This window comes from Hakea prostrata, chromosome 3 (genome assembly GCF_041222555.1).
Source record: "Hakea prostrata isolate BN-2017 chromosome 3, UWA_Hpros_2, whole genome shotgun sequence".
NCBI classification, from domain to species: Eukaryota; Viridiplantae; Streptophyta; class Magnoliopsida; order Proteales; family Proteaceae; genus Hakea; species Hakea prostrata.
Window position 1 is genome coordinate 21,507,639 of NC_142602.1, and position 115,590 is coordinate 21,623,228.

Genomic DNA, 115,590 nt, shown 5'->3' on the forward strand with positions numbered 1-115,590 from the left:
CATCTTTTCTCACACCCGGCTTATGGAAAACTTGAAAAAACTCGAAAATACTCAACATTAAGAGTTTATTCCTATCTTCTCCATAATAGATATTCTCTATCTTTCTCTGATTATTTTTTTTCTCACTCTTTCTCAATTTTTTTTGGTATTCTTTTTATTTGATTTTATATTGTCTTTCTTTCTTAGTTTATTTGTTTATTAATTTTGCTTGATTTCACATTGTGAATGAGACATGTGTAATTTTTAGGGTTACTAAGTAATTAACTACTATGATTGTTTAATAATTTATCTATAATTGTGGTGGTTACTTATATTTTAGTCCTATTAATAATTTACCTATATTATTAATACATGTCGGTCTCATGTCTGGACATGATAAAATAATCCAAAGGCGAGACCCATGTGGGGTCTCACATTGACCCCACACTATATATGTAGTGAAAATGTGTCAGTACTCCGGTATTCACTCAATCTACAAGTGATTCGGACTCTCATTATTCGGTTCCCCCATGTTGAATTCTGGCTCTGTCCCTGCCCACCACCTTAGAGGAAAAAGGAAAAAACACATTGACGTAAAAAAAACCCGGTAATTTGGAAATGGGCTTCCCCTACAATTTGGGGTTTATTAGGGAAGAAAACTAGAATTGCGATTAGTTGCTCCAATTGGAAGCCTAGAAATTGGAGATGAACCCAAATCTTTTCACCTCGATTCATTATCTTTGAGATGAACAACTTCTTCACCAGATTCACCATCTTGAATTTGAGAAGGTATGCATGGAACTTACGATTACCCTGACTTTAGAAGGTAAGTGTGATTGTCATTGTGGAAATGAGTTTGGGAGTTCTATTAGGCTTTCCATTAGAAACATGGAACAAAGTTGAAAGTTGAAAGATAATGTTTTGATTTTAGCATTGATAGCTTTTTGCCCCCACATGAAGGGTTGGTTGGGATAAGTAAGGGAATTGTTTAGTCTACTAAATGGTATTTTAATCAACAATGGTATGTTCGTGTTATATATATATATATTGGATTTGAGGTTGATCTGAGCCAGTTTAACGTACACCTCGACTAATCCTTAGGGAAATTTTATATAATTAATGTAGGCGAGGCTTCACCACTGGCCCCAAGGGGATTCGAACTCTGACCTCCTATGTGGAAGCGTTGGAGATTCAAAAGGTATAACGGTAAAGCCAGGTAAAATCTTAATCATATTGATTGACATTTATTTTAAAAAATGATAATATTAAAATAGTGATTGGTATAGCACAATGCATTAATTAACCATTCAACAACAATCATAATTATTATTTACCAAAAAAACAAAACAACAATCATAATTTATTTTGTGAGTGAAAAATAGTTTTATCGGAAAAGAAAAATAAGAAAAATCACATATTAAATTGTATAACATTTCTTATATCATTGGCGTCATTGTGAACATTATTGGGAAGTGCCTAATTAGGTGAATTTCTTGTGTAAATTGTACGAATCCAGCCAAAAAATCTATACATTTCTCACGTAACATACCACGACACTTTACACCTCTTCAATCCTTAAAAGTCCTGTTTCCGAATTTGGATGCACTTATACATGTATCATACACTTATACCTCGCCTTCGGACCGAGCACACGTAATAACTTAGCACATAAGATACTAGTGCATGTTTTCCTCCTTGCAATAGCAAATACTAGTTTACTTAACAAAAAAATTGAAAAAAACAGAAGAAGAAGCAAAGACTAGTTTGTACATAGTTTACCAATACTTTTATGATAAGTCTATGAACCATAATCATCACAAAATGAATCATCATTATAACAATCCAATGGGCCATCACAATATATTTTCTTCCTCAAATGTATAAATTTTTTTTTCTTCCCTTTTGATACTAGTGCTTTTTTAATATTGAAAATATATTGTCGTCCGCAAGGGTCGAACCGAAAACCTTTCCACTGAGAAGTATGAATATTTTATCCCGTGCATTATTTGGGATGGATTCATTGGCATCGCTGAACCTAAAACGCATCTCGCTCACCAACAATTACGACTTTATTAACCTTATCGGAGTTTTATTATACAGAACCAATGGAAGTTGACCATTCTACCCCGGAAAAAAGTAAACCATTTCTTGGAAGAAAAAAAGTATAATATAAAAGAAAAAGAAAAAAAGACTACTTTGTTTTAGTTTCTTCTTTCTGCGGCTGCGTAGCAAATGTTTGAATTATAAAGAACGCGCGACCTCACGCGTGTGGCAACTGGCAAGCTTAATTTGAATTTGAACGCCAAGAGAATTCGTAAAGTCATCTGTTTTTCAAACACCTCGCCCTCCTGTGTGACCGCTACATGACCAGTGTTTTGTTGCTTTCCAAGGCTACCCATCTCGAGCACTTGCAACTGTGGATACTCTTCGTCAATCTTCTTCTACCGGTGCTCGGATCCTTCTCCTTAAATTTCACAAACAGGTGAATCTGTCTCTCAGTCTCTGGATCGCTGTTTTTCTCACTTCTCATCTGTCTTACTGTTTCTCTCTGTCTCTCTCGCTTTCATTTCCGTGCTATGTGGTATTGTTTGGTTTTCTTACAATGAAGAACGATTTGGTTAGGGTTTTGACTTAATATATGCTTAAGTGGTCAGTTTAATATTAGATCTGTCTTCTGGAGTTCGACTGCTAGGTTTTCTGATGTTAAAATCAACACTTTAGGCGATAGTTTAGGGTTGGTGTTGTGATGGCTGAATGGGTTGTTAAAACTTAGTGGCTGCTCCTGTTGTTCTTGTTCATCTAACCCAAGTAAATGCATCCATCATCTGTGGATCTAGACTTGAACTTCAGTGGTAATGGAAGGTTAAGACAAAGACATGTATAGACATCTGCTCCCGACATTCTTAATATCGCCTTAATATCAACAGAACAGTCTAGTTCTAGATTCAATAGACTGGTTACTTGTCATGCTTTCCTTGTTAATTAATTCCATTCGTGAATTAATATGATATCGTCATGATGGGAGTAAGTTCATGTTTTGGTACTTTGTGTTAAGGAATGCTTATATGTCATTTGCTGCTTGATCTAAAAAAAAAAACACTAGTGTAATGTTATATACATTTATATTTCTAATTATCATTGGTTACTTCAGTCTGGATGTTAGTGGGTCCGTCATCACTCTGAAGTTAAAGATATCAATATCATTAATCTTATGAGGGACTCTTTTGTCTTTCTAGGTGCACTGCACTTCATGTCCAAGTTTCTTCCTCTTTACTGTTTATTCCATTGCAGCTTCTTTCTTCTTGTATGGAATAAAATTTATGTTTCAAATAATGTTTTGAAGTTTGATTATTAGTTACAAAACAATCACAGCATCCTATATCCATTTTCTTGATAGTCGTGCCTCAGATTTTGGCTCAACGAAGATAGACAATAATTAATGAAAAACCAAAAGGAGCATATTTCCAAAGGATTGTAGTTTTTTGGGTGAGTCCATTTTATATTGTTACATGACATTCTTATTCAAGTTTGCACCTTGAGTTGCATAGCTATGTAAACTCAGATTTTTCATAGATCTGGAATTTTCCCCCCTTCTATCATAAAATCAGCCATTTTGGGCTGTCCTACTTACTTCTATGCATCTGATTTACAGTCTGAAAGGAGAAAAGTAGTGATGGAATGGTTGTTTTTCCTGCAAAATCAGGCTAAATGAATTCCACTGAACTGATCAGTACTTTTTTTGGGACTTGTATTCCCCAAAACAGGGGGCAGAGAGTTTGCTGTAGAGTCCAAATACAGCTAAATGCGTTAATGCAAACCAATACCTAGTGACAAGCCATAGCCTCCATGACAACAGTATCTCATTAAAGAAAAGAAGGTCAGGAAAACCCTAATAATTACCTTAAAAGTTTGGGATTGGTGACTTCTTTGTTTCTTGCAATCTGTTGAACTCCATCTATGCTTGGATTCTATCATTTTGTGGGCATGTGCACTAACTTCAATCTTCTTGCATTATGACCTAACAAGCTTGACTTGAGACCTCTTTTTTAGTTGTGTTTTTTTCCCTCTCACTTTCCTACCAGACTGCTGTTGTGTGGACAATCTTATTTAGTTGTCAATTGGTGAGCTACCCGCACACCCATCCCACAAAAAAGAAAAAGGAAGGGATTTTTTTTTGGGGGGGGGTTGAGAGTAAGGAACATGGTTGGAGAATTGCAGGATATCTTTCTTTTTCAATTCAGCCGAAGAGATGATGTGCGAGGAGAGACAATGTACTTAGTCCAAAGGGTCTCAAAGCAAAGGGTCTCAAATGTTGACTCTCGAGTTGTAAGTTTGATGGTTGGATTATCATCTGAACTTTGTAATTTAAACTATGAAATGTGTTATGTATAAAATAGTTTGAATTTTGAGCTTTAAGCATTAATGTATGAGTATTCAATGTGTACAACAGGCCATTTTAAGGTTTTACTTCAGCATGTGGTTTCCCACTTGGGTTTCGAAGTGGTATTCACATTCACACTATTTATAAACTAAGACCACTTCTGTGTTCAGATAGGCTAAAAGTTGGCTGGAAAGCAAGTTTCAGCCTGAAATGAACCCTAATACCCCTCGATTTCTATCAACTTCGCAAGATCTTACCAAGATCTTATCCCAACTCTTATTCTTTGGTTGGGGAGATGGACCTTGAGATTGAGATCTTGAACCATGGAAAGGACATGAATTGACCTTCAATGGTTATTCCCTGCATAGTTGAATTGCTTTATTAATGAACATGGTGGAAGACGGGACATGATATTACTGGAACATAGCAGATTTTTAGGTACTCCTATGGGTGAGGGACCACCAACACGTAATCTCTGCATGATTTATATTTGGATACATGAATTATGTGCATTTGCATATGTTATGTTGTTGGAGAAGCATTTGTAAAGAAAAACATGAAACACTGTTTTGTGCTTCCTTGATGCCAAAAGTTTACTTGTTAGTCTTGAGGTCCCAACGCTGTCATTCTCATCTCTGTTTTGGAAAAAATGATTCATGAGTAGTTAACATTGTTGAATTTTGATGAAAAATTATGTGCACTTTAACTTTTCATATTTAACATTTTTCCATGCTTGTAAAGCTGAAAGCTGATAAACTGTTATCCTGTTTAGAGTACTGGAAATCCCCCCCCCGTTTTTACTTTTAAAATCACAACTCTTACTTCGTTTCAATTCCTGAATTGGATAAACTCGTACTTTCAATTTCTTTGACAGATAAAGCTATCTTGCACTTAATCTATCTAGAAGGATGACACACTGTTCTGTTTGATTTTTTTAACTTAAAGCTATCAATGTTGTTGCTTTAATTGATTAGTATGGAAGACTTGATGCATGACATTCTTTTTTTTGAATTAATAAACTCCAAACAATGAATCTTTTAACCCTTAAGAAGAACCACTTCACAGTTTCCAACTCTATACCACAACTGTTAGGTTCTAGAACTTTAGTATTGCATCTTCAAAACATCATGTATGTCAAGGTTCGTGGGAGGGTCAAATGGTTACTTGTAAATTCCAAAACTCTGCTTGTTGGGTCTTTGGCCCAAACAAATCCGTGCCCAGAAAGTACCCGAATTTCTATTTGCCTATTTTTCAAGCACAGACCAATCACTTTTGAATTGCAACGGATGCTATATACAAAGTTCATGTTTCATGTTCTGTTGATGGTTTTTGCAGCCCACAAGCAAGCATCATGGTGTACTTATTTGTGTAGACTATATCACTTAGCAAAAAAATATGTAGACTGTATCTCACCATCACTGATGCAGAATCATTAGACTGGTTTGCATGCTATGGCCCAACCTAAAAAGAAGCGGTCCTATGTGTTCTGATCCAACAAGGGTTGGACTTGATTGATTAAAATACCTTAATATTTTAGTTTAGTCTTTATTTGTTTCAATTTCGTACATAGGATTAAGTTAAGAGTTATAACTTGGATTAACTTTGTTTGTGAGTTTCATACTTCAACTAGGATGTGTTTCTTTTCCCCTCTAAATACATGCTTAAATATTCAATAGAAGTCGAGTATTCTCTTTGATTTAAGAATGTGTGCCTTGTGTGTTTCTCTTTCTTCTTCTTTTGTACACCACTTCTCTCTGTTATGCTCATCATGGTAAAAAATTAGTGGGAAACTTAGGTGGAAACTTGTGAAATTTTGAGGAAATCAAGGACTTCCATACAAGTTTCGACAGGTTTTAGAGAGTATTTTGGGGTGGGATCCTGTATTTAAGCTAATTAGAGTATAAAGAATACATTTGTTGTATTTTGCTAAAAAAATCAATGTAGATATGTCATTCAATGTTCATAACAACAATGTAGAGTTGTCCAAAAAGTACATTATAAACTTAACTACTTAAGCACATAACATTCAATATATAATTTCTAACTTCAAAATAGTTGACAATAAAAAGAAAATACAACTTAGTGTTAAGAGGAGTGCCAAGAGTGGATTCATCTTGTGAGCTGAGTAGTACTATGCCTCTAACATCCTCTCCTCCAACCAACGAACATATACATCCCATGACATTTTATGCCTATGGTTGTCAAGTTAATCGACAACTATAACTTTATGAGTTTGGTCATCAATATGCTTAAGACAACCAACCTGAGGGAATACACACTTTGGATAGGGAAGTCCTGATGGAGGGGGTATTTGGGGAAACATGAAATAAACAATAAAATAAAAAATTTGGGAAAGCTACAAAATTTTACAGGAAAAAGTCCCAAGTTTCCACAAAATTTTCTAGGTTTCCACGAAATTTCTCAAGTTTCCCACAAAATTTGGGAATTTTTTTCCCTCGTGAACCAGCTGGTCCAACTGGGTTGAACCAAGTTTCAACAGGTTTCGACGAAATTTCGACAGTTTTGTTCGAAACTGAGGACTTTTTTTTGGTCCTCATGAGTTTCATTTCACATTTTCCAAAATGGAAAATTTCGGTGGAAATTTCGCAAGTTTCGATGGAATTTTGTTCTATGATGCTCATCATAGCAGACTTATTTTGAGGTCTGCATTAATCATGCTGATGTGTTGAATCATCTAATGCATCTTTGGGCTGGTATACTGAAGATTATTTTTCATGTTTGAATTTTATTTGAGAAAGAAATCAAGCTTCTAGTCAGAAGTTGATTGAGAGGTTGTATATTTAACTCTTGTGTTGGTCCTCCCCTTCCCCCCGGCAAACACGCCCCAAAAGAAAAAAGGAGAATATACTATTTTGTACCGGTAACAACATTATCTCCATTGTATTTGATGGTATTAGAATAAGAATATAAGAACCTTTAGCCTTTCCACTCCTACTCTTCTTGAATCCCCCTGGAAATTATAGGTTTACATTGGTAACCAAAAACCTTAACGGCTGGACAGTCTTCTATTTCTTTTTGTCATGTGGGTCTCAAGTCGTTGTATTTGACTCTAAGATAGTCCGCCATATTTTGGTGGCAACCCTAAATGGACATTTTCTGGTGAGATCTATGATGGTGGTAGAGGGCTTGGCTGGCCATTACTAATCTTGTTGGGGATGGCCCCCATGGCACAAGACAATCCATCAAAGATCATATTCCAAGTGCTTTGCTGTATGGTATCACTCAATAGATTGGCTCATTTTGAAGAGCATTTATATGACGTTAAGTATAAGTAAATGTGTTTTCAACTCAGGGTTTTGGGGAGAGCTTGCTTTATGGATCAAGACTCAAGAGGTGATTGCTTTCCGATGGCTAGAGTACAATTCACTGGGTCCAATGTATCATGAAAAGATAAAATACATTGATGTTCGGTATCTTTTTGTTTGAAAGAGTTGCTCAAGGAGATATTCAAGTGTTGAAGATTGTTGGTGAAGACAATCCAACTGATATGTTGCCAAGCCTTGATTGGTGTTTGCCACATTAGTGTTTAGGCACTACCACCCGATGAATCTACCAGTTTAGAGGATTTTTATATGTCCTACCATCTTTGTAAATTACGACTTGATTTGGGGTTTCTCAACTTAGGGTTTTGGGGGAGGGCTTGAAATGCCATTTTGTGTACTTTTGAGAGTTTCCGACTATAACTCCCCCCCCCCCCCCAATTACATAGTGAAACATCTCGTCAACATATACATTGCACCATTTTGTGAACCATGTTAAATCTTTGTGTCACCTTGATCTGTTCTTGTTTTCTATTTCTTCTGATTTAATGTTCTTTCCAAGCATCTGATTATTTTTATGTCACTGTTCTCTTCATTTTAAAATGGACATGAACTTCTCTGTTCTGATTCACCGAAAATGTGGCCCAGATTTTAAACTTTGAATTGCAGGAAGAGAACCTTTTTCTCCAAAGTTATCAAGGATTAAAGAAGCCACATACAATTTCTCTTGGGTAAAAGTGAAGACAAATCTCCAATGACACAGGAGGCTGCAACAAAGATTTCTGATATTTTTCGCACAATAGAAACTAGCAGAAACTCTCTCTCTCTCACGGAAGATGCCACCCATCTGAGCTTGGGTCAAATTGATCATCCTCTTAGAAGTGTGGATCTGAATGCTGAACCCTGTATTCCTAAGGATTCACAACATGATGATGCACCAGAAAATGTTGATGGCTTTAATAATCCATCCATTTTCACAAAGCAAGCACTAGATCGTGACACAAATTTTACAAAGTCAAAAGGTACTGGGTTGGATCTCAATGTGGAGGATGTCTCTAGCTCAGTGTACGATGACCAAATTTTTCCCTACAAAAGTCAGAAATACTTGAAATCTAGGGATGTTTCAGAGTGTGGGAGCTCTACAGGCCCTTTGGATGAGAAAGATTCACTGAGAGTGTGGAAAGAGATGAAACGGAATGGTTTTTTCTCATCTTCACATGGAGGCATACCAATGCCAAAGCAACGTGGAAGGAAAAGTAAAAATGATTTGCTTAAGAAAAGAATGGAACTTGCAAAAAGAGAACAGGTTAACAGATTTACAAAGATTGCTGCTCCAAGTGGGCTGCTCAATGGATTGAATCCTGGAATCATAAATCATGTGAGAAACAGTAAACAGGTTCATTCTATTATTGAGGCCTTAGTGAAATCTGAAAAGAGTGAAAATGGTTGTAGTCAAAGCAGGACAGCAAACAATCTTAGAAGAGGAACAAAAGAAACAAATTATCGAAGGAAGGACATGGAAACTATACATGATACAGGAACCATTCAACTCAATATTTCACAACGAAATGAACGAGGTGGGCAGAACACAATTCCTCTGAGTTCACATCAGATGATAGCTGGTAACTTCTATCCTGGGGTAAGAAAGATTTTAGATAAGAGTTCTGGTGCGTCACAAATTACGTTTGATGATGAGCACGAACATGTTACTCTGAACACTAGTTCCATGTCTAACAAGGAGTTGGAAAACCAAGCTTCTGTCTCTTCTCTATCTGTAAAAGGTTAGTTTCAATAGAATCTTCTTACTGTTAAATATCTCTTCATTCACATACAGTCCTATAATAATGAGATGCAACTTGAGTTAGATTGTGGTGCATTAAATAGAAGTTACCTGGAATTGACTTGACTGTTTTTCTATATTTTAGCTGCCACAGTGGCTTCTCAATGGTTGGAACTTCTTCAGCAAGACATTAGAGGGCGCCTTACTGGTAACTACATGATTTGTCTAAGCTGGGTGGGTTATTAGTGTGTAAGGTTTTCGATCTTTATAACATTTGGCTTTCTTTGCATGTGCAGCTCTACGGCGTAGCAAGAAGAGAGTTCGATCTGTAATTCAGACAGAGTTGCCTTTTCTTTTGGCCAAAGAATTTAAATCTAACCAAGAGAACAATCCTTCTGTATCTTGTGCCAGTGAATGTCCGAAGCCCCATAACATTGCAAATCCAAAACTGCATCAAGCAAAGTGGACTGCATTATTTGATCAGATGGAAAAGGCTCTCACTGAAGAGGGAAGACATCTGGTGAGTCTAACAGGAAATATTTGACATTCTTAATTCTCGAGCTAGTTGGTTCACAAGTTTTCATGTGCACATCAAGCTTGCAGTAGTCTCCTATTCCAGTGGTGTAAACAGGCAGACCTTTTTCCTGAACAAAAGAGATGGAAAACATAAAGAACAACAATATCATTTTTACAATGCTAAAATCAACTGGAACTTTAACCAGCAACTGCTTTCTTGCTTTCTTTTAAATGTCATGAGAAACACTATGGGAACCATATCAATCAAATGGGTGTCCTACTTGGTTGATTTTGGTCATGGAAAAGAGATTCATAGTCAAAACTAGTTTGTCCCTTTCTTTGTAGGGGTAGGACTGTAGGAGTGCATGGTTTATTGTAATTACTGGAGGAACATTTAACACCAGAAGCTTCTACAAGATATGTGCCTTCTTTTAGGATATCAGGTTTAGGTTAGACCCAGATTTATTGTCAATGGGAGCAGTATAAATTTTATCTCCTTTTCCAAATTTGAAGTAAAACTTTTTTTGCTCCAGTCAAATTTTCAGGCAGCAATGAGCCTTGTCCCAACTAAATGGGGTCAGCTACATGGATCCTTACCTTCCAATCAGCTCTATTTGAGGTAGTATTAGACATAAGGCCTAAGCCATGCATATCCTTTCTCACCACTTCTCTTATAGTTATATTAGGTCTGCCTATAGTTCTTCTAGTTCCTTTAACTTTGATTAAATCTCTTCTCCATACAAGGGCACTTAAAGGCTTCCATTGAATTTTTCGGGAAACATTATCCTCTATCACCTTTTTTTTATTATTTATAATTGAGATAAGGTACCAAAAATAATAGCTTTGTCAAATGTCCTCCTAATCAAGTTTCATCATCTCATCATCCATCCGATCTTGACCCACGTTACTGACTAGATATTCCATTTCGTTCTACTTAGTTTAAAGCCTTTGATTCAAAAGTTGATCTGCATGATTCTAACTTGATATTAATCCCTATTTGTGTCTCATGTACCAAAGCATTATGAACAACAAGAAGAATACACTATGGAACCTCATCTTAAGTCTTATTTAAATAAATCATCAATTGAAAGTGCAAATTAAATAAGTCCTTGTTTTATTTTTAATTGTTTAATAACGGCATCGATTCAGGAAAGTTGGTTGAACCAAGTGACAGAGATGCAATTGCATTGTGCGAAGGGCCTGCAATACACTAATTGGTTCACAGGACATGGCTTGCCACAAGTAGGCAGCGAATATGAGTCTAGGTACGTCCTTTTCTCTTCAGAATCATCCTGTTGGTCCTCTAGTGTATTACTTTCTCACCTTTTTTTGTCATGTCATATTTTCTTGTCTTTTAAGATTGATTTGATGGTAGCAGTTTAGTTTTAATTAAACCATAGGCATTTTGAGATTCTTGGAATGTTGGAATGGGTTAATATAAGGGAACTGACCCTGCATATTTTGAGATTTATGGTATCTTGGAACATCTGCTTACTTGTCAGTGTTGATACATTCAGTAGATAGAGTTCCTAAAAAAATCCCATTATGGAGTCTCTTTCTATGCACATGCATGGATGGGGCACCAAATGTATTCCACTTTGAGATCTTGAATAGAACCCAAATGGATTATCTTGTTTACAGGATTTAGTGACTCAGTTGACAGTACATTCTAATCATCATATTGCATGGGAATTTGGATCAGGCTGCATAATCATGTAGGTGGGACTGTGGGAAGTGGGAATCTAAAAATATGTTTACCACATCTAGACTTTGTTAATTGTGATGAATGGATGGTAATATGCTTACCCAAAATTGTTGTTCCTGAGGCTTGTTCTTTTCTAATAGCTTCCCGAATAGAAATTTCCAGTTTCCCTCAGACAGTTGGACCATAAATCATATTGTCTTGTTTATTGTCTTTGTTGGAGGATTGGACAAGGTTCAAATATTGACATATGGGATGATGGGTGGATCCCCACACTGCCCCTATATAAAGTGAAGTCAAGGAGGCCCATCAATTGCAATTTCAAATGGGTAGGAGATCTTATTGACCCTTTGGAGAGAAAATGGAGAGTGGAGATCCTACAAGAGCTTTTTTCGCGTGAAGAGGTGGAGGAGATTCTGAAAATTAATTTGAGTATGTTTCCACAAGATGATACTCAATATTGGGCAGCAGCTCGAAATGGGTGTTTTAGTGTTAAATCAGCATATAAGGCTCTATGCTTAATCAAAGAAGAGAAAATGAAGATGGGCCCATCAACCTCCATCTGAGGTAGCTTTAGATTTATTGAAAACAGAGTTTGGGACCTAGTGTCGAAATGTATAGCCCCTCCAAAAATAAAGCAGCTTTTATGGAGAGTCCTATCAAGAGGTTTAGCTGTGGCTACTGAGTTGAAGAGAAGAAAAGTGCAGATCGATCCAATTTGCTCTAGATGTGGGAAACACAAGGAAAATATTGACCACATATTTCTAACATGCCCATTTGCAAGACTAGTGTGGTTCGGCTCTCCTCTCTAGTATGTGGTGCCACAGGGTGAAGAAGTGCGGATACATCTTTGGGTTTGTTCATGGGATAATATGAAGAAACAGGAAGGGGTGTGCTTGAGGGAGTTGGCAGGAAGGGTTGCTTTCATCATATGGTATATGTGGCTTTCTCGGAATGAACTGATATTTAGAAAGACTGAAGGAACTCTTGAGGAAGTGATCCATAGAGCTAACATTGCTTTTGAGGAATACAAAGCAGTGGCAAGCCCGATGGTGATAAGCAAGCTGATAAAAGAAAAGGAGGAAAAGGTCTGGATTGCTCTTGAAGTAGGATGTGTTAAACTGAGCACCGATGCATCATGGAAGAAGGAGAAGGCAGGACTGGGGTTGATGATCAGAAACTCAGGTGGGGAGTGCAAGTTGGCTGTTTTGAAGTCGGCTCAGGCTATCTTTGCTCTTGAAGTGGAAGCCTTGGCTCGAGGGATGGCCTTGCTTTATACCCTAGGTGAGTGTTATGATAATGTAGAAATCGAGTTTGATTGTCTACAACTTGTTCAAGCTATTGAATGTGGTCAGGGCCTACCCAAAATTTCATCAGTGTTAGAAGATATACTTCATTTAATGCCCATGTTTATTGGTTGTAAGATTGCTCATATTGATACAGAGATTAACAGCTGTGCTGACTCTCTAGCTAGGAGGGGCCTATCTTTGACGGGAGAGATAGTTTGGCCCATTTCCGATCCTTAGATCCAGGCAATTGTTGCCTTGGATTCCTCGGCTGTATCTCGCTTAGTTGCTTAATGAAGACTTTTCTACAAAAAAATATACTAAATTGTGTTGTATTTATGATGCAATAATGAATTAACTAGCTCATGATGTAAAATCTGACTCTCAATCATATGAGGGCCAGCTCTTATGAGATTTTTAAGAGAACCAACTTATATGGGGTGGATAGGTTTGGTACTTGGAGACAAAGGGTTAATTTAGGGCTTTGTGGTTAAAAATCATATGCACTTAAATGATGATTTAGATAGCAAGGGTATGCAGCCCATCCCATGAGAGATACGGGATAAAATTCTCAAGATAGAAAATTGGGATCTTTAGGTGTTAGAATGGTTGAAATTTGGAAAGAATATTAATAATAATATTGGGATATGATTGAATTAAATGATATGAAAGTTCTTCTTTTAGTGGGGGGGGGGTCAGAGTGGGGTCAAACTAGGATATAAGGTCACTAGGGTTTAATAGTTAGATTGGTGCAAATCTGATATTGACTTCTCATCTGTTGAAAAATCCAAAAATTCATGAAAAATAAAAACTGTTATAAGGGAACGGAGTGTAGACTAGCAGATGCATAGATGAGGAGCCCTGTGAACTTTGAAAAATTAATGGAATGACTTCTTGAAGGCTGTCTATTCAGCAATAGCTAGGAATTGGCTTGACTTTACCAAGAATCTCAATGGAATACTTGACTGTTGGACCCTCTTTGACCAAAGTCGACATTAACTAATAGTTGAAGCAGCCACACACAAGCAGAAGCACTCAAGGCTTGGGAATGGCTTCTTGGGGACGTCTATTCAGAGATAGCTAGGATTTGGCTCGACTCCACCAAGAACCTCAATGAAATACTCAACTTATCGACCTTCTCTGACCAAAATTGACATTAACTAGTAGTTGCAGCAGCAATACACAAGCAAAAGCACTAAAGGCATGAAGGGAAGATAATCTATTAACCAACTGTAGTCTATTCTAATCAATGGGAGGCTATTTATAGCCTTACATAAGAAGTCCTAATGAAATTAAGATTTAGAAACTGATTTATAGTAAGAAAATAGAAACTGACTGAGACTTTTAAAACTGAAATAAACATAAAAAGGCTATTATGCCCTTATAATTTTAAACTGAAGTAAACATAAAAAGGCTATTATGCCCTTATAATTTTAAACTGAAGTAAACATAAAAAGGCTATTATGCCCTTATAATTTAAGTTAGGCAGAATTTATATAATTAGACTAATTAAACTTATAAGCCAACTTATTTTCCTAATTGGTCCATATGCTGAACTTTTAGGTCCATAGAAGAGACCCATGACCACACAAACATATGAATCAAAGGTACAACCCTGTTCTATCAACCCTAAGTTGATTTAAAAGAAAAACAGGCCAACTCGATGTTGGACCCACATCAACTCAGGTGCCCTGATTGGTTGATAATTTTCTGTTTTGCGTGTCTGAGACAAATGAAGAGTCCCTCATAAACTAATCTATTACCCTTGCAGATTGAAGAACATCGAAAATTCAGACATGGAATTAGCTATCAGGGCTGCTGCTGCTTCCATATACTCCACCTGCAACTATGCAACATCAATGGAAAATGTATCCTGTTTCTGATTTTATGGTATGTTGCATCAATCTGTTAGGTTTATTCATAATTTATAGAAAATTTCTTGCTGTAATGTTCGCTTTTAACATCTGTTGTATGCCCAAATTGAGTGATGTTTGATTGTAACTGCAGAAACATCATCAAGTTTTCTTATCAATTTTACATTGTTGGTTGTCAAGCTCTGTTGTAATACTGGTGCTTTGTGTTAAAGATCACAAGGAATCTTCAGTGACAAGCTTCAAGTTATTTGGTTGTGTTTCAAATGGTGCTTTTGTTTATGTAGAAAATTTTTAGACGAACAAGCTAATTTTGATGCTGGAAAGGTTGACAAAGCAATTGGAATAACTCTTTTTAGGGTAAAAATTATGATAACCTTTCGTTTAGGAATTGTAGAATATGGATTGGCTGTAAGGTTTCAGATCTAAATTCAATCATTATACCCCTATTTATATGTCAGTTCATCCCCTTGATGGGAAAGAGGACTTATCCAGAAAAACCCAACTATCGGCACTTCTGTTTCAGTACTGACCCTTGCTGCAGCCCAACCCAAGATGAAGAAAAGTTAAACTCATCATTGATAGAGAAAAGCTGCAATACAACCAGCCTCCTCAAGAAACTCTCATCAACTTCAGTCCACATTATCATTATAAGAAAATGTATTGTTGATTGACATTTTGGTGAAAAACTATTAAAAAGTGCAAACTGTGAAGGTTGAATGTTCATAACATCTTTGATCTATCTTATTTTTAGTACTGTTTTTGGTTTATGATATCTGGGTCTTCCAAGTTGTTAGAAGACAAGTGCTTGAGAATTTTAAGTGGAGCCATAATAGTTTTGATCTTTAAACTTGAAAATTTCTCTTCCCTTCCCTTTCCTTTAAATTTGCTTACAACAAAACAAAGCCACATATATGGATAAATCTAGATCCAGAGTATGCAGAATATGTAGAAGTTCTGATAAAATTCAAATTGTCACACTCAAAAGCTACTTTTTCAAGGAGCTGGATTGGAGAGGGAAGTAAATTAAGATTTGTAGAATGAGGATGGATGTTTTGCACAAGCCTTGCAAGAAGGCCTTTCTACGGGCAGCGCCATTTCTAAACCATTAAGTCCAGTGTCTTGTTAGAATTGTTTCATTGAGGTCAACAACTTCCATCCAAACTAGTGGGGTGTTGATTCTGATTCATTCCATTGTGTACTTCAATACATATGTACCTTTGCTCTCAAGGATGTAACCATAACACATGGTTTAATGAATTGGAATTATTCGACCAGTGAATAGAATTTTTTGTTATTTAAACTTTTTTTTTTAACATTGTTTTCTCGATTTAATAGATAAAAAATGAAGAAAATAATTAAATCTAATTTTTGTACCACATTTCCAGAATCATAAAACTTTAAGAGTCGATGTTTGTAATTTACATTGGGGGGAGGGGGGTGGGGAGGGTGGAGAAAGGGAAATAAGAAAACTAGGAATTGCTTTATTAAGTAGAGAATGGTAAATAGCTACTAAAGTTTTTTTTTAACATAATACAAATGCTAGAAGAATCTATCACAACACCAGTCAATGCATCCATCCACCACTTTGTAGTACTTTCTCCGCCAATTTCTACTGAGAAGAAGGGGGGCAATAATAGCCCAGAATCCCAAAAGGTATGAAATAACAACATAGGAATAGAAAAATATGTTGTTGTCAATAAGACTTTGTTCTTCCTTGTGCTCACTCTGATGTGGTTGAGTTGATGAACAACTAACTTTAGTTGGAGGTCCACAAAGTCCTGGATTTCCAATATAGCTCAACTCAGTGAAAGTAGCAAAATTCTTTTCATACGGGATCTTTCCTGAAAGTTCATTGAATGCCACACTGAAAGTAGAAAGAAATGTGACTTGTATCATTTGAGGGGGGATTATACCCACCAACTTGTTGTGAGATAGGTCCAAACTCTCCAAGTTCTTCAACCCTTGAAAGGATTCTGGAAAATGTCCCATTAAAGAATTGTGAGAAAGATTTAATGAATGAAGTGCTCTCAGCTCTCCCATTTGAGATGGAATATCACCGGTAAATTGGTTCTGAGATAAATCGATCCCGGTCATATGGTAAAGAGGAACACCTTCATATGGGTACAAATTTCCCTTTGTGGCAAAATTTATATTGAACCCATCATTCTCACCATTGTACCATGAAAATCCAAGATCTGAAAATCTAGAATCTTCTAACCATGAGGTGATGTTGTTGAAGCAAGAAGGTATAGTTCCAAATAGATGATTATTTGACAAATCCAAATAATGTAATTGTTGCATTTGACACAATGACTCGGGAAGGAAACCAACAAAATGATTTTCTCTCAAAAGGAGTGAGACCAAATATGGAAAAGAAGTAGGCAACCAGTCTTGGATGTTGCCAGATATGGAGTTCCCACTTATGTCCAGAAGTATTAGTGAGGGAACACTGGATGGAGTGATTGGAAATGGTCTTGTAAAGATGTTGCCATCAAGACTTAGGACTTGTAGTTCTGTCATATTAGAAATCCTTGGCATTACATGTAAATTGTTATTCGATAGGACCAAATTAGACAAGGAAGAACTATTTTGAGTTAAGCCATGAGGTATGTCGCCTACAAAGTAATTATTCGATAAGTCTAATGTTGATATGGAATTTAACTTTCCTAGTGAGGGTGGGATGGGGCCTTCAAGTTTGTTCCCAGACATGTTAAAATATGCTAAATGTGGGAAAAACACATCAAAATTTCTAGGAAGTTGCCCTTGGATGCTGTTTTTGGAGATGTCAAGATAGTTAAGCTCTGGGGGTGTTTCATTTTTGAGGGGCAAAGGGAGTGAACCATGGAAATGGTTGCCCCTCAAGTTTAAAGATTCTAGAGATGGAGTAGCATTAGAAAACAGCCAAGAAGGTATTCTTCCTTGAAGAGAACTGTATGGCAAAGACAATATAGAGATGGAGTATTGGGTGGAAATGAAGCTGGGAATGTTGCCATGGCTGCGCTTATTGAGCTTAATTTTCCCCAAGCTTAAGGAAGCTAGTTGGAAAGATGGAACCCAGTAAGTTGGAAACTCGGTTTCAACTTCTAACTCTTTATTGTTTGAAAGGGAAATCTTTTCAAGTTTTGAAAGATTAGCAAACATGGAGAAGGACAACACTCCATCTAACTTGTTATTGGAAAGATCAAGCTCGACAAGAGAAGTTAGATTAGAAACAAACGGAGGGATAGTTCCTGAGATCTTATTTTCCTTAATATAAAGGACCCGCAAAGAATTCAATTGGCTCAAACAGGACCAATAGATGGTATCTATCAAGTTCATGTTGAGATCAAGGTGTTGTAATTTCCCCAGTTTACAAAGGCCTGTGCAATAGAAACAATATAAGAAATTAGAACCTACTAGAAATATTCATCAATAAAGATAAAAAAATAAATGGAGTTCCTAAAACTATTGTATTAGTACCTGCTACAAAGCCAGGTGAACCCTTTAAATTATTTGAGGAAAGGTGAAGCTCTTCGACCACAGAGCTATTGTGCAATAGGCAAGCTGGTAAGCTTTTATCACTAAAACCATTTGAACCTAGATCCAGCAGTTTGACATCTTTCAATGCACAGAGTAATCCTGCAACATATGCACATTTACAACATTCATATGTCATTGGTCATCGAACTATAATGACTTCCTTACCTCTCACCACTAATATAAAAAATTAAAAAAAAGAAACTTCCTACAAAAAAAGAACTATAATGACTTAAAAACTCATTAGAGAACACTATAAAATGTACCTTCTATTACAAGAGGATGCGAGCTTTCAGTAAAAGTGTTTCTTAAGAAAAGTGTTTCCAGATAAGAATGACTTTGTTGTAGGCAAGGTGGTATACGTTTCACATTGAGATTGCAATAACTTAGGTGCAACGTCTTGAGATTTGTTATTGCTCCACATAATGCTGAAAATAATAATTATAATATCATATTAATTGGTATATCTAAGAAAAATATGTTTTTCCATAACATTTTTTGCATATTCGGCATTTAGTTTCTTAATGTCTACCTTGCAAACTTCCATCACTAAGATTGTTGTATCTTAAATCCAAGTGTCGAAGATTTTTCGCTCCTTGTAATGCTAAAACAATACATGAAGATATATAAAAAGAGTTAGCTTTTGTTAATGTTTTTGCATTAACTAGAGATACATAGTCTAGCGAATGTAAAGATTTTATTTCTTCTTACCTATTAGGGCACTAGGAGATTGTTCAAGAGTAAAGTTCCATAAAGTGAGTCTTTCCAACAAGGAGAAAGTACTCCACATGCAAGTTGGAAATGCTTCATTGCTTAAAACATTGTGGCTTAGATCCAACACACGGAGATTCCTTAGTCCACATAGAGCTGCCACCGTATAAGACACAAGTCAAAAGCCAAACATTATACGATGCAAGTAATTTGAGATGGTAAATGAATAAAATTCACAAATTGGGATCAAATAAAGAAGAGACATGGCGATGAGTTTTATGCGTATCATTACATGATAATAGAGGAGGTGTAAGGTGTAGAGAATTGCCCAATAAAGAAATCTCTCTCAAAAACGGGAGGCCACGTGCAAGACACCTTGGAAGACCTCCATCATCCAAACTATTCATCCCTAGAGACAACTCTTTGAGATTTCGTAGTTCACATAATGCTGTAATCAATAGAAGGATAAATTGACACTAATGTATTTCTAATACCACATTAATATATTTATACTAAACCACATAGTTCCAAGTTCCAACAAAAGACCCATCAAAGGAAATTAAAGGATCCAACATACCCTCTGGCATAATCCAACCTCCAATGTTGTTGTCATCTAAATGTAGGATTTGTAACTCTTTGAATTGAGTAAATAAAGAAGCATTTGGGTACCATTTTTCCCCTCCTTGATAGTACCTTGCGTACGTGATATCAATACTAACCACACGATCTGTCAAATTAAATGAATTGCATGTTACAAATGGCCATTCGCAACAGTCGTCTCTCTCCCAGTTTGCATCAACAAGAGAACCAAATGATCGGTTTGTGAAAGAATCCCAAAGTTGTATGAGAGTAATCCTCTCTTCCTGGAGACAGCCTTTGCACACGTAAAGAGCGTAGCAGAAGCACAGGAGACTCACAAAAATTGTTTCCTTACCCATCTCAGTTTAAAAGATGGCACTTCTCACAATTAGTTAATTGGCTCGATGAGGTTTTGTAACTGATCAGATCTATAAACACCACAAAAACGCAGGAGATGGAAGGGTTATCTCCTTATCGTTTTGGCTCTTGGTTTGCCCAGAATGCCTAGTCAATTCCAGAGTAAACACAGAGAATATATAGTCGTCTACACCAAAACAAAGTAGAAGTCAAACAATCCAAGCACCGGAAACCGAGTGGAAATTCACTTCTGATGCTTATAGTTTCTTCCTTAGCTTCTTTAGAAACTGCTATGGTCACATCCATCAATGGGGACCAACTGCAATGGTACTGCTTGTATGATTAAACCTCCTAACTACTTGAATTATTAAAGAAACAAGAGTCGAGTCATCTTCTTAAAATCACTTGGTTATTTCCTGGCAATTAGCCCGTAACTAAGGGAGATGATATGCATGGTTACTCAAATGGTTAATTTTAATAAGCTACGCCGACCTACAGATTTTGATTCAATGGATTTGAAATCAGATAAGAATGGGTGGAATTAAGTAACCAAACACAGCTATTTAGTGAATTTGTGCCTTGTAGCATAACCCATCCTCCAATGCTTTTAGCCGATAAATATACGGATTGCAAGTCTTTGAGGTTAATCAAGAATCACTTGAAAGTTATAAATTTTGGCTAAAATTGAAATTATTTGGATTTTCTGATTTGAGGTTAAATTCATGGGTTCCCTCAAATTGACCATGAATGAAAAAACACTGACTCATGTAATCATGGTAATTTCTAAAGATGAATCAGTTCATAGGATCAATGTAACAAAATGGTTAAACGTTAGTGAGAGCAACGTCCTATAAATTTTGATTCAATGGATTTTGAAAGACGAATTGACGTAAGCATTTAGTATTTAGTGAATTCGTGTCTTACGTCAATTCGTGCCTTGTGGCATGACTCAATCTCTGATGCTGTTACCTGATAAATATGGGGATTGCAATTCTTTGAAATGAGTAAATACAAAAATATTTTGGTACCATTTTGCTAAATTGAAATTCTGTTTTACAAGAAAAATATATAAATAGAAATCATGCTTGTGTAGAAGTAGTATAGGTTACATACGACCATTCACAACTATTGGTGCAAGAAATGTAATCTTGGCTCCTTGGTTCGCTCCAGATCCAGCCCTTATTCTTGAGATCAAAGCAAGGTGAAAGTGGGCCGCCTCTGAGGACGGGAAGCCACCTCCAACGATCTAGTTAGCTTAGGCCAGCAAATAAGGGACTCCACAGGGGAGTCAAGACCCCAAGAGATGATGAAGATCATCCTCTTGAAGGGTCTGAAAGCTAAAGATAATGAAGGTTGTAGAGTGTGGAGCTTACCCTGCTTCGGACCTCTTTTCCATTATATACCTGATTCCTACCATTTACGGCGACTTCTTGACTGAAGAGCGAGACAGGGGTCTCTTCAGCCGTCTCTGAGTTTCGGCGAGTAAGACCCGCCATACGTCCTGCCGCTCCTTGGCTCGAGGAGATCCAAGGTTGTGCCAGGCATAGATCTCGTCTGGACGCCCCTGTTGAGCACGTGGGCCATCCGCCACGTTGGCCGCCTGACGAGGATAACATTGATCTGGGGCCACAAGTGGTTCAAGACCGGTCCTGACCCAATCCAACTGGGCCAAGTATATCTGGGATAATAACATTAGCCCCCTGGTCTTTATGGCGAGCCCACCTGGCCTAAAGACCAAGCTTTTGCGCCCATAAGGTATTTGAAAACCCCGAAAAGTCCCCTTTGGACAAAAAAGATAACTCCCCATTAAGTAGCTTTTACGTCCTCGCCAAGTTCCCAGGCGCTGCCGAACATCACACTTAATGTTTTCCCAACAACCACCCCCTACTGAGATGATCTCTACCTTTTTTATGGCAAGCGTGCCTTTCCAAGACCTCTTTTTACACCGACTGGTGTTAAAACTACCCACCCCTCATCTGGGACAAAGAGTAGCTATGATGGGGCACGAGGATCAAAAGGAGAAATCCCTAGAGGTGCAATCGGTTTCCAGGAGGACGTGCCCTATAAATTGGGCATTCACGGCTCTTCTTCTAAACTGTTCATACTACCTCATTTGCAACCCCTTTGCTCAACCTGGCGAACAAAATCGAACGCATTCACCTCTCGCTGGAGAAATCCTTAGACTCTTTCTTGGGCGAGATGGGAAAAAAGAGCGCGATGAAGTCCAGGCCCTTCTTAGGTGCTGCCAATACAGCCAGTCCTTCGTTAGAGAAGAAAACGGAGGAGGAAAGCGTGGAGCCAAAAGTTGGTGGCCCATCCTCTGCCGCTTGACCCTCCATCCCTCAAGAACCTCTGATCGATCGCTCTGGTATGGCATACACAGCCTATTCAAGACTTCTTTTATATGTAGGGGGCGCAACTCTGATCCCAGAATTTCGCCCTTGGATTATCCCACTCTCCTTCGTCCGTCTCATCTGACGTTGATGAAGGCTGCTTTTAGGATTCCTGAAGACTTTCAGGTTAGACTTCCTGGTCCCTGCGAAAGGGCGAACCTTCTGGGAGAGGACAAGGTTCCTCTGTACTTCGATTCCCTTCTAGGAGGCCTTAGGCTTCCTTTGTGCTCTTTTGTCAAGCAGACACTGGAATACTATAGACTACACCCCAGTACGCTTGCCCCGAACGGGTGGAGATGCCTCATAGGTTTTAGGGGGTGTTGCCATCGCTTTGGCGTTGACTGCAGCCTCAACCTATTCCGGAACCTCACTTCTGTTAGAGCAGTGACCGGAGGTGGTTGGTACAATTTTAGCAAGCGAGGCTCTGCCACTCGCAAGTTCATGGTACTGGATGAGGGAACCCTGCCCAAGACCCATAAGAGATGGAAAGAACGATACATTGTGTGCCAGGTCCCAGTTGGATACATTTCCTGTGCCTGGTCATCGCTTTCCCCCACAAGATATTGGAACATTAAATGAGAAGCCCCCACTGGGGGATACGGAGAGTCGCTCCGTAGACATCTTTCTGAGAGGAGAAGGGGGGCCTACTCACGGTCGTGAGATGGAGAATGAAGCCTCCCTCCTTCTGTAGGGGGTGCTGACTAGTGAGCCCCTTAAAAACCCTTTCTTTCTCATTTGGAACCACTACCCTTTCTGTTTTCTGAAAAGTTCTTTCGCAGTTCCTTCCATGCAGATTGACAAGGAAACCCTTCTTCAAAGGTACAATCTGGCTCGGGCGGTAGCTAGGTCTGAGCATGGGGAAGGTCTTCCTCCCAGAAAGACTCTTCAGTCTCTGAAAATCTGCTCCCTCAACCGGTGACCAGAATTCCGGTTGATTTGGAGCTGAAAACTTTGAAGGAAATTCTTCATGAAGTGAAGGAGGAAACCGGCCTTCCGGCCTCATGTGAGGAAGCTGACCAAGAAGTGGTCATTGCCGAAGGAAAAGTGTCTCCGTCCTTCCACTAACCAGGAACCAGCAAAAGGAGGGTTCGCCAGCGATTGTTGTCTCCTCCCCAGACAAGAGGCAAAGAGAAAAAGTTGAAGGCAAGCCCTTCTGGGAAGGATCCCGCTGCCGAACCAACAAGTACCACCCAAAACCCTTCCTCCGAAAAGATAAGTCCAAAGAAAGTCTCCCAGGGTCCTTCCACCAGGACCCGCAAAACTTTGCTGAGATGAAAATTTCCAATGTATTGGCCCTCTGCTTCTCCTAGAGTGGAGAAGGTAAATGTCTCTGAATCTTACAGTGATATCCATCTAGATGTCCCGGAGCCGGCGCTCCCCCAGCAAGCTCCATCCGCCAATCTGCCAGGCGCCACTAGTTTTCCCTCCTCAAGAAGAGATAAGGCTCCTGAAGATCCCTCCAAGCGGGGAGAGTCCTCCTGGGCTCCCAGTTGGAAAATCTCCGTAGAAGGGGGCCTCTCTGGTCAAGTACTGAAAACCAAGGAGTGGTTGAAACATGGTATGACTCCTGCTGATAAAGTCATTGCCGACCAACTTCCACTGCACCTCCTGTCTGCTTGTCTAGCTGAGTGAGTCCAGTGAGCAATTTCTTGTTTGTTTCGATTCTTTTGCACTTTTCTCATGTGCTTTGATCTCCCTTTCTCAGGAGTGTTTATGAGAGTGCTTTTTTGACTGAGGAACTTCTGCGTTGAAGCAAACACCTGTCATCCGAATTGTCTGGCCGAACAGGTCAACTTGTTGAATTACAAAGACAGATCGAAAGCAGCCCTAGAGTCTGAAAGCAAGACCATCGTAGGTGGGAGGGACGCTTTGGAAGAGCAGTTGAGCGCCGCAACTGAGCAAATCCATCAGCTGTTTGAGAGTATAAGGAAGCTAGTTGGAAAGACGGAACCCAGTAAGTTGGAAACTCGGTTTCAACTTCTAATTCTTCATTTTTTGAAAGGGAAATCATTTCAAGTTTTGAAAGATTAGCAAACATGGAGAAGGACAACACTCCATCTAACTTGTTACTGGAAAGATCAAGCTTGACAAGAGACGTTAGATTAGAAACAAACGGAGGAATGCCTGAGATTTGGTTTTGCTTAATATAAAGGACCTGCAATGAATTCAATTGGCTCAAACATGACCAATGGATGTTATCTATCAGGTTCATGCTGAGATCAAGGTGCTGTAATTTCCCTAGTTTACAAAGGCCTGTGCAATAGAAACAATGTAAGAAATTAGAACTTACTAGAAATATTGATCAGTAAAGATAGGAAAATAAATGGAGTTCCTAAAACTATTGTATTAGTACTTGCTACAAAGCCAGGTGAACCTTTTAAATTATTTGATGAAAGGTGAAGCTCTTCGACCACAGAGCTATTGTGCAATAGGCAAGCTGGTAAGCTTTTATCACTAAAACCATTTGAACCTAGATCCAGCAGTTTGATATTTTTCAATGCACAGAGTAATCCTGCAACATATGCACATTTACAACATTCATATGTCATTGGTCATCGAACTATAATGACTTCCTTACCTCTCACCACTAATATAAAAAATTTTAAAAAAGAAACTTCCTACAAAAAAAGAAGTATAATGACTTAAAAACTCATCAGAGAACACTATAAAATGTACCTTCTATTACGAGAGGATGCGAGCTTTCAATAAAAGTGTTTCTTAAGAAAAGTGTTTCCAGATAAGAATGACTTTGTTGTAGGCAAGGTGGTATACGTTCCACATTGAGATTGCAATAACTTAGGTGCAATGTCTTGAGATTTTGTTATTGCTCCACATAATGCTGAAAATAATAATTATAATATCATATTGATGACATTAATTGGCATATGTAAGAAAAATATGTTTCTCCATAACATTTTTTGCATATTCGGCATTTAGTTTCCTAATGTCTACCTTGCAAACTTCCATCACTAAGATTGTTGTATCTTAAATCCAAGTGTCGAAGATTTTTTCGCTCCTTGTAATGCTAAAACAATACATGAAGATATATAAAAAGAGTTAGCTCTTGTTAATGTTTTTGCATTAACTAGAGATACATAGTCTAGCGAATAGAAATATTTTATTTCCTCTAACCTATTAGGGCATTAGGAGATTGTTCAAGAGTAAAGTCTTGTAAAATGAGTCTTTCCAACAAGGAGAAAGTACTCCACATGCAAGTTGGAAATGCTTCATTGCTTAAAACATTATAGTTTAGATCTAACACACGGAGATTCCTTAGTCCACATAGAGCTGCCACCATATAAGACAACTCAAAAGCCAAACATTATTCGATGCAAGTAATTTGAGATAGTAAAATAATAAAATTCACAAATTTAGATCAAATAAAGAAGAGATATGGTGATGAGTTTTACTCATATATCATTACCTGATAATAGAGGAGGTGTGAGGTCTAGAGAATTGTCCGCTAAAGAAATCTCTCTCAAAAATGGGATGCCACGTGCAAGACAACTTGGAAGACCTTCATCATCCAAACTATTCATCCCTAGATGCAACTCTTTGAGATTTCGTAGTTCACATAATGTTGTAATCAATAGTAGTATAAATTGAAATGAACGAATTTAATTCTAATACCAAGAGAAAAGGAGAAGACATGAATATATTTATACTAAACCACATAGTTCCAACAAAAAACCCATCAAAGGAAACTAAAGGATCCAACATACCCTCTGGCATAATCCAACCTCCAATATTGTTGCCATCCTAGCTACTTGAATTATTGAAGGAACAAGACTTGAGCCTTTACAGAAGATACGAATTTATCACTTGGTTGTTTCCTGGTAAATTCGCCAATAAGGTAGACGATATGGATTCCTACCATGGAAGGAGAAAGAAGAAAATGAAGAAAATAAATAAGAACGAAGGAATCCACGTCTAGTTTGAGGAGATGAATGTCATGAACATATATAATAAAACTGAAATCATTTGAATTTTGTGGATTGAGGTTAAATTCATGGGTTCCTCCAATTGACCCCAAGTAAATATATTAATCAAGAACTAAAAAAAAATTATATAACAACTCAACTTGAGCAAAATATAAAATCAAGGTAACCAGATAATCATATCATCTTAGCCTGTTTGTTTAGTCAAGTCTGGAGATTTCAAATCTATGGAGTCATGGTTCATAAAATTAACTATTTGGTTAGCCTGAATTTGTGGAATAAAACCTATAGATTTATTCTGAAAAATCATTTATGAAATCATGGTTCAAATGTTTGACGCATTTATAGTAGTGGTGAAATCTGTGGATTTCACCTAATACCCATGAATCCAAGGATTCACACAACCAAACAAGTACAAATCTCCCATTTGTGAATCCAGTGGATTTCAAATCTCTTGATTCATGTAACCAAACAGATATGGATTCTAATTCAATGGGTTTGAAATTGGAATTGATGTAAGCATTGGTGGACTTAGGGCCTGTTTGGTTGTGAAAATCCTTGGATTCATGAAATTTAGAGATTCATCATTTTACACTAAAAACAAAAAACATGAATCTATAGATTTATGAGTATGAGATCTAGTACATGTTCCCCTGGTTGTGAAAATGCAAACATTTGGGCATTCACAAAAATGACAGACCAAATAGTTTTTTAGAATGCATCCAGATTTCACCAGGACCAAATATAATTTTATGAATTATGAATCCAAAGATTGAAATCCTTATGAGTAAAAGACCTAGAGATTTTGGACACTTACTATAAAAATGCTAAACATTTGGGCATTCACAAAAATCACATTGATCAAATAGTTTTTCTTGGGGTGGGAAAGAATGAGATCAAGGAGTTTCCTTGATCTCCCCCCCCCCCCCAGGCACCAAATAGTCAATTTACCATTATGAAATTTAGGAAACTAATAAAGATCTCACAATTTTCCCATCCCTTTTTCTACTCTTACCTGTAACCAAACATACCCTAAATAACCAAACATAGTATAAATGACTTCGTACCTTGTGGTATAACCTAACCTCCAATGTTGTTACCCAATAAATTTAGGGATTGAAACTCTTTGAAAGAAGTAAAATACAGAACAGAAGCATTTCTCCTTCTTGCTTGCATTCTGAACATTAAATAGTTGTGAAGACATTTTATGTAAGCCAAACTTGGGCCCAGCCCATGACATACTGAGAAGAAGCTTGGGCCTGAGCACCTGAAACTAAGGATAAGTTGGGCCAGCAACAAAAATCTATGAGGCCCTTAATCCAGGCCCAATAAATTGCCATCCTACATAGATTTGTATTATGAAAATAATGCCTTTCTCTGCGCTGCACATGGTTCCACACTAAAATGGAAAAGTGGTGGATCAATTGATGTGATATACTAATATAAAGGAATTATTATATCTAATCTTACTCTTGGGTTCATTTAAATATTGAATTGGAGAGAGAGTTGTTCAAGATCCATCGACATATAATCTAAGGAGGGGGGGCAGGAACAGGGCGAGGGGCCCTGAAGAGGACACAACTGCATGTAACATCTAAAAAAAAAAAAAAAAAAAAAACTAACTACATACAATCTAATGACTTGAGAATGAAGTCACTTCATCGAGGGTCTTATGATTAATTTCATGTATTTTTTTTAGAAGATGATCTATATATTAATGCATGAGTTATGTAAGACATCAAGATTACAGAGATCTACAAATTAAGAATTTAAAACAGGCCAAAGAGTTCAGTACAGTATAGAAACAGCTTTACAAGCAACAGAGTCAGCTGCTATGTTATACTCCCTTTTAACACTATGAAATGAAATATTCTATAACTGAAAGGAGAGATCCAAAATATTTCTCATACAATTTCATGTGATTGATTCATTGAATTCATTTACTTTGTTGTGCTAAATAAATGATTCACACTCCAGTTTTCTCCAAACATATCATCAATGATTTAATTCTTTTAGGGAGACTCCAACCATCCAATTTTCTCTGGGCATGTAGGAGCAATTTTCAAAATGTTGTTATTGAGACTCTGATTTTAGTGAAGTGGTTGAGCTTATCAACAAGAATTACACATCAATGGAGTTGGATCCATTCTGGTCTTTATGTTTCAAGATCTTCTAATTTCTTGGTAGATTTCGTGGTCAAAGTGACTTGGTCGGTTGAGTTGGGTAGCTCCCAACTGTTTAGTCTTGCACCAATTCTTAGTCTCTATTCTAAGTAGTTCTTTAACAATGAATTCTCATCCAATGGGAAGAATTTATATTTTACAATGCACTCCTTAATATATATATATATTTTTATATTTATATTTATAATACATCCAGCAAAGTTTTATTATTTATATCCAGCAGTGTCTTATTATTTATATTTTTTGATAATACATCCAGCAGTGTATTATTATTTATATCCATGATGTGGAATGTTGATTTTCCAAAATGAAAATTTGTGGACGGGTTGTAAAATTATAAGTTATCGGTGAGTTCGACTCTGGGGTCGCGCTTCTCTTACACATTTTATCGCACATTTAGGATGAAAATCCACATGTGAGCACTAACAAAAGTGGACCACCTTGACAGATACGAGCTACAAGGAAAACACAATCATGTGTAGAGGATTCCCGTTGTTGTAGGTGCCCTTCTAATGTATTGGAAGACAGTCTCTTGTTAGAGGCCTAAAGTCCTGTGTGGTTCAATTCTCTGTTCCCTCCACAAGTCTTCCCTTCCACATCTCCCATCTTCCATCCCCTGCCCAAAGGGCATGTGGGCCCCAATCACAATGACTAGCATTAATTTGGTAAATTTTTTTTTTTGAGGATTCCAGGTCACACCAATTAGTGGTTTGAGTGAGTTACTAAACAAACTTGAGTGAAGTTGGTCAATGGAAGGATAGTGGAGTAGTTGAGAATCTTACCTCTCACTAAGGAGATTGTGGGTTCAATTCTTACCGACGGCTGTGTAATATTCCGGTCCCTAATTCCTCAAGTTGGACCCACACCAAAAGTCCTACACATTATTTTCGTTGACTAATAGCAAAACTAGAAAAGGCCAGCAATGAAACATTGGAAATTTGGAATTTGCCACCCAAGCCAGCTGAGTACCCAAACAGCAAAAACCTCATAGAAAGTAGGCTTTTCTACCATTTTACCAACTTTACCAAACGAGCTAATAAGGCTCGGACTCGGTGGAGAGAAACTCAGAGACTCAGAAGTGGTGGTTTCTCTCCTCCTTCTCCTTCTTCGTTGACGCTCTCTCGCTTTCATTTTCTTCTCGGCGATTCTTCGAGGATTTCTCTTCCTCTGCAACTGCAAAACTGTACGTTTCGATTGGAATGGCAGCGCTGCTATCGCACATCTTCTCGTCGTCGGCGCTACTGACAGTGGGTCTCTACCACCTCATCTGCACCACCCGAAACCACCGGAAATCCCCCCGAGACTACATAGCAAAACCCTACCACCCCTTCCCTGTCTGTAATTCGCCGTCAACACCGTCGTCGTCGTCGTCGTCTTCTTCATCTTCCTCAACTCGCCTGAAGCACGTCCAACTCTACCTGTTGATCCTCTATCTCGTGCTAGCTCTGGGTTCCCAGCTCCTCGCCTCCTTCGATTCCGATCCTCTCGTTAAGGGTAACACCCCAGTTCATCGTTTCTCCTCTCTACAATCCGCCGCCGTTCTGTTCCTATTTCTTGTTCTCTGCCTTTCCCTCCTCCTCTCCTCCACCACATCTCTCCTTCCCATACCTTCCGATCTCTTCTTCGGCTTCGCCTCCGTTGTTTTCTTCCTTTACTCCTTCGTCTTATCCTTCTCTGCCTCCGTCCAGATCTCCGATCTCCAGGCCAAATGCAACTCCATTTCCTCCTGGATTTCTGCTGCTTCCGCTCTCCTCTGCCTCCTCCTTGCTTGTCAGCCCAGATTGTTCGTCGCTGATGTGGGTCTTGGCGCTTCCATCTGTCTTCAAGGGCTTTGGACGTTGCAGACTGGGTTATCCCTTTATGTCGAGGCTTTCATCCCTGAGGGCTGTCATCGCCTCTTGGATGTTGTAAGTGGGGTCGAAGGTTCTACAAAGTGTGACCTCGAGGAGTCCAGGCTTAGAGCCGTCGCCATTCTGGATCTTGCCTTTGTGATTCATGTCACATTTGTGATCGTCACTGTGATGGTTGTTTATGCGGTCATTGCTAGGAGTGCTGGTCCTAAAAGATTTGGCTCCTATGAGGCATTGCCTACTTTGTCCTCGGGTGCTGGAGATACAAATCACAATCACATCCAGATGAAAGCTTTGGAGGGAACACAAGCGTGATCCAATCATCTGAGGTGGGATTTTCTTCTTTCTTCTCTCTCTTAATCTTGCTTTTTTGGTTTTCTAAGTGAATCTTATTCTAACTTGTAATCTTCTTTCTTTTTGTAATAAGAAATCATTTAACTTTCCTTTGGTTAAACGTTATCCCCACTAGTTCCTTTTCCTCATGCTGCAATGCTTTTTTTCTAGGTCTAATTTTAGTTTGTGCTAAATGAGTCCCAAGTTCCTTTTTATAACATTCAATGGCAAGGTTCCCAGAGGTAGGTGTTTCTGGAATCTCGTATGAGGACTTAGCTTTTTATCTCTCCGTCCAACTTCCACTGATAGATTAGCCACTTCGTCCAAGTTGCATTCTGGGTCCCTTTCTTGGTTTTCTCTGTTACTAGTTATTTCTTGTCTTCTAATTGAAGGGCATGTTTTCTGTCCCACAATCTAGTCATTACCTGTCTAATAGTGGTCATACTGCAGTGTTACTGAGACGTTTCTGCCCAAAAAGGAAGTGTTTCTGAGACATGGTTTATGGTCGCTAATTCACGAGAGTATGTCCTGCTGCCATCTTATAACCTCTGGCATCTCTATTTTAATATCCTCTGTTTGATTTATGCATAGCAGCCCAAAGGGCTTCATCCTTTTCTGCTTAAGCCAATAGCATGGAGAAATTGAGGTTACTGCAGAATGTCTGTGACACACTTAAGCATGCCCTTGAATCCCTTATGGCCTTGTGGGAGAACCATCATTTCTGCTGGCCCAAGCACCAGAGAGTGTTAGAATCTCCATGTTTTCAACCTAGATTTTTGTTTTTAAGGATGCAATCAAATTCTAAAGCCTATTATTTCATCCAGTAAATATTGAATGTGAACCCCATCCTACGATTTCCTAGGCTATCCTTCATTGTCTTCCACTAAGCAATTTATCACAGAAGGGGAACTTCTATTATGTTTGTAGATCTAGATCAGCTGTCTCAGGCATTTCAGTGATCTGATGCGTGATTGTGTTAATATGGTGATGGTACATTTTAGGCATTGGGTTTTCTTTCTATTGCTTCTGTATGCAACGCATTTTCTTGAAAACATAATAAAAAATAATTGCTCGGAAAATTTGTAACCTCCTTAATCTTTTGAAAGATGATAAAAAATCTTCATGCATGCATTTAATTACTGGATAAACAGCCCCCCGACGAAACAAGATCCCCGACAAAAACAACAACCAACGCACAAACAAGCCCCCCGAAGCCGCGAGAGGGCACCAAAAAATCCCAAAAACCCACATCTCTTTACACAGACCCTAAAAGGAGAAAAAAAACAACGTACAAAAAAACATCAAAAAAAGAAAAAGATGAATAAAAGAAAAGCCAAGGGGGGAAGAAGAACAACCAAAGGAAACAAAACACCACGAACCGCAAACACCGGGAGCAACAACCCAACCAGAGGAGCAAACAACACGACGGAAAAGCAGAGGAGCCAGAGCAAGAAAAAACAAGCGAAACAGGAGAAACGAAGAGAACGGGGAAGGAGGTGGAAACGACCCAAAGAACCACAGCGAAAGCAACCAACCCCGACACAGACGAACAAGGGGAGAGGGAGAGAAGAAAGAAAGCCGAAAGGAACCCACCAGAACAAAGCCAAAAACCAGGGAGAACCACAACCCGACCCGGAAAACCGTTATTCCCTCAAGACCACGAAACCCCCCGGGAACAGATACGGAGGAAGGAGACGAGGATAACCAGATCAACGTCGGAACCAGAGGAGGTGGGAAACCAAAAATTGAATGAACAAAAAAAAAGTAGTGAAGGTGGGAAACCAACATTTTTAACAAAATAAAGAAGAGGGAAAATGACATTAATTTGGTTTTATAAATGGGGAGTATGTCTTTGTTTCTTAATTTAATGAAGGACAAGAGACACATTCAAACACGGCTAACACCGTTGGGGGAGATTATCCCTAATTACTATCATTTGAGTCATATTTGCATTACAAAATTCTTTACAAGGTAATCTACCCCCCTCAACTCCCCCACCACAAAACAAAAAAACAAAAAAAACAAAAAAGAAACTTTTTTTTTTCTTTTTCCCCAATCGTGGGTGAGTTGAAAATGTTTTAGGATGATACAATAAAATCCCAGAAGCACCATTCATCTGTTTCTCTCTTATCATGAAAAACAGTAAGCTCTTTTTGTTAGGAAGCCTTCGGCACTGGGTTTGCTTTTAATCTCTTTTGGTTGCATATTTATTTTTGAGTTTATTGAAATATGTTTCATGCATTCGTAGGTGCTACACAATATAAAGAAATTGTCTTCTGTATTTTCAGTTGGAGTTTATATTTCCTTTACATTTCTTCTTCTTCTCCCTCCATCCCACAAGACCCCGCTTCCCTGAAAAGGGGGGAAAACAGCTACTTAGGTATCAGTCTCTAAAAACATACGAAGTATGCCAATGACCTACGTAATTCTATGTCTAGTTGACTTTAATTTTTTTCAGTTTTGCTCCAATGAGAAGTCATTATATGAAACTTTAAGTTGTGGGACTCAATATGATTGCTTCATAATGAAGTACAGTTATATCATGTGCCAGATAAGGAAGTTCCTATCACTGTTTCGGAATCATGAGATACAATAGTATTACAAAAACCATCTCTTGAACCTAGTTATTTAATAGGTCGGTATCTATTATCTACAAAGAGGTGATTTAGAGGATGAAGTTTCCAAAAGAATTAAAATAGGGTGGATGAAGTGGAGAGGTGCGTCCGGGGTCTTATGTGATCAGCGTGTTCCATTAAAGCTTAAAGGAAAATTTTATAGGACCGTTGTTCAACCAACTATGATGTACGGTGCATAGTGTTGGGCTGTTAAAAAGATTCATATAGATAAACTCAGCGTAGTAGAAATGAGGATGCTAAGATGGATGAGTGGCAAAACTAGGATGGATAAGATAAGAAATGATCATATTAGAGTTGGTCTGGGAGTTGCTCCCATAAGTGATAAGCTTCGAGAAAGTCATTTGATGTAGCACAGTCACGTTCAATGGAGACCTATAAATGCCCCTGTACGGAGAAGTGATATAATCCATATTGAAGGAACTAGAAGAGCTAGGGGTAGAGCTAAGATAACCTTAGGAGAAGTAAAAAAGGATATGTATAGCTTAGGCCTTGTATCTAACATGGCCTCGAATAGAACTGATTGGAGGGCAAGAATCCATGTAGCCGATCCCATTTAGTTGGGACAAGGCTTATTGTTGTTGTTGTATCTATTATCTACAAAAAAACCGACAAAACAATATATCTTAACAATAAATAATGGAGAGGATGCATAATGTACAATTTTAATTTGCTCTTTCTGTTATGTTGGTAGCAGATCCTTGTTTTCCTTAATCAATTATTGCCATTTACCATGCTCCTACTTACATTTGTTTCTTTTAACAAAAGAGCTGGTCCTGTTTCTATTTGTGGGATCTAGTTTCTCCAGACTTCGTTTTATATGTTGGTTTTTTGATGTTGTAAGTCTGTATTTTGTTGGGCCTTGACAGATGTTAATTACCGATAAACACAAAACCTATTAAATCTTTAGAGAGGGCCATGATCCCTCCAGAACCTTTTATAGCTGACACAGATTTTCCGTGGAATCTGTTGATGGCTCCCGGTTGACAAGTTAAGGTGGTTGTTCATGTCTGAAAGCCATTCAGCTTTATTAGCTATTATATAGGTTGTAAAATATCAGTGCTTCCATAGATTGCTAGGTTGGAGTTTTCAACAGACATGGACATCCCAAGCCCATTGCCTGAGAAGACATAGGCTTAGAAATGTTGACTGTTCTCAGGTTGACCAACTGACATCTAGAATGCTGCTTCAGCTGTTTGAAAGAGTTAGTTGGCAATTGACCGTAGGTAAATGCTATGAGTCTACCTCTATTGTTCAATATTAATGAAAATAGCTTTATTACTGTGTCAGATGTCTTCTCCGTTGTAGGTGTATCATTATTTTATAAACTTCATTGTTATTATTATTATTATTTCGGAAAGAGATAGGCAAGCTGCTGCCTATGCGCCTTGGTATCTACACTCTATGCTATGAGATGGCTGTACATCCTGATAGTGTATACAGTTTTTTTGCTTATTATTTTTGTTATTACTACTTTAACATTATTATTATTGCTTCTTTGGTGAGGAACTAGTTGAGATGTTGTTCAAGTTGTTTGGAGCATCAAATGCCAGGCTGGACATTGTAAATGTGAATTAGATAGAAGAACTAAAGAATGATTATGAAGAGAAGGAAGAAAGAGTTTAATCACTTTGCTTGTAGCTCTTATGCTTCATATTTAATAATGGATCAGGAAGTATATGCTGAAAAAGAAATTCTTATAAAAGAAATGGAAATATTTAGTGGACTTTTAAAATTTCAAAATGTACCTTCCCTTCTAAGAAAGACACATGCATGTAATGCAGATTTTTTTGATAAACTTATGGTTGTCAGATATATAATCTGCAAGGGGTTAGCTATGGGGGAGCCTATGTCGTGGTCTGTTCTGAAACCTTGGGATGTTCCAGTCTGGTGGGAGTAACTTGATTCAGATGGATCTAAAAGAGGTCAGGGGGAGGCCTAAATTAACCATAGGAGAAGTGGTAAGGAAACACATGAATGCTTAGCTCTCCTTCCATGTATGACTTAAAATGAGGCTGATTGGAGAGCTTGGATCCATGTAGCTGACCAGTTTTAAGTTGGGATAAGGCTATGTTATTGTAAAGAATCATCAAGGGGGGGTGAAACCTCAAGCACACAGGGCTATAGTTGAAGGGTGTGATACAAATAGAATTATGACGAAAAACAGAGCCAGAACTTGAAAAGAGTACAAAAAACTAAACCTGGGTGAGATCTGGAAAAAGTGATGGCTTCAGAGTAATGCTGGAGAGAGCCTGAGTGATTTCATCCCTCAAGCTGTCTCCACCATGTCTCTAAGTTCTCTTCTGCTGATCAGAATCAGCCCAAACCCATTTGAGTTTGTATCTGATCCTGTCTAAACAGAAAATACCAATTATACAGGTCTCCTACATTCCGCAAGGTGGGACAGATGTAACTTGCAGATAAGAGAACACCTTGTTTGGAGCTAAGGACCAGGTTATTTCAATTTAAATCTGAAGTGTGGTTCTGAGAGAGATTAGTAACAAGAGATTAACTCCAAATCTTAGTAGAAAAGAACTAGAATTGAGACAGTTATGAACATCTAAATAGAGCCAAAAATATATTAAAGAAAAAAACAAGGGTGCTATGGGGGGTTCTAAAAGAAATGTAATATCTGACATAAAACTTTTAGGGAAAATTTAAATATGACGAATAACATGAGGAGAGAAGGGTTGCAGGAGTCTACTTATTGTAACTTGAAATCCACCCAAGTTTATGTTTAGAACTCAAGAGTGCTGGATCCTCAGAATACAAAAACTGAAATATTATTGCTAGTGTGCTGTGGCTTGTACCCTTACATTGACATTTAGACATGTTTTGAACATCAATTCTGTATTGGCTAGAAACTTGAAAAATACACTAGGAAATAGCTTAGAAATCTAAAATACATGTGAAAGAAAGGGCTTTAGCCAGGGCTAAAGGCTCCTATGAATGTAGGGTCTGGGTGGTCTACTATACACAGCCTTGTGCGTGCTTCACAGAGAGGATGTTTCCCAGCTTGGACTGACATCTATACCACAGTGGAGCAACCTTATTGTTGGACCTACTCAATACATGTGGGAAACTAATTACCAACCAACCTTCCAGTTGGACTGTCTTACGAGGTTTAAGAATGCCTCTTACGAATCTATTTGAACTTATTATAACATCTGCGGGGAAAAATAGAAGCCATGACCTACTGGATTTGGACTCCAACTAGACCAGGAGACTACCAAACTTCTTCTGGTTTATCTCTTGCCTCTGGCTGATGCTGCATCAGTGTACTAAGGATTTCCTAGCCAAAGGATTTTCAGACATTCTTCCAGTTTCTATTAAGTTGGTACTTAAATTGCATTGAGCATATTGGCAAATCAGCCGTTGAGCAATGATAGCCAAAGAAAGTGAACTCTTCCTCTAAAGGAGGCTGAAAGTTCCACTGAAGCTAAAAGTTTGACCTGGGTGGTGGAGCAATGGACAAAGTTGTTTCTTATATTTTGGTTCATCTTGAGCAAGCAGAAAGCAAAGGACAGCCTTTTCTATGGAGATTCATGGTTTATCTAAAGCTTTGGTATCCTCTGTTCTCTTCTCTTTTTCATCTTGAGCAGATAATGGGTTGCAGGTGCCCACATAGCTGCATGAATTAGTTCTCCCGTTATCTTTTCTCTTACTATTACACTTGTAAAGTTGTTTTGATCACAGTTGTGGTATCAAGACAAGAGTGTCTTTCTTTCTTTCTTTCTTTTTTTCCTGTACTATAATTTTGAGCTTCTTGACCATTATTCATTCAAAGGATGAACCAGAAGTCAGTTTGAAGTCTCTCATGCTTCCAAATATATTCAATGAATGGCTCAATATATTGTTGGTTCTGCCTTGTCAAAAATTTAGGAAACCGCTAGACTAACATTCTTGGCAAGTTCGTTTTCAATCTTCCTAACTGAAACCTTTCTTATGGCAAACAGGTTTGTTTATGGTGTTGCAAGAAACTCACACAGATCCGAGCACCCTGCGTCAATGTGATCCAAGTGGAGAAGGTGCTTTTTTGGATCTCATCTGTCGATGGATTCTTCAAAATGATATGTAACAGAGGCTTTTTACCTTTATAAGCAGTATATGGTGCAGTTTGCGACTGTTGGGTCAGAACACAAAACGTGGAGTATGGGAACATTCTGAAGGCCTCAATTTTTCCGGTATATGCTGCTGTTTTGTACAGGTTTCTCCTCTGTTATTCATCTGGGTACATACTCTGATCTGGTTAGCCTCTTATTCTGAGACGCACAGCTCCCTCCTGTTGGAAATTCAAACCTTTTTGGAGGGCATTTGGAATTTGTTGCACTTTACTGGATTTCTTCAACACCTTTATAGGAACTGGTAACCTATCATGTAAGATGTAACTCTACCATTCGTCTCTAGGGAACTTGTAAGAAAAGGGGAAAGAAATACCGTGTTAAGTGTACCAGGCGATGTTCCCTAATGTAATTAAAATTGTGATTCTTATAGACAATTTTCCTGCATTCCTGGTGCCAGAAGCTGTTTCAGCACGCTTCCCTGGATTTTCTGCTCCCATTAACTTATCTATGTACTTGTTTATAAAAACTGCTTTAATAACTTGGACATCATGGATTGAGGCAACGGGTTGCTCTTCTCATCTACTGTGCTTGAACAGTGTGAGCACTAGACAAGATTGTATGGATGGGTCTAATTGGTTGCTGATGAACCCCTTGGTGTAATCTGGTAGGTTGGATTTAATCACTCAATAGAACACAAATTTGCCTTACCATCCAGAAGTAAGGACTTTTGAATCACTTTCCTTTGCTTCTCGCACTTCGACTCACTTTCCTCTGCTTATCACACTTCGACTTGTTACCGGCTTATGACCTACAGGTAACTAAGGTTACTGGTAGTTCTATCTTTCTCTCTCTTCCGCTCTTGAAGTGATCTTTCTTGCAATAACAACTTTGGTATTGGTATCCTTCATTCCCAGGTGCCCATGGAATTGCAGATCTAGATAAAATATTGGTTTGTCTAGCTGCATTGGTTTTTACAGGAGTTTAATTTTTCAAGTTCGCACTGTCCTAATTTCAAAGGGTGTGCTCCTTTTGCATGGAAGTACAAAAGCAATTTCAACTATTTGATCGATAATATCATACAAATTGGTGTAGCTTCAGTACCGTCCAACACTATATCTACATAGATCAGGTGATTTCATGACAATTTCTAACACACTCCCATTTTGTTGCCGACTGACCCGCTAGCTTCTGCAATTCAATCTGCAAAAGGCTCTCATGAGTAGATCTTAACATATGGGAGTACTTGGATTTTCATCATTGTACAGAACACTTTTTGCATTTACAAAATAAAGGAACTTGAATACAAGTATTTCTTGAGTTGTGTGAACCTTCTTGCAACATTTTTCTCTATTTAATGCTGCTGCTTCTAAGATCATAGGATGACAGTAATGACTATGTGGTCTCTCTTGTAGGCTCCCCAGTGTGAAATGTACAGATGACGAATTTAGAGCCCCACTGATCAGAATATAAGAACAGCTACCGTGATAAACACCACTATTGAACATACCAAGGCCTGAAACAGCCATATGAATCAAGTTCAAATATCAGCCAAAGATACTAGCTGAAAAGGTAACAAAAGATCAATATTTCTGATCTTGTATTTTTGAAATGCAAGAAGTAAAAACGAAAGCTATATCATGAACTTCCCCAAAAATAAGCAGTATGATACGTAGTGCATACACGTGTTGTGTGTGTGTGTGTGTGTGAGAGAGAGTAAGAGAGAGAGAGAGTACCGCAATTGCAGAAGCAGCAAGGCCTGCTCGTTCCCTGGGATCCTTGCGATAATAGTTCCCAAAGTAGAGAATTGTAGCATAGTACCACATCAAGGGGAATGCAAATCCAAGTAAGAACCTGCAAAGAGGAGTGGGTGGTAACCATGCTATGTATATGCATGCTACAGATATCCCCAATCGGAAGATTGAGAGAGATGTACTTACGAAAACCATCCAATCCCACAGCCAAAGCAAGGGAGAGGTTTGTCATACATCCCCAATTGGCCCACTTCCGCATCTCTAAGCAGCGTATACTTCCCATTTGCGTCATCCACAACTTCCTCTGTTGGCCCTGCACGCACCCAGAAATCACTCAATGTTTTGACCAGAACAATGGTGTTGACAATGTCGTGGTGCATTGGACAATAAAGTCAGTGGATCATGTAATTTTGAATTTTATAAATCAGTCCTGTTAGATCAACCCCAATATAGGGCCAATGAAGACTTCAGATTTCGGACCAAGGATGGAGCTCCCTTGCCATGCGCAACAAGAAGTACTTAATTTGTTGGAACAACTATTCTTACCAAGAAGGGATAACAAATTAAATGGGAAACCCAACAAGAACATAAAGGAGATTTGACTACAGTTTGTGTTTGCAGAGCAACTGGAAAGCTAAAGCCGTGGTGAATTGCAGTAGTTGGCAATATGGTAGTACTTCCAGTAAATTGCATGTTTTCTTGCAATCCAAATCACAACATGAGCCACGGAGGACAGACTTAAAAAGCAAATGAGATGCAAAGAAAAGTTAAGAATAGAAATCCAAGAGGTAACCATACATTAGTAAGCAGTGGAATGTTGTGAGTCTCAATTAATTATGCAGGGGACAAGCCAACACTAAATGAAATGGAGGTCAATCGGATATCCCGCCAGTATATGCAAACTCAAACAAGTAACACACATTAAAGCTATGGGAGACAACTGAGCATTCCAAATTAGCCCAAATATCTCTCTCCATATATTTTTGAACTGCTTCAGAACATGACAGGAAGAGTTCACCAGCCAATCATATGTCCAATAAATTGTACAATACTACTACCTTTTACTGAAACATGTCAAGCAGATGGCCTCAAAAGTTCATGGTGCTTATCCAAAACAGATCCCACCAACCCAAGGCCATTTCTTAATCCCTTCATCTCCCGAATGGTAGAATCTGTCACACCAAGAAGGGCCCACTCGTCACTAATATAACTAACATTTTAATTTGTCATGTGTTTTGCATGCCAGTTGACGTTATGATCGGAAATTTCAGAAATTCTGACTCAATTGTGAGTGCTTGTTGGAATTCACTGCAAATAGAATAGTTCAGAATTGTCAGCGATTTCTGCGTCCAACAATAAAACACAATTTTGTTTGGATATCCTGACACTAGCAATAGGCATACAGAGGATGGGCCAGGCCTGAACCAAGGTCAGCCCATGCATAGCTCAAGCCCTTATAATGAAGCAGGATCACTACACTAGGTCAAGGCTTCAGCTCATTTTCACCAGAATCAAAAGATCAAGGCCAAGCCATCTAAATATCAGGCCTTGATTTTAGAAGCAGGATGGCCCAGATCAGCTCAAGTCCAAGCCATTTAAATATCAGACCTTGATTCTGGGAGCACGCTGACCCAGACCAGCTCAAGCTAGGTATACAGGGGCAATCTTGGACCATGGACACCCAGTAAAAGATATTGCCAGAACATAGACATATAGATGTGCCATGTGAGTATGACTTCCCTTGATGCATAATATTTAACATCGAATACTGTATAAGGAAACAGAAACAAAGGATGTGGCACATACAGCTTCTAGATGCCACACAGTGTAAGACCATCCATAAATGGAACATCAATTTGAAACTAAGAAGAGCTTAGACGTAATTCAGGATTTAAAGTTGGAATGAAGACCTGGCTGTGGGAACAGAGAAAAGGGGGGGGGTCTTCAAATGTGCTCTGGGATCAGGAGACATTTGAAAAAAGAGAGAACTGTTGGCATCATGGAACAATGACAAGTTACAGAAAGTGAAGATAACCAATTACAAGGCTGGTAAAAGTTGTAAGTGTACAAGGACAGGTTTGGGAGAAGGATAAGATGGGAATAAGGAGGTGCAAAACTTCAAGTGTGCTTGGACAAATTACAGATTATCCTAGTAAAGTAAAGAAATGAGATGTGATGAAACTAAATTAGGAGGGGAAAGTACCAACCACCAACAGAAATAGAAGCATGTTCAGCTCCCAACATTTTCAAAAGCCAAATAAGGATCACTATTGGTATCCGCAATTGTAGAAAACTACTCTGAGATATTATAGGATCACGGATGCAGAAAGCTAATTTACTGGAGATAAACAAACCCAGCCATCAGATGCCCACCAAATAAATATCAACTGGAGGTAGTTGTACATTGAATCAGTCCTCCAGATAGCACCTACAATTGGTTGGAGAAGCTGATCTGATGTGATGAAGTTTCATAAGAAACCTTAAGAGGAAAACAATCCACAGGAAGGGTACTAATAGATCTTTGTGATCACATTCAGAAGGACTTAGAACAGGCCTATTACTGTTGAGTAAAGGTCTTCAGATGAGGAGCGAAGTCCCAATATCAGTCACAGTCGTCCCCTGGTTGCTGAATCTAAGTAATCTAAGTAGCTGCAGGATCAACGGAAAAAAAAAATCACAGGTCTGGAAAACCTTCTAAGATCAGGAAGTATAAAAGGAGCCATTTTGAAACTTTAATGGACATCTCAGGAGATGGGTACACAAGCTCCTAATGGTCTTGGTTAATCTCAGAAATGCTCAGAGAATTAGATCAGAGTTGCGAACGGGGATTGAAGGAGGAATAAAAGAGGAGGACATGGCTATCTCAGACTTGGGTATCACATTCTAGGTCTCTCACAACACAGCCATTCATGGACTGTCATTATACAAACCAAATAACAATTAACTTAATTGAAATCAAGGGGGAGAACCAGCCAGTCCATTATATTTTTTAGCTTATAACTTCCTAATTTCAGAGCAACGGGAAACTATACTTGTTCACCGTGTAATTACAATTTACAAGGACTTAGCTGAGTAACACAGCACTAACACAGAAGGCAATACTAACTGAAAATAAAACAGTAATCAAACTAACAATTAAAAGTAACTAGTCGTCCAAGTAAAGCAATCCCCAGCTTTGAGTGTTGGCCGGATTGAGATGGCCCAGCCTGTGGCTACTTGGCCCTATTGTCACGACCCTTGTATCCAATTTTGTTTCGTCTGGCCTACAGTTGAGTCAGGCCTTGATGGCAAGCCATGGCATGGGGGTTTTGCCTAACGACATTTCTGTAATTAAATTGTAACAAGTATGATTTTCCAGGGATTATGTCTGCTTTGGAAAATCCGTAAAGAGAATTAAAAATACCTTATAGGGAGCAACAGTTTGCAAGGGATGTAGCATTTTGTTGCGTACCCCTACACTGGTTGCCTGAGGCCAATCTACTACACATTTCACGCAGTAAATGAAAGTAATTTGACTCCCTAGCATTTTGTGTCTTTGTATGACTCGCTCCTTTCACTTTTGTGGCTTACTCCTAGCCACCACGTAGGGGGCCTTGAAGCAATGTTCAGTGGATCACAGTTGCAGCATGAGGTCAAGGTACTTAACAGCCTCTCAGCAAAGTTGCTGGGTGAGGCTGCATAAAATTCCACCCACCCCCACCCCACCCCCCCGCCACCGGGGGCTCTGCTTGTGTTCACCCAATTGACTAGGTCCATGAGACTATGGTACACAGGCTCGTTCATATTTTAAGTGATGACATTTTCCTTGCTGTTGTACTTCAGAATGTGGAGTTGACTTGCATCATGCACGGATGAGCAAGGGGTCCTAATAATTTTCAAACGAGAGGAGGATGATCAATCACTTTTGGAGAAAGTTCTGCAAAGGAAGCTGATTGCCCGTTGACCACAATAACAATCCCAAAACTTGGAAACAGTTCATGCAATTGGGCAAAGAGAGGGGAAGAGGAGAGAAACGATGAAAGGAGAAGAGAGCTGATCCATGACAGAATACACTTATACACATCTACCTCTATTCACAATGTTAGCTAAACAATAATATTAAGTGCAATCAAAGTAGAAAACTTGCTTGGATTTCAGAACATACTTGCAATTTGTAAAGGAGAGACATAAACCAAATATGTAACACAAGGACCAAACCCCCTCCCCCCCAAGCATGAAAAATTAACGCATCACTCTACGGGAATAATACCCTCACAGTACGCTGAAACAACTTAATAATCCCCCTCAACTTAGCATCAATCCCAAGAAGGGAATCTCCCCTTCCAGTTCTGCCCTTGTCCCTTGACAAACAGTCCAGCTTGGAACCACAAAAATAACTATTAAAAACATTATAGATCTTGAACACAAATTGCAGTTATACATGTCAGTGAGCACATAAAGAACAACAGCAATATCAACTCAAGCTCATCTCATGTTGAATAAATACAGCATAACCATCAGCAGCAACAACAACAGCAAACTCAGCCTTATCCAAACTTAATGGGATGAGTAAAAATAATAAACAATAAAATAAAATAAAAAGTGGAGGTGGAAGTGGAAGTGGAAGCAACAGGAGAAAAGCACACTGCAGAAAGCCTGGAGAACCTCAGCTAAATGTTGGTCCAGTACCCGGATATTTACCTTCTAGTGGGCTCTATCCAAGGTCGTACTTGGAACCAGACCTATACTTGTCCTTCTTTACAAATTCTCCTACAGTCATTTTAGGCCTGTCCTTAGTTCTTTTGGCTCCTTCAATTGGGATCCTACCACTCCTATTTGATGAGGCATCCTTAAGCCTCTGTTGAACATGAACATGACCATAACCCATCTAAACCAATTTCTCAGATATATGATCATTCTGTACATTTTCCTTTCTAGTTTTTCCACATATCCATCTTAACACTGTCATCTATGTCACACCAGCTTCACAATGTGACACTCAAAATTCTGCCTCAAACATCATAGTGATCGTCCTATAGAACTTGCCCCAAGCTTTAAGGAATGCGCCAAATTCAATCACATAATAATCTGGACTCACCTCCCTGCTTCACACACTTCACTTCAATTCTCTATGAAACATCAATTTTCTTTTTTCTTTTTTTTGTTGGTCACCTTCTTTATTTAAGATTGACCTCAGATAGCTAAAATAGGCAGTTTACAGTATTTCTCTTTCTTCAGTTAACACCATGTAGGTGTCCATCATATTACAGCTAAACCTACACATCAAACGCTTGTCTTCGTCTTAGTAATCATGAAACAACCTGTTTTTCAGGTTGATCACCATAACCCTAAGTATCAATCACAACTTTGTCTCATACACCAAAAGGCTAGTGTACACAAAAAACATGTTCCATAGGTCATTCTCCTGGATGTTTTTGGTTAGGTCATCCATGATAAGCACAAATAGATTAGGGCTTAAGGCTAATCATTGATGTAATCCAATCATTACGGGAAATTTATTGTCTGAGCCTACCACTGATCTCAAACTAGCCACCACACCCTCAAATGTCTTAATGACAACCACATTTGTACTCAACACCCCTCCTCTCACCACAAAATGCCTGATTTAATCTCCAGGGACTCAGTCATAGGGCTTTTCCATGTCCATAATGACCATACGGAGATCCTTTTTGTTGTCTCTATATTTTTCCATGAACCTCCTCAAGAAGTAGATAGCAACAATTAAAAATAGTAAGCAAGCAAAAGCAACTGCAATCCAAAATATCCTAGCAGCAACAATGACAAAGCACTTCCCCAGGAGATGGATATTCAGTAGTCATCTGCTAACGGAGGGAGGGAGGGACGAAACCGCAGCATCCAACAGCTACATCATTATCTCTTCTCATAATAAAGCACAGGTGAAAGTGAAGTATGGGTTACTTACTGACTGCAAACCAAGATCTATTCACTCCCAAGTCCCACATAGAGGTCTCAGATAAAATTGCAGAGGTTGTATAATCGAACCACCCACCATAAAGTTGCAGCGAAAAAAACAGCATAACAAGGTTCAGCTGAATTCAACAGTTTTAATTAATTCATGAAAACTTCAACTAAATTGGCAGAACCATAACCATTGTCCCCCTACCTGGGCAAAAGCACACAAGGAGAAATCGAGGATGCAACTAACCTGAAATCCATAGGCAATATTCCTTTTCCTTTTCCCAATATCCTTTCACTTGTCACACAAGAAAACCCACATGAACCCCCTTGGCACCATGAATGTGACAAACAACAACAATTTTTAATAAACTCTGATTTTACATCAGGATAAGTGCTTGAGTATCCCTCTATCATCTAGAGGCCATGGTATCAGATGTGTGCTGCCAACAGTTTAATGATATAATTATGCAATATTGCAAGTTTGAAAGCTATGGCCCACACTTAATGAATTCTAACCTCCCTGCAGCGTTCTATCCAATGGATCGGTTATCAGTCTTGAGAACTAAGTCTAGCCAAAACATTTCTAGACAAAACCTGCATCGTTGTCCCATTTGGTATTTCATCAATAGCTCCCCTATCAACTTGGATTTGCAAGATCTTGGTCTAGTTCAGAATGCAACTAAAAACACTTGATAACCTCATAAATGCAAATTTACAAGTTTTCTGCACATTTTCAAAAAGAGATGCGACATAAATAGATGCAAAGTCAACATTAACTTCTAAAAACCAAAAAGAAAAGAAAAGTAGAAATCAAGACTAAGTATAAGAAACGCAATTCAAGCTAGTAGGACCCAGTTCAATGCCAAGCAAATTTATAAGCTCAAAATACCTTAGCTACCCAAAAACAAGAGAAATCAATAACATACAAAAAAATTCCATGACCAATACTTCAAAAGTAAAAAAACAGAACATGAAGAGAAAGAAAACTCCAGGCACACACATGTCCAACAATCTTAGATTTCATATACCAATCAAACAATATCATGAATCAAAGCAACCAGCTGTAAATGTTGATACTCTATCCCCTTTTTTCAAATTAAACCACTTATACTTTGTATGAGAGATGATCAACTTTTATGAAAGAAGAAAAGTTAGTACTCTGTTCCATTTATTTTGGAGCCAATTAAAATTCAGTATGCTGAGGTCCTCTGTTCTTCTTCCAGCTTTCAGTTCACCTGCTTCAAGAAGAGAAAGATGTAATTAACCTTATAACAACAGAAAAAGAAAAATTATCCATTTCTTGTTTCCATTACATTCTTCCCAGTATCAGACATATCACCTACCAACTCAGAATTGTCACTTAAACACTTCATAGATGCAGTATAGGGCCCAAACATACACATCTAGTGAAACTTTCCTAAGAATACTTCGTACAAAATGGGGATAACCCAAAAGGTTCAAATGAACAATCAAAGCACCAAGAAGGAAGGACCGAAAGGAAGAAGCCCACAAATAAGGTAATTACAAACTCAGGTAAGGACAGGATAGCATGGGACAGTTTAGACGTAACTATGCCCAACAGCCCTTACATATCAAGTTTGACTGTACTGGGTTGGGAAGTGAGTTTAGACATGAAGAGTTGATAATGCATGGTGTATTAAAGGATAATTGTGTTTTCAACTCTAAATGGAAAGGTCCTCATATCCATAATGTTCATTCTCTGCTAGGACTGCTCAACCTTCTTAAATAAACAATGTAAATATCGTAATTCACTAATAAGGTAAAGCAATAACCATAACCTTCAATTGTACATGAAACTACCTCTTTTTCCCTCCCTCAATCTTCCTACTTTAAAGCCCTAGATGATTCAGTGATAGAAGTTGTATACTATACTGAAGCCAACTCTGCGGCAGAAGTTTGATCATCCACAGTAGCATACCATATATAGTGTATCTGGGTCGTGAATGGTTTTATCAGATCCACCCTCCCTCACCAAATCTTATAATGAAAAGACTTTCGTACATGGGTTGGAGGATTGAATTAACACTCTGGATATGGTTATGGCAATGCCAAACAAAATTCACCCTGATTTATTCCTCGTCATTCCAACACTCAGGTGGCTCCCTTATCAGGAATGCAGCCATCTGAAGAGGAATTAGTTGACCATGCACTGTTTAGGGGAGTAAATTCATTTTATTGAAATTTGCAACAGCTAAATCTGAACAAACCTTCCAATTATCAGCGGGAAAGGAAGTGGGGAAGAAAAATACCATCAACTTTTATAAGGGAGTCTGGAGAAAAAGGAGGGGGGGGGGCGGGGCGCAGGGGGATACATGTATATAAAGAAACACCAACAAAAGGAAGTTACGAATTTCCCATTCTTTCCGAAAACTGTTTCACCGAAATCTAAATCCAGAATACTCCCAGCCAGAATCATCATAACCATAAATCCACCTTCACGGTTTTCAGACAACCCATACAGAATATGGAAGAATAAATCCAATACATATTTCAGTTGAACTAACTACATCAAAAGCTAAATACTCTCCAAATAAACAAGCACTCAAGCAGCATGGTAAAGACAATCTCAACAGATGACAACCAACTATAATTGAAGATCAGAACAAAACCCTTTACTCTGAACCAACCCCTCATCACTTCACAAATTAAACCACCCAGATAAATATTATAAGCACAAGCCAAATGAATCCCACAAAAACCCAGAAAAACAAATTTTCTCTATCAACCCTACAGACTAGAATACTACCGCTGGTATGCTCTAAAAATAGCAAGACGAACAGTAAATCAATGGAGGTAACAACCGACAGAAGAAGAAAACGCCACGATAAGCACAACAATAACTCACCAGTGGGAACTGAGAAGCTGAGATGACAAGAACCTATTCCAATCACTGCAAACCAGTTTTTCCCTTGCTTCTCCTTCTTCACTACTTCTCCCCTCAAAAATTTTTCTTCTCTCAAAATCCTGGGGAGTTGATAGAGTAGTTGGTCAGGATATGTTTTTCTGCATTACGAAGTCATTTTCACAACTCACCACGCTCTCCCTCTCGCACAACAATAAAAGAACGCGACGGGTTTTTTCAATAATTTAATTATGAAAGGCCGAAAGGGTTTTTCTTTTACGTTTTCTTAAGCTTCCATTAACGACCAGAATTCAATACCAAAAAAAATAAAACGATCAGAATTTACCGACCGTCGTTTGATATACCTTTTATACCCTTAATGTTTTCTTCACGATTCCCAATAAGCCCCAACCGGTTCGGTCTGGTTTTAGAAAATCCGGTCCGGAGGTGCGAAGCTCTTGTAAAAAGTCTAGAAGGTGGTGTCTTTGACAAATGAGAATATACAAAACTAGATCAAATCTTAGAGGGTTTTAATCTTTGACCCTAATTAATAAATTAATAATATCATTTATCGATTTTCTTTTGTTTTGTTTTTATATGGTTGGAACTAATGGTTTTTAACTTTTGATGTGTTTTCCACTCTTTTTAAATAGAAATATGCTGTATAAATTGTGTCATTTCTATTTGTTTGGGTAAAAATAAAAATCATTCTAAAGGCTGCCTTCGTTTTATATTTGGTACATTACACATGTTGTCTCATGGTGGTGCATTGCCATGCACAGCAAAGAGATGTACACAACAAAGGATATTTTTCCAATGAAGTTAGACTACGTGGACTTCCGTCGTCTTTGGTGTATTGGGTAAGTTTTGGCGATTGATTACAATGGCTGAAAAGAAAGATGAACACTATCGGCTATTATCATTTATTTTGCATTAGGAATGCAGTGACGGAGGATAAATTAGTTTTCTTCTACTACAACTATATATTATTGTATCAGTTTTCACAGTTAAAAGGTTATCATGGTCAGTCTTGAATATATTTTATTGTTAATTTGTTAAGATTTGATCTTACAATGGCATATCATTTTGGTCCAGGTTCGAAACAAAGTTGTAGTATACTCCTCTAGGGGATCCCATGAGTTCCTCGTATTAGCCTCATAATTCGTGGAGTTCAGTTCTACTCATCATTTGAAGAATTGTTATTGATTATGAAATATGTATTTGATGTTTCCCATTCAAAGGGGAGAAAAAAACCACGTGAAGAGCCAACGTTCTTGTCTCTTACATTTCTTCAAGATATTATTTATGGTATTAGGCTAATATCGATCTTTATAAAGAAACTTTTATGTGATAAAAAATATTTGAAGTAAAAATCAGCACAATAATTGAAGGAAAAATACATCAAAATGGCATATCTACCCAACATAATGTCAAATTATCTATTTGGTTCCAATCCACTAGAAATATTTGGTTCCAATCCAGACTAAGGGTTCTTGGCCCAAGGGAGGAAACTGAGGTTTTCAACCCAAGGCCTCTATGGTCTTTTTGCCTCTACATGACATTATACTAGTAACACATTCACTAAAAGAAATAAATCATTATCTTCATTAAAGATGAAGCTTTGAAGTCTTGAGAAGCAAATATTTAGTTGGGAATGGTAGATAGCTATATTAATCAACCATCATTATCATGCAAAATGCTTTTGTCACCTCCTTTTTTTTTTTTTTTTGGTAACCTCTCTCAAGTATCAATGGAATGATGCCCATTGTCATTCATGATAGTCGATATCGATAGCTAGTATATTCCAAGGGTATTAAATTATATTTACTATCTCTCATTTAATAGGATATACATCCTCTACCTCTTAATTTTATGTAGAGTTTTTGACGTGAGGGTCCATTTAGTGGATCATAAACTAATGGTGACTAACGACATTATTCTAATTAGGACCCACACATAATATATTGCGCTAACGGGATCCAACATTAATTTGTAGTTCATTAAGGGATCCACACATAATAAACTCTCTTTTTTTTTGTACAAAGGAGCTTTATTCAGCCGGGGATGAGAATATTAATATGCCTCAACGAGAATCGAATCCACGACTTCTTCACTAAGAGATTATAAATAACCAAATCAAGTCATCAAGTGGGGGAAACCGGTCCAAATTATAAACCAAATCGGTTCTTCTTGACTTTGGACGAATCGGAGAACCAAAACATGCAATCCCATTTATCTGACTTGGCTCCATCTGAGCTATTCATTGAAACATTATTGGTTATCCATTTGAAAGCCCTTTTTGATAATACCCATATAGGGGAGGGGTGGCAGATCGGTCATTTCAGTCATTTCGTGGAAGTTAAAATGGCCCCACGGAGGTCGGTGACTGTGTCGGAGGGATCTGATCCAGTGCTTGTCCGTTTTCTCCAAATTCGATGTTTCTGACCCTTTGATCTGATATCCTCATCTGGCTTCGGACCTGCTTTGATTTTTCCACGGCGACGATACGTGGCAATGCAACTTTAAGGAGAACGTTCCGACAAAGAAAACCGTCCAACCGACAAGTTTAACATTAATTTAATTTATTTTCTTTTTTGAGTAAAATTAGAACACATTAATGCGGTGTGACCAAACGATTTTATTGGCCATTTATATTTTTTTAGTTTTATTATTTTTTTTTTACAACCCCAAATCAGTTATAAATACGATTGATTTTACTATTTAACTTCAATGTTCTGTATTAAATGTGAAAGACTCTGATGCCCACGGTCGACAATTCGTTTTGCTTTCAACCACCTATGAGACAAGACTATTGAGATTTTGATCTTGACTGTTGGCAGCAAATATGCACATTTTAATATGCAGCATTCAGGTCATGCCCCTTATTTTAAGTTTTAAAGACGATTCTAATTTACCTGTTTGTACCACTCATCTTATATGTTTTCACCACTCATATTACTATAGAGCCATGTAAAATCTATTAGAAGTCATAGTTTTAAATTATTGAGCAAATTGCACTGATTCTCCAAAATAAAGGTCTTAAAGCATTGACACCTCACTTTATGTTTAAAAAGCACAGAAAACCCAAAATTGAATTTTCATTAGGTATATTTGTTCAATTTGTCATTGAAAACCTTTTAAACACTATTTATTATAGGAATATTTTTTAAAATAAACAATGATTTAACTATTTCCAGTGATAAATTGGACAAATATCATATATTTAACTTTTTGGGGTCTCTGCACAATATGTACAATAAGCATGATGAAAAAACATTTAACAAGCACATAGTACTTTATCGATAAAGAGGTGATCCAAACTCGTTTAAGAAATCCTTAGACTTACTATCTTTATATAAAATGTTATCGTCATTATGTGTTAAAAATGCTCATCAAAATCTTTACAACCAATTCTATTTGGTAATTGGTTCCAACTTCCAACCTAACATTAAAACATGAAAAATGAAGCCAATTGAATTTAAAATAGAAATTATAAAAAAAAAAGAAGGAAGAAGAAAGCAAAGGGGAGAGGTGGGGGGACCTAAGATAATCACCAGATCCCTACAATACTAAAAGGGGCAAGCCAGCTGATGTGTGACGACATGACAAGAATAATTTCCTTTTCCAAAAATATAATGTTACCTAACCCATTTTATAATTTCAAACAAATAAAACTTAATTTGTAAGGATTGCATAAAGAGTGTGACACGCTTTAGCTTAAATATAAGAAGGACCTTTACTATTGCAAGCAATCCAACACTTATAGAATGCTTAAAATAGACCAATTTTCATTCCTCTAAGCAAAGTATTTCCTTTTTCTTCTTATATTTGTATTTTGTAATGCAAATAAGTTAGTTAGATAATACATTATAAGGAATTACAAAGATTGGTTGGAATGATTGTCATACAATCATAGTTCTAAATTTTGATAAGTAACAAAAAAAGACAATTTTGAGATGCTTCAATCCAATTTGAAGTGTATGAAGTTTTCCATTTTATGGCACATGAAATTTTCCATTTCCTTAACAAAAAAAAAAAAAAAGAAAAAAGAGATATTCAATTTAACGTGCATCAATCATATTCTACAAGTTCTAATCTAAATGTATGTATAAGTGTTATTATTCTTTATTGACATTTGAGAAAATCTGCATAGAAGCTAAGATAGACATCACATTAAGTTTGGTTTTACAACCCCTAAATTCATACTAAATTTCACTTAAAACACATTGATAAAAAAATTATTTTCTAATCCTTTGTCCTCTTTCTTTAAAAGTTTTGATTGTAATTTTGTCTTTTCAGGATAAAAAAATTTATTTGTTGACATGCAACCTATACTCAAAATCCGAATACATATATCTTAATCCATGGGAAAATTAGGTGCCAATTTTTTTTTGCATGAAAAATACCATGTTCTTCAACTTAGAGCATCAGTTTGAATGAATTGTGTTTTTTGGTGTAAATTTTGGGGCACCACAAGTTGTATAGTAAAAAGCATAGATACTCTGCAAGTTTGCCGAACTGAAAATCTCCCCCTATTCTCGTAGAAGAAACAAAAAATATCATTATCCCCTTAAAGGTGAAATTTCTATTACGTCCATGTGTATATATTCTCTTTGGATGCTGCAACATATGGCAATGTTAGTAAAAATTTGGACTTCATGAACGAGACCTATTTGAATCAAATCGTTTATAGAGTACCTAAAGTCTTAAAACCTCGACACAGAATTTAAAGGTGAGGTGCGAGGCCAAGAACACTTAAGATTATAAACTTTTGAAAGTTAAATGTTGAAGAACATATAAGAGTTACCTTCAACAAGTCTAAAAGGTCTTGATTTGCATGTTTGTTTCTACTTTCTACACATATCTGAAGATTGCAATAGAAATGAAGAGAGCACCAACAGCAACAAAGTAATTTTCCTCTTCTCTTTGATATCCGAAATCAAAGATAAAAGACTCTTGGAAAAAGAAATCAAAAGCACCATCTACATCCATTATATATCACATTTGTTTTTAACATAAACAAGATCAACATAACCATGACCTAAAAGTAGATACCCAATATTGGATTCTAGCTTAAAAGAGAGATTCAACACAAGAATTACCCGATTGCTTCATGCCCAAAAATTGTTGGAAAAATATCTAATGGTTTCTGAATGAAATTAAGTTGTTCGTGACTATTTACAAAACTTCCAAACCAATTTATTAATCTTTCCACTACCCAACTACAGCATCGATATATATCAAAAAACATATGAAAGTTATTTTAACTTCTCTAACCTACCCTTTCCCCCAACACCCAAAAAAGGGAAGGAAAAAGAGAATTGATCAGTTGCTCCTTACAAAAACAACGAGTGTTATATGAACCAAGAAAAAAGGAAAGCCCTATTTTGATATATTGAGTGGTAAATATTGAGATGGATTCATTTCCTCCAACGTTTTTACATTTTTACATTTATTACATTTATGATCTTCGTTCTCACTTATTTTAGGGATAAATGGATAATTCAGAAAAATTTCTTAGTCACCGAATCGTTGACTGAAGACCAAAACACGTGGTACGAATTCAAAGAATCTCCAGAGATGGCCGGTGGTTTTGGCAGGAACAAAGATTCTTATAGTATGAAACTTCCGTCCTACTACCTCTCTGTAATTGCCACGTAGGATAAAAGCTATACACCTGTCTTTTACTTTTACGTCGATGGTCGGTCGTTATATTCAAAGGATGAGACTCTTATGCTTATCCTTCCACTGTCTGTTCAAAAGATTTTCTTTGTTCTCCAGCAGTGATCAAGCACAGTAGCATTTCACAAATTCCAGGTTCCACCAGGAAACATATCCATTCCAGACCCGTCTCGGTCTTTCTCCCATTCATATGAATCTTCAAGCTTAATCGGTGCAGCTTCTGGGGTTATTATCTAAGCTAAGTTTCCCGAGCGACGATTTCTTCTCTCTTTTTAGCATTTCTGTGGAGATTCTTATCTGGGTTTCAAAGATGGAAGATGGAATTGTTTCTTCTGTAAATAACAATCATAGCAGTGCCAGTTATGTTCTTGAGATTTACCCTCTTAACGGTTACTACTTTGGATCCAAAGAAGCTATTCCAAACAAAGATTTAACCTCAGCTGATCGTACGCAGAGGTTGAAAAGCAAGTAAGCCTCTTTTCTTTTTTGGCTCTGCGTTTGAATTTATATATATGTTTTTAAAAAATTCCCTTGATCGGTTATTAGGTTATGTTTCCTTTTTTGTTTAGTTATGCTGCGAACGGTTTGAGGACTTGTGTCGAAGCTGTTATCCTGGTTAGGTCTCTGTTTCTTTTGGTTGGACATACTTTACATTTCGTTCCTTTTATGTTTTAGTTATATGATGCTGAAAAATGATTAACTTGGGCTAGAATTCATGGAATTTGTTAATTTCTCAAACATATCTGTGGATTAGGGATTGCAATTCCCAAATACGAATGCTAGTTACTCTAATTCCTGAACAAAAACAACTGAAAATCTAGGGGGAAAACCACGAAAAGGAGAGCCAGATTTTTATAAAATAGCCTTCAGCAGGTCTAAAGTAAAAAAAAAAAAACTTGATTCAAGATGTAAGCAAGAGTCAAGTCATCCATCGTAGTACCTGTTACCACACAATCGCTAGTTAAAGAGACAACATATGGAGGATAAAGAGTTGTTCTAATGTTTGTCTGGAAAACAGATGAATCACTGAGATATGATGCAGAAACTATCACAGGAGCAATTTCTACTTGCTTAAAAGGCCTCAGTAATAATTGACTTTGATGTTGAACTTCTCTCCATTTCTTGAGGTTGAGGGTAATGACTCAATTTCTAGAGGTGCTTGATACTGAGTTCCAGACTCTGGTAACCATGGTCTGTAATCTGTATAGTGCTTATGAAAAGTGTGGTAAACCGTCAGTCTTATAACCTGTTGCTTACGAACTTCTTACTGAATCTGGTTCATCATACTGGAGTTGGTGAAACAAATAACTAAATCACTTATGTCAATACTGACCATATGGTGGCCTTAAAGAAGGCAATAAACATAGGCCTAGAGGATCTAAATGTGAGAAAGACTAAGATATATTGAAGTTCATAACATCAGCAGAGTTTTCCTCTTCCAGTTTGAGAGCTTTCTGCTTTGCGATATTTTTGTTCGGGGAGAATCACCATATCCTTGTGGGAATTGCATTTCTTGTCAAATTTCTGGGTTGTAGCTTCAAGAACTTCGAGAAGATGCTTCATGTGGAAAATTATTGTGTTGCACAATATTAATTTGGAAAGAATGTAATGGTTTTTATTCTTTTTAATTTTGTTTAAACAGGTTGAACTATTTAAACATCCTCATTTGTTGGTATTGCAAGTAAGGAACTCGTCCTATAAGCTTCCTGGTGGCCGCTTAAGACCTGGTGAATCAGGTATTTCTTATTTGACTGCACATTAAACACTAGGTCATTATTCAGAAAATATGAACTGCCTCTCAGAACTTGAGTGCTTCTCTAGACATATGACTGTTTTCACTCTTACAAGTTTTAGACTTTCTCCCATTTGCAGCTCTAAAGGCTAGCATGAGTGGGGTTGTGAATTACCTAAATCATACTACAGTTGCATTTAGGGTTTATGAACAATTCCACACATGTATGGTGGAATTCTTTGGGTTTTTAATATCTCAGATCATTTTGCAGAAACCGATGGGTTGAAACGCAAGTTGTCAGGCAAGCTTTCTCCCATTGAAGATGGTGATGACTGGAAGGTGATGTGAATGGTCCCTCCTCTTTCATATATGGTAGACAATTCTCATTTGCGAGTAGTTCGGTAACCCAAGTAATATTGTGATTGTTTTCTTGATCTTCAGATAGGAGAATGCCTTGGAATGTGGTGGAGACCTGATTTTGAAAGTCTACTTTTTCCATTTTTACCACCAAATACAAGAATGCCCAAGGTTTGTGGTTTGTTGTGCGTGGTTCTCACAAACAAGTTTCAAGTTTTGGTGACACAGAATTCTAATTGTTATAGCGATATTGTTTTGTAGGAGTGCATAAAACTCTTTCTTGTAAAGTTACCAGCAAACAGAAAGTTCATTGTACCAAGAAACATGAAATTGCTTGCAGTTCCACTTTGCCAAATTCATGGAAATCAGGAGGTAAAAGACTGATGAAAATTATAAAGTTCAAGCTTTCTTCTGATACAGATGTAGAAACAAGACTATTGATGCATTTACACCTGCATTTTGTAGACATATGGTCCTATAATTTCAGGAGTCCCGCAGCTGCTATCGAAATTCTCCTTCAACATTATTGATGAATGAATCAGAACTGAACTCTTCATCAAATTATGCAGATATAGAGCAGAAGGATATGGCAAGAAATCTTAATAGTCATAATACCCTTAGATGCCTTTCTTTGATCTGAGCATAGCCTTGTATAGGTGGTTGTTTCCACTACTGTAAGAATTTTAGACACTGAAGCTAACAATGTAAAATTATTTTCTTTGATTTTCTCCTGTCGCATGATGTATTTTATATACCTCAATAGTGTTCAAAAGGAAAACCAAGGGAAGAAAAAATTTCCGACTCTGCTGATCAAATTCTGTTCGTTCTCTGTGACCAGCATTTTGTGACCCTTTTCTGTAATGGAAAATAGAATTTTTGGTGAGGACCTTCTGAAGTTAGCCAGCCGGACAGCCTACGGTAATCTGCATGCTGAAAGTGTGGGTGTGCTTTTAGTACAATGGTGGCAATCTCTTATGTGAGGCATTAAAGCCAAAGAAGTCATGGGAATTGAATTTCCGTCCTTCCATATCTTCTCCCTGCCTCTCACCCTCCACCGCCCAATCTAGACGAGGCGGGATTATCTCCCCCATCGGGGGAGCACAGAGTGTTCCCAACGGCTTTGTAACCACATAATGCAATGGGGCTCACAAGTGAAAAATAATAAAATATTAAAAAAAAAAACAATTAATTTCACTCGTGGGTCCCATTGCTTTGTGTGGTTGCAAAGCCATCGGGAAAATGATCCCAACTCTATCTAGACCTTCTACTCGTTAATGGTAAATCTCCGTGCTCTCTTCACTTTTTCACCTCTAAACTATGAATGGGGACTAGGGGCCCATTGGGAGCAGGGCACTCCCTTGGGGGCAACTGGTATCGTCCACCCCCACCCACCCACCAATTTTTGGAAGTCACTTCCAAAATCTTCTCTTGGCCCTCTTATTTTTCTGATATTTTTCTTGATAAATTCTTCTGGCTTATTTCATTTGTAAAATATTAGCACTTGCTTCCTCCTTCCATTAGAGAAAATATTTTAACAATTGGAAGAAAGGGCATTGTATTTTTATAATTTTCCACTTGTTCCTTTAAAATAAGCTGATATTAGTTTTGAATTAATATATATTTTTTAATAATTTTAAACATTAGTGTTATATTTTTTGAAATCATATTCTCTGCCCATTTGAATGTTTAGTGCCGACTCCGCCCTTTACTTGAAGTTTATGTTATTCTTACATTTCTTTACCACATATTAGAGGTGAGATTCACTTTTAAGTTCGAATAGAAGAAATTAAAAATAAAATTTTAGTGGGCTCCACTAGACTCCAAAGTGTTTTCTTTTCTGTATAAATGGGTGGAAAAGTTTGAGAAGAGCATAGACTTTTACTCTGACCAAAATAGAGAATCAAAACACCCCATTCCCCATGATTGGCCACCAGATGATACATACATACATTAATGATCTTGTTCTTTGCACCGATCGAACCTTAAAACAACATTCTAGGGTCAACTATTCAAGAACCAGTTGTTTACATGGCAGAAAGATCACCAAACAACTTTATTGTGTCCAATTTCTCTTCCAAAAATCTAATATTAACGATCAGGTCAATCAATTTCAATTCTATCAATTCAAGTCAAGGTCAAACATAGCCGCCAATCCGATCTCACATATCAAACAGCTGCTTTTGTGGCAACTTGTCTAATTACCATAAATAAATTAAAAATAAAAAACGTATCCTATTATTCCTACCCTACCCCATGCATGACCTGAAAAAAAAAAAAAAAAAAACAATTTCTTTCCTTTCACATTAGAACGACTATTCTAGAAGGCACATCGTTCACACGTTTTCTTGACGTATGAATACATTTGGGATTAAATTTGAATTTTCTAAGAGTTAGTAAAAACATAATAAAAATAGATTAAGTGTTTCTAAACTGCCATTGTATTCTCTGCTACCTCGTATTAGATTTTTTTTTTTTTTTAATTTATTTGAGGAAAGAGGGGAAAAAGATTATGTGACATAAAAAAAATACCTTGGCAATTGAATAAATTAATTTTCATATTCTTGGTAGACTCAACTCACGGATTTCTTGCATGGAAAATGTATAGTAATGAACATGAAATGTCAAACAAAATAAAAATATCAATTGGTTTTTCATGGTTGAAGTCAAGTGAAACAAATCAATTTCTACATTTTTAATTAATTAAAAATAGAGTTATGTAAAGAAGAAAGAACAATAAATGGTTGCATGGTCCTTGCATTAGCCAACTAGTATGGGGTCGGATTTACTACTGTAGGCTTCTAAGTCTCATGTTGGAATCGGATATCGAAAGTCATGAGAAATTTCTCTAATGATGGATTGTAGAATCTCATTATTATGGTAAGAAAAAATGGATAGAGTAGTGGCACTGGCACCATTATGCCCTTGTTAGGCAATGTTTGGATCTTCGAGTCTGACTTATGCAATCATTAATCTTATGAATCACCAACACAATTAATTGCATCATCAGTGTAGCACCATTGAAGGCCTAATATAATCCACATAAGTTCGTAGTGATCTCATACTTTGGTTGAAAAACACACTAGTGTCCAATGTGAGAAACAAAATTCAAACATAGAGATTACTAAACCACTTAGGATTGAACTTGAAACCACTAAACCACTACCTCAGTGTTTTCTGTAAAAGTAAATTGTATATCACGTTTTCCGTAAAAGTAAAAAAAAGATTGATTTAGTAATGATCTTTAAAAAAAGATTGACTTACTAATGACCTTTAAAAAAGATTGGCATAGTTTCCTTCATTGGATTCTTGGGTTCTTCTTGCTCACCACTTTAGCAATAACATTCTAATTTTTACTTTAAACATAAGAATGCATGTCAAATCATACAAAGATGGGTGATCGTGCCCTAGGGGACCATAGGCTTTCAAATTATGCATGGAAGCCAATAAAAAACAATGAAAACCAAAATTTTCACTATAAGGATGACAACCCAAGGAGGCAAGGACACATCACACTGATGACCTCACGAAATTTGTGTGGCGTGGAGATTCCCCCACACCGGCTGCGGGGAATCTCTTCCATTAATAATAAATACAGAAAGTTATTAGATAAAAGAAATGAACTGGAGCTGGAGAGACTAGTCTGCAAAGTACAGCGCAGAGAGAGAGAGAGAAAGAGAAGCAGGCATGAAGAGAGGGGGTTTAAGCTCAAAGCTCAAGCTTACTATTCCTTCTGATGAAACTCCCGTTACTCGATTCCTGTAAGCCTATGAGTTTCTTTACTTTACTGACTTCTTTGCTGATCTCTTTCTGGTTCTTTCCTCTAATTGGAATTCGAATTCTTCGCAGAACTCAAAGCGGCACTTTCAAAGATGGGGATCTACTGGTTAACAAAGATGGAATTCGAATTCTATCTCAAGACGAAGATGTACCGGTAAGGTCCACTCTGTTCTACTTTCTGATCAATTGGAGGTAAAAAAAGAAGTACTGAATTTTGAACTCGTTACATCTTCAGCTGCTTAAAATTGGAAGATCAGGGTTCTTTCCCCCTTCTTTAGTTTTCTGAATGCCAGTTCAATTATCTCCTTATTTTGGTTTAGTAATCGTTTTAGTTTCAGAGAGTTGTTGTGGTGATCCACTCAATTTTATACTAACTGCATTTACATGGATTGGAACTCATCCAACTATGTTCTTTGGCTGATCGCATTTTGATGCGGTTAGATTCTTGTAGCGTTACTCTGTCCAGCATTGACAGATTTATATCTAAGTTTTCTTGTCTCCTATGTTCCGTCTGTATAACTATCCCGAACTGCTGAGGACCCTTGTAGAAGTTGATTAAATTTATCATGATACGGTGACACAAAAACGAGATGCCTTCAACTATACCCAGAAATGAGTATTAGTGAAACGGGCAAATGAGCACAGCGGGGCATCAGTATGGGTGGTAATTTTTCCCTGATAATAACAATAATTAGAAAAAGAAGCTTTGAACGGTCGAGCCCAAAGGCACATTTCAATTAATTTGCCGGCAATAGAGAATTGAGGTGGTGCATACTTCCATATTAATTGACCACTTCTGTAATGTTACCGAGCTACATCTCTTTATTTCTGAGGGAAGTGGAAAATCTCACCACAGTTCCTCTCCAACAACAACCAGAGGGGTTTCATTCTTCCAGGAAATCCACATATCACAGTCCTGGGTCTTCAGTTACGCCAGTTATCATTTTTTTTTCGCTGATACACACCACCTTGTGAAAGTAGTATTAATTGGTCCAACTAGCAAACCTGAACTTGTAATGTGGTCTGTACTGATCTGTTCTTGATTTTGATTACCTGTGTATTAGAGTATTCGTTTTGAAAACTTTGAGAAGAACTGTTCTACGTCGAGAAGGTCCTTTTATGGAGAGAACATCAACCATACATGGATGTATGCAAAATACGGCATTACTATATGTATCCTTCCTTTGGACATTGAGTTTCTTTTCCTGTTCTTTTATAGGATTTCATGCTGGTGTTTTCTATGTACAATTTGATATATGACTCCTAGGTTCTTGATTTGGATCTTCATATTGGACCTACTCCGAGAATAATCCATGGTTAGTCATTGGATCTGATCTGATTCATGCATTATGGTTGTTAAAGTTATATGGTCTTTAGTGATGTTTCCTTATAGGCTTCATCTTCTTCCCCATTGATCTCCATTTTGAAGGAAGTTTGAAGGTTTGTGTGAAACTTCCCAACATGCTTTCAAAAGCCTGTTCTTTATAGGATTCCATACCAGTGTTTTCTTTGTATGATTTGATATGTGACTTCTAGGTATCTTGATGTGGATCTTCATATTGGATCCACTGCTAGAATCCATGGTTAGTCATTGGATCTGATCTGATTCATGTATCTTAGTTATTCAAAGTTAGATGGTTTTCAGTTATGTTTCCTTATAGGCTTCATCTTCTTCCCCATTGATCTCCATTTTGAAGGAAGTTTGGAGGTTTGTGTGAAACTCCGAACATGCTTTCAAAAGTAGATCCTTTATTTGTTATGTTTAAAAGCTATCTCAAGAGACTGAAGGGATTAAGATTCTGAATGTGAAATTTTAACTTCTAAAAGGTCATGATATCTTACTGATCCCTATTGGAAATTCTACTGTGTTGTCGACATCTTTTTTGGCATTCAAAAGATAACAAAATAGGTGCAAGTTAAGTAAACTGTATCTTCTTAGTTAGAGAAAGATACATTATTGCATGCCGCATACAAGTGGTAGTGACTATTGTTTCCATGTAATTCTTACATTTAAAAAAGAAGCAAGATATCTAATGCATCTGCAACACCTTTCATGATTTACTGCAAATGAATTATCTACAATTTAAAGAAAACACATCAATTCTCAGCACATCCTTTCAGGTTCATTGATTTGATAATGCATTTTTTAGAATGATTTTCACCTAAATACTACAAAACTTGGTGTTATTGTGATATTAATGTCTTCATATGCTTTATTTTCTGTGCTGTGCAGCCAACCCTTATTCATCCAACGGACAACCAATTGAGCTTAGCTGACATTGATGTAGTTAAAGTGATTGGAAGGGGTAATGGAGGGTTTGTGCAGCTTGTGCGACACAAGTGGACTGGCCAATTTTTTGCTCTGAAGGTGCAGAATGAGTTTAACATGCCTTATTTGCACATTAATCACCTGGTCGCAATATACCTACAGTGTTTGTATATTTTAACTTTGAAATCATTCACTCAAAGAGTTTTGATCTAACAAAACTAAGTTGTTTTTCTTTGTTTGCTTTGACATGGTTATCTAGTTCTGATTACATGTAGTTTCTAGTTTCTGTTGTGATCCAGTTTTGGTTTGAAGCAGGCCATCACAATGTGCTTTGATACTTTCCAGGGGCTTCTGTCTGAGAATTGGAGTATTTCTTTCTTTCTTCTTCTTCTTCGTTTTTTTTTTTTTTTTGGGTGGGGGGGGGGGGTTAGGTGGGTGGGTGAAGGAAAGATAAATATAAAATGAAAATAATGGGCGAGAGGGATGAAAAAAAAGTTGCAACAAAGAAAATGATATTGTTTTATTCTGTATGATAAACAGTTATGATTAGCATGAATTTTCAATGAGTCTGTCATTTAACTCGGTCTGGTTGTTGCTGAAATTGGATATTCTACATGTTTTGTTATTAAATGTGGTCCAAGTCGATCTAACATGACATTAGTTGACAAATACAGGACATGATCCGCAGCTGGTAAGATTCAATTGTTTAACTAGCCCAACTCCTTTTTAATAGGCTTAGGTCTTTGATCTGCAAAGATCTTCTTTTAAGTAGTTTGGTTCAGGTTTGTATGGACAAGAAATAGTCCAAGATATTGGACATCCATATACATTGTATGGAACATTAACAATCGGGTCTTAATGTACACCGTGGAAAGCTGTGTGGAATGTTGTTACCTATGACAAAGTCAGTATTTTCTCCTGGGGGTGTTATAGTGATACGCAGCTGGTATCAGGGATACCACCTAATGGTGGGCAAGCTTCTAGTATAGGAATTATGGGTCCTACTATAGAAAAGGTACTAGTGTACTATACTCTTTTTTAAGTGATAAACTATCATTGTTTTTGATGTAATAAAATTCAAGAGGAATGTACTTTGTCAACAGAAGGTTTTTTGACAATGAATTGAGGTTTCATTATCATCTTTTATTAGATTTAATCAAGACTGGTGATATTTGAGCAAAGAGGATCCAGTCATCTTTGCAGAAGTGTGGAGAGGTGATTAGATTTCGATATACATCAAAAGAAAGTGAAAGGAAGCAAGACAAAGAAGACAGCTAAAGAATTGTGATGAGACTAGAGTTACAGAAGGAAGTGAGGTTGGTAATAGTGAAATGGACTTAGCTTTGTGGCCAGAGCTGTAGACCCAGAGAAAACTACTGTGTCAGAATATTGTCCTATAGGAACTGACAGAAGGCAATATATCTTTAAGTTTGGGCTAAGAGACCTAGGGGGCCCTATAACATACCACCTCTCTTATTATGATTTAACCGGCTACTGGATGGTTATTCAATGTGTATATGAGAGTTGTAGAGCCTGACCTTGCTTTATAAAACCCCATCTCCTCCAGCTCACCCCTTCTTCTTTTTAACCTGTGGGTTGAGGAGCAAGATTCCTTCCTTCCATGCTTGCTCTGCCCCTGGATATGTCTTATGCATGTGGAACTAGAGGTTTCATTAATTTATCTTTTATTATGACAGAGTTTCCCATTAAAATATTTGGTGGTTACTATTTTCTCTGGAACCACATATTCTTTCTTTCATGCTGTCTTTTTTCCCCCTTCTCCCTTGAAGTTGTGTTTACTTTTTCTTCCAAAACACAAGACTCGTGAGCCATTCGCCCTTGGTTTTATTCTGTGGTTCTTTGGTGGGAAGTTCTAATGGACGGGTAAAATTCAGGTTATACAAATGAATATCCAAGAGACTATTCGCAAGCTGATTGCTCAGGAATTGAAGATCAATCAATCAGCCCAGTGTCCATATGTTGTTGTGTGTTACCAGTCATTTTATGACAATGGTGTGATATCAATTGTTTTGGAATACATGGATGGTGGTTCTCTCGCAGATTTTCTTAAAAAAGTCAAAACAATTCCAGAGCCTTATCTATCTGCCATCAGCAAGCAGGTTGGCATTCTATCGCCGTTCTTTTGCCCAAAATTTTCCTAATTGATTCCTTCCATTGAGAAATTTCTTCATATATGCAGGTCGTCACGGGTTTGTTTTATCTTCATCATGACAAGCATATAATTCATAGAGACCTGAAACCTTCTAATTTGCTAATAAATCATATGGGAGCAGTCAAGATAACTGATTTTGGTGTGAGTACCATAAAGGAAAGCACCTCTGGGCAGGCAAATACCTTTGTTGGCACTTACAACTATATGTCAGTGAGTATATTTTCTAATACTTTCTTGAGTCATTTTAATTTTAGCCTTATCAAAGGAAACCAATAATTTTTCATGGTGTCTGTGCAAATTAGCACTTTGCTCCAATATTACTATGTGATCAAATTATTTATGTTGAAGCTGTCTGTGTATGTTTCATAGCCTGAGAGAATCAGTGGAGGTGCATACAGCTACAAAAGTGATATTTGGAGCTTGGGATTAGTTTTACTGGAGTGTGCAACAGGAAAATTTCCATATTCCTCTCCAGAAGAAGAGGGATGGGATAACTTTTATGAGCTTATGGAAGCAATTGTCGAGCAACCACCGCCTTCTGCACCTTCTGACCAGTATTCTCCAGAGTTCTGCTCTTTTATCTCATCATGGTACTTGAAATCAAGCTTGAATCTGTTCAACTTCCTTCATGCACCTAAGTTGATTTTTTTCTTTCAACTCCAATGTTCTAATAATATTATTCTACTTGAATTAGTATTTAGTACCTTAGGTCCTGCAAAAAGGGTTTTAGGATAATGGAACATTGCAATTCCAAGTTAGTCTGAAAATATGAAAATATTGAACAGTAGAGGGATGCATGCAGTTAAGGCAAAGTTGGTCATATCATGTTTTTTGGCAGTTTCCCCCCATAAGGAAACCCCTCTCTACCCCCCCCAAAAAAAAAAAAAAAAAAAAAGAAAAGAAAGAAAGAAAGAATAGTAGAAGCAGGATTTGCATGTTTTGAAGATTAATCATTTTGACTGAATTGATATTCTGTTATTGTATTTCAGTTTACGTAAAGACCCAAAAGATAGACCGTCAGCACGTGAACTATTGGTATGAATACAGCCTCCTTAATTTCAAACCCTTATTGCTGACTCAACCCCCTGATTATGTTTATATTTGTCTAAAACTAGGAACATCCCTTCATCAGCATGTATGAAGACTTAGATACTGATCTTGCTGCTTACTTCACCAATGATGGGTCTCCGCTTGCAACGTTTTGATAATTTTCTTCCTGGTAGGTTCACATGTACAAATTTGTTTGTGTTGTAGATAATTGTTGAACTCCACAGTCTTCCTTTTTTCATTCTGGTTTCTCATAGGACATTTCCAGATCTACTGGCAATTACGTTTAAGACATTGCTTTTATTTTTGCCCTACTTTTGTTTTCTGCTATTTTCTAAAAGTTCACTCCTGCTGTTCTGTCTTTGCTTGTATCATTTTTCAGCCAGCTAGCCTGCATGCCAAAACTTAACAGGCTTTTATTCTAGGCAGTCTGATTGGAAGTACAAGGAAAATAAAAATCAAAAGCAAATGCAAGCTTTGCTAATCATTATCACCAAAACTAATAAGATAGTAATTTAATTAACTTCACATTTTAACCAAGTTGATTTGAATGGAATCTTTGATGCAGCTAAGGAATTTAGATGAAAGTTTAATTGCAGTATTTAATAAGGTTTTAAGTAACCTTTATGATCGTGATTGAGAAAGTCTTCTCATTTGCGGTAGTTTCACTTCCCTTCGTCTCTCTTTACTTCTAACCTGATGGAAACCCAGCCATTTACTGCTAAGTTGTGGAAACCCTCGATGAATTGCATGTGCATCTGCAACTGCAACTGTCTTAAGTCATGATTTTTAGGATCATGAGAACTAGTTAATTTAGAAAATAATATTATAATTCACATGTATATCGACTGTATCAGCTAGCATATTGGAAACTACTGATATGTCTAAACTGATCATTTCTACAGATTGCAAGTGTGCTGCTGCAGTGGGTATGAGAGTGCTGAATAAAATGGGAAAAAGTTTCCCTAGTCTTTCAAAAGAAAGAATAAGTTCAGGTTTTTGATAACTGGTAAGATAGGTGAGAATCGGACACAAAACTCGAGGACCAAAACAGTAGCAAGCAGAGGGGAGTTGGTGACATCTTTCACATGAATCCAGAGCTATTATGGAAAATAGGCATTATTTGTATTTCAAATTTGAAAAGCTACCAAGTAAGTGCCTTGGAGCAAAAGAAATAGAGTCTACCCAAGAGCCAAGAATCATACCCCTGGGAATATGGAGGTGGTTAATTTTAGGAAATGTGGATCCTTGATCTGATCTGAAGGAGCTTAATTTACAAATGTCGGATGCCAAAATATTTGTTTTGAGTGAATGCTACTAATGTTACCATATCATCAGCAACAACTGAATCTTGCAGTTTCAGTGTCACTTTGCTGATCAATGGGTTGGGTCCAGTAGCATCTCTCCATTCCAATAGGATTAAGAAGCATGAGCAACACTCGTCATCGTGATGGAGGTTTCCATTCCGAATCCCATCAGATGGCCTCTAATTTATCCATGTCCAGTGGTCGATTTGCCAAACTCAACATTTCCATGTGAAAATTGTTAAACGCAACTCCTGGGGTTAGCTCAGCTTGTTAAACGACGAAGTGTTTCTCATGAGGTATTCAACGTATCTATGGCAAAGGCTAGTAGTGTATAACCAGTTGAATTTACCCCTGAATAGAACCATAAACCCAAGTAGATTAGAGAGTTCCCAAGGCACAACCGCACAAGAATGTTATACATATTAAAAGTTTAGTTGAACCATGCATAGGCAGAGTTGAGGGTCTGTTTTCTTTTTTTTTCTTTTTTTTTCTAAGTGAAATAAAAGCATCTATGAGAAATTCAGAAAGCAGTTACAACTTAGCATCATTCCAGGCTATTAAACTACCTACAGGATTAAAAGTTGCTTGAGTAGCTAGATTAGTAAAGTAGTTCAGCAAGGTTAGGTAGAGGATTTAAAATTACAAAAAAAAGTTGGTCCTTTATGTTCATAGACAAAGTTTCTCAAAGAGACACCAAAATGTATAAACCACTTTCTTGGATGGTAGCGTCATTCTTGAACAGGTCCGCCATCCCTAAACCACTCAATCTCCTTAGTTCCATGGCTTGAAAATTAGAGACAGTTTTGGTTGCTCAAGGAGTTCTAATTTGATTGTTATTTGATATGTGTTCTGCTAGATTATTTTTCAGACAAAGGTTTAAAGTATCTCACGATACCATACGATACTAGCCGATACGTATCCATATTTGACCCAATTGATATGATACATCTCGGTACGTCTCTTCATTGAATTAGACTAAAATACATTAGCCAAACAGCACGATACGTCTCTTAAAATCACCTGACCAATACGATACTTTAAACCTTGTTTCAGACACATGGCATAATCGCCACCGTCAGCTGCAGGCAGCAGCAGTTGCTGCAAATGAAAATCCCACTTTCTTCCTTTAGGTTTGGGGCAAAGTTGAGATATTCCTTAAAGATTACACTAAACTTCTGCTATAGGCATGTTTAAGCTCCTTTAATTTGTCAACTCCTACACCTAAGGCCAAGTTGAGGGACTCTGTTGAGGACTGGCCAAGTTGGCTGGAGATCATTAGCCATGCCTGAGTATTAAATGCTTGTCAAGAGAGAAATTTTTTATCTTTTATTAGTCATGTGGCTGTTTAAACTATTGTGGCTCAACAAGAAAAGCATACGGGTGTGAATGATCCACTCGAAAATCAAATGGGCATTTTTATTTGTTGAAGTTTTGGATTCTATTGGTTGAGTATCTAATAGGAGATTGACCCAATTTGCACCAATTTGGGAAAGGGAACTTCCCACGAACTAATAATTAACACTCAAATTTGGCAAAACATTGGTGAGGTTCATGTTAAGAGAAAGTGATATCGAATCATATCTTTATACCTAAAAAAGAAAAGGATATCTAATCATCTAAAGCAGATTCGACAGATAGCATACCAATTTTGGGACAAACCCACATCAGTAGTGGATCAGCACCGAGGAAGAGATTTCTTTTTCCCCTTTTTAATCTAAAGTGTTATACCTTGACCACGATCTCAGTATAGTTTTTATATATAATTTAAATATACCATAAGAAACAACTCTTTAATGGTCAAGACAAACCTGCGATACTGCATGATCTGAATTGATATCAGATCAACTAACCCATATTCTCAAGTTACTAGAAACAATTCCAACAAAATCCAGCCACTAGTTCCAACTGAATTTTGCGTGTTTATTCTTCTTAAGTATGAGATTCGTAACTGTGCTGGAAAAGCTCAAGGCACCACGAATCGTTTCTTGATATGGGAATCCAGAGTTAATCCCTTCCGGCTAAGGCACTCACATCAAAAGATTTATTCCAGCATTGACGACTTTTTATGGCTTTGTTTACGAATTTGATATTTAGTGTAGTTACAGAATCATGACCAAGGAAAACTTTATTTTCTTTTCAGAATTACATTTCCATTCCCTTTTACCTGTTACCAAATTGGCAACCTTGAAGCAATAGGTTACTTACCAAAAAAGAGAGGAAACTATGTTTTTCACAGTAAAATTATCACTGACCTGGAGGATAAATAGGTTAGACAAGTTTGGATACTTGTGCTCCCCACACACACTTTTACCATATATTTTGAAAAGGGTATATTTAATCCAAGTAGTGCTCAGAGGTGAAACCCTCCCCCCTAAATATTTGACAGAAGAATGTGACAAGAGCACAATCCTCTAGCCACAGGATTAAAGGATCCAAACTCAGGTTAGTCTCGCCAAAGCCTGGGCATGGCAAGGACACACAGCTAGCAAATATTATCAGTTTTCAGCATCAAGTATCTGCTGCATACATGGTGTATCAAGCACCCTTGCCAGCTGCACTGGTGGTGCCTTTTGAGCAAGCACAGCAAATGGGCACTCAACACTCAGATACAGAATCAGATGAACATTGAGAATTAAGGCATCAAGAAAACCCTAATTGCATTCAATTTTGATTTGTATATGCTAGACACACAAAACTGAAACCTCTAAACAGCATCCAGATTAAGATTCTACTAGTTGATCAATGAAGTCTCAATTTTTTATGAAGTCTACAACAAACCCGTACTTAGTCCACAAAACTAAAAAACTAACCTGAACCCTTCTTCCCAACTGAACCTACACTAACCAAGTAACAATTCCCCAGGCTTCAGGTTCTTTTTAAAGAAGCCTCACGGGATCTTTTATTGGTTAGTTCTGAATTGATCCCAATTGGGATTTGCTATACAAGAAACGGATAATTGAACAATCTCACACTGATGACCTAGTTTAAAAGAGCAGCAGGAAAAACGAAAAACAATTTAAAGAATCCCCTTAATTTGGATCTTAGAGGATGATCATTAACCACCTTTCAATCTACAATTTGTTCAACAATCGTTAATCACCACGTGGTAGAAATAATATGCAGTAAAGACCTCACAGAACCTTGAATTCGGAGGCAAAAACAAACACAAAGAAGCAGAACTGAGCTTTGGAAAGAACTTTATCGCACCTTTTAACCCTAAAACTACTCAAATTTACATGGCCAGCCTTGGCATGGTGTGTGACAGAAGACTTCAAAACATGGTTTCAATAATGCATACATTTTGTTCCTCCCAGACCCCTCAGTGGCGGGAACCTTGTGCATTGGGTACACCCTTTTTGCTGATTCTATGGTACATAAGAATGCGATCCTGGTACACCCATTAAGCCCATTGAGAACCAGAAGGCTAAAGTATGCATTAAAGGCAGTAACCATACCTACTATATGTAATTTCATATCATACAGTTCCAGGGTGAAAAGCATGTTATGCATGAGCTTACCATCAGGTTTTGCACTTGAACTTCCTTTGTGCTTTCAAGTCCACAACGATGACAGTGATGTTGTCCTTGCTTCCCTTATGATGAGCAAGCTTTGACAGATATTCTGCTGCTGATTGTGCAGCAGGGTCAACTCCATTTCCCCTTTCTGCTGGAGGTGCCGCACCATTCTTTTTGTGCCACAATAAGATACGTCTTCGAGCCACTTCACAGACTTCCTCATTTGTCATGACATCCCATAAGCCATCACTGGCTAGAATAAGGCACTCATCTTCCTTAGCTCGAGGAACAAACTTAACCTCTGGTTGCGGAATGATCCATGGCTTCAAATATCTATCTCCTGTATTTCACAGGTAGCATGACATGAAGCCAAGCACACCATTGAATTGCATTAGACAAATAACAAGAGCTCTAATCAACTACCCAAGCAATGAACAAATGTAAAATTTTCAATGAAATGTCATATCTATGAAACATAAAGCTAACACACAACAGTTAATGAGGAAACACTTCAAATTTGACAAAATGAAGGATATACCCAGAGACTTATGATGCATTTTCTACTAATTCCAGTTCATGTGTGCAACAGGAGAAAAACAATTTGACAACTTATTAATTTATGATTAATCAAAAAAAATCAGAACACCACATTTATTTGCAAAAACTTGAGCACAGGACTTCACGCCTGCACATTACATGATAATCAATGATTAGAAACAAGTGACCATTAGGTTAAAAAAGCATCTCAAGCAGAAAAAGTTCCTCAATACATAATGAATGACTAGGAACAAGCAAGTATTAGATGAAACGATATGTTCAAGAAGAACAGTATGTCTAAGACCACATACATTTTACCCCCTTGACCCCCCCCCCACCAAAAAAAAAAAGAGAGAGAAAACCTCATAGGAATCTTACTTAGCATTACACAATTACACTCCACAAAATCTGTAACATCAAAATTGCAGAGATGTGTAGGTCAACAAAATGAGATGTTAATTATTTGCAGATGCATGGCTCAACCTCCCCATCCTCCTCCAAGAAGAAGAAAAAAAGAGAGGGGAAGGGTGTTAGGGAATATTTTAGATTGACATGGTAACAAAATAACAAGCTGCATGCGCTCAACCACACCCTCCATGCAACTGGAATTTATACTCTTAACTTCATGACATAGCAACAGCATTATCAGAGATGCCTGACATAAACTAAACCAAAAAAGAAGAAGAAGTAAATGCAGAAAGATTATAATTAACATACATACCAATAGACCTAGACATTGCTAGAACACCAAATACACGATATCCATTCCACTGTATGACTTTGCCATCAGCTGCTTCAATTCTTGCATATTCATCTTCCCTATTTGGCTGGAACAAAAAGCAATCAGTTTCATGTATAATTTAACTTCAATCAGAACTAATATGAAAGTAAACAAACCATTAAGTATAAACATAATACTTACTTTATGGTCCACTGACAATGGCACAGCCTCTTTCCCGCGACAAAGGACAGCTCTTGAATCACCACAGTTTGCAACTATAATGTGGGAAGAACAAATAACAGCAACTACAGCAGTAGAACCAACCGTTTCTGGGGCAACAGGATCAATAATAGCCTCTGAGGAATCAACCTGGCTTTGAGAACCTCTGTGAACTCTTCCCCCAACTTCATCATCTACTTTGACAAAGCAGTTCGTAAAAGCCCTTTCCCATTGCAATTGCCAATTATTCCTGATACTGGAATCTTCAAATCCTTCTTTGGCCATTATCTCCTCAATGAAAGCCAAATGAAGCCGATCACGGCAATAATTTGCAACCTGAGCAACAAAACCAAACCATGAAAGAAGTCCAGCAGGCAAATCTTCAAAAGATAGAGAGACAAGAACTCCAACAGGTAAAAGAGAATGTTCAAAAGATAGAGAAACAAGGGGTAAAAAAACAAAAAATGAATAAAAATTTAACCTGAGAGCCACCATGACCATCATAAACTCCAAAAAAATGAGCTGTTGTGTGAGTTATTGTTTGGTTCATACTATCCAGAACACGATCACCAACTAGCATTGAGATGGGAATCTTCAGAAATTGAGGTATAACAGCAACAGCATCTTCCATCTCTGGTCGCCTTCCACAGAGTGAACTGAAACCCCAAAGTGGTACATAATCCAATTCAAAAATGCTACGGCTGCATGTTCCATTTCTCTTGTCCTTAGGCATTTTAAGAACCAAGGACAGCGTGTTCGAGTCAGATCCATCTTCAACTTTGGCCTCTATGCCTGTTGGTACAGCAAGAATCTCACTGATAGTTTCCTGGTTAACATTTGGCCCCCCAATATCATTGGCCTTTGTGATAATTTGAACAGGGCTGATGTCCATAGAAACTGGAGTGCTCAACTCAAATGCAGTCTCAATTGATACGAGTCCTTCATCACCGACGCTACCGCTATCACTACCTAGAGATTGAGAACAAGAACAATCTATTATCTGCTCATCCCCTACAGAGCAAGAATCATCTTCGTCATTCTCCTGAATTCCAACATCATTTGAAACCCAATTGGCTTCACGTTCGGGTCCCATCTCTAACAAAGGAGTAACTTCAATTTCCTTTTCATTGTCTTTGGGAACTGACAAGGTTACAGCAGCATCCACAGTCCCCACACTAATGTGATCACAATCTTCATCCATTGCAGAAACAAACTCAGTTTGTACCTCAGATGCACGATCTGACAATAGGCAAGCTGTATTGGTTATCAGCTTCAGTCTCGTAATTTCCATGTGAGTTGCTATCGCCGAGGTTTCACAAACTGAGTTACCCAATGTAAATGGCATTCCAACCGCCGAAGACATCTCCTCCATCAATTCTCCAGTCTGTGTAGTAATAACTTTTCCCCCTCCAAAACCACAAGACTTGTCATTTTTCAACCATTTCAGCTCCTTTCCCGCTATGGAATGGCGTCTTAACGAATCTTACAAGTTTCAACAGACTGTCTTCCATGCCTAAGAAACCTAAAAACCCTTGAATTGTAAGAATTTGTCCAGGAAAAAGGGAAAAGAAATAGCTAACATCCACGGAGTAAATTAATAGGAACAAAGATGGGTTTAGCGGATGATCTATGGAGCAGTAAAACAGAATAGGTACTCAGATCTGGTCAAGAACAATGGATCCAAATTTGATTTATAGGAATCCCTGAATAGATTTGTCAGATCCCTCTAGACTCTACGAACCCCTTCACACCCACCACTGGAATCTTTTCTAACTACCCTCATCTACCACAGAACAAACTAGAGAAGCCAACCCTTAACACCCTAAAATAAAAATGATCGAACAAAATTCAAACGAAACAAAATCAGCTCCTTATCTCATAGAACAATGAAGAAAAAATGCGAAAAAAAGATCATGAGAAAGAACCCAGGTAAGGGAAGCTCTCAAGAATCACAGGGCAACCCCTAGAAAAGACAAAGCCCTTCACACATATCGCTTGGGTTCCCTGGATCTGAGGCAACCCATTTCAGCCTCTCCTCTCTTTCTTCTCTTTCTCTCTCTCTCTCTCTTTCAATAAACCGACTACTTCCAATTAATCAGAAAAGGTAGAACTCACCACCATGTACTCTTCTTCCCTGGCCTCTCTTACTCTCTCTCTCTCTCTCTCTCTCTCTCTCTCTCTCTCTTGAAAACCACATCCCAACACAAATTAGAAGAACAAAAATAAATAAAAAAAGAAACCCATACAAGCTGCTTACCTCTGGAAAGAGCTGCAAAAATGAACTTTAAAACCTCTTTTGTTGATCCGTTTTAGCAGGGAAGAAGGCTTTGAAGATCAATCAGTGAAGAGAACAGAGAAACAGAGACAGCAAAAGGGAGACAACACAGAGATAGACAGGTGTCGAGTGGAGATAGAGAACTTATTAAAAAATGCACTTCCACCCATCTTTTCCCATGCTCTTCCCCTCCTCAGATCCCTCTCCAAACACGCTTCATCCAACATATGGTGCCACAAAATATGAGAAAAAGATCATGTCACCAGTGAAGTCAAAAAAATATATCATGCTCAACCTCAACAAAGATTTTATTTTCCTTCCTCCTTTCTTTCTGATCCAATCAAAACCCAAAACAAAAACTATAATAAATGGATAAACAATAAAAAACATAAAAATTTCAAGCCAAAGTTTTCATTTAATGAATAAGTATTTGATATCATTACTCTACATATTTATAAGATAAAAAATAAATAATCATCTTAATCACCCAAAAAATTTGTATTAAACTCATAATATTTTGTTGGGGTTGTTCTTTGTTGTAAAAAATCTAACAAAAGTTAGTTCATAGATTTTATTTTTTTCTTTACATGATAACCTTCCTAGAATCCAATGCTTTTTAGAGTATTATTTTATTATATTATGAATTCTCGCATTCAGTGTTGATGCATATATTATATACGAACTTGATGGGTGTTTTGACAAGTTCATTGTTGAAATTTTAAAGATAGAAGTTAAATGCCTAAAAGATTTAAGTAGTTGTAAAATATAATGAATAGGTTTAAAGGGCACTTGATGTGGGTATATCTCAACCCCTAATATTTCAACCAATCAAGTTTCAAGGAAAATTTATTTTCATAAATATAAATATAAAAAATATGTTATAAAGGAATTTCATTTTTTTTCAATATGAGAAACATTATCAACCATAGAATACAAAATCAATATCATTTTGATCAAAGTTAAGGAATCTATTTGCTATATTATTCAATTTGAGTGATAGATGAAAACCCAGATATGCTTTCTCCTAAACCTATGTTGATTGGTAAGTGTTAAGCTGTGTTGAAATCATAATGTTATTTTGTTTTTCTATTTTTGTTATCAATAATCTAGTCATAAAGAATCGAGGATTCATAGGTAAAAAGAATAAAAAGAAAGGAAAGTATAAAAGGTATAGAGCGACGGAGATTTGAACCTATGACTTCTATGGTCTTTCAATCTCTACAAAGAAGACAATCATGTACTAGAAACACGTCCATAAATGTATTACTTGATCTCCAGATGTATACAACTCAAATTATTTAATTTTAATAAGTGATTAAGAAAAGCATTTCTATATTAAAATTGGAAAAACAATATGCATTTGGAATCATCTATCATATTCACCATGAGTCAACTGACTCACAAAGTCATAAATATTTTTACTTAGAAGGTATTTGAAACAATGTAGTTCACCAATTCGGTCGTGACTCTTATTAATATACTCTCTCTTTCTCTCTGGCCTCAACAATTTCTTCTTCTTCAATTTAATAAACACATTGACTAACAAAAAGTTATAAGGAAAGGTGGTCCCTTTGGTCTAAGACTTGGATGAGGATGACACCTCACTCACCTAAATGGATGCCACATGCTCATATCTCAATGGCAAAATAATATTTTTTTTATAAAAATGACAAAATAATATAATACCTCTCTCTTTCTCTCTCTTTTTATTGAAATTTTATCTTCCATGTAGAGAGAGAATCTCTTGGTCATGATATTTGATTGAAACATAAGGTTCAAGAAAGTCTCGTGTTCGGTTATCCATTTCTTGCACATCTCTTTTCTTATCCCTCTCTTTCTCTCTTGGACTTATGGGCTCTCAATCACTATGAAAAGTATTTTTTGTATTATTAGTAAAAAAGTTTATGATAAGATTAATGTTATGTTCAGGTGTCGGTGAAAAGATTTTTACTTTAGTTTTTCTTTAAAACAAACGATTTTTATACATTGAAGATGAATGCTTCTTTATCTCAGTTGTTTCGAACTTTTGACAACTTTACTTTAGTACAAGTATTATTTATTATTATGATATTTTTTTATAAATAATAAGTAAATATGTAAATATGAGGTGAATGTGTGAAAATCCAATAAAAAGACCAGAGAATTATACAAGTAAGGTGAATATGTGAATGTAAAAAAAAAAAAATTTGATAGAAGATATATACCTCTGTTTCTAGTTTTATGTGTCCAACAGTTATGGGTGTGTTTCTATCAAAAAAAAAAAGTTATGGGTGTGTTAGTTCAGAAATGTATTAATTTGATCCTGTACCTATTGACCGCTAGCTCAACATATTAGTAATTAAGGTGACACACCCATAAATGAAGAAATCGAATCTAAATATACATAAATACAGGCATAAAGTCTCAACCATAGCTTAATTAACAATCTTTTTTTTTTTTTTCTTTTGGTAAGAGCAGTTGACATTTGATCATTCTTCTCATTTGTTTTCATTTACTTTCCTCCTCTACCCTCTTACTAGGGGAGGGGAGGAGCTACACCCCTGTTTTTTTTTTTTTTTTTTTTTTGAAAATTTTTTTCTGACTCTTTTTTTATATGTAAAATATCAATATTTACCTTCCTCATAATCTTTTGAAATTTCCCTTCTAATTTTTTTTTTTTTTGATGTGTGAAGTATCAATAAGTAGCCTCCAAATTAGAATAAATTGTTTAACAATATAGACAACAGTACAAAGGTCATCAAGGTGGGGCTTTATATTGGGGGGTAGGGGAGTCCAAATCTCCTCCCCCCCGCCCTTCGTCTACCGCAAGGTGGGGCTATATTGGGGGGGGGTAGGGGAGTCCAAATCTTCTTCACCCTGCCTATTCGTCTAACCGTTCAAGGTGGGGCTTTATATTGGGGGGGGGGGGGGGGGTAGGGGGAGTCCAAATCTTCTTCACCCTACCTATTCGTCTAACCATTCAAGGTGAGGAGGCTTTATCTTAGATTCTTAGGGGGTAGGGGAGTCCAAATCCTCTTCAACCTGCCTATCTCTTTTATCATTCACCTACATTTATAGGGTCTACTCGTATCAAGCAAGAGCAATGTAAGTCTCACACTCACGTGGGTATACCTGGAGGAATAAATTAGGTGAAAAGGATCTCCACCCAAAGGTGGGATCATTACAATTTGAACAACCCTTAAATAGCAACAAGAGTGAAGACTTTTATATATTTCAACATCTTGTCTTTTCTGTGGCAATATGGAGGCATATATTTATCCACTGCCGATATGCAAACACAGTATGACATAATCTACATTTCTCGGCCTTGGTTTGAGCTTCATCCATTAAAGATGTGGTGGAACATTCTTTGTCCTCTAGCTCAGCGAAATGAAGAGGCAGACAAGATCATCAATTATCTTCTTGCCTTATGGCTTCTTTAGAAGAATTATATAAGTAATATTGCCACACCTAACTCCACTCAACTAGCACAACTATGTTTCTAGATTTGGAAGGGCTTATAGGAGAATAGGCAAGCGGGATATGGCGGCATTGCTAAGAACCATTTGGGATAAATGTTATTTGGATTTGGACAAGGATTGATATCTCAAGACATTCTTACTTTGGAAGCACTGGCAATGAGAATGGCTATGTTATGGGCGCATGATTTTCAACTGACAAGAATAATGATGGAGAGTGATAATCAAACATTGATCACTATCATTCAAAAGTACTCTCAAGAGGTGCCTTGGAAACTTTATCCCATTATCAAAGACATCAGCATCTTGGCAGCATCATTTGAATCTATTTCCTTCAATCATGTTGGCTAAGGAGGGAGCACTAACTCAAGATACTTTTTTATATGTACACACACCCTCCCTCTATTAGGCTATTTATGTTATTTGACTGTTCTGTGCTTTATAGTGTGAGTGTACCTGTAATCGTGGTAGTTAGCAGGTTTGGCGTGCTTTCTGATCAAGTGCTCCTTCGTTGTCCCATCACCGGTGACCCATAACAAGGATGGCAAGGGGGGGGGGGGGGGGGGCGCCCCCCCGCGGCCCCCCCCCCCCCCCCCCCCCCACCCTTTTTTTTTTTAAAAAAAAAAACTTTTATATATAACATTAAGAAAAATCTAATGCTAACCTCCCTACTAAGAGGGGGTTGCTAATTGCCAACGGATCACAATGGGGTTGGTAAAGACATTTTTTTTATATATAAGAAAATCGAAGGTATAGATATTACATATGGCCGGCAGGTTGAACTACAATCTCTCCAAAGAGAACTCAGATTTTTTTTGACCAATACTCCATTAGCACAATGGAGATTTCTTCTTTTCAGAAAAAAAATATGATGGCCCATCTGATAACACGTGTTCCAGTGTCCGACAACTTCTAGTGTGGTTGTTCTGTGGGTCTTTCTTTTCCAGATTGCTACCACGTAACCTCCACCACCTTACACCTTTGAAACGTCTTCTCCCTCTTCCTTTCCACACAAGATTGACCGAAAGAGACTTTTCTCTCTCTGCAACAATTTCCAAGAAACTCGGCTGGGAATTCGTTTTCAAACACATCTGTACACAGACAGATAATATAATACCAGTCCACATCAAATATCTTTATAAAATCATTTTCCATCCCATCACATGACACGTATTAACCCTAAAAATATTTAAAAAATAAATTGAGTTTCTTCGATCCTTGTGCAGAATCCAAAATTAGGTCCCCCCAAATCAATAATCAATGCCTTTACTCAACTCTTAATCATGTGATTTGAAAAACAAAAACCCTTCTGATCATTTTTCTGTTCAAGACCAAAATTTTAAAAAAATTACATAAAATAAAACGTGCGTGACACATGGACGACGATGATGGCATGCATGATCCATGGGCACGGTTCATTTCATGATTAGACTACCGTGTCATGCTATGATTGGAAGGAATAAAAGAGAGAGAGATTGGTCAACCTTTTCGTCATCTCTGAGATGGGTCTTTCTGATTCTCTCTGGATCCGCCACGTTAACTTGCGGTCTAATTTAAGCAACAATCGAGAAAACGTATCCGTCAACGTGCAAAAATTGTCCAATTTTGACTTTTCTTTCTAAATAATTTAATTTTTTTTCTTTGGTAGCCGAGTTGGGACCACACAGTTACCAAATATCACATCATTGACGTTCAAATCGGATTTGTTAATTGATTTCCAGCCGTCTAATCCCAAGATTGGTTCCAAGAAAATGGTGATTTGTCACCTCAACAATAGTCACGAAATTTATCTTAATACGTTTTTGAAGGCTTAAATAATTATGATACACTATATCTATTAATTGATGTGTTATCAAATAAAAGGAAGTGACAGCGAGAGTTGCATTGGATAAGCAAGTTTTGCAGTGCTGGTCAACTCAGATTCACCTGGTAGGGAGCCCTCAAAGAATGAATGGGATGAATAATTTACCCCCAAGAATTCGAAAATAAAAAATGTTAATGAAATGAATTAAAAGGGTTTAATAAGGAATGCTGATCAGGAACCATCATGTAAATAAAATCAGATCGGATCTGCTGATTGAGGCCAACCAATGGTGATCCTAGTTTGGCCAGATGCTGCAATTTGGGTTTTGGTTTCTGTAAAATATGTTGGGATTCGTGCAGAGAGAATCTTCATATTCATATCTTATCCATTAACAGTAGATTCCTCAAAATTTTATCAAGTCCATTTCCCTCTAGATAAAGGACACTTGTCTATCAGTTATATTCAAAGATAAAAGAAATTAAAAAAATATAAATTTTTTAATTTTAATTTAATATAAACCTTTTGAATCTATTGATGGACATGTGTCTTCGTCCAAAGAAAAATGGATGGTCCCTTCCGATCAAATTCCTAGGTTTCCCTTAAGGATAAAGTAACAATGATTTCACATTCAATCAATGAAAGAAGAGAGTTTTTTTGGGTCATGGAATACTTAAAAAAATCAGTGATAAGATGAAATGGTACCCAGTGTAAAAATATGAGACCATGCCCCAATCTTAGGATCATTGAAATCATATCTTTATCTTCCTATTCTTCTCCGTATTGTACCAATTTTATCGGATGTCCCCGACGAGATCTTCCTATTCTTTTGTTTAGGTAAAAATTGGGTCAGGAAGACCTACAATTTTTAGTCTTCACCAATACACCTTGGTGCAATCTAAATTTGCCTTTTATATAAAAAAGAGACATATCGGTATGTATCTTATCAGCTGTATCCAATAAAGGAGTGTATCAGCTATTATCGTATTGTATGATAATTTTACCCATGATCAGAACCAACAACGGTTAGCATAGGCCAAACTTACTGCTGTAGGAGATTTTTAACCCGTGCTTTTCAATCGCCGATGTTTCTGCCGGTGGAATTTCGGGTTCTAGGTTTGACTGATGAATTCACATGATCAATGATAAGACATTGGTTCGAACAGAAAAGAAGAAGCCCCTAAAAGAAACAGAGATGAAGACTACCAAAACACCTCCAACACGATGGGCCCCACATTTAGGGGCGAAAAGAAGAAGAATTAGGATGTTGAGATATTCAAAAAACCATTGGTGGATGAATTGTGAGGAGATCAGTCCTATTATGTCCTGCCAATGATGTAGTACTGTGTACCAATACTGGAAATCTGTAAATGCCAACTTGCAAGTTTTGAAGTACTACTGTTAAAATTATGACTTGAAATAGGGTCCCAGAGAAAGTTGAGGATTGTATACCTGAGATGTTTAAATGAAAGCTTGAAGTGTGTCATGAAAAAGCTACAAAGATCACTGATGTATTACGTATTCCAATGCACCATTAAAGGATGGCATGGTGGGGGGCCTGGAAGTGTTGAACGAAGACAAAAAAATCACCTGGTTTGATGAAGCAAAACGTGACATGAGTCCTTGATTAATAGCAGATATGGCAGCATACAAAGAAGGATAGCAGAACATAACTCCAACTACTGAATCCATAGAGATCAAGTTCTAGTGAGTTTAGTTGTTTCACCAAAAACAGAAGCCCACCTTTGTAACAGTTACTCTCACCAATATTTCTTAGGCAAGGCTGGGCAAACAGTACGTTCCACTGTCAAAGGAAAGCAGTCAACAGGTCCACCACCTTAAGTTCTTATCTACCAAATATGCTCCATAAATGATGAAAGCAGAATAGCTTCCCAAATGATCCACCATTTAGAACAATGTGGACAGGTGCGAGGTAATTCAGACTGTTGGATATAAAGGACATGGTCTGGAACAGCCACATGTCAAATCTTAGAGCTTTAATTAGTTGAATACCACTCCATGCGTAATTGTCATGACATCTAGACGACCAAGACGTCCAAAAGGCAGAAAAAATCAAGCAACATCAACCAAAGCAACAAGGCAAAACCTGGTCATTGAGGTGCCACCAGAGCACCTGGATGCCTAGGCGCTTAACCACCATGATCCCATGTATTGGCATGTGACGACTATATCGTGCACCCTCCTATAGTCCTAGAAATAGAATTTCAAAGTTTCCACTTGGCAATTCTTACTGGACTGGAACTGTTCATTTCAACGGGGGGTCTGTATGTCCACAACATTTGGGCCCCCATCTAATCTTGCTACATGGCAAGTCAAATAGATCTAAACAATGTTCCAAAGTAAACTGAGATAAGAATGTTGAGATGCTGATTCGCAAGCTCATTCACAAAGAAATAGAAACAAATGCATTGGGCTGTAAAATATTGAAAAAGTAATTTATGATGGTTAGCCGTGCACAACAAGCCAACAACTACCAATTACTGCAGCAAACAGCGATGTGCAACTTGGAGGAATACACTACCAATTACACCACAGAGAAAATACAATAAAGTGAACCCTTCAATCCACTCAGTGGTGATAGGAGATCAAACCCAATGATCTGGAGCCCTGCATTTCATTGGCAGGGGTACAAACTAACTGTGCTGGCAGTTGTCCTCAACTAACATTTATTGAAGGAGAAAGAACAGCATGAATTCTTAGGGAGTCAATGAAAAGCTATGGCAGAATGGTGGAGAAGGATTCGTTTCTCCGATCCCATGTAATTGGACGAAACATAAATTTTTATTTGTATACAATGTCATGCAACAAAATCTCATAGGCAACGCAACATAGGCAACATGATATGGTTTAGCGTTAACGGTATACCACCTTTGCCAAGCTCTACTCTATCTTAAAAACAATCACGTGTAACTTCTGATACCCAAGAACTCATTTCCTAGATAATGAAAACACTAATATGCAAAGAAAATAAAATACTCCATTCTGAAATATATAACAGATTAAGTAAACAAAATATTGATCTTGAGAAAGCAAGACAATCATCCATCTATCCAGTTAGGTGTTTGATTTACTTGCAAGCAACATTAAAAAACATAATATGATTAGGAGATAGTAATGGATTTCTGACCAGGGTTTTAAGTATAAATAAATCAAAGACCAGAAAACTTAACCTCACATGCTGAAAATGAGGACCATTGTCTCCCTGAGAAGATGACAGTATGGCAGTTACACTCCCAGCAGGGAACCTGCACCATCAGCACAAATCTATAAATCCATGAATTTGTGGCTAACCTTACCTAAATAGCCAACATCCCCAGCAACTACTCTGCAAAAGTATCTTCATACTGCAATGCTGAAGCTCTCTGGACATGTGTAAAACCATTAATATTACAGTTTCAGTAACCATCTATAGTTATGGCAGCAATAACAGGATATGCAGCAATCAATCATAAAAATGTGACCTAAAAGTACAAACACTGCACCTGTACAAAGAGAAAATCCGTTAAATAAGCCACAACCCTTGGATAAAATCTCGAAAAGAAGAAGAAGAAGAAAGAGAAAGAATGTAGAAGTTATTTAATGAAATGCCATGCATCTGGTGGAAGCCCAGGCAATGATTTTCTACAGAAAGTTTGCCCTTGCAACAAATACATTACACCATAAAAAAAAGAAGGATAAATGGTGTAAAAGAATACAACATAGAAAATGTCACTCTAATTTCTGTTGCATTCATGAACCATCAAAAGAAATGAAGCAGGAAATTCAGAATGAGTTTCGACTACCAAAGACTTGTCTATCACCTCCTCATTCTCCACCCCCACCCCCCCCCCCCCAAAAAAAAGAAAATCCACCGGGGAAGGAAAAAAAAAATTACCTTCTTATTTGGTAGATCCAAGAGAAAAAATTACATCAACTGAACCAAATTTATTAGGCATGTAAAATTTGTGTACAATTGGCTCTGCTCATTGGTTAAAAAATGCTACAATCAGTATGAGTACCAGCTATCTTATCGAAACATAGGGATTTATAGCTTGTACATTGAAACAAAAGGTCTGTACAGTCAAAACATGCCAACTAGCGAAGGGCAAAATTTCACAATGCCAAAATGGTCTGTTCCAAAACGAACTTCGGACAAAGTCCTTGAAAGAATCTATATAACCTACTTACAGACCTGGCTGCAAAATGAACCATCAACACGACTGATCTTTTCTTGAAAATGGTACCTATGTTCTGTTTAACTTGTATGTAATAATTTTGTATAATGCACAGAAATATACAGTGCAGACAGTTTAAACCATCATTTTCAACTCAGAATGTTCAACTCAGAAAGGTCATCCATTGGAATCTCAAGGCCCATAAAATCGTCGCCTTGCAATCCATCATCATCAATATTCAACCATGAACCAATATCTTGGCCTTGCCCGTCGAGTACATCTATCCCAGGCAGCTGCAGGCTTGAAAAATCAATGCTTTCAGTGTCATTGAATGCCTCCAAACCCAACATGTCATTTTCCTTGATATTTCTATCACTAGCCATCTCACGTGCCTTCAGAACTGGGTGTGGTACAGGTTTGGGTAGCTCTGAAGCCTTACCAAGAAGATCATTGACAGAAGCGGACGAATGAGTCATCTTCTGCTTAAGCCTAGTTTTTGGCTTCCTTTCACCTTTGACATTGGCTAATGCTGGGCGACCAATTTTACCACTTCCGTTTCTGGAGGACAGATCTCTGTTCTGCCCCCTTTCCTCCCTCTCTCTCTCACTCCTCTTTCCTTTTGTACCACTTGCAAGAGCACTCCCGATACCCGATTGGGTTTTCAGAGAAGAACCACCAGTTCCACCGACGACTTCATCCAACAATAACTCTCTCCTTTTCACTCTACTCATCCATGTTTCTTCTTTACTAGTAGTTGGTCCAGACAGGTGATTTCCTGACTGGAATTCATCAAAATGATTCTTCTCACAAGCATCTATGCTGTGTTGCAAGTGTGAAGTTGCACAAGGAGTCGGATGCAAGCCCATTGAAGCTGCATCAGATAAAATCACATATCAATCACCAAAACTGAGACAATATTAACCACAGAAAGGTTATTTAATTTGTTTCATTCATCACTAACTCATACAGCATACTGGTAAATGGAGCATATTCTACAAAAATATGAACTTGCATGCCACTTCACAGGACCTGAGTACAGATAGTATTTTTCCAAGGGGACAATATGTGAAGTACCTGAAACCCTAACTTCAGAAGAACGGCTAGGAGTGTCACCAGAAGGATTGGCAGGTTCTCCTTCAGTCATTGCATCTATGCGTTCAGCATCATTGAAGTGGGAAGACACGGAGCAAAACAAATCTTTGAACATGGGCTCATTAAAGCAGCTCTTGCCTGTATTTTCATAGTTCTGACATCGTTCTAGTGTTCGTTTAACAAAAGATAAGGCAGCATGCTTAGCCATTTTGCTACTTGAACTCTTCCCACCAGATGCATGAGGGCCCCAACAAGCCTGTCAAACATGAACATAATATTATATAATGTGTGAAAAGTACCGAAAAGAATTCTCAGAAGCTTGATCAAATGAAGAGAATTAAGAACTCAAGGTTTAATGAAGCATGAAAAAACAATCATGCGTAAGAAAGTGGAAAAAAACCCTCCCTAAAATTGTAGTGTCATAATTATCAGCATGCACAAATAGAAGAGTAAAAGAACAACTAAACTACAACAAACAGTAAAAAAGAGTACTCATCCCCCCCCCCACCCAAAAAAGAAAGAAAAAAGAAGCAATCAAAAGTGGTTCATTTGCTAAAATGCATGTAAAAAAAGCCAACAAGGAGAAGGTAAATGAGAGTCATGAGACAGCCTTAGTAAATCTTTAAATCCTTATGCAGTAATTAGATAGTAATAAATAGCCACCTAGCAATAAAATTGAATACAGATATTGCACCCTGTTGCAAATGAGAAAAGCAATCAGGAATTTTTGCTGAGGCAATGCAGATTCTAAGCATAATATCATATCTTGTCTTGGTAAAGGCCATCTTGGTCCTGAAAAAAATATTCAAAGATGCCGAGACTTCCGCAAAAATTTTCAAAAATTCTTGTCCCTTCCAGTGTGATGCTTAGGTGTTGCTTCAGTGGGTTTTAAGCCAAATGAAGTCTTGCCAATTCATGGAAACCCTATTTTAGGCTAATATAAACATATGTGAATGTTCATATTCCAGAAGACACATAAAGTGGTGTCTTAAATATGCACCGGTCATTTGAAGTATATAGTTGAATCCTGGATCCAATGTAGACTTACATATTCTGTAAGTATTACCCAATACAATTAGTAAAGTAAACAAATACAATTTAGAGACATAGAGTCAATGATTGATACCATCACATACATAATTTAGGAGACACTTCCCTAATACTTGTGTACTTTTCTTAATTTCAAAAATAGACTAATTAGTTATTGCCAAAAGAATATTGCAGCAATGTGAAATTGTAGATTCACTGCTGGTGTCTGATATTTTTAATTGATCCCTATCTAGTTTAATTGCTAACAATGCATCAATCATACATTTTGCCAAAAAAACATTTTCAAAGAAAGAGTTTTGTCCTGAAACAGTAAACCAAGTTCCAATATTTACTAGGAAGCTTCAAGAACGTTCCAACAGATACCGACATTGAAACAGCGAAAATTCAAGAACAAAGCACATAACAGCTTAAATAATTGATGTGGGACTCACCAGAGAGCTCTTGGTCAAAATTTCAACCAACAATCATGAGACAATTCAATTTTATAATTGAAGTTTTGTAGGCTGAAATGATACAAACAGTTGATATTTTGATAGAGAGATCGACAGAGTAACTGTAGCAAGTAATTCAACTTAAGAAGTCCTACAGTAAGCCAGCAAGGCAAGGTAGAAAGAAGGCCCAAATTCAGCCCCTTCCTGTGGCCCTAAGGGGTTGCCAAACCTAGTGAGGGGCGAAAGTTTCACTTTACCAACCCCTTCATAGTAGTAACTTTTAATTTTATAGTTAGTAATTGTTTAGAAGTTCTTAATTAGAATTCCTCTTCTAGTTGTTTGAGTTCAGTCCTGGACCTCCTGGTGTGAGTGGGAATTCCAATCCAAATGGAAATCTTGTTGAGTCCTAGTCTAAGTAGTCTACTTTATTTTGTTGAGTTGTATTATAATTTCCTTCATAGTAAAAGGCTACAAAAATATAACCCCACTCAGCTGTAACAAAACAGAAAATAAATATTTAATAAAACTGAGCATTGAACAAAGACATTGGAAATCATAGGTTCCTAGGGGAAGCCCACGGCCTTGGTGTTTTCAGTTTTGTGCAATTTCCAGATTCTCCCCTTCTCTATTGTTTGCGGGAGGCTTGGGATCTTCAGAATCTTCCGCAGTTTTCGAGTTTACTACTCCACAAATCAAGTACCCCTCCCCCCAGCCCCTTTCTACCCTTTTCACCCTCCCAAACCTTGCGCAACATCTGAACCCTTCCCCCCCCCCCCCCCAAAAACTCTTGCGGCAACTCCAACCCCCATCCCCAGCCTCAAAACCATAATTCCCCTACCCCTCCACCATATTTCCCTTCCCCATTGAATATAACTCCCCTCCCTTCTAACTCTCAACCTTAACCTCACTCCGATTCCATCATTAGAATTCAAAAACTGCACTTCATCTTCAACCTTCAAACCCTAGAAACACTAGAATACTCGAGCCCTACAAATCTTCAACCAATCACCCAAATCCAACCCCCTTTTGGATTCAACACGCTAACACCCCTAACTACACTTTGACACCATCCCTAGAAATCCTAGAACTTAAAAAACCTAAAAAACCTAAAATACCCTAAACCCTAGCCTGAGGAATAATTCTGCAATTTAAAAAAATTCTGTTAAAACACTAATAAAGCTTAGTCAAAACCTAATAGCCATCCCAATCATTCCCCACTAAGCCCTAAACCCCCTAACCATGGCTCCAAGGTTTGGAAGTCAAAACTCCCTTAGCCGCAGTGTTATTTGAGCCATACAGCTGCTGTCCATTAAGAAGTGTCTGAGATTTGACCTAGAACAGCAAGGTTAAAACCCAATATTACCGCTGGTTCTCTAGAAGAGGATCCTGAAGACTGGCCCGTGACTTGGGGTTACATCACCACTATTCCTGGCCAAAATGCAAACTGCAACTAATCTGCTAGAAACCTTGGATCAGTTAATGGGGGAACAGGATGGATGAAAAGCAAAAGATGGGGTGCTTGACAAGTCATTTCATTTGCAATTATTATCTGTCAGTCACTGGAAAATCATAGTGTTTTCCCATGCTCCTTATGATGTAGGCTTCAACGTGGGTAAAGTCCAAAGCCAACAAAAACAAATCATGCCATCTGGTCACAGTTCAGGATCTGCTTCACACAAGTACTAAAATATTTACTTTATGTAAGCTTGCATCCACCAGTCAACAAAATACTCCAAATGCATAAAAAGCAAGCACTGGACAGGTGGCAAAGCAGCTGTATCTGGCAGCACTATGTAGCTCTGGAGGCTCACTAGTTAATGTCAGATGGTACCCAGGTGGTACACGAATTTCAGTCCAATTAATTAGGCTGTCTTTGGCATAATTTGTATTTATGCTTATGACCTATTTATGAATAATCAGTAAGAAAATAGGTTGAGTAAAAATAATTGTTTGGTCACTACTGGAGATGATATATTACTCAACAAGAAATAGGTTTGGTATAGTTGGGTGAATAACATATTATGTATCACTTTTTTGGTTTCCAGTCAATGGTTAGGACTAGCTTTGATATCCCTAAAATATTATTAATGTGGAGATGGGAGCAAGGTGGAGGTTGAAGAAAGAGAAAAACAAGGTTTTGTTCTACTTTTTAGTAACTTTACCATTTTACCCCTACTTAAGTAGTAATTCTGCGCATGTTCATTAATGCACCCACATGAACAAAAATTAACAGTTGGTGATAATCATATACTAACCTTGATCTTTTTATTGAGAAATAGGGGTCATAAATCATACCAAATACATCTATTTACGTTCATAGGTCAAACAATCATAAATCGAAAATGTACCAAAGAGAGCCTTAGCTATTTTATTTGGTTTAATTTAGAGATCATTTGGCCTCTTAAAGTCGCATAACTTAATTAGCCTGTATTTAGGATTGAGTTCTATTTTTTCTCAAGTTGTTTTAAGTTTAGAAGGAATTTTTGGTCAGCTACAGGTTAGCTAATAGTAAGGTGTTCCATTCCAACAAGAGATTCAGTTTGTTAAAAATTGAGAGGTTTGTTTTGGTCAGCCACAGGTTAGTTAATAGTTAGGAGTTCAATTCAAAACAAGAAATTGGGTTTGTTAGGATGATTGTCCCCTATTTACACCATCCCCGCCAACCCCCAAAAAGAATCGTGGGAGAGTAAATCAGACGTGAATAATTAATTGAATTTGAATTAGCTTATGAGCTTTTATTTTGGGCATTGCCTTCTTCTCTTGGTGAGAGTGTTTTGCTAGGAGCTGAGACCCAAGACACTGGTTCTCTGGTGGTTCAAAGCCCAGAAGGATGCTGGTTCTAATTGGAACACCATATCCTGATTTTGACTCTCGAACAATCTTCAGTGAAGGTCTGCCCTACAAGCTGCTAGCTCGGGAAGTCAGCTCTTGTTAAGATCTGGTAATCCCCACCCTCTCTTCTTTCCGCTATTTTCATATTGGGAATGTTCCTTCACTAAAGTCCATCCCCAGGCCTATTTCACCACTGAATTCATCCAAAATCTAACTAAAGCCTCCATACACATCCTCTTCATTCGATCCTAGCTGCTACCCTCTAACCCATTAAAACCTATCATCCACATGTCCAATTTTATCAAGTTTTCAAGTTCAAACATGCTGACTGCCTTGGCAACCTGCATCTACCTTGTAGAAGATCATAGGAAATGTCTTTTCGCCAAATCTAACCAGTATATACTGGTTAAAACTCTGATAGAATCTTCCTCTAACCCTAAGAGGAACTTGAGTCAAATTTCAGATCCATCCATCCAGCAGATTTCCCGAAATTAACTTTTCACCATTCTGTCATATTTTTGACTAAGAATCCTCCATAACTCTACATTTAACAACCTGATTTAGTTACAACTTACAACTTCCAGCATATATTCTCCTCCACATGAACTTGATATAATCCTGCCATTAATACTAATCCTAATTCTCATCCTCAAATTGGACCCACACTCAGTTTTTGTCTCTTCCAATTGGCTTGTTCTGATTTGAGATCTTGGTTTTGGCCCTCAACCCTATTAATGCTACATCATAAGTAGTACTCTTGTTTGATTTTGATCACTCTTAATGCCTAGGCAACCAAGAAAAGCAAATCCAAACAAAGCTACCTGGATGCCAATGCTTTTTTCCTCAGATTTCAGGTATAACTGTATAAAGTCCTCAAATAAGAAATTCAAACACTTAAGACCCAGACCTTCAAGCCCCTTTCATCTTAGTTATTTTACCAGTAACTGAGACTAGTGTGTGCTCTACCATCAGGAAGATTTTCAGGTATCGTTCCTTGATGACATAAAAGTCCTTTGCTGGGTTTTCACTTGGGTCTCATAGGGCCACAGTGTGTAGAGATTGACCTAAATACCTAGCTCTACTGAAGTATCAAAAAGAGGGAGATTCAGTCTTGTAGGGTTTGGGTCTTCCACCGATGGTTTGTCAAGAGGTGAAAAAGGATCAATTTCCTCCCCCCTTTCTAGATAGTTCCCTGTTATTTTTTCTGTTTCCCAATCACTTTTTCCTCTATCCTTTATTTCAGTTTCCTTCCAACCCTATCCTGTTCCTTTAATTGTTGATCCCCCTCATGTACTACTCTCCTTCATTTCCAAACCAGCCACATTAAGTATACTCCTGAATTACGATTCTGCTATCTTCTCATAAACTCCAGTTTATTAAATGTTTTTCATAAAATATTTCATTTGAGCATTCTCTTGTTCATATGGGACCATGCTGATAACCAATTGAGTTTCTGAACCCAGGGATCATCATCAGATTCATCCCCACCTTAAGTCAGATCAAGTTATATGCCACTCTGGATTTCGTGATCCTCACCTCAGATTCAAATGGAGTCAAAACTTTATGCTCAATTCAGAAAGATAAGTGAGAACATGACATTCTACTCATAGGAAAATCAGCACAGAATTGAACTACCAAACCAGATCACCGATGGCCTACCTAATTTCTTCCTCATAACTATACATTATGGAAGCAAGTAGAAAGCAGGAAAAGGCCTGGCAATTTGATTGAGATCTTCAATGTTTATTGCCAGTAAATGATCGTCAATGCAAGACGCATAATTTAATTAATACCCTTCAAGAAAATAATATATACAAATTATGCATATATACAAGACTTACCATATATTTTTCATACGCCATTACAACGAGTCTGTCAAGGGCATTACGTTCAATCTCTCTACACATTCAAAAATTATCACATCAAAAGACCATCGCAAACACAAATATCAGGAAAAATAAGTAATGTAGCTAACAATCAAATGAGAAGTCATCAAAGAAATCCAATGACAGTCAGCACAGTTGTTACCTTTCTTGAGATTCTCTTGCCTCTGAGACAGAACTTTCCAGCCCAAGCAGTAATGTCTTCTTCTTGTTAGCCTACACCAGAAGTATCATGAGAAAGACATCATGAGTACTCTACAGTCAGACACAGAGACTCTTGTACATTGTACATGTTTCATAGAGTGAACAGCAATGAAATATTCCCTAAATGAAATATAAATTGGGAATGCATCACAACATCCATGATAACTACTATGAACATAAGCAGTGATAAATTCAAAACAATAATTATGGCTAATTCCGTGCCATTAACACAGGCACCTGCACACACACAGATACAAAAGCATCATTATATACAATAAACAATTTACTAAAATACAGGGGAACAGTCACAATAGCAGCTTACAACATGTGAAAATACACGAGAGCTTTGAACCATCAATACGCAATAGGAAAACCAAAAAAACAGAAACGAAGAATGGATTTGGGACCAACAGTCATTTAGAATCGTGCATCCGTCAGCCAATAAATATTTAGTGCATTTAAATTTTTTTAATGGAAATTAGTAAATTCGACTATAATATCATGGTTTTGGTAGAAGTGAACATGTAATTCTAGTAAAATCACAAATTACGTAATGAATACCAGATCTTGAAGCTTCTCCTTGCATCTGCTAATCTCTTCCCCAATTTCATCATCTTCTCGCTGTGCTAAGTCAGGCTGAAATAAGAGTAACGTGTAAATTAGGAGGTGAATGGTATTTTCAAACCACATATATCCCATAAAGAATCTTGTCAAAAAAAAAAAAAATTGGTGGGGGGGGGGGGGGGGGGAGGGGGGGGGGGGGAATGAAATAAAACACTCCCGGAGTCCCGGTGAAGCAGCCCCAATCAAGGTAGGCAACTTCAAGAAAAGCACTCAGTTCAAATCTCATTCAAACCAAACTACAGCTATTTAAAAACCTTATCAAATACTAAAAGAAACAGATAAAATAGAGCACTAAGTGAAGTAGCTCCATGCCTCCAGCCACGGGTTGCAGTTCCAACAAATCATCCAATTCTTATTTCCTCTCATGGGCTGCCAAACTAATAAAAAGATTATGCATGCAGAATGGCAACCTGACTATGTTGTACTACAAAAGCATGCAAAACCTTAATATAGCGAAGTTGAAGTTGAAGACTAAGAACATACATTGGCAGTAAGTGCTCTCACAAAGGGAAACATACCACTTGGTCCGGGAAAATGCCAATACTCTGAAGCTCTAGGAGAAGTCTTTCATTCATGTTCATCTTTGCATACTGAACTTCAGTACAAGCCTTGACAGGCATCACTGCATTGTTTGGCTGAAGACCATTTAGAGAGTGCCAGGAGACTATTCCCGAAGTTGGAGCTGAAGGTAAATCAACCTTTCCTGGGCTACCATGTTCCATCTGGTCAAGGTAACCCCTAGTGGCCCTTATCCTATAGCCATTTGAAGCAGCACGTGCAACTGTCTGAAAGTTTCCCAATTCTTGTTGACTTAAACCACTGGAATTCAATTCCTCATCCAGCTCAGCGTTAGTTCCATAAATATTGAACATGGCATCTTCATCTACTATAGGACAAGATCCATCATACTCTTCCTCTGGTATTAGAGCTGCAATAAGCCTTTCAGCAAGCGGAATTATATCATGATCCCTCTTTCCTTGCAGTTGCTCTGACAAATATTTTTCAGTCTTTATTTCACTCATCAATGCAATATCTTTCTCACATTCAATTGATCCAACAGCATTTGGGACAATACCAGAATCATCTGTATCGAAAGGGCTTACAATTGGTTCTGACAAATCAGTTCCAAAGTCATCCTGAAATAAGGAAGCCAAATGTCCATAAAATCTCCAAAAGAACAGTAGCCTGAAGTGGCACCAATTTCCTTAAATAATAATAACAATAAAATAAAATTTGATAAGGTTTACCTTCAAATTTTGTTTGGTACTCATATTATCCATGGCAGACTTATCAATGTCAGAAATCTGCTAACGTCATCAATGCACGAACAAAGTTCAATTAAAAAAGAAAAAAAGAAAGAAACCTACATAAGATACAAGAATATGCAACTTAAGAAATTAGAATATAGAAGGCAATTACCTGCTGCTTCAAATAAGTTACATCTTCAGCTGACACAAAGCCAAAGAGAGGCTCCATTTGTCTCCAGAATGAATTTAAACAAGCATGAGCTGCATTTGATAAATATACAAGTCAGCCTGCCTGAAGAAAACAACCATTCAAGAAACACAATAATAAATAATTAGCATGAAAATAGTACTGGGATTTATAGCAGCTTTTGCAGCAGCCAGTAGCTCTTCATGGCTATCATCGGTTTCTCCTGGAAAAATTAAAGCACAAAAATAATGAACAAGATGAAGAAACAACAATGGTGTCATTCACAATCTGTAGAAGATGTTCTATTAAGTCAATAATCCAGACATCAAATAAAATTCGAGAGAGAAAGATATGAAATACCTTGAAAATGCATGGTTCCACCATTTACAGCAAGCCTGGGACGTTTATATACTTTACGGTCAGACAGCTTCTTAGTCGGTGGACGGCCGGCTTTACTGAAACAAGAAATTAATCTACTAAGAGGTTTTAACAACAGGGCGACAATATTAGACAAAAAGATTTATATACTGGAGCACAATTATCAAGATGTCGTGGCAACTATGGTGTTAGACGGTCTTCTTAAGTGCCTTGATTTTTTGACAATATGGAAATCATGAAGTATTTTATTTAGCAATTGCATATTAAAGCTATACAGTTCTACTTACATAATAAATAAATATTGAACAACCATTAAAAAGTCCTCAGACTAATCATGATCAACTGAATGTAATCAAGGATCCGAAGATTAAACATTAAATTGCAATCAACAATCAAGGAGTTACATGATCAAATGGCCACAACTTTACAGAATAAGTGAAACACAAAATCAAGAAACCCCAGACTAAATAATCATATAATCACAAGATGACAAACATAAATGACTTATACTAACTGATGCACACCTGGGAATGGTCTGCTATCATGGACTTCTAGGAAAGGGGAATTAGAAGAATAGGAAGAGGAAGAAAGGGGGGGGGGGGGGGGTGGAAGCTAATCACATAATCCCTTGTCACTCAATTTGTTCTATTCAATATTCAACCTGAATTTGCGTCCTAATTCCTAAGACAAGCTATTTAAGGGAAATAAAACACAAATCCTAGTTCAAATCAAAATCAAAGTTCAAACCAAGATCTAACTCAACTCTTACACAGGAATAACAAGTAAAAGACTAAAAGTTAAAGCTGATCGAATTTATTCAGTTAAGTCCAACTCTTGTAGGGTAGGGCAAACCCCATTCTTTCTGGGGTTTGACCAGAAACCGTTCTATTGATACCGTATCACTAACAGTTGCTCAATTTGTTTTGAATATAAAATCTTATACGACAGCATTACAACCACCATCCACAGCATCCACAGCCACAACTACTGCCACTTACATTTTGCAAGAGCAGTAATGGAGATGGAATTTCTAAGTCGAGGGTATCTTTTGACAAAATCAGAGTCCTTCTTTTGATTTTGTTTGGGAGATTCTGTGTGACACAATTTATACATATGATATACACAAGCTTATTGAACTACTTTTGAAAATAGAATAAAAGCTCACATATTTTCATGTTGTTTTGTTTTCAATACATCAGAGTCTGAAAAACATATGCGCGACACCAATAAGGCAATAACAATACAGTATATACAATAAAATCAAAAAATAATAAACTACAATAAAGCGCTTGCACACCTTGATGCTAGGTGATGCTTTGCATAGCCTTTGATAACCATGACTGAGAGGTTTTAATATTAATACCACATTAATAAACATCAAAAGGTCATACAGAATACATGTTGGATAACATAATGAAGATTACCTTTCAGTCTTCTCAAGACCAAGCCTTGTACTTCTAAGCTGTTTTGCAGTGCGTACATTATCAACCTTCCCAACAGAAATTGGTAAGCTAGACCTTGTTGAAGTGAAACCCCTTGCAGTTCTTCCCTGCCTCCGAAGACCATCACCAAGATCTTCATCAGTGGACATTTTATTCTTTCTCGATGGCAAAACTACAGTTGGAACCTTATGAACATTCTGTCCTGTTTTCTCATCTGGCCCACCAGACTTCTTTACCTTGTCTTTGCATTTGACTTCAGCTGCTCCTGACTCTTCACTTTCTGATGCAGCTGAAGATAAAAGGTCATCTTTCACTTTAACTTGCTGAGAAGCATTACTGGACGAGCGTCTTGGGAATCCCTGCTCATTTTCTTTAACCATAGCATGGGATCCTGTAACTGGAGTTGTCCTCTCATCCAGAACTGGAACAGGAGGGACAAGATTTGTTCTTCTTGCAACACGAGATATCTTTTGGGGCCTTTGCCCAACCCACTGTGCTACAGGTGGTGATGAAGAACGAGTTGATGGGGGACGTTTCCTACTGCTAGCCCCAGCAACAGCTGGGATCTTGTTCATACATTGTGAAAGCTCCCATTCTTCAGTAACTCCAATTGCTCGATGGGGACTAGGTGATGACTTGGGTATGATACAAGGACCTGATCTTGGTGCCCTGACAGATGCACCCAATTTTGTGATTGAGCTGGGGCCAGAGCTAAGAATATCTTCACGAACATTTGACCTGGAAATCATATATCATACAAGTGATATTGGCAATATTCAAATATACAAGTTCATAAAAAGCAACAAAGAACTATGGAATTGCCTAATTAAAAGTGAAGAAAACACAGAGTAACAGATCAGAAAGCAACCAAAAAAAAAAATTTAATTTCCCTTACGGAAAGGAAGTAACTGGATTTTGCAGCACCAGAAGACCGAAAAAAGGAGGGGAAGAGACAGCAGAAATTTAATGAGGTGAAAAACAAAGACAAAACATATGGAAAACCGAAGGTGATGCATGTGCCAAAGATGACACTTTACCTATTAACAGCTTTGAGATTGACCCTCTCCTTCTCAGAACTAACAGTGCGATCTTTTCTATCACCAGGAACGCAGTTGTCTTGATCAGTCTTAGTGGAGGACGAACGAAAGCCAAGGCCATTTTGTTGAGCGCTCACATCTACTTTTCCACCTCCAGTGGCTCCATTAGCAGGGGCAGACCTGTATAAGTTGTTATAACTCACGGATACCCAGGACAAGGTACATATGAGGAAAGCAAGATCACTTGAAAATAACAACCGGGGAATAAGTTGGATAGGTAAATAAAAGAGTAAGAACAGATCAAAATTTCCTGTGATTGCATACAGATTGTCAATCTGTCCCCCTCTCCCCACCCCACACTTGAAGAGGAGAAGCTATGACTCAGCATCCCATAATTCACCAAAAGATCCTCAGTTGGAGAGAGTCGTCGCAATCCCTACGGGGCCATTAACTAAAGGCAGTTTGAATTGAAGGAGTGGGAAAAAAATAATCATATTTTCCTATCTGAATAGGTGAAGTCCATATTCAATGCAGATGAAGATTCCATTTTGAAAGGATTGTCGGTCAGATTTCTCATCTCCGGATATTGGGTCAGGAACTATATTATCTTAAACCAGTTAACCTAGAGAATAAATAAATAAATAAATCTATTAGGTCGACAACAGTGGTCTAGTGAATCTGAGAATAATGATTCAGAAAATTTGACAAATATTCTATTAAAATATAGATCTTAATTAGTTTCAAATGATTCAGTTATTTTGATTAAAAATACCTTTTTTGCTATAGAAAAAAAAAGAGTTTTCCCATGTCTTTAGCCTTAGACTTACTAATCATCTTACAAAAAAATCTTCTAAATAGAGAGAGCAGGGGGAAAATCCCAATGAATGAGACTCCCTCTAATGAATGTTTTCGATGTAAAGAGTTAAAATAAGGTTTCTTTACATATATGCCCCTTATGTTGTTATCGGTGTTGTAATGTATTCTTTTTCTTTTTTATTTTTTACCTCCCTTTTGGCTATCTTATATGAGAATGGGCATAAGGTAGTAATTTTGTGCTTCTTAAGCTAAGTGAATCAACATAGAGGAGAGATAAAAATTCCCTCCCACATTTTCCCCTGCCATCTCCTCTTCATCTTCTTCCTTCTTCTTGGTCTCTTGCAATCTTTGTTTTGCAACATTGAATCAGAGATTGACCGTTGGCTTAAGCATTGTATTGCAAACTCTTCTCTTAAACTCCTGTCTTTGGACCCCAAGGGTACAAAGGATTCCAAGAAAGAGGCTACTATGTAAATCAATTGGAGAAAGAATGAGACAAGTCTTGGATGAAAATTAAGACAGGATTTCATGTGGAGTATGAGGTCTCTAGAAACTCAAATCAACAAAAACACTCTCCAATGTCACTGCAGGCAGCTTTCAAGGATTACTGCCAGCCCCTTTCCATTTTCCTTCTCTGTCCATTCCAGCAACTGTTGGGGCTGGGTATGGCTCATTGACGTTATCTAGGAGTAAACTACAACAAGGAGTTTTAGATCACAACCACTTCCTTGCAACATGAGATGTTTCCAGTTGCATAATCAGTGTGACGTATTTGTATAGATTCTAAGAGTTGCTGTGGGATAAAGCTATTCTTCACAACAACTACAACTCAAACTTATCCCAACTAAATGGGGTCGACAACATGGATCCTTCCTTTCCACTTAGCTCTATTCAAGGCCATACTGGATCCAAGGCCTAAGCAATTCATTCCTTTTCTCACCACTTCTTCTAGGGTTATTTTAGGTCTTCCCCTAGCTCTTTTAACTCCTTCAATCTGGATTAATCACACCTCTGTACTAGGTCATTTAAAGGCCTCCGTTGCACATGGCTATGCCAGCTCAAACAACCTTCGTATAGCTTAGCATGCACCTAAGCTACTCCTATACCAAATATTATATGATCATTCCTTGCTTTATGCTTCCTAGTTTTGCCACTCACCATCCCAACATCCTCATTTCCACTATGCTAGTTTTATCTATGTGATGCTTTTTAACTACCCAAAACTCTGCACTATACATTACAACTGGTCATACGATGGTCCTATACTATTTTCTTCCCAAGTTTTAAGGAATGTGTCGATCACACAAAACCCAAGACACTCCTCCACTTCATCCATCCTATTCAAATTCTCTGGGAGAATTGTTCTCTATCACCTACTTCATTTATGATTGAGCCAAGATAACTAAAATAATCACTTTGAAGAATCTCCTTCTTGTCAAGTTTCACCACCACATTATGTATTCTAGTATAACCGAAATTACACTAGCCCTCTTTCCCATCTAAACTCTGTTTCACCTTAAGTCCATCAAATCTGAAACTGATTCCCTGTGAAAGGTCCTATTTGGCTACTGTTTTGATCAATCAAATACAGTACTACATTACCTGGACTGCAGGTGCAGTGAACATCGTAAAACTGTTTAGTGTTGTTGGGTGATATGTGAAGCCCAGAGTTGGGCACTAGGTGGATTTAGGAACTCTACTAAACCATGTAAATTTGATTGTGCACTGTCTACCAGTGGATAGAAGGTCAATCTATTTTGCAAGATGGATATGTATCCCTTGATAGGCCTGACCTCTCTTCGTTGAAGGCAAGGATACACGCAAAATTTATCAGTAATTACAGAATGCTCCAGCCGGTGGTGTAAACAATTGAAAGGTATACAGTGATACACAGGGGGTTGTGGTCTGCTTGGGAGAAATTTTGTCTAACATTGATTCCCCCACAGCACTCAGTGTCAGCTTGGGAATATCAGAGGCGAGCACTGAGTGAATCCTGGGCAAACCAGAGAGAGGTTCTGGGAACTTCATGATCATTTCTAGGAATGCGTGGTGGCAGGAGAGATGAGCCAGAGCACATACTCTAATGGCTGAGGCTGATCCTATGGGGTATCCATCAGCCCTGCAACAGCTCACAGTTTCCCAACCTTTTCCTCTTTCTTTCATGGTTTCAGGTCATTTCAATTGGTTATTCAAGTTTGAGAATTTTTTTTTTTTTTTTTTTTTTTGGGGGGGGGGGGGGAGAATTTTCCTATACAACCTTACCTCAGCAATTTTCACTGAGAGGCTATTTTGCTGCCTTGACCTCAGGCTATCACTGTACCACTAGTATTTAATTTTTACCCTCTAAAATACTTGTTTCTAATTGCTGCTTTCAGGTTGGTGTCTACTTTCTATTCCGGAATCGCCCCCATCAGTTGTTTTTATTTGGTTTCTAGTTTCTAATTGTTCTTCAATTCAAGTTTCTTTTCTGCATTTCTACTTCCTGGTTTCCAAATCTGAGTTAGTAATTATGGTTGTGGTTTATAGTTCTGTCTGGGTTTTGGAAACTTACTGAAAATGGGATCCTACCATAACTAGTAACTGGCCATCAATTTTCAATAATCATTTGCAAACTGCTCGCCTGTAACAGGGTTGGTTTGATATTTTGAAGTTTTCTTGTTGGTTTGGCTCCTATGTTCCTGCGATTCTGGTCTTTGAGGTTCTCTAAACCCTAATTTATTGCGGATCCACTTGATAAACTATCACAGTAATATCTAATATATTTTTTATAAAGTTACTTTATCCATCACATAACATGTAATTGATAAATTCTTTTCATGCTGAAAATTGTAGTAGTCATTGAAGGGCCATGCATTGTAAGGATTCACACCTGAAACCATGGATATTACTAAGCTTTGGTCGTGCATCAGGAACAAGCCTTTGCTGCATTGTACGTTTCAATTCTCGGTCTCCATCGATGTCTCTTGCCAACACAGTACTCATAGAAGCATCAGATTTTATTCCAGAGCGTTTCTTCCTTGTCTTTGACTTGTCCCAACCATCTACATTAATTGATAATGTACGGTCTTTTTCATCAGACTGCACTGCACCACTATTTGCAAGTCGGTAAGTTTCTTTTTCCCTCTCCATGACCACAGGAGGCTTCGCAAGGCCATTAGCCTGCACATGAACTGCATCCGTTAGGACAAGTGAATCTTCATGTGAAAGCAAAGGAAATTGAGAAAGAAAAAGAAAAAAAAGCAAGGGGGGTGAGCAGGGAGGGAAAGGAGTGGGGCCACTTGATATGCAAGTACAAGAGATATGAGCAGTGGACTGGGATTTAGGGGAACTCGAAGTTTGAACAGTATTTTTGCTGTCCTGTGGCATATTGAACTACAGCTCATTCCATGGTCCTTGGACATGTCAGGCAGTAGTATCTAGTATGGCTGTATGGGGATGCTTCGGAGTTTGGACTAACAAGATGATTTTCAAATACAGTATCAGAAAGCAGAAACAACAAAGATAGAATCCACATCTTCATAGAAGTTAAAAGCACATCTATCATAAAAGTATAAAACTGACATGTTTCTGGAGGCCATTTCATGTTACAGTATCATTAAGTTTGACAAGAGGACATACAGGAACAGAAAACAATCCATCACTAAAGGTACATCAAGTAATAAACAATAAAATGTCCACTTAAACGCACTATGAAAAAGAAACTGCACCTCAAATACATCTGTCAATGCCATCATTTGAATAATCAATTAACATGATAGTATATTGAAACCTGATAATGAAGTAAAATATTAAAACCACATGAACCTCCACTGAGGGTATGGTGTAATTCCATTTTCACCTATCAAACTTTTAGACTTACGTGGACCACCCTAATTTTCAAAATAATTGGCGATTAAATCCAGTATCTAGCTGCTGAAAACGTTAGAATTATTTAACTGTTGACCAAAATGCACTTTCTTCCCTTAGATGCAAGAAAATAAAAAATAAATATAGAAAACCTTTCCCACCTCACACTTCTGCCATTCCCTTTAATCTCCTGCTCCTCTAATAATGGGCTGAATATTGTTTCGGGTTACCGACATCTGAAAAGGCTTTTTTGATATACTTGTTCAGTTGTTTGAGATGTGCCCAGTCGTAAGTAGAAATATAAAGCCTAGTCCCATTTCAATTACAGAAGCTCAACCCGCCCAAGCCAGGTACGCTGCCATCGGATGAGCGAAACTATCGTACTGCCACTGAAAATTTTCAGCGCAGGCCAAGACCTGAAGATGTAACTCTGCCACTGAAATTTTTCCCTCTTGACTTCTTGTTATTCGTAATCAAATCGTCAAGAGACATGTCCGATGCACTGGACATTTTCAATTATTAGAATTAAAAAAGTGGTTTTTCCAACTATATGATAAAACCAGAAAAGTTTACAACCAATAATGAGATCAGGAATCCAAAGAAATACGGTTTTTCAGAAAGAAAGGCGTTAGGGTTTTGCAGAAGAAGGGTTTTCCAACCTCATTCCACACTGTCTTCAAATATCTCATCAACCCATACCCTCCCAACACACCAACTCCATCTCCACTTCTCTTTTTCCTTCCGAGAATAGAGACGGAACTGCTGTTTCATGATCACGGACCCCATGATTCCGTCTTCTACTCCATTTGTGTTTCCTCCACCCCCCTCCCCCAAAAAAAAATATCCATCTTGTCATCTGACACAGTGGAAGGGTGGTGATGCACGGGGGGCAGAGGAAGGCCAGAAGGGTGCAATGTACACAGCAGGGGGGATGCACTGTGATGGGAAGTGTAGAAAGAAGCAAAAGAAGATGAGGAAGAGGAACATTGATGTCATTCTATCTTACTGAAGGCATATTGGTCATAAAAAGTCTTTAATACACCTAGAGTTTGCAATTAACGGACACAACTAACATACTGACTGCAAGTACCAATAAATTTGGAAAGTACGAGGGAACACATAATTTTGAAAGTTTGATGGGTGAAAATGAAATTTACACCATATCTCAGGGGAAGTAAGTGAAAGTCATCTAAAAGTAAAATTAAAAGACAGAAAGATGCCAACAAGAATGTAAGATATAAATGGATTAAGAAGTTCAACATACAATACAGTAAGCACTATGAAAATAGAAAGTATACCTCAATTACATAACTGCAGACGTCATTTTACAAAAACAAAATACCATGAGACATCATATAAAAACTCAGTAATGATGCAAAACATAAAAAAATCAAGAGGAAATTGCTCCAGCACCCCAAAACAGAGGTCTTTAAATGCTTATACCCCACATTATTTTTCATAAGCACCCAGCTCCAGTTTTGTTAGAATGATTAGTGGTAAAGTTCTTAAGACCATCTTGCCCTTATGTATAATGAGAAAATGCCTCATCTACCCCTTCTCCATGGACATTATTGTCCAACAACTCTTCTTGATTTCTCTCCCACCCCATACCCCATCACATTTTGAAATTTAAGAACTCCTTTGTTGAAGCTCGAAGCACAAAGTTGAATGACCACCAAAACCAAACACCATCAGCTCCAAATCTTGCTGGCAGCCGAACCTGCAACTCTATTGACAGTGATTGAAACTGCAAGTTCCAATAGGTTTCTCCAGCTGATTGAATTACATCACTGAAGGTTTAACCCTACAAGATTCTGACCCAGTTTTCCCATTGAGGGAATACCCGTGTCTGTCAAATTATAACAGCCTGACAAAGAAAGTATTTGCAAGTCAAGCTGATATGCAGATGATGGCACAGCAGTACCAAAGTCTGTTATTGCTGACCTGGAGACATCGAGATCATGGAGCAATCAAAATTACGGAGCAGTTTTCTATGATTGCCACCAAGCTTGAGATAGGCACCCAAAATCCATTAAAGGTCTATCAGTGATCTTCTTGCTGAAAATAGAATTTAGATGAATTCAGAAAATAGCTTGTCCGGTACGGCAAATTAACACCACCCCGAGCTTAACTTATTTTTCATTGTGACGGGCCTCCTTCCACTTCTTCTTTATCGCCTTTCTCTACCTGTAGGGTCTACTTGCTTATCGCCCACTCCATTCCTGGCTTCAAGATTCTCATTTAGAAATTGAATTTAAGGCATACATTGATCTATGTGGAAGCTGTAATGGTTGAAAAAATTTGGTTTAGGAGCCATTCTAGGGTCTTGGGATGTCTATTGCGGAGCTGAAGGAGCGGCAAATAGCTGCCACCAGCTGTGAATGCTTTCAAAGAGACTTTAAGGCAGAAACTATGTCTTCTAATTGACACTATTGGTAGCTGAAGTTTTTTTCCTTTGATATGAAAATTCTGCGTATTCAGATGAAGCTGATGGTGCCTGCTGCTTCCCTTTTCTTTTCCCCCTTTTGATGAAGGTGTTTAGGTAATCTCATGACATTCAAATGGGTAAGTTCTAGGATCTAAGGGAAAAAAAATTGATGGCTTAACAGCATTCAGTAATGGTTTAGACTAATGTCTGCACCATTCAAATGGGTAGTTCTGGGATCTAAGGAAAAAAAAGTTGATGGTTCAACAGCATTCAGTAATGGTTTAGACCATAGTTGTCAAAGCGGCAAGGCGACCAAAGCAATGGGGGCCCTGCCTAGGCAATTAGGCGACAAAGCGGTGTCTTGGTGGCAATAAGGCAACCAAAGCGGTTGGGTCAAATTTTTTCAATATAACTACTTTTCAATACAACTACTTTCTATAATAAGCTAAACAAATATTCAATAGTCATATTCATCCAAAAAAAACAAGCATTCAATAATCATAATTATGAAAAATTATTCAAAAAAAGAACACAAACATAAGTTCATCTTATCAAAACATGGTTGTCAAAGTGTTTCGCCTAGGCATTTATTGATTCATTGATTCTTGATGTTGAGTATGGCTTATGCTTCACATTTTTTTGCCAGCTGCCCTCGGAGCAAAAAATAGGTTCTATATCACTTTGGGCCTTCAAGTTCCTTTGCAGATTGGGCGTCAATTAAGTGGTTCAAAACAAAGCAGTTGAAAAACCGCTTTGCCACCCAGGCGGACGCTTTGACAACTATGGTTTAGACTAACGTATCCAATGAAACAGCCTCTTTGGAGTGCCTTTGCTTATGAAAGATAAAGTGGCATGTCAGTGTTTAAAGGCCTTTGTTTTGGGGTGCTGGAACAATTTACTCAAAAATAAAACATAAAAAGGTATCAACAAGAATGTGCAAATTAGTCAAGCTAGTAAGTTCCAGCCACAAACCCGTACGTCAACCATAGAGGTCCGCATTCGTTTGTTAGGTAAAGCAGGTTTTGTTCTTTGACTTCTTTCTTCTAGTTTCTGTGGTTCAAAATCAAAATTACTTGACGTTGCATGAGTTTGGGATCCCAGTTTAGCTATATTTGCACCAAGAACTGCTCGATCCCCAGGTAATGATATAGTGGATCGGTCACTCAATGAAACATCCACGCGAGATCGTTTCTTTTAGTGATATGCTTGGGAAGCACTTGTCAAATTTGAATATAAGTTCATCCCAGGATTTTAATCGTTGCCTGCATAATGAGAAATTTCATAAACTTGTTACCTTGTTGAAGAATATCAAAATTTATAATAAAAAAGAGGAAGCAAAACTACAATAACAGGGGAGGGAAAGGGACAAATACCCAGCCTTGTCAGCACTCTCACTGATATTAGCTTTCGACCTTTTGAGCTCCTCCAATAAGGAGGCAGCCAATGGCTTGCCATTTAAAGATACAGATGGAGAATCATCTGGTGAAACACCAAGAACAGAAGCTATGACTCTTTTAGTAGCTTCTCCTGGTCTAGGGAATCTATTGTCCGGTGTCATCAATTTAGTGTTGAAAGGCAAACCATGGAAAAAACTTGTCACATCTCCTTGAGTTACTGAAGAACTACTTCTTGACATGCTAAGTAATGCAGAAGGGATTCTATTATCCATGCCTTCACGGAAGCTACCTGACCTGTCCATAGACGCACCACTATACATCCCACGCTGCATGCTGGAGTAAGTTGGCCTATCAGGATTACCAGCAGAAGGATCAAACTTGCCACTGGCCACCATTGCATTAATTCCTCCAACCACTTTGAGTTCCCAATCCAGAATACAAAATAATACTTGATAAACTCATAGAAGTGCTGCACATTGCAGCCAAATTTAGAATGCTAACGTGACAGCATAAACTGCAATGGTTGCACCTGCACAGGATGTCAAGATATAACCAGAAGATATGAACTTCCCAATTCAAAAGACTCACTGGCAGCAGTGATGGCAAACAGTCTGTTAACAGCAGCCTAAGAAACCAAAATTGCAAACCAATCTCCATTTCACATGGCAGAACTGGAATTAATAACAACTAATTGATAAAAAGGCCCAACGGTACAGGAGGACAAACATAACTTTGGATTGATAACAATGATGGAAAGCAAGGCACAAAAGCACATGAGGATAACCAATAACTTAAAAGTTCCGAACCAATAAATGCCTTGGAACAATCTGAATGTACTGCACAACGGGTATGCAACCTGGTATGTTAAGAGTTCAATAATTGATTTCAGAAGATATATTATCTATTTCTTTGTCTCGAAAATTGTGAAATTTTTTGACATATTGGCTGGTTTGATTCATTCTATTTTTATTTTCTCCGGCCCATTTTAAATGTATGGTGAACTTAAATTGACAAAAAAGCTAAAAGATATTTCACATATGAAAAGGTTGTTCAGTACTTCAGTTAGTTATCCCTATTTGATCCAAGCTTCTTACACTGAATCAAGCATATCCCTCAACATTCCTCACTCCAACTAAGCAATGGTTAAAGGAAAAACCTCCATAGGACATTATCATCAATGGAGCAGATATATTTTTCTTGATCCTTTTCTAATAAATGCACAGCAGCTCTTTAAAATGTGAAAGCATTGGTCATGGATTGCAAACAATATTTGCATGTACATAGTTTCTTCCTCATTTGCAGCTTAAGGATCTTTTAAGGATTGAGCCTTTGATCTCTAATAAAACTGAAAAGCTGCAAAATTTCTTTAAGCTCTCATGAAAGGCTTCTACTGCTTGATTGAGTTATTTAACTGATAAAACAAGGAGAAAGTTTGTCTGCGAAACCAAGATTATGGAAAGCAACTATGACCAAAGAAAAGCTTTACTTCCTATCTGCTTTCTTCAGCTTCTTTCATATTCACTCCACCTTTTACTTTAATGATAAGAAAACTTTTAAAGTATCCAGTTGCAGCATATTGCTGTATTTATTATTTTATATTCTAGTCTAATCTTTTCAATACTTTTAAAGTTATTATTGATCATAATGAAGACAGCTTGGATATTTATTTCAGTATCCAAAACATGGAAACTGAGAAGCTTTTCTGCAATATGGATTACTTTCCCAAAGTGCATGGTCTTATATCACTTTCATGAAGCTAGAAAGCCTGGAATGTATACTTTGCACCAGAATTTCAAACATAAAGGTGGCAGGAACTAGCAAGTATAAATATTCAAAGAGAGTTCACTAAGCCAGCAGGGTACTCTCAAGCCTCTCACACAGAAATTGTTTATTCGTTCATTAAAGGAGAGAGAAAATAATAACAAATAGGATGTGAGGAAAAGTGTACACTTAAGCTCACAGAGCCTTTCCCCAATAAATATTTTCAAAAATTAAATATCAGGTATTAGCATTAAATATACCACAAGTAGGATTATTTCACGAAATTAGTAAAATCATGTGTATTGCACTATTATAAATTCGCACTCCAAGAAACATTTTTAACATGCTAATTAGAAAGTCATCATTTTGATACACATAAGGCATGCACTATGAAAAAGCATCTGCTTATATATAGCTTGGATAAGGATTCAGATTCTTGCAAGTGTTATTTGACACCATGTATTGTTAACTTGCATGAAATTTTATGGATACCATAATGAACCCAATTTTTTTAATAGCAAGCAACAGTGATTGTTCATTAATAAAAGGTCCCATAAATTACCCAAATGAAAAGGGTTATGCAAGGGTAAATCAAAACAGAGTAACTACAAAGGTATCAACCAAAGAGTGACACCATCAAGTAAATGGGAAATATCAGTCAGATAAATGAAAGGCACTTCTATTTTTGTCTTATCTGTACTAAGACAATCTTGAGAAGTTGTATTCCAGAATTGGGTTTAGATTTTCATATAAAAAGGTTGTTGTTGTGTTATCATCTCCAGTCTGAGGTTGAACTTTGACAAGAGCACTAATGAGTTTTTGAAGTAACCCACTTCAAGTCCCACTTCTAATTGATGGGATGGAGTAGAATCAGTTTTACCCTTTGGCATTTTTTGCATGAAGTTGCCATCCTCATAATGAAAACCAAGTGTTCTCGCTGGCTTAATTAGTACTATCGCTATTATGATGATGATTGTTGACTCTTTATCAGTATTTTGCTTATTATGGTTAGTGTTTGAAATTCCATTATCATTGTCATCAGAATTAATAATGATATTCCTGTTCTGTTGTTCTCAACTGCTGTAATTGCTCCACAAAGAAGCAAAAACAGTAGTGATAATAACAATAATGACGATTTTTTCCTCAAAAAATTGAACAGCAATAACAATTCTAGATTCCAGATTTTCTTTGGTAGGAGGGGTGAAGTATAATTTAGGGCAATTGAAAGCTTCATTTGGATTCCTCCAAGGACATTGCATGCGTTTACTCAGTAGTAGTAGTAGTAGTAACAATAAATAAAAAAGGAAAAATATTTAAAGGCTAACAAGAAAACTGAAAATTCATACTTACCTATATTACTATTACCATTTTTTACAGTAATCAGAAGATAAGTCATTTGAACTTTAAAGAGATACCCAAAGCAAACTAACTTTATTTAAGACCTCTTCAGACAACCCACAGTCAACATACATCCCAAAAACAACATTTCACTGAGAAAAACAAGGTACACCGAAGACATCAAATCAACAAAATTAAAATAATACTATGTGCATGGTGTGTACTGTATTCATCAATTCAGAAAAAACGTTTGGTTAATTAACAATTTAGTAGAGAAACCCTATACATGCAACTCCGATCCGTGATCCATATGAAGTGACTCAGATCTAAAAGAACATAAATGGAAATGAAATTATGAACTGTAAACTGAAAATTAAAGCAACAAATACTGACATGCATGAAAAGAACTACGGTAAGCAGAGAAACGAATAAAAATAAGATCAAAATCAAACAGAACTAGTAAATAGCTCCTGAATTTAAAAATGGGACATGCAAACTAAAACGACGATATTGAAATTGCACAAGTAAATCCTACAAGACAAAAACAAAGTGAATGAATCAAAACCAAGCTCACCATAGAACAGGGTAGAGTGATCGCCGTCGAAACCCGAAAACAAGATTAGGTTTGTTTATTTTTTTTAATTGAACGGAATTGGAAAAGGATAAAAAAAAAAGAAGAAATAAAATCCGATTTTCAGTGATCGGACGGGAAGAGTAAATTGGGACATGAACTGTAGCAGCAAGGTTTATCGTGAGTCGAAAGAAGGGATTTACAGCGGGAGAAGTTCTCTAGGTGGGCCACTTATAATTTTCTGGGTGACCTATGAGACTTATGCCACGTAGATATGATCTTAGATAATCCTAGCCGTATAAAAAGGATCTATCGCCTTTAAATATCTTTTTCCCATTTTATATATTTATGCCTTTATATAGTTAATTATTTATACAAGTAAGGGAATACGCGAATCCTCTTACGAGTAGTTTACCAAAAAAAAAAGAATCCTCTTACGAGTATTAGTCGTTTAAAACTTATGAGAGAATTAATCAATAGAAAACCAAATCATTTTCCAATTATGAACCGATAATTAATTGGTCCAATAAATGCATGCCTTGGTTTACAAGACTCTGGAGGGGTATTTGGATTTTGGAGTCTGGATCCTCTATCCTCAAGGGACCATAGGTAAACTACGAGGTCAGCTCACCTTCTAAATGGTGGAGGAGTGTGACGGAAGCACGAGATTTCAACTCGAGTACTTGTTCTAAACCAATTAGTCCTCTAATCCATTGACACCCTTTAACTTCTATTCCTACTCCAGCCTCCAGCAAACCTTTATATGTCGGTTGTTTGATGGAATAAAGAATGGTGGCAAAATTAAGCTTAGCTTTTCCACTAAATCTCAAAATCTAGGGTTATTTGTTTAGAAGAGACGTGATCATCCATGATATAAAGGAGTTGTTTGCCAAGAGCTAGGCAAAACAATTTTCACAGCCCATCTCTTATAAAAGTCCTATACTTTTAAATATGACTTTGTGGACAAAGAGGAAAATGGAAAAGATGAAACCCATATTTTTCAACTTTTCCACAAAAAGTTTTCCTTTTATTTCTTGTTCTCCCAGGTCATTATGATCAGTAATTTAATTCTACTTTTTTCACCCTTTTTTTCTCTAGCAAACAAATAGTCCATTAAAAAGAAAAAAGAAAAAAACTCTTAAGACTCTAGAATCAAGGGAGCCGGATCTAGTGTTGTATTGTATGTTTAATTAAGAGGAAATCAGTAATTTCATATGCTTTTATGTCTCGATGTAACAACCATGCATCCATATAATGTATTTTTTTTCAATAAAAGTATATTACAATAACAAAAAAAACTATATTCACACAAGTACTCCTAAAAATTGTCACATATGCTTTATTGTCAGCTCGTGCATTATTAATGGACAAAGCAACAAAGGGAATTCCCACAAAGTCGTATTTAAAAGTGTAGGACTTTTACAAGAGATGGGCTGTGAAAGTTGCTTTGCCCAACTCTTGGCAAACAACTCCTTTATATCATGGATGGACTCATCTCTTCTAAACAAATAACCCTAGATTTTGGATTTAGTGGAAAAGCTAGCTCAATTTTTGTTACCCTTCTTTATTCCATCAAACAACCGATCTGTAAGGGTTTGCTGAAGGGTGGAGTAAGAATAGAAGTTAAAGGGTGTCAATAGATTAGAGGACTAGTTGGTTTATAACAAGTACCGGAGTTGGGATCTCGTGCTCTCGTCACACTCCTCCACCATTTAGAAGGTGAGCTTACCTCGTAGTTTACCTATGGTCCCTTGAGGATAGAGGATCCGGACTCCAAAATCCAAATACTCCTAGTCTTGTAAGCCATGGCATGCATTTATTGGACCAATTAATTATCGGTTCATAATTGGGAAATGATTTGGGTTTTCTATTGATTAATTCTCTCATAAGTTTTAAACGACTAAGATTAAATGTCTTATATGGAGAATGTGTGCAAATGATCTACCTACAACCACTACTCTTTGTCATTGGCAAATTCCTGTTGATACAACTTGCTCACCATGTGGTAACGCTCCGGAATCCACAGATCACTTATTCTTTGTTTGTCCGTATGCCAAGGTGATTTGGTTCGGTTCTCACATCTCACCTCTAGTTTAGCCTACTTCAGAATCCTACTTAGCGAGTTGGCTTACGGCTTTGTGTGCTCTTCAAAGAAAGGATAAAAGACTTGCTGATCATCTTTTCACTCAAGCATCATTCCTCCTCTAGTCTATCTAGCTGGCCCGGAACAATTTCATTTTTAATGGACTCGACTCTACTCCTCATGAGGTGATCTCTAAAGCCTTTATTGCTTGCTTTGAATTCACCTTTGTGTGGAGCTCCTCTTCCCTACCGGTTACACCGAACCCTTCTAGAGGATGGTTTCCACCTACTAAAGGTTGGATTAAAATCAACTCTGATGCTGCATTTCCAATCTCTGCTTCTCGAGTTGGCATGGGCATTATCGGTAGAGATAACATCAGAGAAATCACCTTTGTGTTATCGGAGGAGATTATGATGAGTTCATGCTTAGTTGGTGAATTAGAAGCAATCAAAGCTGGTATCCAATGTGCTCTTGAGTTTGGTCATCTCAGAATCATTGTCGAATTGGATAGTTTGGTTGTTGTTCAAGCTCTCAATGCAGAAGTTGTTGCACCACTAGCTGCGATGCCGGTAGTGGAGGATATTCTAAATATTGCATCTTCAGCATCTGTTGTGTTTTCCTTTAGTCCGCGATCTTCCAACTTTGTTGTGGATTGTTTGGCCCTGCGTGGCATTTCATTTGGTTTCAGGTGCTTTTGGCCTATGAGCTCCCCCTGGCTTCAAGACTTGCTAGCTCTTGAGTCCCCTTCGGTTTCTTCTGAATAAATCTCTTTACACCAAAAAAAAAAAAAAAAAAAAAGGAATTCCCAAAGCCCATTTCTCAAAAGATTATCACATAATGCTTTATAGATTTTTTTTTTGGTTGTGATAAAAAAGGATAAAACAAATTACTTGGAAGGGCAATTGCATAGTTTAGTGATATCTATTGCATTCCAATCATTCTTAAGTTCTACATAAAACATATATACTAGATAGGTGAATCATTGTTGGAATCTTAAAACTACTAATGTCTATATTCTTAGTACAAATAGTTAATTCTATTGAAAAGGGGACATGGGCTAATGGCCACTATTAGATCAAACCCGTCTTCCATGTTGCACTATATTTTAGTGAGTTTAATATTTGAATTTTGGGATTGATATATTCTAGTGCGAAGCCCAACAACTAATGTGTCATGACCCTAGTTTTCACAAGTTTGGTGAGGCCCACATTATAGACATCCAACCTAGCAATTGACAGTTCATTTTAGTATCAGCTTGTTTAAAGCCATTGAAAATAGTGCTAAACAGTGCTAAAAAAAATGTTATTGGATAATGACTTAAAAGCCCACGAGGCATACGCCTAGTGGGCTTTTAAGTCATTATCAAATAACATATTAATTTTTTAATATTTTTTTTTATCAATATATCAACATACAAGCCACTAACAAATTCCCACAATATTGTCGGGTTTAGAGATGGCTCATATCATAGTTTTCAAGGCATGACTTAACATGTTATTTTTTTACTTAAATCGTCGGTTTTTTTATAATTAATGTCCGATATGGGACAATTGTACGGAGATATTTGTCTTGTCTTATATTCCAACGGCCAGAAATCAACACAAGTATCAGGGCCACAATCTATGGGGTAAGCTAAAATTTCCAAAAAAGCTTGATATTAAGCTAAAATTTTAAAAATAATATATCATGGGGCAAGAAATGCCTTTTGGGTTTGATAAGTGGCATTATCTAATTAACACTATGGGGTAAACTAAAATTTCAAAATCAACATACCAAGGCGCTAACAAATTGCCACGATATTGTTCGCTTTGTCTTATATTCCAACGCAAAATCAACAAGTATGTAAAATTCTTTGGGGTAAGCTCAACATATCCAAAAAAGCTCGATATTAAGCTAAAATTTTAAAAATCATATATCATGGGGCAAAATGCCTTTTGGGTTTTTAAGTCATTATCAAATAACATATTAATTTTTTTTATCAACATACCAAGCCACTAACAAATTGTCACGATATTGTCCTCTTTGGAGATAGCTCACATGACGGTTTTTAAGGCATGACTTAATAGGTTATTTATTTACTTAAATGGTCGATTTTTTTATAAATAATTTCCGATGTGGGACAATTGTACGAAGATATTTGGGGTCTTGTTTTATATTCCAACAACAAGAAATCAACACAAGTATCATGGCCAGAATCTATGGGGACTAAAATTTTCAAGAAAGCCTATGATTTGATAAGTGGAATTTCTTACTTAACTATTGGGTAAGCTAAAATTTTCAAAATCATATATCATGGGGCAAAAATCAACACAAGCCTATGATTTGATAATCTCTGAAATTTTCAAGAAAGCCTATGATTTGATTAAGTGGAATTTCTTATTTAAATATGGGGTAAGCTAAAATTTCCGACGCCTCGTGGGCTTTTAAGTCATTATCAAATTCCCACAATATTGTCCACTTTGGAGATAGCTCACATCACGATTTTTAAGGCGTGACTTAATAGATTATTTCTTTACTTAAATCTTTGATTTTTCTATAATTAATTTCCGATGTGGGACAATTGTACATAGATATTTGTTTGGCGCTGATGGAAGATGCCACATATTGTCTTATAATCTAACGACTATAAATCAACACAAGTATCAAGGTTAGAATCAGAGAGCCAAGATTAGAGCCAGAATCAAGGCCAAGGGCAAATCAAGGAGAAGAAGAAGAAAGATGTTAAAAATTAATATTTAATATTGAAGGACAATGCACCAACAAGAAGAACTATGGATCACATAATTAAAAGGAGAAAGAGAAACAAACCAAATTGAACCAATTCACTAAACAAAATCTTTGATAGAAGCTGGACCATCCCAGGGACCAAGCTGAAAAGATGTAAAGCCAGAAAAATTCAAAATCGAAATGAACCAAAATGGCAACTAAAAGTGGAAAAGGAAGTGTGCAACTCGCTAGCTGCCATACTTCCTTCATTGACCTCACAACATAAGCGATTGATTCCTTCACCTTCTTCTTCTTTGTTTGTTTCACAATGGGCTTCGGAAGCCAAGCATTATAGAGATGCATTATCTGGTGTTCGTGTAAATAGATGGAAGCTTTTTCAGTGCAATAAGATGAGCTTTAATAAGAAACCTGCACTAAAGAGAAGTTCAGATTGAATTCAAAATAAGGAAAATGCTGAATCCCTAAATTATCAAAAGCTAGAGAAAGGAAGAGGGGATCTAAAAACTGCCATCAACAATATTCGTTTGTTAATAAGGTGATGACTTGCTCAACTATTTCATACTAAATAATAAAAAGAAAATGTGGAATTGAAACTCAGTTTTTTTTTTTTTTTTTTTTTTTTTTTTGAAGATATGTAACTGTTGAAATGGATAATTTCAAGAGATGGATTATAAATGTGAATCTGAGATGTTTAAAAGGATATGCATACTTAGGAAAGTGGTGTTTATGGTTAGGAAATGGTATTTTGGTCTAGTGAAAATGATTATAAATGTGAATTTGAGATGTTTGAAAGGGTATGTATATTTTGGGAAGGAGGTGTCTATGGTTAAAAAAGGATATTTTGGTTTAGTGAAAAAAACATATCATAACTAAATTTAGGTTTTACTTTTATATAGTCGTATGATATTATGATACGACATACTCAATTAATAAGCCTACACTATGGGGTTGTAGGCTCACTCAATTTTCTTACTTAGTGCCAACTCTAGGATGCAAATATTAATACTTCCAGGTTCATAAAATTATGCTGATTATATCATTGCATTCGATACCGTCTAATTCCATCTTTGTAGGTCCCACAAACAATGTTGAATTTCGACCAAAATACTAATTAGAATTCAATTCCATCTAAACTACTATTTAATTATACTCTAAACCATTTGGATAAACCATCAAACAAATCATCTTGACACATGGTTAAACCACCATAACCTTTAATAATCTTGGGGATTGAAACATTTCAACACAATGATAAAATAATAATATAAAAAGATGTGGGGCATCACATAATGCCTCAGTGATAACTCCATTTCTTAAGCTTCTTATGTTGATGTGCTATAACTAACCATCCCAAAATAGTCTCACATTCCATTTCGAGTAGTTAAGTTTGAATTATGTACCACGGCACACATTAGAGTTGGTGATTGAAACAAGTTAGTCAAAGTTCATATGTTGACAAGGGCACACAACCATACTCATATTGTCCATTGTGTTATTCCTGATTTTCTAAGGGTCTCATGGTCCCTTGGTTTTGAAGTTTAGGGTACTACTACAGAAAGAAATGTTACATAAAGCACTAAACTTCTAGGTTTGATTTGTCCCATTCTAAAATGGAAAGTTTAAGTTGATGTAATCAATGTGGTTGGGACATAAATAGGCGTAGTTGCTAGTTCTAGATGCAAAAGAGCCACACCTACCACTTCTTCATCAAATATCGCCAAGCGCTATATTCCCCCTTGAAATTTATAAGTCCAGACTTCCTGTGTCCCAACATCACATCAAATGGTTAAAATCCATTTATTAGTCAGTGTCCCAACATCACATCATATGGTTGAAATCCATTTATGATTGATGTAACTAATAAATGAATTTCAACCATTTGATGTGATGTTGGGACACACGACACACATCTACAAGAAAATGGATGTTTCATTTCCTTATTAGAAATGGACTTGATATTGGTCCCATACTCCCCTCACCATGGTTTTGATGATTTATACTAACCTCATGCTCCCTAGGTGGGGCCCTTAACTTGCAAGAGGTAAAAGAAACAACACAGAAGCATAGGAAAAGGAGGAAAATCCCAGTTCCATAAAAGAAAGAACTAGAAAGGGATGGGAAGGATTCGGTCCATTTTCCTGTATCTCAAACCAGGTAGCTATCTATCAAAATCCAAAGTCCCCATATGCCAAAACAATTTACTTGTTAAGCAAGAACACCCTTTAGGTCCCGCTTTATCAGTGGAGAGTTCATGGGTTCAACTCCTACCGGTGGCATATGTAATCAAGATTAAAGACCCGGGTGATTTTAAGAGACATATCGCTTGTATCGAGATTGTATCGCCGCAATGCATTTTAGTGTAATTTAATGGAGAAACGTATCGAGATGTATCATATCAGTTGGGTCAAATATGGACACGTATTGGCTAGTATCGTATGGTATTGTGGGATACTTTAAACCTTGTATGTAATATCCCCATCCCTATATATACAAAAATGCCTTTATACAACAAAAAAGATTACTTAAAGACCCGCATTCCCACGGGAGGTCTGGGCCTGGGGCCCACTCGGCATATATACAAGTAATTTAGTTTCCACCCCCATAGTAACAAGCTACTCTTCCCAAAAAAAAAAAAAGAAAGAAAAAAAACTTAAATCCATCCGTTATGAGTTTCAACTTCATATCTTAAGTTCTCAACCATGGAAAATTGAGTGATCGATTGTGGACATTTGAAGATAATCATAAAGAGATGGAGAGTGAAAGGACAAACTTGGTTAAAAATAGAGGTGTTTTGAGTAGACCTATAAAAATCGGATTTGGCTCGGATACACTAGTGCTAATCCGCTATCCAAATCCGAATCCGACAAAAATTTAGAGTAGGCATCCGAATTCGAATCCGAAGCTTTATCGGATATCCGATAATAATCTAATCCAATAAACTATCCGATTATTGATTGATAATTGTCACTTTTTAATATTTTTTATTATAAATTTCTAATTTCCGATTACCGAATACCGGTTTTTGAATCCGATTACTGGTATCCGAATCCGATTATCATCCATTTTTAAAGAAAAAATGTTAAATATTTTATTCTATCCGGATATTATCCAATCCAATAAGCAATTCCGAATCCGAATCCGGTTGCTTGGCGGACGGATATGGATATTTTCCGGTAAGAAAAAATTCCTGATACGGATACCCTTAAAAGAATACAAATGCGAATTCGGATGCAGATTTCGGCTATCCATTTACAGGTCTAGTTTTGAGTAGTGCAAATAAAG

At 37.4% G+C, this 115,590-nt stretch overlaps 8 protein-coding genes across 16 annotated transcripts; 4 read left to right on the plus strand and 4 right to left on the minus strand.

The window, feature by feature from the left end:
* Positions 1 to 2,212: 2,212 nt before the first annotated feature.
* LOC149021556 (uncharacterized) lies at positions 2,213 to 16,185 on the plus strand. 4 transcript variants are annotated; one of them, XM_089149781.1, is made up of 7 exons: positions 2,213 to 2,461; positions 3,744 to 3,856; positions 8,290 to 9,422; positions 9,567 to 9,629; positions 9,718 to 9,941; positions 11,087 to 11,202; positions 14,697 to 16,185. In XM_089149781.1, the coding sequence occupies exons 3-7, from the start codon at positions 8,396 to 8,398 to the stop codon at positions 14,806 to 14,808; spliced, it is 1,542 nt and encodes a 513-aa protein (XP_089005907.1). In that variant the 5' UTR covers positions 2,213 to 2,461; positions 3,744 to 3,856; positions 8,290 to 8,395; the 3' UTR covers positions 14,809 to 16,185. The 4 variants fall into 4 exon arrangements, with proteins under 4 accessions (XP_089005907.1, XP_089005906.1, XP_089005905.1 ...); XM_089149780.1 differs by lacking the exon at positions 3,744 to 3,856 and having other exon boundaries at positions 14,697 to 14,815; positions 14,933 to 16,185; XM_089149779.1 differs by lacking the exon at positions 3,744 to 3,856.
* A 76-nt stretch (positions 16,186 to 16,261) lies between these two features.
* On the minus strand, positions 16,262 to 20,089 carry LOC149021557 (cuscuta receptor 1-like). The gene is made up of 7 exons (XM_089149778.1): positions 19,604 to 20,089; positions 19,319 to 19,474; positions 19,027 to 19,182; positions 18,848 to 18,919; positions 18,582 to 18,743; positions 18,259 to 18,417; positions 16,262 to 18,158 (listed from the first exon to the last, which is right to left on the minus strand). Exons 1-7 carry the CDS (start codon positions 19,962 to 19,964, stop codon positions 16,339 to 16,341), a joined length of 2,886 nt encoding a protein of 961 aa, XP_089005904.1. The 5' UTR covers positions 19,965 to 20,089; the 3' UTR covers positions 16,262 to 16,338.
* A 9,403-nt stretch (positions 20,090 to 29,492) lies between these two features.
* Positions 29,493 to 38,139, plus strand: LOC149021558 (uncharacterized). Of its 2 annotated transcripts, none has more exons than XM_089149785.1 (2): positions 29,493 to 30,655; positions 36,248 to 37,241. In XM_089149785.1, the coding sequence occupies exon 1, from the start codon at positions 29,676 to 29,678 to the stop codon at positions 30,639 to 30,641; it is 966 nt and encodes a 321-aa protein (XP_089005911.1). In that variant the 5' UTR covers positions 29,493 to 29,675; the 3' UTR covers positions 30,642 to 30,655; positions 36,248 to 37,241. The 2 variants fall into 2 exon arrangements, with proteins under 2 accessions (XP_089005911.1, XP_089005910.1); XM_089149784.1 differs by lacking the exon at positions 36,248 to 37,241 and adding an exon at positions 37,249 to 38,139 and having other exon boundaries at positions 29,495 to 30,655.
* Positions 38,140 to 38,177: 38 nt separating this feature from the next.
* Positions 38,178 to 48,125, minus strand: LOC149021559 (large ribosomal subunit protein eL20z-like). The gene is made up of 5 exons (XM_089149786.1): positions 47,893 to 48,125; positions 46,185 to 46,261; positions 39,294 to 39,420; positions 39,090 to 39,207; positions 38,178 to 38,869 (listed from the first exon to the last, which is right to left on the minus strand). The coding sequence occupies exons 2-5, from the start codon at positions 46,192 to 46,194 to the stop codon at positions 38,816 to 38,818; spliced, it is 309 nt and encodes a 102-aa protein (XP_089005912.1). The 5' UTR covers positions 46,195 to 46,261; positions 47,893 to 48,125; the 3' UTR covers positions 38,178 to 38,815.
* Positions 48,126 to 53,631: 5,506 nt separating this feature from the next.
* CFIM-25 (homolog of CFIM-25) lies at positions 53,632 to 56,615 on the plus strand. 2 transcript variants are annotated; one of them, XM_089149788.1, is made up of 7 exons: positions 53,632 to 54,027; positions 54,141 to 54,186; positions 55,214 to 55,307; positions 55,575 to 55,642; positions 55,745 to 55,831; positions 55,922 to 56,032; positions 56,126 to 56,615. In XM_089149788.1, the coding sequence occupies exons 1-7, from the start codon at positions 53,882 to 53,884 to the stop codon at positions 56,195 to 56,197; spliced, it is 624 nt and encodes a 207-aa protein (XP_089005914.1). In that variant the 5' UTR covers positions 53,632 to 53,881; the 3' UTR covers positions 56,198 to 56,615. The 2 variants fall into 2 exon arrangements, with proteins under 2 accessions (XP_089005914.1, XP_089005913.1); XM_089149787.1 differs by having other exon boundaries at positions 53,632 to 54,039; positions 56,126 to 56,614.
* Positions 56,616 to 59,294: 2,679 nt separating this feature from the next.
* MKK2 (MAP kinase kinase 2) lies at positions 59,295 to 66,713 on the plus strand. Its single transcript, XM_089149793.1, has 9 exons — positions 59,295 to 59,418; positions 59,507 to 59,591; positions 61,671 to 61,805; positions 63,602 to 63,826; positions 63,907 to 64,089; positions 64,249 to 64,469; positions 64,869 to 64,914; positions 64,995 to 65,098; positions 65,832 to 66,713. Exons 1-8 carry the CDS (start codon positions 59,345 to 59,347, stop codon positions 65,082 to 65,084), a joined length of 1,059 nt encoding a protein of 352 aa, XP_089005919.1. The 5' UTR covers positions 59,295 to 59,344; the 3' UTR covers positions 65,085 to 65,098; positions 65,832 to 66,713.
* A 470-nt stretch (positions 66,714 to 67,183) lies between these two features.
* LOC149021562 (protein phosphatase 2C 16-like) lies at positions 67,184 to 73,748 on the minus strand. Of its 3 annotated transcripts, XM_089149792.1 has the most exons (6): positions 73,483 to 73,748; positions 71,707 to 72,747; positions 71,208 to 71,561; positions 71,007 to 71,112; positions 69,752 to 70,088; positions 67,184 to 69,621 (listed from the first exon to the last, which is right to left on the minus strand). In XM_089149792.1, exons 2-5 carry the CDS (start codon positions 72,595 to 72,597, stop codon positions 69,754 to 69,756), a joined length of 1,686 nt encoding a protein of 561 aa, XP_089005918.1. In that variant the 5' UTR covers positions 72,598 to 72,747; positions 73,483 to 73,748; the 3' UTR covers positions 67,184 to 69,621; positions 69,752 to 69,753. The 3 variants fall into 3 exon arrangements, with proteins under 3 accessions (XP_089005918.1, XP_089005915.1, XP_089005916.1); XM_089149789.1 differs by having other exon boundaries at positions 67,280 to 70,088; XM_089149790.1 differs by having other exon boundaries at positions 67,280 to 70,088; positions 71,707 to 73,748.
* An 8,877-nt stretch (positions 73,749 to 82,625) lies between these two features.
* Positions 82,626 to 107,687, minus strand: LOC149021563 (uncharacterized). Of its 2 annotated transcripts, none has more exons than XM_089149795.1 (16): positions 107,502 to 107,687; positions 103,805 to 104,357; positions 103,410 to 103,693; positions 99,027 to 99,316; positions 95,342 to 95,521; positions 94,287 to 95,042; positions 92,845 to 92,939; positions 92,648 to 92,707; positions 92,470 to 92,558; positions 92,298 to 92,354; positions 91,569 to 92,186; positions 90,988 to 91,062; positions 90,368 to 90,438; positions 90,181 to 90,238; positions 84,009 to 84,282; positions 82,626 to 83,805 (listed from the first exon to the last, which is right to left on the minus strand). In XM_089149795.1, the coding sequence occupies exons 3-16, from the start codon at positions 103,428 to 103,430 to the stop codon at positions 83,084 to 83,086; spliced, it is 3,366 nt and encodes a 1,121-aa protein (XP_089005921.1). In that variant the 5' UTR covers positions 103,431 to 103,693; positions 103,805 to 104,357; positions 107,502 to 107,687; the 3' UTR covers positions 82,626 to 83,083. The 2 variants fall into 2 exon arrangements, with proteins under 2 accessions (XP_089005921.1, XP_089005920.1); XM_089149794.1 differs by having other exon boundaries at positions 103,404 to 103,693.
* Positions 107,688 to 115,590: the final 7,903 nt, after the last annotated feature.

Excerpts from the sequence above, each read along its gene's own strand:
- LOC149021562 (XM_089149792.1), bottom strand. The coding sequence starts at position 72,597 with ATGGAGGAGATGTCTTCGGCGGTTGGAATGCCATTTACATTGGGTAAC. Across the intron at positions 71,562-71,706 it reads ATGGTCATGGTGGCTCTCAG|GTTGCAAATTATTGCCGTGA; the intron begins GTTAAATTTTTA and ends TTTGTTGCTCAG. Across the intron at positions 71,113-71,207 it reads CATTGTCAGTGGACCATAAA|CCAAATAGGGAAGATGAATA; the intron begins GTAAGTATTATG and ends TTTTTGTTCCAG.
- LOC149021556 (XM_089149781.1), top strand. The coding sequence starts at position 8,396 with ATGACACAGGAGGCTGCAACAAAGATTTCTGATATTTTTCGCACAATA. Across the intron at positions 9,423-9,566 it reads CTCTTCTCTATCTGTAAAAG|CTGCCACAGTGGCTTCTCAA; the intron begins GTTAGTTTCAAT and ends TCTATATTTTAG. Across the intron at positions 9,942-11,086 it reads CTGAAGAGGGAAGACATCTG|GAAAGTTGGTTGAACCAAGT; the intron begins GTGAGTCTAACA and ends GCATCGATTCAG.
- LOC149021563 (XM_089149794.1), bottom strand. The coding sequence starts at position 103,430 with ATGCGGACCTCTATGGTTGACGTACGG. Across the intron at positions 95,043-95,341 it reads AATCTCAAAGCTGTTAATAG|GTCAAATGTTCGTGAAGATA; the intron begins GTAAAGTGTCAT and ends TATGATTTCCAG. Across the intron at positions 92,355-92,469 it reads TAACTTATTTGAAGCAGCAG|ATTTCTGACATTGATAAGTC; the intron begins GTAATTGCCTTC and ends TGACGTTAGCAG.
- LOC149021559 (XM_089149786.1), bottom strand. Across the intron at positions 39,208-39,293 it reads TGTGGGATTGGATGGTTTTC|GTTCTTACTTGGATTTGCAT; the intron begins GTAAGTACATCT and ends TCCTCTTTGCAG. Across the intron at positions 38,870-39,089 it reads TTGCTGCTTCTGCAATTGCG|GCCTTGGTATGTTCAATAGT; the intron begins GTACTCTCTCTC and ends TGGCTGTTTCAG.
- LOC149021557 (XM_089149778.1), bottom strand. The coding sequence starts at position 19,964 with ATGGGTAAGGAAACAATTTTTGTGAGTCTCCTGTGCTTCTGCTACGCT. Across the intron at positions 18,920-19,026 it reads ATCTCCTAGTGCCCTAATAG|CATTACAAGGAGCGAAAAAT; the intron begins GTAAGAAGAAAT and ends GTATTGTTTTAG. Across the intron at positions 18,159-18,258 it reads TTCACCTGGCTTTGTAGCAG|GCCTTTGTAAACTGGGGAAA; the intron begins GTACTAATACAA and ends TCTATTGCACAG.
- LOC149021558 (XM_089149785.1), top strand. The coding sequence starts at position 29,676 with ATGGCAGCGCTGCTATCGCACATCTTCTCGTCGTCGGCGCTACTGACA.
- MKK2 (XM_089149793.1), top strand. The coding sequence starts at position 59,345 with ATGAAGAGAGGGGGTTTAAGCTCAAAGCTCAAGCTTACTATTCCTTCT. Across the intron at positions 61,806-63,601 it reads GCCAATTTTTTGCTCTGAAG|GTTATACAAATGAATATCCA; the intron begins GTGCAGAATGAG and ends GGTAAAATTCAG. Across the intron at positions 64,470-64,868 it reads TGCTCTTTTATCTCATCATG|TTTACGTAAAGACCCAAAAG; the intron begins GTACTTGAAATC and ends ATTGTATTTCAG.
- CFIM-25 (XM_089149787.1), top strand. The coding sequence starts at position 53,882 with ATGGAAGATGGAATTGTTTCTTCTGTAAATAACAATCATAGCAGTGCC. Across the intron at positions 54,040-54,140 it reads ACGCAGAGGTTGAAAAGCAA|TTATGCTGCGAACGGTTTGA; the intron begins GTAAGCCTCTTT and ends TTTTTTGTTTAG. Across the intron at positions 56,033-56,125 it reads AAATTCATGGAAATCAGGAG|ACATATGGTCCTATAATTTC; the intron begins GTAAAAGACTGA and ends TGCATTTTGTAG.